This window comes from Aethalodelphis obliquidens, unplaced genomic scaffold (assembly GCF_003676395.1).
Source record: "Aethalodelphis obliquidens isolate GAN/ISIS:26980383/991018 unplaced genomic scaffold, ASM367639v1 scaffold1, whole genome shotgun sequence".
NCBI classification, from domain to species: domain Eukaryota; kingdom Metazoa; phylum Chordata; class Mammalia; order Artiodactyla; family Delphinidae; genus Aethalodelphis; species Aethalodelphis obliquidens.
Genome location: NW_020837945.1, coordinates 71569634 through 71712072, shown reverse-complemented (window position 1 = coordinate 71712072; position 142439 = coordinate 71569634). Strand labels below are relative to the sequence as shown.

Here is a 142439-nt window from a genome sequence, read left to right as displayed (position 1 = left end):
TATCCTGGCCTTGATATAGAGGCCCATGGGGGAGGCATTATGGATTGTACCCAAGAAGAGTATGGATTGTGCTTTGTTCAAGAACTTAATCCACTTAGGTAGTATGTCTTATTTCTTCTGCAAATTCCTTAGCTCTTTGGAGGAGAGGTTTTATTGAATAGATAAAATGAAGTTAGTAAGATAGGTAAAAATAGTCATTCCTTGTAGGTATTGGAAACAGCTTGAGAGAGATCTTAAAAGGTAAGGAGGAAAAGAACAAGATAGACTTTGAGAGTAAATGACAGGAGACAAATATAAAGAGATGAAATGAAAACTAGCAGGGGAAAGGTAACAGGAAGTCTTTTGAATTTGATTTAGGAAGGAACCAGAGAAGAGAACAGCTAAATGAGGGAAGAACAGGGAACTAATTTTGAGTAACTAATGTGCGAAGTACTTTATGTGCATTTTCTCCTTTAATCTCCCTAAGAACTCTACCAAATGGATATTTCCCCCATTTTATAGATAAGGAAGAAAATTGAAGCGCAGAGAACTTGTTCAGGATGTCACAGCTAGTAAGTAAGTGGCAAAATCAAAATTGGCATTCATGCTTTTCACTCCCATGCTGTAGTCTCCTGCAATAGGAATCAATTTGCTCAAAAGGTTATCTTCGCATTGTTTGGCTCTGTAAGTTACCATTTGATTTTTTTCCTTAAAGCTTGTGAGATTTGTGCTATGCCTATAAATTCTTATTTACACTGTTATTTTGAGGGGCAGATTACTGATTGCTTTTTTAAAATGATACAGTGATGAAAATGTAAGAGGAAAATAACTATGGCATTATTTGCCAAGAAAAAATGGAAAGGATAAAAAAGAATTTTATCAAATTTTTAACCATTTCTCAGAAAAGATACAATTATCTTTTCTATATCCCATCTGTATTAGATTATTGAAACTTCTATGTGTATATTTTTAAATCTCCTATAAAATTCTACTTCCTTGATTCTATAAGTTAACAATTATTTGAGTCCTTAATCAAAGTTGGAAAAATCTTGAAATCCAAGATCTGGTTCCTGCCTGTTTTATCCAGTTGGAGAGACACACTACACTTGAGATAATAGGAGAATATGTAAATGCTTACCTTTTTGAGACTGCACCATAATTACAATAGAAGTTTAGAAAGGGTAAAGAATAGTGTAGGCTTTAGTTAGGAAAATAAAACTGGAAAGTGGCAAACACTGTGGCTCAGATTTTCTTTTGACTTACCTGTATTCTTTAGTTCCACCTTTTGTAACTACTAGATTTAGGGCATGATGTTTTAACAGTAAGGCATAACTAGTACCCAAGTAGGAAAGAATTATTGATTCCAGGATTAAAGATTTTAGCTAGCAGGGATCTCACTTGGATACTTAGGAAAATACCAGAGGGAGCCACTTGCTACTGAAAAGTGAAGGAAAGATTTAATTTCTATACCCAGGTACAAATTAAATGTATAGTACAATATATTATATATGATATGCAGAAAGGGCCCTATATGTAGGCAATAAGTGTACTTGGGTAACAGCTCTGCTTCTAATTAACAGAGAACTGGACTAGATCAATAGTTCTTAGTCTGTTCAAGTAAAAGGGCTTGTAATTTTAAAATTCAGCAGTGGTGGGGAGTTGTGGGGTTAAGTATAAATATCATTAATTCCATAAGTGGAGAAAATGTAAATGTGCATATGGAATTGCAGACCTTTTGCAGAAACTCTTGGAACCTACAGATTGTAGACCACTGAATTAGATTATCTCTGAATCCTTTCCACTCCAAAATTTAATGCTTTTAGTCTCTTACCTTTATTTTATATATTATCCCTAGAGTAATTAAAAGTATACTTGTTAATCAGTTCTTGCTTTTTTTTTCCTGTGTCCAGGTTTCATTTGCCCAGTAACTTGCTCTACCCTACTGTGATGACTGTAATCTCCAGAAAGGAGAGTATAATAGTTACAGATCTAGTAATGATCTTTTAAACACAATTCATTACTTCTAAAACTTAATGCTGTGTTCCTAATCAGTGTTGAGTATGACTAAAATGTAATGAGAACCAAATATTTCACTGACACCAGAGTTAAATTTTATTTTGTATGTGTACTTAAACAAAGCACTTTACTGGCTGAGCAATTGTTAGGAAATTGATTTGTGTAAGCTGTAGAAGTCACACTTGGTTTTGACAGAAACAAGTGTTTCAAGATCCAATTAGGCCAACTTTTTAAAATATTTCTTATCCCATAGAGTGTATCTCCATGGTGTCATTCTCTCTCTGGCCCTCTTTCATTTGGAGCCAGAGAGAGAGAGTAAATAGTATTCAGTAGTACTACTCAATAGTAAATCATGGGATGGGGGTTGATGAATAAGTAATGTCTTGTGTAAAACTAAATGAGAGTAAGAAGAACCCACCCTTCTGGTGAACATGGCAGTTTTCCAGTAGGACCACTTAAAGACAGCTGTGTACTATGAATATTCAACTTCATTGATTTGCCTTGCTTAGCATTTTAGTTACTGCCTCACCATGCAGTTTAGTATTGCACTGTACACATTTTAGAATGGTGGTAAGAATGTTCTTTAGTACTGAAAATAACCAACAGAGAACACCAAGCCTGACATTGATTTCTCCTGACATGTAGAAATTTGGTATTTCAGTGATGGCTATTTTGGTCTTTGATTCACCTATGTATCAATCCTGCTAGAGAGACAGCTTAGAATCTAGCTTTTTTCAGTAGAGATTATGATGACCTTGGTAGTTTTCCCATGAAGTGATCTCGTGGTTAAATTATTGGATATAATGACACCCTTAAATTAGAAAATCTTTTAATATAATTTTCTATTTTATTTTTCTATTCTCTTCTTGATTTTTGACATCTTTTCTCAGAAAATGTCTTGATTTTTAATGAAAATTGGCTGTGTTTAAGAAATTCCATTTCTAAATTTTAATATGTAACATTTTTCATTTTTCATAAATTAATAGACAAGGAAAGAATTTGAGGCAAACATCATTTTTATAACTCATTTTCTCTCTACCTAAGAATCCTTATTCCAAATATAGAATAGCTAGCTCCATGATACCCCTCCGCCTTTTTTGGCCTATGGAATGCAGTTGTATTGCTTAGAATCTCAGTCATTCTCATAAACATGATAGTGTTTGGTACAGGCCTTGCTTTGACATATGATCTCAAAGTAGAGTTGAGCAATCTAATATGAACTACTTTAATAAAACATAATTTAGCATTTCTGTATTTTCAAAAGATAACCAGATTTATTTGTAGGATTAGAGATACAAATACCGATGGTAGTATTTTGCCTAAGAACAATCAAATATTAATCTATAAATATGGAAAGCTGCCTTGTTGTATTTAATTCTCTTGCAACAAACAGCAAATTTTTGTTGCTTGCCTAATAGTATTTCCTCTACAGAGATCAAAATGCCCTAAGATTTTATATCCCTTATAAGGTCACTTGGGTTTACAAATTGGAAGAATAAGCTGGACTTAACATAAGAAAAATTTTACCTCCATTAAAAGAAGTTGTTAATCTAACTGGGCCACCATGAATCACTCATTTATTAGACATGGTAAATAAAATGGGAAACATTTCAAATAATTAGATAAATTCTGACCTGGAATTGAATTCTCCCTTCCTTAAAATCTTTTCTATTTGCTTTTTTCATAAACTCAATATGGGCATCTTATCTGATAAGGGAGAAATTCTTGATATGGAGCCATTCCCTGCCATTGTGCTTTTTTCCCCCTCTGTCAAGGTCACTGACTTTAAGTACATGTCACCAGGATATATTTCAAGTTAATGGCATTGGAATGTTGATGCTCAGTTGGATATCTTTCTGTTTTCAACAAAATGGCTTTATAGTATGCTTTTCTCAAAGCTTCTGTGTTCTTAATAATGGAAAATATCAATAAATGGTGTGATTCAAAATATAAATAGGTTTTTGACACTGATAATCAGATGCTCTTAACAGTAGCTTTTTGATAATTCATTGCCCTGTAAGTTAAACCTCATGTGGAGTGACCATTGCCACCAGAAAATCCCCTCTTACATGCTAATTAGAATGAAAGGAGTATGTGACCTCCACTTTTCAGTTAATGAGTAGGAAGTTTGTAGGGGCTGTTTATCTTACCTGTTGGGGGACTTGGGCCTTGTTACTTTCCTCGGTTTGTCACTTCGGTTTGGAAAGGGTATTTAAAACTTGCTGGGAAACAGACAGTAAAGCTATGAGATAATCCTCTAGTCTTAAATGTAGAGAAATGAGTACCAGTTGATGCTACCACAATACTTAGACTTTGAGGGGCTTCCAGCCAAGCTTTGGCATGAATTTTAGACACAATTTTATTCACTCTTAAGAATCTTTCTTTCTAGAATGGTTTTCCCTTTGATTGTTAACAACTTCTAAGCATCTGGTGTCTTTTTTTTTTTAACCCTTTAAGAAACAAAGTAGGTATTGATTGTTCCATGGAAACACTCAGGAGTGTTTGTAGGCTTCTGTGCATGCTTTGTATGAATTTAGTTTGAACAATGCGTTCTGAATCATCTGGGATGTCCAATTCTGGCATGTCTTCACTAACTGTGTTTTTTAAACATTTTCCATGTCATTTTCCAAACCTCACTTCCCATCTTATTCTGAGAAGTTTAACCAAGGAATGAAATTTGGGGATAGGGATGGGGGTGGGTTGGGGGCTTGAGTGAAGTCAACTTAGGGTATTTGCTTTAGTGTTCTCAAGCAGTTTCTCACAGTGTTTAGAAATTCCCTGGGATGTTTGTGTACTCACCTTATTCTGGATAAAGTGGTGGTCTTAGTGAGATTTGCATTCTTAATGCAGGACAGGCTCTAAATTTAATCTGTAGTGTAACTTTGTTATTGAATCCAAGAAGATAATGGACAGAGACAGTGCTTCTATTGTAATGTTTCTGGCAAGTGTTCCCTAAAATGCACATATGTATAGTTCTCAGTTTTCTGGGCTTTAATCCCGTGGTGCTAGGAGATATCATTTATTTCTGCAGTTCTTCTCAAGAGTGGGAAGAAGGCTTTGGGCCGTGTGAGAAAGGGGCAACTGGATCATCCACTAAATTTTTTTGTTCAAGACACACTAGAGACCCTCCTGTATTTCTAGTAAGTGATAATAAAGGTGCTAGGGAAAGCCTTAAATCTGAAGACATATGGAGGCCGTAGAAAATCTAAACTTGTAGGAGGAGAAAAACAAGCCGTTAGATAAAGCAGAGCTGTAACTGCTGGCTAAGACTCAATGGAACTTCCACTTGCTCTAAAACCAGGGAAATCTTAGATAACTGGGTGTGATATATCTATAGATACACATAGTCTATAGGTAAATAATTTCTAAAATGAGGATCTTTCTCTCAGTTGGTGATCCTCTGGTTTTGGCTGTACCAAATTGTGAATATTCTTGCTGTGTTGTACCCAGTTGCTTTATATTGATATTGCAACTTGAATTGGGGAGGGGGGCGGTGGGACATTTGGGGTTGGGGAGGGAGGGAAGTCTTTTGAAGACATCAGCTCACTGTGCTGAGAGAGGGACCAAACTCAAGGAAACCTCTGATCTATAAATTCAACTGCTGCATTTTTTTATAAATACATGTAAATGTCCTGTTGTAATATTTGATCTTGGAAATAAAATCAAAAACTTTTCAGTATTAGTTTTCTTGCATTATTGTTTTTGTGAGGTAAGACTCTGGATACTACTTTTGTTAATACAATTCAGGTTTGCTTGCTTTCATATTCTCATGTTTAGCACACTGTAGTATTTATTGAAAAAGGTTAGTTCATAGTCCGGTTGTCAAGGGTAAATGTTTGTTAGCTTCTTCTCTGCTCTTAGTTAACATGTTGAACGTTCATGATAAATGCTCTATAAATGTTGGTTGAACTATTCATGAAATCACTGGGTTAGCTAGCCTTGTAAGGAAAGTAAGATTCTGTATTTGACATATTGGCAGTTCAAGCAGTGTCTAGTCTTTCAGATCAGCAGTGACTAATGACTAAGGACTCAGCTTAAACAAGTGAAGGAAAAAAAGTAATTACTAAATTAATGGGAGAAAAACCAGGAGTTATGAGAGACCATGATGAGCAAAACAGACACAGCCCCTGCCCTCAAAGAACTTTCTTTTTAGTTAGGAATACAGATAGTAAACAAATAAAAAAATATAGATTTGATTCAAACACTATGAACAAAACTGGAAAAGGAGCCAGTAGAGAATTCTGCTTTAAATAGGATGTTGGGGAGTTAACATTTAGACTGACACCTGAAGGATGAAAAGAAGGTGTCCCATACTAAGAGTAGGAGGAAAACTTCCAAGGAGAACAACAAATGCAGAGGCTGTGGAGCAGGAAAGTTTTTGATGTATCCGAGGTATTGAGAGAAGGCCAACGTGTCTTGCATGTAGTGAGCAAAGGGAGTGGCATAAAATGTGTAAAAGCCAGATCATACAACACCTTATTAGGCCCAGTAAGGAGTTCATATAGTGTTCATATAGAGTATAACAAGAAGCCATTATTGTGTGGAGGGTGGATTGCAAAAGAGCAAGAGTAGAGACTATTGGAATGATCAGGGTACAAAACGGAAATTGCCCGGACCAGCGTCATGGCAATGGAACTGGGAAGTAGTATACAGATTAGAGATGCATTTTAAGGTAGAAATTTAAAGACTTAACTGTTGGATTAGATGTGGGGCAATGAGGGAAGGAGAAACCAAGAATGACTCAAGTTTCATGCAATGAATAGGTATTAGTGTCATTCCTGAGGCAGGAATGGGGGATCAAGCAGATTTGGTGGGATAGAAATCATTTTGGATGTGTTAATTGCAGCACTTCCAAGTGCAGGTGTAGTATAGCAAGTTGGACACGTGATTCTGAAGCTAGGAAGAGAGGTGAACTGAACTTAGAGATGTGAGAAATCATCAGCGCTGTAGATGGAGTTCAGTCCATGAGAAAGAATGAGGTCACTCAGAAGAAAGTTAAAGAAGAGGGCCCAGAACCCAGGCCTGGAGATCACCAACAGGAAGAGGCCCCGTCTAGGAGGTGAGGCCAGTGAGGGAGAAGAAACACCAGAGTGGGTTGTCAAGGGAGCCAAGAGTGAGAATGTTCAAAAAGCATCTAGTGGCCAACTCTCTAATTCTTCCTAGGGGCCAAGTGTTCATTAGACACAAGAAATCATTGGAGACCAAGAACAGTTTCAATGTGATGTTGGAGATGGAAGCCTAACTTGAGTGGGTTGAAGTTCGTAATATTTTTATACTGATGAAGAAAAAAGGAAAAAATCCCAAACTTCCTCTTCAGTGGACTGGTATAAATGGCAACTCTTTCAACATCACTTATCTTCCTTTTTTTCTCTCTCCAATTGAGGAAAATGTGCACTCTTGTTTAGTCAGCTGTCAGTCAAAGTTGAAGCCCACCCACGAGGAAGCTGATTAGTCTGTCACTCTTATTTGGGAAACACTGGCCTGATTGTCCTTATCTTTTCCCTTTCCCTCTACCAGTGAATTCCATTTTCTCAACTTCCTCTATTCCTTGCTCAAATCCCACCTCCAAACCTCTCAATATCCCCCAGAATGGGACATCTGTCTATCCTGTTTTCGTAAGCCTTTCGGCCATGGGAAGCCTTTTATGGCATTAGGCAAATTGTTTTCCCACCCAGGCCCCATTCTTAATTTGTGCCCACCCTAGACTCCCATTTACTTTTCCCTAGAAATATCACCAACCAAGTGATAACTAGTAGCTGTGTCTCCAATAGAGCCAAATTCTGATATTATTAACATATCTGTAAGAAGGTAATGTTTAGTTCTTTCATGGCAGTGACCAGGCCTCTGTGGCCATAGAGGGCTTACCACAGGGGAATGAAGAATTTGACCTAAGCTGGCCTTACTTAGTAAAACTTTATTGCAAGCATATAGTTTCTAAAAGAAGGCTCTTGTTCATCAGATTAATCATTGAATTAATTGTCACAAATTTACCCTAAGGAACAGGACTTAAAGTTGCCCTCACCAGCCCCAACTAAGTTTGGCACTTTAAGGTGTTAAAGCCAAATTCCATCATTTTCCTTTGCCGGGTTATACCTCAGATTGGAATTGCTGGGTCATAGGGTAGGTGAATATTTAATTTTGGTAAATGATATTGCCAAACATTTAACCAAAGGGGTCCTACTAACTTACACTCCCACCAGCAATGTTCCAATTGCTTTACATTCTCATCAACATTTTTAATTTAAGCCATTCGGTTATGTGTTTGGTAGTATCTCACTGTGGTTTTAATTTGCATTTTCACGATGAGTTAGAGCTTTTCATATACTTATTGGCCATTTGAGAAGTGCCTGCTCAAGTTGTTTTGCCCAGTTTTTACCGGTTCTTTGTCTTCTTCACTGGTTTGTAAACATTCTTAATTCCAGGCATGAGACGCTTGTCAGATATATGTATTATAAATGTTTTCTCCTGTCTATAGTTTGCTTTTTCACTCTCTTAATGTCTTTTTTTTTTTTTTTTTGCGGTACGCGGGCCTCTCACCGTTGTGGCCTCTCCCGCCGCAGAGCACAGGCCCCGGACGCGCAGGCTCAGCGGCCATGGCTCACGCGCCCAGCCGCTTGGCGGCATGTGGGATCTTCCCGGACCAGGGCACGAACCCGAGTCCCCTGCATCGGCAGGTGAACTCTCAACCACTGCGCCACCAGGGAAGCCCTCTTAATGTCTTTTGATGAAGAGTGGTTCTTGATTTTAAGTTCCATTTATCAATCTTTTTCTTTATGGTCCCTGCTTTTTGTGTCCTGTTTGAAAAAATCTTTGCCCACTTCCCACTGCATTTTTATTTACCTATGCTATTTATATGCCTCTTCCCCACAACTGTGAGATCCTTGAGGGTAGAGGCTGCTGTATCTTATTCTGCTCTGTAGACTCAGAATCTAGCATAGAGCTTAGAACATGGTAGGAATTCAGGAATCACTTGATTAATGAATTAATTCATGCACTGGATGGAGTAGCACACATCATCTCTGTGCACAGAGATTTTACTAATGATGCAAACAATAGTGAGAAAACCCTTGATGCATATATATGAGGAATAATTATGTTATTAATATTCTTTTAAACTGTATGTGAGCTGCTTTCTATGTGTGAAATTTCTATGTATGCAGATGTATATGTGCCTGACACAAAAGCTGGTAAACCACTATTGAAAAGTTCATTAAATAGGATCCAGTACAATGAGGTATTACCTCACACCAGTTAGAATGGGCATCATCAGAAAATCTACAAACAATAAATGCTGGAGAGAGTGTGGAGAAAATGGAGCCCTCTTGCACTGTGGGTGGGAATGTAAATTGATACAGCCACTATGGAGAACAGTATGGAGGTTCCTTAAAAAACTAAAAATAGAATTACCATATGACCCACTACTGGGCATATACCCAGAGAAAACCGTAATTCAAAAAGACACGCACCCCAATGTTCATTGCAGCACTATTTACAATAGCCAGGTTATGGAAGCAACCTAAATGCCCATCGACAGATGAATGGATAAAGAAGATGTGGTACATATATACAATGGAATATTACTCAGCCATAAAAAGGAACGAAATTGGGTCATTTGTAGAGACGTGGATGGATCTAGAGACTGCCATACAGTGTGAAGTAAGTCAGAAAGAGAAAAAACAAATATTGTATATTAACGCATATATGTGGAACCTAGAAAAATGGTACAGATGAACTGGTTTTCAGGGCAGAAATAGAGACACAGATGTAGAGAACAAACGTATGGACACCAAGGGGGGAAAGTGGCAGGAGGGGTGGTGGTGGTGTGATGAATTGGGAGGTTGGGATTGACATGTATACACTGATGTGTATAAAATGGGTGACTAATAAGAACCTGCTGTATAAAAAATAAATAAAATGAAATTCAAAAAAAAAAATAGGATCCAGTTTCCATTTTCATCGTAAAAGGGAATCATTTAGAGCCCAATTGAATTCTTGTATCTCCCCAGAGAATTGAATTTTGATAGAGGATACTAGGCGAGGGCTCACAAGCTTTCTATTAAGAAGAAAGGTTTATTCACCTTATAAAACACATTTACAAACTATCTCATTAGATCCTTACAACAGACCTAAAGCAAGTAAAATAAATACTAGGTTAGCTTCATCATGCAGATAAAGAGATTATAGCCCAGAGAAATTTGACTGGCTCAGAGTAACAGTGAGTGAGGTTGAAGGAAAATGATCCTATGTCATCTAACTCTACACTCTATACAGCCCCACATATTGATGCTTGAGATATTTTTTTTCCCAGCCCAGATTCCAACTATCTGTTTGGAGGCAGTACTATGGTGGTTTGGCACCTAGGAGACCTGGGTCTCAATTTCTGCTACAAATACCTATTAGCTATGTGAACTTGGGTAGTTCACTGAGCCTCAGTAATAATAATCTGCTCATTTGTAAAATAATGCCTACCTCACAAGTTTATTTTGAGAATTAAATAAGATGCTAGATGCCTCTCCTGGGTTAGTCCTCTCTTTTATTTCTTCTCAGCTTAGCAAAAAGGATTTTATTTGCAGTGTCTGTTAGAACAGTTCTTAATTAGGCAATTAGAATGGTTTGATGACAGAATGCCAGATATCACTCAGATTTTAGAAGGTATTTCTGTTCCCAACTCAATGGCTTATCTAACAGCAGACACTCTCATATCAGTATCATTAAAACGGTGGTACAGATGATGGTGGCCTAGAGCTTGAAAAAAAAAGTTAGAAAGCTATTAAAGGAGCCACAGCTAAGAGCAAACTAAGGAAGGTGATAAGGAAAAAATGATGGCCGCCCTGCTTAGTGCTGTTTTTCCAAGGAGCCCAAACACTGCAGTGAGTGAAACAGATACGGGCCGGTAGTGTGTGAAAAAGTGTTGCTGCTTGGGAAAGAAAGGAGGATAAGGTATTTCTCATGGGTGCATCCTCTGACTCATTAAGGCATTTTAGCTCACGAGGCCATGCCTCCTGGTTCCTTTCTTAGGGTCACATGAAAATGAGTAGAGGGTGGGTCATCAGGAGAGGGCTCTTCAGGAAGAGGAAAGCTCCTTTGTTGCAGGCCTGTGGGCAGCGGTGTGTGGGCATGCATGCCCCCCCCCCCACACACACACACGCCTGAGTGACTTCCACATATAAATAGCGCCTCTCTGACCCTCTGTAGGAGTCCTGAAAGAGGAGCCTCCAGTCCAAACCTGCAGGAGTTCCAGCTGAGGCCACAGGAGTTCAGACCCACTCTGAACACGGAGCCCTTCACCAGGTTCTTTCTCTCCCATCCTGATTCTTGCCACCGGATGCAGGTAAGCAGAAATGGAAGGGCCCAGTGAGGGGATGGCCAGGGAATAGTTTGGTCTAGCAGTTAAAAGCACAAGCTTCCAACTCAAAGGAGATCTGGCTCAACCACTGAGCAGCTGTGTGACTTCAGGCAATTTGTTTAACATCTCTTTGCCTCAGTCTATCAATTTCAGGCCTTTACACATGCTTAGAATACTTTTCCCTTCCCAACTTTGCCCGTCTAATGCCTCGTTGTCAAGTTTTAGCTCATACAACACTCCTTCCAGGAGGCTCTGCCTTGCTTCTGCAGACAGGATTAGGCAAGTACTTCCATCACACCTTCAGCTGGACTGTTCTGCTCCACACTTTCTCATTGCCTGGTTAGTGTCCCCACCAGACTTTAAGTTCCTCAAGAGAAGAGTCTGTCTCTGGTTCACCAGAGTGAATAGTGCCTGGTACATAGTGGTCACAATACATATTTGACTGGTGAAAGAATGATAAAAGTCTGGCTAGGTGATGATTTAGGTTGAGAGACACACAGAATTTAAAGTCTCTTCCTCTATTTGACTCAGCTGATCACTTAAACTGTTGCCCAGACATCTAGGTAGTGATTTGTTCACCCAGCCAGGATCTCAGGTTAGAACAGGGCACCCTAAAGCCTGGTTGTGAGGTTTTACCTTATGATCCTGCTTGTCTCTTCAGATATCAAATTAGCCAAACTCTTTGCTAATCTCCTGGCTCACATTTGTGGAAGCATTTCTCAGAATGTTGTGATTTCTAGGGGAACAAATCAAGGGGAGGACGTGAAACTCCAACTGAGCCACAGCCCTCCTAGATGCAGCAGCACAGCAAGTGCTTTTAGCAGATTAGTAGGACAGCCAGGATGCTCTGAATCCCACTCATCCCAAAGGCCATGCTCAACTTAGTTTTCCCTCTGCACGTTCATATCTTTTAGCTTCCCTTCTAAAACTTTCCTGATAAGAAAAATTTCCAAAGAAGAGATTGTCGGGGTGGGGAGGTTCATGTCGGTGATCTATTGTCTAGACAGGCCTTACTCATAGGTGGAATGATTCAAAGGAGGCTGAAGGCATTCCTGAACAAAAGGTTCTTCCAGCCGGTGGTCTAGAGTGTGCCTCAATGTCCGACCACACACGAGTCCTTTCTTGGGCCCCTGACAAGATGTCAGTCATCTGAGAGGCATGTGGGTTAAAGTCGTTACTTGCCAACACCCTGGACACACACTGAGAGCGCGGCTCTCAATGGCAGGAAGGTCTGGGGAGGGAGGCTGCATCACAAACTGTTTGGGTGGGTTGTGATCATACAGATGCCCTGCCCGCTGACAGCGGAGCAGGCTCCTCACCCTGAGGACCCGTGGAGAAAGCAGCCAGTACCATACCAGCTTGGAGGACACTTCAGGAAAAGAGGTCTCTGTGGTGGGCCCCTGGGGGAGGGGGCCCCCTCTTCCCTCCAGGTCCCTTGTATCCTTGGAGTAAGGGCCACTGTTCCTCCGTATCCTACCCCCAACTCCTCCAGCGTGTGCCCCCCTCCACAAAGATCCGAACTTCCTTTCATCAGGGATGAGTTATTTTATTCACCGTTTGAGAAACATGGCTTAGAGAGCAAATACCCTGTGGAGAGGGCACACGGTGAAGGCAACTCATCCCACTAAAATATTAGCAATTGCATCAGAAAGTTTCCTGCTGGGAGGAGCAGCTGAGATGAGTTTGGGCTCTGAGATTAGGGAAGCAAATGTCACCAAGGGCTGAGGAGGCTGGGGAATGGGGGTATGGGCGGGCAGGACAAGAGCACCCCCTTTCCTGCCCCAACCAAATGGCCTGCTCAGTGCTGTGTCTAACACGAGTCTCTATATAAGCTGAAGTCTGGACAAACCAAAAAAACCTAGGCTAATCAAGTTTGTTTTTTTTTAAATTAAGTTCATAAATTGTAAAACCGTTTTTAAAAATGTATGATAAAATCGAAATTTAGGGTAGTCGTTCCCAGGAAGGAGTACAGGCAGATGATAGAGAGGGCACACCTGGGGCTTCAATAGTATTAGTGGTAAGAATCTATTTTGTAAACCAGTTGTGTTTACATAGGTGTTGTTCAATTATTCCACACAACTAGCAAGAGCAAATATATTATATACATTATGCTTCACTCTTTAACTCTGAAATATTTCATTATATATGTAGGTGTATGTATATATGTAAAAGAGAGATTGGGGTGGAGGCTTTGATCTATACGTATTTTCTGGTTATGGGCAAAGCTGTGTGTTAGGAGGGGAGCGTCAAGAGCCTTAAGCTGAGCCAGACATGTAACTGAATTGCAAAGTGGCAACAAACCACTTCTTGGGGATGTCATGGTACTGACTTTTTTCAGGTCCACATTGACATGAGTGTACCCAAATATTACTAGTCCTATTCTAATTCATATTAAAAAAAATAAAAAGTTCACAGATCAGTGAAAATTTAAAAGGGAGAAACGGCTATAAGTAAAGGTGTGGAGGAGGCATTTTACAACCTATCTAGACATGACATTTTAATTTGTAATCAATTTTATTGATATATAATTAAAATATAATAAAATTCACCAATTTTAAGAGTAGTTTGATGAGTTTTGTCTATATATATAGTTGTATATTCATAAGAATCTAGATATAGAACATTTTTATCACCTCAAAAAGTTTCCTTATGTACGATATTAATCCCCTCTTCTATTCTCAGCCCCTGGAAACAACTGATCTGCTTCCTGTCACTAGTTCTGCCTTTTCTAGTGTTTATAATTTCATATAAACAGAATCATACAGTGAGTAGTCTTTTGTTTCTGGCTTCTTTCATTTAGCATGATTTTGAGATTCATCCATGTTGTTTCATGTATCAGTAGTTTATTGTTTTTTATTGCCTAGTAGTAGTACTAATTGTATGGATATACCACAGTTTATCTATTCACCTATTGATGAGCATTTGAGTTATTTCTCACTTTTTTGTATTTCTCTTTTTTTTTTTTTTTTTTTTTTTTGCGGTACGCGGGCCTCTCACCGCTGTGGCCTCTCCCGTCGCGGAGCACAGGCTCCGGACGCGCAGGCTCAGCGGCCATGGCTCACAGGCGCAGCCGCTCCGCGGCATGTGGGATCTTCCCGGACCGAGGCACGAACCCGCGTCCCCTGCATTGGCAGGCGGACTCTCAACCACTGCGCCACCAGGGAAGCCCTGTATTTCTCATTTTTAATTGATTTTTTATTGTGGTAAAATATATATAACTTAAAGCTTGTTATTTTAACCATATTAAAGTGTACAACTCAGTGGCATTAATTACATTCACAATGTTGTGTAACTATATATTACCATTACCTGTTTCCAAAACTTTTTCATTACCCCCCAACAGAAACTCTGTAAACATTAAACAATAACTCCCCATTCCCCCTTCCCCTCAGTCCCTAGTAACCTCTAATCTACTTTCCGTCTCTATGAATTTGCCTATTCTGGATATTTCATATAAGTAGAATCATACATACTTGTCCTTTAGTGTCTGGCTTATTTCATTTAGCATAATGTTTTCGTGCTTCATTCATGTTGCAGCATGTAACAGAACTTCATTCTTTTAATGACTGAATAATATTCCATTGCACATATATATATATATATATATATTTTTCATTCATTCATCTGTTGGTAGACACAGGTTGTTTCCATGTTTCTAATTTTTAGTTATTATGAATAAAGCTCCTATGGACATTCAAGTACTAGTCTTTGTGTGGGCATGTGTTTTCATGTCTCTTGGATAAATATATAGAAGTGGAATTACTTGATCATTGGTAAGTGATGGTTTAAGAAACTGCCAAGCTTATTTCCAAAGTGGCTGTACCATTTGCATTCTCACCACATATCTATGAGAGTTCTAGTTGTTCCACATCCTCACCAACACTTGGTATAGTCCAACTTTTTTTTTTTTTTTTTTTGCGGTACGCGGGCGTCTCACTGTTGTGGCCTCTCCCGTTGCGGAGCACAAGCTCCGGACGCGCAGGCCCAGTGGCCATGGCTCACGGGCCCAGCCACTCCGCGGCATGTGGGATCTTCCTAGACCGGGGCACGAACCCGTGTCCCCTGCATCAGCAGGCGGACTCTCAACCACTGCGCCACCAGGGAAGCCCCTAGTCCAACTTTTTAACTGTAACAATTCCAGTGGGTATGTAGTAGGATCTTATTTTGGTTTTAATTTGCACTCCCCTATGTTAATGATGTTGAGTGTCTTTTCATGTTCTTAGTTGTCATCCATATAGCTTTTCTTTTGTGAGATGAAATGAAGTGTCTGTTCACATCGTTTTCCCATTTTTAAAAACCATTGTTTGCCTTCCTTTTTCGTTTACATTATTTTATTTATTTGGTTGCGCTGGGTCTTAGTTGCGGCAGGCGTGCTCCTTAGTCACAGCTCGCGGGCTCCTTAGTTGCAGCATGCATGTGAGATCTAGTTCCCTGACCAGGGATTGAACCTGGGCCCCCCGCACTGAGAGCGTGGAGTCTTAACCACTGCACCACCAGTGAAGTCCCTCAGTTGTTTGTCTACTTATGGTAGAGTCTTAAGAATTCTTTATGTATTCTAGATACAAATCCTTTGTCAGAGGTATATGAGGTCACATTCACATACATATTTACAAAATATGTATTGTGAATATTTACTCCCAGCCTGTGTTTTGTCTCTTCATTTCCTTAATGGTGTCTTTTGAAGAGCAAAATTTTAATTTTGAAGTAGTTTAATTTATCACTTTTTATAGGTTGTACTTTTTGTGTTCTATATAATAAATCTTTATCTAACCGAAAATCCCGATGATTTTCTCTGTTGTTTTCTTGTAAAATTTTTATTAGGTTTAGATCCATGGTCCATTTCGAGTTAATTATTGAATAGGGTTTGCAGTAATAGGAAAAGTATATATTTTTGTTTTGCATATGGATTGTTCCAGCATCATTTGTTGAAGAGACTCTCCTTTTCCTACTAAAATACCATCTTTTTCAAAAATCATTTGATCATATTTGTATAGCTCTATTTCTGAATTCTCTAGTCTGTTCCAGTGGTCTGCATGTCTGTATACACCATTACTTTGCTGTCTTGATTACTGTAGCTTTATAATGTCTTAACATCACATGATGTAAGCCCTCCAACTTTGGTCTTCTTTTCCACATTGTTTTGAAAAATCTAGGTCTTTTGCATTTCCATGTAAATTTAGATTCAGCTTGTCAGTTTCTATGACAGAACCCTGCTAGGATTTTGACTGAGATTGCACTGATACTAAGCCTTTTGATTCATGAACATGGTATATCTCTCCATTTATTTGGGTCTTCTTTAATTTTTCTCAGTAATGTTTTATAATTTTTAGTGTACAGGTCTTACACAGATTTTGTAAAATTTATCCATAAGTATTTTCTATTTGTATGTTATTGTAAATGATGTTGTTTTTTAACTTTTATAATTTATCATTGCTTGTATATAGAAATACAATAGAATTTTTGTACATTTAATTTTTTATTCGGTAACCTTGCTAAACTCACTTATTAACTTTTTGATAGATTCCTTACAATTTTCTACACAGATAATCATGTTACTGTGAATAATGATATTCTTACTTCTTTCTTTCATACCTGTGGCTTTTGCCGCTTTTTATTTTCTTATTGCACTGGAAAGGACCTCCTGTACAATGTTGAATGGAAGTGGTAACAGCGGACAGCTTTAAAATGACGTCTTTTAAAGCAAGAGGATGACACCTTTAAAATTTTGTTTTTTGGGCTTCCCTGGTGGCGCAGTGGTTGAGAATCTGCCTGCTAATGCAGGGGTCATGGGTTCGAGCCTTGGTCTGGGAGGATCCCACATGCCGCGGAGCAACTAGGCCTGTGAGCCACAGCTACTGAGCCTGCACGTCTGGAGCCTGTGCTCCGCAACAAGAGAGGCCGCGATAGTGAGAGGCCCGCGCACCGCGGCCCCCGCTTGCCACAACTAGAGAAAGCCCTTGCACAGAAACGAAGACCCAACACAGCAAAAATAAATTAATTAATAATGAACTCCTACCCCCAACATCTTCAAAAAAAATTTTTTTTTTTGTTTTTCTGTATCAAGTAGAAATAATCACTGGCTTTAATAGAGGTACAAGCAAATTATGATGGGATGAGGAGTGTGTGTGTGTGTGTGTGTGTGTGTGTGTGTGTGTGTGTGTGTGAGTGGGAGCTGGCAGAAAATGGAGCAATTAAATTCTATCCATTGGGAAATATTTATAAGACGCAGAGTTTTTAAGCAAGTTCCTTGGCTCTTCTTGATCTGACCCTAGGAGGTGACAGTGCCTCTGGTCTATTTCCCCCTCCCCACCCTATGCTCCTGGGGTTTCCCCTAGCCACCAGCTCCCAGTAACACAGCTACCCTGACCCTCTTTCCATTGGTTCCAGGACAGTGTCCTCTCTGTGTGATGGCATGCTCACGGACCTGCTCCCAAGTACTGGGGCTGAGCCTCGGGACTACAGCCCTGTTTGCTGCTGCAGCCAACACAGTGCTCCTCCTTCCTAACTGGGATGTGACCTACCTGTTGAGGGGCCTCATTGGCAGGCATGCCATGCTGGGCTCTGGGCTCTGGGGAGGAGGCCTCATGGTGAGTGTCTGGGGTTCCCTGGGTGTGAACTCCCAAAGTGCCCCTTACAGGTGGAGCAGTGAAGTGGGGGTGGGGGTAGTGTTTTGATTCCTTGAAAAAAAGCTTGAACTAACAAGCTGACTGTGGGGTCTATAGCAGCTCCAAGGGATAGAAGACTCTAGGAAGACTGGTCAAATGTTGCTGAATTTTGGACTAGGCAGGCTTGGTGTGAACGCTGCCATTCATAGAGTCACATTAGGCTAGTCATCCCAAACTGGGTCCTGACAGTCAAAGCCAAGCCCTCTGGGAAAGGTAGGGTAATTAAGTCCATGTGAGATGTCTAACCACTCTATTTCAGCAGCCACAGGTGGCAGCTAGAGATGTAAATTACCCAATCTCTTTTTAACACTCTTCCCTCTTCCCCCAGGTTCTCACTGCAGCTACCCTCATCTCCTTGACGGGCTGGAGATATGGCTGCTTCAGTAAGAGTGGGCCCTGCCAAAGTGTAAGCACCCGATTCCACTCTTCTAATACCTAGAATGTCCCCACATTCTATTACTTTAGAGGCAGAGTGATAAAGAGACAATTTCAGTCTTGGCGTTTGAAGTCAGGTCCTGACGATACCTCTCTAAGGGTCTAAAAACCCTAAGCTTTTGGGCAAGTTTTCTGAATCTCGGATCCTTCTGTAAAACGAAAGTTAACAGGATCAAGTCCAGGGAGGAAGTGCTTAATGAACCATAAATGTCTACACACATGTGAGGAACTGTTCTTTTTTATTTTATTGATGTATAGTTTACAATGTCCTGTTAATTTCTGCTATATAGCAAAGCGTTTCAGCTATACATGAACTGTTCTTATTAGTTTTAGCCTATTGAACAATATGGACATGAGTTATGTACATTGTAGTCATGTGTCATTGATAGAAAATTTCCTGGCTATTTTTCTTAATTTTTCTTGGAGCTGAAAGATTCTCCAGAGATCATCTGATGACTAGATTCTAGTCTAACCTCTCCATTTTACAGATAATGAAGCTGAGGCCCAGAATAAATTTGCACTGTATTAATTGCAGCAACATCTATATATATTTGAAAAATCTCAGTACATAAATGTATAAGATATATTGCTCATTCAGTCTCAGACACATGAATTTGTGGCCTTTTTACAGTAACTCTGCATCCTGCTTTGATATCTACAGCCCACATGTTGGGAACCCTGCTGATTCAGAATTATATGTTAAAGAATTAAGTATAAACACCCATACATTTCATTCACTATCTGTTCTCAGTCATGTCTGGTTTTCCCCTAGGCAAGTGGTTCTCGACTTGAATGTGTGCATCAGAATCCCTGCAGCGTTTGTTAAAACACAGATTGCTGGGCCCCACGCCCAGAGTTTCTGACTCTGTAGGTCTGGGGTGGAGCAAGATGGGGAGGGGGGGAAATTTGCATTTCTAACAAGTTTCCAGGTGATGTGCTGTTGCTGGGACAGGGACCACATTTTTAGAACCTCTGTCCTAGGCTTATGTCAGACTGATTCATCTTGAATCTTTTAACTTAGAGTCAAAACTTACTACACAGCTTTCTGTGGCCCCTCTCGAGTTCTAAACCAGTTTGACATCAGTGGGAAAACGACTCTGATTCTGTATAAAAACTATATATATATATACGCACACACACACACACACACACACACACACACACACACACACATATATATATATATATATATGTTTTATTTAAAATTTTAAAATATGTGTTTTTTGAGAAGGAGAAAAAAAAAATCTGGTATCCTGAGAAAGAAACCAATCTGGAAGTTAGAATCCTGCCAAGGAAATAAACACATTGCTATCTTTTGGGAAGGAAATGAGTGGTGCACAGACCAGAAAAGTACAATGACAGAACTCGAGTTATTTCAGAGTTGACTGTAATTTCTCTCTGTCTCTGCCTCCCTCCCTCCCTCCTTTTCTTCCTTCTTTCCCCTCTTCCTCCCTTCCTTCCTTTCATGCTTGATCTGAGAAAGAGAGGAATCAGGGATGGCAGCTTGGAACTTTTGAAAAAATACAGCTTTCTTTTAAAAGGGTCAGAGGGGGGCTTGCGATAACCAATCTGACCCTTTAAGCCAGAGACTGAATGCCTGCAGGGTGAGTGACAAAGTTTTTGATGCCACTCTGCTGAGAAGCTCTGAAGAGCCTGCTGAATCCGGCTGAACCTGCTGCTGGGACCAGGTGCCAGTGTTTCCCCCTTCTCCATTCCTTCTTTCCCACCCCCTCCCAGCTCTACCCAGTGACCTCATCAGCCAGCCCTACCTTGGCTATGTTTTAAAGGAGGTGCTGTGGGTAGGATCATCCCCATGACTGGGGAAGGCCTGAGCACCAGAGAAGTTAGATTTGTCCAGATCAGCCCACAAGTCACGACCCCCTCTCAGGCTCACTGTTTCTTCTCTCCTTCTGCAGATGCTTACTGCTCTGTTGTCAAGTGGCCTGGCTTTTCTTGGGGCCTTGATTTGCTTTATCACTTCTGGAGTAGCCCTGAAAGATGGTCCTTTTTGCATGTTCGATGTTTCGTCCTTCAATCAGACACAGGCTTGGAAACATGGTTACCCATTCAAAGACCTGCAAAACAGGTAAATGGATGGAAACTTGGATTTGCAGTCTCTTCAGAGAAAGAAAGACACAGAAAGGGACTACAAACTCCTTTTAGTCAGCATTCTAGCATCTTGCTTCTCTGATGCTCAGAAAATTGCAAATGCAACAATAGTCACCCTCAAAAGTCTAGTCCTACGACCTGAGCTGAGGGAGAACCCAGGTTTCTATCAAGGTTGCTGGGATTTTCTTCCTTATTCCAACCCCTGATCTCCTTATTTTTGGGGATAGGAATTATTTGTATGACCATTCACTCTGGAATTCTGTCTGCCTGGAGCCTTCTAAAGCTGTCATTTGGCACGTGTGCTTCTTCTCTGCCCTTCTGTGCATCAGCCTCCTCCAGATTCTCCTGGTGGTCATTCATTTCATCAACAGCTTCCTGGGCCTTTTCTGCAGCCTCTGTGAGAAGTAACAGGTAACGCCCTCTTTTTAAAAAATTAATTAATTAATTTGTTTTTGGCTGAGTTGGGTCTTCATTGCTGCACGGGCTTTCCCTAGTTGTGGCGAGTGGGGGCTACTCTTCGTTGTGGTGCGCGGGCTTCTCACTGCGGTGGCTTCTCTTGGTGTGGAGCACGGGCTTTAGGCGCACAGGCTTTCGGTAGTTGTAGCTCGCGGGCTCTAGAGCGCAGGCTCAGTAGTTGTGGCACATGGGCTTAGCTGTCGCGAGGCATGTGGGATCTTCCTGGACCAGGGTTCGAACCCGTGTCCCCTGCATTGGCAGGCAGTTTCTTAACCAATGTGCCACCAAGGAAGTCCTGGTAATTCCCTCTTAAACATGAGTGTTTTCATCATGAGCTGCCTTGAATCTTTTCTGCAAGAGTGGGTATGAATTATAAACAAATTTCCCTTTTAGGTAGTCATGTAGTAATAATAACAATAATAATTCCTTGCATGTATGTTGAATGATACAATGCATTTTAAATCACATTGTAGGGACTTCCAGTGGTTAAGAATCTGCCTTCTAATGCAGGGGACAAGGGTTTGATCCCTGGTCAGGGAACTAAGATCCTACACACCGTGGAGCAACTAAGCCCGCTCTCTCTAGAACCTGTGCACCACAACTAGAGAGCCTGCGTACTGCAACTACTGACCCCGCGCACTCTGGAGCCCACGCACCACAACTAGAGAAGCCCGCGCGCTGCAACAAAGAGCTGGTGCACTGCAACAAAAAGATCCCGCGTGCCACAACAAGACATGATGCAGCCAAATAAATAAATTAATTTTTAAAAAATCACATTGTAAACTGCAAGATGATATAGTAGTAGAAGAAATAATTGTCATTATTATTGTGTAGGAACTTATAGTCCATAAAATGTCCTCCAGCCATGATCTCATTTCAGCCTCTCAAAAGCCCCATAAAATTGGCCGCATATTACAGATGAAGTTGAGGCTCCTAGAGGATAATGGACTTGCTGCCCAAAAGCAGTCAGTTAGGTTCAGGTAAAGTCAATACCTGACCCCCTACTTTCTAAATTCAAGTTCACTAGCTTAATGGACTGAATTATGTGCTCCCAAAATTCATAGGTTGAAGCTCTAGCCCTCAACGTGACTTTGGAGATAGGACCTTTAAGAAGCTAATTTAGGTTAGATGAGGTCATAAGAGTGGGACACTAATCAAATAAGACTGGCATCCTTATGAGAAGAGGATGAGACAACAAGTACATGAAAAGATGCTTAATATCACTAATCATCAGGGAAATGCAACTCCAAACCATAATGAGATATCACCTTATACTTGTTAGAATGGCAGTTATCAAAAAGGAAAGAAATAACAAATGTTGATGAGGATACGGAGAAAAAGGAACCCTTGTGCACTGTTGGTGGGAATGTAAACTGGTGCAACCAGTATGGCAGGCAGTATGGAGGTTCCTCAAAAAATTAAAAAAGAACTACCATATGATCCAGCAATTCTACTTCTGGGTATTTATTTGACGCAAACAAAAACACTAGTTCAAAAAGGTATCTGCACCCTCATGTTCACTGTAGCATTATTTTCAATAACCAAGACATGGAAACAACCCAAGTGTCCACCAATGGATTAATGGATAAAGAAGATATGGTACACACACACACACACACACACACACACACACACACTCACACACACAATGGAATACTCTTCAGCCATAAGAAAAATGAAATCTTGACATTTGTGACAACATGGATGGACCTAGAAGGTATTATGCTAAGTGAAATAAGTCAGAGAAAGCCAAATACCATATGATATCACTTACATGTGGAATTTAAAGCAACAACAATAGCAACAAAACCAAGTTCACAGATACAGTGACAGACTAGTGGTTGCCAGAGCTGGGGCTGGGGAGTGAGAGAAATGGGTGAAGAGAGTCAAAGGTACAAACTTCTGCTTATAAAATAGTTAAGTCATGGGGATATAATGTACAACAAGGTGACTATAGTTAATAGTACCGTATTGCATATTTAAAAGTTGCTAAGAGAATAAATCTTAAAAGTCCTTACTACAAGAAAAAAAAAAAATTTTTTTGTAACTAATGTATGGTGCCAGATGTTAATGAGACTTACTGTGGTGATCATTTTGCAATATATACAAAAATCAAATCATATTGTACACCTGAAATAAATCTAATGTTATATGTCAATCATACCTAGAAAAATGACATTGTAAGAGTGTATTTCCAGCATAAAAGCATGATTAAGTTTCAGAAAGTTTATTCACCTATATTAATAGATTTAAGGAGGAAAAAATCCTAATGATTTTCTTCATAAATGCTGAAAAGGCATTTGATAAAATTCAACATATATTCTTAATAAAACTCTTTAAGAAAATGAGAAAAGACAGGTCCTTCCTTATCATAATACAACATATCTATCTCAACTCAAAAGTCAGCATCATGCTTAATGAAGGAATACTAGAAACAATCTCATTAAGGTTGCAAATAAGATGATGACACTCACTATTGTCACTATCATTTAATATTGTTCTTGAGGTATTAGCCCAAGCAAGTATTCAAAAGGAAATTAACAGATATAAAATAGGAAAGAAGGTAAAGTTATCATTTTATTCAGACAATATGATTACACATCTAGAGCACCCAAATAAATTATATTACAAACAATAAGAGAATTTCATACAATGTCTGGGTACAAAATAAATGTACAGAATCAAAAATCTTCATGTATACAAACAACAAGCAGTTAACAGGTATGCAGATGGGGAACTCCCATTTACATTAGAAACAAAAAAGGAAAAAGAGAAAAAACCTAGTTACCAACAAAACAAGAATGTGAAATACTTATTGAAGAAAACTAAAATATTACTAAAGGATAAAAAATAAACTTGAACAAATATAAAGGCATGCCATGAACTTGGATCATAAGATATAAATGCCCTTAAACTAATCTATAAATTTAACATGATGAATAAAATCACCAAGATTTGGTGGAAGAGGATATGGAATAAGCTGGTTTTAAAGTTCACATGAAAAATGAACAAGCTTGGACAGCCAGGAAATTTCTGAAGAAGGCAGTGAGGTGGGACTAACTCTACTAGATATTAAAAGCTAATATAAAACTACAATAATTCAAACAGTGCGGTACATTAAATGGACAAATTTATGCATCAGACTAGGGAGCTCAGAGATAGAAATAAATATTTGTGAGAATTTAGTATATGCTAAAGAGATGTGGGGAAAAAGAAAGTGGATGATATACCAGATCTGTCTCTCCATGAGAGCCCAGAGGAAAAGGCCATGTGAAGACACAGCCAGAAGGTAGCCATCTGCAAGCCAAGGAGAGAGGCCTCAGTAGAAACCAACCTTGTTGGCACCTCGATCTTGGATTTCTAGCCTCCAGAAAATAAATTTCCATTGTTTAAACCACACAGCAGCCAGCAGCCAGTCTGTGGTATTTTGTTATGGCAGCCTGAGCTGACTAATCCACCAGTGTTCAGTGCCATTCAATAAGTGGTATATACTGAGTGCCCACTGTGTGCTCAGCACTGCCATGCATGCTGTGAATTCAAAAATGACTGAGACATGGTCCTTGCCCTTGGGCCCTGCCCTGTCCTTGAAGAGCTCATGGTCATGTTAGGGAAACTCATCTACTAATAATTTGAATGTCATACGGTAGGGACCATGTTAGAGGTCAAGCCAGGATGTAATGAGAGCTTGAAGGAACCAGGAACCTCTAAGGAGAGGATCTGTGAGAGATGAAGGAAGGCATCAGTCATGTCTGAACTGATTCTTGAAATGGTTAGCCCAGCAAAGAGGGAAGGAAGCGTTTTTCCATCAGAGGAAATAGAAGCTCAAAAGGGGAGACACAGGATGCTGTGGGTGGAGAACTGTGATGCCACAGCTCCTTCATTGTGAAATGTGGAAAGCAGAGCACCTCCCTCTCTCCTGTTTTGGGATCTTTGTTCAGGATGCATATTGGGGGAATTTCTTCTTAGTTTTTGAAGCTGGCAGGATAATACAGCTTTCTAAAATAGGACCAGGACTGGTGCTCATAAGCAGGAAATGCATCCTAAGTTTGCTCCTTCCTGACTTTTGCCCTGGAGCAGGAGTGTGGTGAGGCTGGGGGAACTGCAGGTTGGCAATTATGGATTAGATCAGTACACCACAAACTTTTTCTGTAAAGGCCCAGATTATATATTTTTTCACTTAGTTATCTTTTTTTTTTTTATAGTTTTGCCTGGCCAAATAATATTTCAGACTTTGAGAGCCATATGGTCTCTTTTTGCAACTGCTCGATTCTGCCAATATTGCGGAATGCTAATCTACTGATGCTGGGTTGTGGTGAAGGAAAGTACAGCGTTTATTGCAGGGTGACAAACAAAGAGGATGGGGAGCTAGTGTTCAAAAGACTCATATTCCCCAATGGCTTTCAGTGCAACATTAAGGGTGAGGGTCCCAGGGTGTGTGATCAGCTCCTGGACATTCTTCTGATTGGTTAGTGGTGAGGTAACTGGGTGAAGTTTCAGGAATCTCAATCATCGAATCTCTGGCTCCAGCCAGTCTATGGTCTAGCATTTGCAGTCAGCAGTTTCCATCTGGTGGGGGTCCTGGTTTCTGTGAAAACAATTTAAGAATGTGCATCAGCAGTGGATGAGGGCAATGTTTTGTTAGCTGGAGTCAAAGGTTATCAATCACCTTAGGTACTTTTCCCCCCAATTTTATTTGTGGTAAAATACACGTAACAAAAATTTTCATCTTAACCACTTTTAAGTGTACAGTTCAAGGGTATAAATACAATCATAATGTTGTACAACCATCAAAAAAAAAAAAGAATGTGCATCAGAAGGTTACCTATATCCCTCAAGGAGAAGATAGGAATCCTGTAACTCTTTTTATGGCTGACCTATTGTTTATTATTACTTTTCTTGCTTGACTGATTTTCCATTTTTCGAAACATTAACTGCTAGAGTCTTTTCTTTAGAACTCGGAAAGGCCTAGGAGACTAAAGCTTTTTTCACAAGCAAGAAGCCAAGTTCACAGGATCTGTCACTGGACCGCCCCCCACCCCTCACCCCAGAGTCCAGCTCAGTTTCACCGGCTGCTTACTAGCTGTGTATCCTTGGGCCTCTATGGGTCTCAGGTTCTGTGTCACTTTCTAAGATTGCAGCGCGGTTAATAAGAGCTGACGCGTGTTTAAGTGCTTTGTAAACGGAACAGAAACAAACCAGTCTTTGCCGAAGTTATGGTCACTGCAGCTCCGCCGGTTCTGGTCCAGCATCCGGCGCGCAGGCGCGGGTACGGCAGTGCGAGCACGACAAGAAGGTCGGGTCGCACAGCGCAGAGCGCGCAGCCGCCGCACATAGGGTCAAAGGTGGCGCTGTCGCCCTGGCGACCATTTCCCAGCTCCGTGGCGCCGAGAGCTAAGCCTTCTTCGGGAGAAATACGGGGCCAAGGAGCTTAGGCCATGTCGGTCGCCGCACCCTTCTCAAAGCGCACGTCCTTCTCTGCGGTCGAAGGGTTACCTGAGACTGAGAAGAACGCTGGAGAGTCCGAGAATACCTATATTCTGCGGCCCATTTTCCAGCAAAGGCGGGTAGCAGACGCATTGCGGCGTGGCCGACCTGCGTGATTGATGCTTCCTGCAGGCAGAGCTTGCCTGATAGCCGGGGCGTCCCAAAGGAACCCGCGGGTGACGGGCGGGGTGGGGCGGGGTGGGGCGGGGCGGGAGGGAGGGGCGGGGCTAGAGACAGAGGGGCGGGCCGGAGAGGAGGCCGGGTTTTGCGGGGGAACAGGCGATGGAGGAAGGGACAGGACCGGGGAAGGAGGGACTGGGCGGGAGAGGGTGGGGCGCTGTTCTCCTTGGGCTCCCAGCTGCAGGGGGCAGCAGAGGACCAGACCTGAGGTTGCAGGGTTAACGCGCCGGGAGGTAGTCCCTTAGACAAGCACAGTATGGATGGTTGACTCTAGGAGATCCAGAATGTGGGCACAGAGGAATTGAGATAGTTGCATGGCAGAAAACAAGCGGCTTGCATCGAATGCCATTCAGCCCTGTTTCGAGGGTTACTGTGTGCATACGTGTGCCAGAAAGCGCTTACTCTTCTTCAGGGCGCGAGACCTGTATGTGTACAGTCTTACCCAAGTAGTATCTGGAGGCTTTTGGCCTGCCACCCTAATACCTTCCCAGAATTAAGGCACAACGTCTCCTGCAGAGGACAGTCAGTTAGGGCTGTAGGATCCATCACTAACTTCATTTTCACAAGATTAAAAAAAATAATTAAAAGAATGACTTTCCTAAGCCCTTCCTCTGTTTTTTTTTTTTTTTTTTTTTTTTTTTTTTCCTTCCTCTGTTTTTTGAAACTAGATTCCGGAATCAAATGCTTGGCAAATACTAGAACCCAGGAACTTTAGTTATAATGTGATAAAAAATTTCATGTAGCAGTTTTATGGTGGGTAGAAGGGACATTAAAAAAATATGTTCAGTTATCTTGGTAAAAGATTCTAAATACATAGAATGCCATTCACCTGTATTTCTGTTGTAAAACAGAACAAGATTAACAACAAATATATGTTATGTAGGAATAGCTCTATGAGATTATTTGTGACTCGTTTGAAGAAAACTTTTAGCATTTTACTGAGAGTGGAAAAGGCTTAAGGGAAGAGCCAGATATAGTATGTTTGTTAATAGGAAGACCACATTTTGAACAGATCAAATCCTAGAAATTTGTCCATGATTCTAAAGTTCACCTGTGAGAATAAGCAAGCAAGAGACTAAAGAGAATACAGTTAAAAAGAAATAAGGGGCCGCTAGTACTACCAAACCACATTATAAACTCAAAACTTAAAACATTCTGGTAACTTGGCACATGATAGACAAATCAACTGATAGAATATACAGCCCAGGGGCTTCCCTGGTGATCCAGCGGTTAAGACTCTGCGCTCCAAATTCAGGGCGCCCGGGTTCCATTCCTGGTCAGGGAACTAGATCCCGCATGCCACAATTAAAGATCCCGTATGCAGCAACAAAGATCCCATGTGCCACAACTAAGACCCCGCACAGCCAAATTAAATAAATAAATAAATAAATATTAAATATATATATATATATAGCCCAGATAAAGGAACCTAGTGTTGTAATATGTAATAAATACAACTAAAATGCTAATAGTATTGTTAGGGTGGTGAAATGAGGGGAGAATTTTTTCTCTGTCTTCATTTATTCAGTAATTAATTTCTTCAAAAAATTCTACTATGTGCTGGATAGTGTTCTAGGAATGGGGATATAACAGTGAACAAAACAGATAAAAATCTCTGCTCTTTGGAGCTTGTGTTCTAGCTGGGTAGAAGGACAACAAACAAGATAAATGCCTAAGTGAACCATATAGTGTATCAGATAGTAATAAGTACCGGGAAGGGAGATATAAAGTGGTAGGAGGGTGGTTTGAAGTTTTAGAGAGGGTGGCTAGGGAAAGTGACTTTTGAATAAAGACTTGAAAGAAAGGAAGGAGCTATGCATATAAGGAGAGGAATTGAATTTCAGGCAGAGGTTAACAGCAACTGCAGAAGCACTGAGGTTTCCATGCCTGGTGTGGTCAAACAACATAGGGAAGGCCAGTGTGGCCTGAGTGGAGAGAACTAGGGGCAAAGTAGTAGAAAACAAAGTCAACGAGTTTGGTAGGGTAGATCATATGGGACCTTGCAATAACAGAATGTTGCTTTTACTCTGAGTGAGGTGGGAAATATTTGGGGTATTTTGAACGGAGGAGTGTCATGATCTGACATGTATTTAATAGCACCAGTCTAGTTGCTATGTTGAGAACAGGATTTTGTGACAAAGGCAGAGACAGAGAGACTTGTTAGGAGGCCATTGTAATCCAGGAAAGAAGTAGTGGTAGCTTGGAGCAAGGTGGTGGTAGTGGGGTGGTGAGTGTGATTGAATTTTAGATTATTTTGAAGGTAGAACTGATAAGATTTGCTCATGAATGGGATGAGGGCTGTGAGAGAGAAAGGCAACAAAACTGACACCAGGGTTTTTGGCTTGAGCAGTTGGAAGAATGGAGTTACCATTGACTGAGATAAGGACCTTGTTTTGGGGAGAGGAGATGATCAGAAGCTCAGTGTTGGATGTATTAAATTTAAGTTGCCTACTAGACATCTGGATGGAATATGGGTGGGAATATGTGGTCTGAAGTTCAAGGGAGAGGCTGGAGATACAGGTTTGCACTATGACTTGTTTTCTTAATTTGTTTTTATTACTTTTATAATAAAAATATGAAAAAGAAGGAATAAATGGTTGTCATGACAAAAAACTGGGGGAAGTTAAGCTGCGAAGGTAAATTAGGCTTTTGGAATTACCAACTGGATGTTTCAAACTGTTTCATTTAGGTTCAGACCCTCTGTGGTTAGAGACTGTATCCATGCTGTGCTCAAGGAGGAACTGGCAAATGCTGAATACTCTCCAGAAGAAATGCCTCAGCTCACAAAACGTTTATCAGAAAATATTAAAGATAAATTAAAAGGTAATGGTGGTAATTGGAAATGACTCGTTCCCTTCAAACATCCAATTTTACTCATTTGCCTCCTTCTTTATTTTATTTATTTATTTATTTTTGCGGTACGAGGGCCTCTCACTGCTGTGGCCTCTCCCGTTGGCGGAGCACAGGCTCCGGACGCGCAGGCTCAGTGGCCATGGCTCATGGGCCTAGCCGCTCCGCGGCATGTGGGATCTTCCCGGACCGGGGCACGAACCCGCGTCCCCTGCATCGGCAGGCGGACTCTCAACCACTGTGCCACCAGGGAAGCCCCCTCCTTCTTTATTTTTAAATAAGGAACATAACTGTGGATTCTATTAAACACACATTTTTCTTCACTGTCTAGTCATCTCAATTATTTGGTAACTTTTACTCATGTAGGTTTTTGTAGATGGTGGGAAAGAGCCAAGTTGTGAAATACCTAGTTGTACCGAACTACTATCCAAGAATTCCCAGTATGCAGAAAGACCAGAAAATACAGGGGCTCCTTTCCCCCATAATTTTTGGTTGTTTTTTCTACCAAGATAACAAGTCCTCAGCCTCCCATCAGTACCCTCACAGTCTGACCTCAGTGCATCTCTCCTGCCAAATCCTTAACTACCTGCCCTACTCAGCACTCCACTCCTGCTTCACTCTACATCTGCAGAGCAGATCTTGTGCTTTTCCTCCCTGTTCTTTGTCTTTCTACCTCTCTCAGTCTCTTTTGTTAATAGTATTATACAATCTGAAAAGTCCTTTCTATCTACCCTTTAAAAATTTAATTTAATTTAATTTTTTTGGCTGCACCACGCGGCTTGCGGGATCTCAGTTCCCCAACCAGGAATTGAACCTGGGCCACGTCAGTGAAAGCCCGGAATCCTAACCACTAGGCCACCAGGGAACTCCCTATTTACTCTTTTCTAAAGATTTTTTTTGGAGGGAAGAAATGTCTTTGTAATCATAATACATTTTCATTGTAATAAACCTGGACAATACACATAAAGTGTTTTTCTGTTTTTTTTTTTGTTTTTTTTGTTTTTTTTGCAGTACGCGGGCCTCTCCCTGTTGTGGCCTCTCCCGTTGTGGAGCACAGGCTCCGGATGCGCAGGCTCAGTGGCCGTGGCTCACGGGCCTAGCTGCTCCGCGGCATGTGGGATCTTCCCGCACCTGGGCACGAACCCGTGTCCCTGTGTCCCCTGCATCGGCAGGCAGACTCTCAACCACTGCGCCACCAGGGAAGCCCATAAAGTGTTTTTTTTAATGATATAAAAGTCTGTTGCCCATGGTAGTTACTATTTAATACTTTGATGTATTTTTATTAATATGTTTTAATTTTTAGAAATAAAAAATATAGAAAAATACTAAGAATAAAATAGCAATTCTCTTTCCATCATCCAAATTAACTTTAGTATATTAGCATTTTTGTTTTCAGATTTTTAATGAAATTCACTATTAAATTATTGTAAAAAATACATGCTTGTTATAAAAAAATAAAGTGTAGAAAAATAATTAAAATTAGAAAAATCACTCCTAATGCCCCCACCCAAGAAGAATCATTAATATTACGTGACCATCATACCAGTCCTCTTTTCTATGTATATATACAGATAAATACTTTAAAAACAATGGTATGCTATAGACTGTTTCCCATAGTGTTACAGCATTCATTCTATATTTAAATGGAATGATTGCCCACTATTTAGTCCTTTCACCATGGTATTTCCATTGCTGAGTTCCTTTTTCTGGTTCAATTCTTACCTGATGAGATTTTATTGTAAATTTTTTCAGGGAGGGCTCAGAAATGCTGTATTCCCTGGATTCTTTCATGTTTGAGAATGCCTTTAAACGAGAATATATTTTGGATGAATATAATATTTTGAGTTAATTATTTTTTGAGAATTTTGTGGATGTTGCTTCACTGTCTTCTTGCATTGAATGTTACTGTGGAGAAATCTGAGGCCAGTCTGACATTCTCTGCAGAAAGAATCCTGTCCCTAACCTTGACGCTCAGTAGTTTTTCTAGGGTATGGCTTGGTATTGAGCATTTTATGTCTGTTAATCTGCAGATTTTATTTTTTCCATATCAAGGAAATTTTCTTGTATCTCTGAGTACATTTCCGGTTCCATTTGTTAGATTATCTACCTTAGGACACCAAATATTGATGCGTTGAATCATCTCTGTCTTCTACATCTATTATCTTTGCTGTAATCTCTTCCTTTTTCTTTGACATATACTTGTGATCACCTTGTCAGTATTTGTTTTCATTTGTGTCTGTCTTGTCTCTTGCCATTTTTTAAAAAAATTATTTATTTATTTTTTGGCTGCATTGGGTCTTCGTTGCTGTGCGTGGGTTTTTCTCTAGTTGCAGTGAGAGGGGGCTACTCTTCGTTGTGGTGCGTGGGCCTCTCATTGTGGTGGCTTCTCTTGTTGCGGAGCACGGGCTCTAGGCGTGCGGGCTTCAGTAGTTGTGGCTCGCGAGGTCTAGAGCACAGGCTCAGTAATTGTGGCGCACGGGCTTAGTTGCTCCGTGGCATGTGGGAACTTCCGGGACTAGGTCTCGAACCCATGTCCCCTGCTTTGGCAGGCAGATTCTTAACCACTGCGCCACCAGGGAAGCCCCTCTCTTGCCATTTTTAATTGATTAGCTCTGCACTAATATCATATGAGTATTCAGTTTGTTTCCTAGGCCTATAATCTCCCCTTTCATCTTTCTGTTGTTTTGTAATCTGATTGAGTTCTTATTTTACTGAATTTGTGGGCTTATGTTTTTCTATATTATGAATCAGTTGTGAGGAATTTCTCTTTGTTCCTTGATTTATATTATCTCCTAGGTTGAGTTTTTTGGTCTTTTAAGCAGTACGTTTCTTTTCTTGTTATTCTTTGGTTTGTTTTTGCTGTTGTACCTTTACATATTGCCATTCAGCTTCTTTTAATTTTGTTCTGATGTGGTGTGGGTGAATTTTTTTTTTTTACTCTCCTCCCAGTGTATCTAAGACTATTTTATTTTATTAATTTTTTTTATTGAAGTGTAATTGATTTACAATGTTGTGGCAATCTCTGCAGTACAGCAAAGTGACTCAGTTATACACATAGAGGCATACTTTTTTAAATATTATTTTCCATTATGGTTTATCACAGGATATTGAATATAGTTCCCTGTGCTATACAGTAGGACCTTGTTGTTTACCCATTCTATATATAATAGTTTGCATCTACCAGCCCCAAATTCCCAGTCCATCCCTCTCCCTCCCTCCCTCCCCCTTGGCAACCACAAGTCTGTCCTCTATGTCTATGAGTCTCTTTCTGTTTTGTAGATAGGTTCATTTGTGCCATATTTTAGATTCCACATATAAGTGATATTATATGGTATTTCCCTTTCTCTTTCTGACTTACTTCACTTAGTATGATAAATTCTAGTTGCATCCATATTGCTGTAAATGGCATTATTTCATTCTTTTTTATGGCCGAGTAGTATTCCATTGCATATATGTACCACATCTTCTTTATACATTCATCTGTTGATGGACATTTAGGTTATTTCCATGTTTTGGCTATTGTGAACAGTGCTGCTATGAACATGGGGTGCATGTATCCTTTTGAATTATAGTTTTGTCCAGATATATTCCCAGGAGTGGGGTTGCTGGATCATATGGTAATTCTATTTTTAGTTTTCTGAGGACCCTCCATACTGTTTTCCATAGTGGCTGCACCAACTTACATTCCCACCAACAGAGCAGGAGGGTTCTCCTTTCTCCACACCCTCTCCAGCATTTGTTATTTGTAGACTTTTTAATGATGGCCATTCTGACGGGTGTGAGGTGGTACCCCATTGTAGCTTTGACTTACATTTCTCTAATAATTAGTGACGTTGAACATCTTTTCATGTGCCTACTGGCCATCTGTATGTCTGTCTGTATTAAGGTGTTCTGCCCATTTTTCAATTGGGTTATTTGTTTTTTTGTTGTTGAGCTGTATGAGCTGTTTGTATATTTTGAAGATTAAGCCCTAGTCTGTCACATCATTTGCAAATATTTTCTCCCATTCCGTATGTTTCTTTTTGTTTTTTTTATGGTTTCCTTTGCTATGCAAAAGCATGTAAGTTTGATTAGCTCCCATTTGTTTATTTTTGTTTTTATTTCTATTGCCTTGGGAGACTGACCTAAGAAAGCATTGGTATGATTTTTGTCGGAGAATGTTTTGCCTATGCTGTCTTCTAGGAGTTTTATGGTGTCTAAGACTATTTTATTTTTCCCTCAGAACTGTGTTTTAAGTGATGAGCATTTAATATTGTGTTTTAAGTGATGAGCTGTGTTTAGTTAAACACAGTTTAACTGTGTTTAAAACACAGTTAAACTGTGTTTTAAGTGATGAGCATTTAATATTCTACACATCTATCTTTAGAAATCCACATTTCTAAAGCATGGGTATGAGAAAAGGAGGAAGAGGAATGGGTAGAGAAAGGAGGAAGCTCAGCTGAGCTGTGTGCACTGTTTTTTAAAAATAACTTGGGCTCTGTCTCCTTCTGAGATTTTAAGTATACTGCATTAGGGTTCATGTCCCACAATGGAAGGGTTCCTATAAGTGTTCAGATTGTTTGCCTAATTTACTGTATAATCCTGGAGCTTTTACTTTCATCAAAAAGAGTTGGCTCTGGGACCTCCCTGGTGGTACAGTGGTTAGGAATCTGCCTGCCAATGCAGGGGGCATGGGTTCGAGCCCTGGTCTGGGAAGTTCCCACATGCCACAGAGCAACTAAGCCTGTGCACCACAACTACTGATCCTGCGCTCTAGAGCCTGCGAGCCACAACTGCTGAGCCCGTGTGCCACAACTACTGAAGCCCATGCGCGTAGAGCCCGTGCTCTGCAACAAGAGAAGCCACCGCAATGAGAAACCCGCACACCACAACGAAGAGTAGCCCCCACTCACCACAACTAGAGAAATGCCATGCACAGCAATGAAGACCCAACACAGCCAAAAATAAATAAATAAAATAAATATATTTATATATATAAAAAAACGAAATAAGACTAAATTAAGAGAAAGATTATTTTTTTAAAAAAAGGGGTTGGCTCTGTCTCAACTTTGCCTGTTTCACTTTTTTCTTCTTCACTGTTTCCCCTATTCCTTGGTCAGAAAGGAGGAAAGATAAAGATGCCCATTCAGTTTTCTGTCCCCCAGGTTTGTTGTTGGGGAGAATTTTCACGATTTTGCTGTTTCAGCAGTATAGTTTTGGGGGAAGCAGCTGAGTTGTCCTAGGCCATACCAGTGTTCTCCAGAATCTTATGGTTTATTTTCTATCTTACTGAACAGCTTGCAGTTTTCTAAAGATCCCATGCTCTATGTCTTTGCATATGCTATCCCCCTCCATAGAATGGAGAAACATTGTCCATCTGGTAAATTCTCACTCGTCTTTCAGGACTCAGCTCACTTATCGTATCCTCCAAGAAGTCTTTTCTGGTCATCCCTTCCCTGTTGCCCAGTCAAAGGGAGGAGCCATCCAGCTCTGTGCTCCTAATGTACCTTATACATGGCTCTCTTTGAATTATTACTACATTGCATTTTCATTTTATTTTCCATGTTTGCCTTCCCAACTACTATGAGTTCTTTAAGGCAAGAAGAGCATCTTATTTATCTCTGTATCTTGAGGGCCTAGCTCATTTCCTGACTTAGAGTAGGGGAGAAAGGAAGGAAGCTAAGACCTACTGAGAGTCTACTATGGAAGAGAAATGGGTAGAGACAGGAGGCAGCTTGTCTCTACCCACTTCCTCACAACACGCCCAGGAGGAAGGTAGTGATATTCCCATTTAACAGTTGAGGGAGATTTAAACTAAAACGTTAAATAACTCGTCTAAAGTTACACACTTACTAAGCTTATGGTTAGAATTTGTCCTTAAGTCTGACTCCTAAGCTTATAATCATACTCAGTAAGTGCTTGTAGACTGAATGCTTATGTTCATTTCTAGGCAAATTTGCCTTCATTAAGTAATTTTACCATATATTTGCTTATAGATAACTTTCTTATTTTTTCTTTCCAGAAATGGGATTTGACCGATATAAAATGGTGGTGCAAGTAGTGATTGGAGAACAAAGAGGGGAAGGTGTATTGTGAGTAGTTGGTTTTTCCTTCTTGTTTTTATTTTTATATATTTCTTATTGGGTGTTCATCTTCTCAGCAATCCAGTAAGATAGTGTCTTTGCAAGAGTGAGAGGAATGGACGGTATAATAAAATGCAGCTGTGAACTGAAGAGATCCTGGTACTGAGCAGCGAGGTTGACAGTCTGGGTGGACTCCATGGGGTAATTCACTTCTCATAGTATCTGTAGGCTAGTACGTCTTTCAGGGTTTATGTATATATGCTCCCAAAGAGAGTGTAGGATTATGTATATATGTTTCCTCCCATATTCCTTGTTGCCTGGTTTTTGGTCCTACCATTCTCCTAAATTAATATTTTTAAAGTTGTCTGAGTGACAATTTTCATAGCTATTGTTATTGGCCTGGGCTTCTGTTTTTTAAAATTCACTCTGGTTTTTTTGGCCCTGATGTCACTTGTGTAACTTGTTTCTCTTCTGTTTTTCTAACTGATTATTCTCTCCTAAACTGGTTCCTCTTTCTCCCCTACATCCCTAGCTGTGAGCTTTCTTCAAGGCTCAGTTCTTATTCTTCTGCTCTTCTGTGTGCTTTTTCAATGAGCTCATTCATTCTCATTACCTCAAACCATCATTCCTGTATTGGCAAGTTCAAAATCTGTATTTCCTGTCTTTTCCTGTGCCCAAGTGTTAATCTCCTGTTTCCTTTTGTAAACAGTGCCTAGTCCAGTATTTTATAAGAAAGTATGAAAATATTTGCTGGATGAATTAAAAAAATACCTTGTAGATACTATCACTGAGAATTTTCACTATAGAATGTTAGCTTGGGAAGAGAATGCAGATTCTTTCTGGTGTCCAGTCCCCTTATTTTATGATGACACTTATGAGGTTCAGCATGATTTGGCCAAAATTCTAGATCTGGCTGGCGTCAGGCTCACTAATAGAGCCCAGGCTTCTGACTCCTCGCACAGTACTCTTCACCATGGTGCCCTCTACCATTCGGTCAAAAGGCTTCAGTAGAGTTCTTCACCACAGAGAAACTAAGAAATACTTTACTATTCTGTCATCTCAGAGTCAATATGTTCAAATAGAGTTGCATATTTCTTTCCCCTTCCTCTCCTCAAATAAGCCTCTCATTTTCATTTCTCTGTCTCCTGCCTTATTACCAAGATTCCATTGACTCAGGCTTCAAAGTGTGGAACTCTCTTTTATCTTATGTAGCCATTACTCTCTCTCATTGCACGCACTGTAACCTGGATGCCAGGGTTGCTTAGCAGCCCCTTATCAGCACTTCCAGACTCTGATCTCTCTCCTCTGCAATTTACACAGCAGACCAGTCTCCCAGAAGTACACCCTCACCTCCTTTTCATAAACTCTATAGAGTTTATTTCAAATCGTGTATAGTATAAACTCCTCATACTTGTCCTGACTGACTTTGTTCAATGTGATCAGGTTAAACTCTAAAGCATGGCATATAAGGCCTTCCCCACTTCCTTTTAAAACTTTTATCATCTAAAATTTTAGGCATATGAAAAAGTACATGGACTAAGGAACTCCCATATGTCTATTACTTACCTTTAAGGTTATTAACACACACCCATGTTGTTTCAATTTATACCTCCATCTAATCTCCCTGACCCCACCAGTTTATCTTGAAGTAAGTTCTAGTCATCATATCATTTAATCTGTAAATACAACAGTATATATCTCTAAAATAGAAGGGCCCTTTTCAACAGAATAAAATATCACATGTAAATATTGAAAATCCTTAATATTATAAAACATTCAGTTAGCTTTTAATTATTCCCAGTTGTCTCATATATACATGTGCATGTATGTATATGTGTGTTTTTGTGCGTGTGTATGTGTATTTTTTTTTACAGTTTGTTCAGGTCAGGATACAGACAAAGTCCATGCATTGCATTTGGTTAATATGTCTCTTAAGTTTCTTTTAGTCTGTCATTTTACTTCTTCTCCCTCACCCCCCTTTTTTTTAACCTTGCCATTTATTTGTTGAGGAAATTAGGTTGTTTGTCTTGTAGAGTTTCCTACATTCTGGTATTTGAGGATTGTATCCCCATGGTACTGTTTAGTACGTCTTCTAGCTCCTGTATTTCTTGTAAATAAGTAGTTAGATCTAGCCTTTTTTTTTTTTTTTTTTTTAATGTGGTACGCAGACCTCTCACTGCTGTGGCCTCTCCCGTTGCGGAGCACAGGCTCCAGACGCGCAGGCTCAGCGGCCATGGCTCACGGGCCTAGCCGCTCCGCGGCATGTGGAATCTTCCCAGACCGGGGCACGAACCCGTGTTCCCTGCATCGGCAGGCAGACTCTCAACCACTGCGCCACCAGGGAAGCCCAGATCTAGTCTTAATCAGTGATAGATTTGAGTTTTGGGCAAGAATAGTACATAGGTGTTTAGTATACATTCTATTGCATCTTATCAGGAGGCACAAAAATGTCTGGCTGTTCCTATATTTATTGTTAAGATTGATCATGGAGTTCAGATGTTGTTGGATAGATCCATCTATTATAAAGTTCCCTATCAGCTTTACCATTAATGATTTTAGCATCTGTCCTAGATCCATTATTCATCACAGGTTACAAGATAGTGATCTTCTATCATTGTTCTTTATTTATAAGCTGGAATTCTTCTATTAAGAATGACTTTTTTGCGCTTTCATGGTGGCACAGTGGTTGAGAGTCCGCTTGACGATGCAGGGGACGCGGGTTCGTGCCCTGGTCCAGGAAGATCCCACATGCCGTGGAGTGGCTGGGCCCGTGAGCCATGGCCGCTGAGCCTGCGCGTCCGGAGCCTGTGCTCCGCAACGGGAGAGGCCACAGCAGTGAGAGGCCCGCGTACCGCAAAAAAAAAGAAAAAGAATGACTTTTTTTTTTTTCATTTGTTTCATTACAATGAGATACAGTTTGTATAGGAAAGGAGGGATAAATTTACCTATTTTCAGAGTGATGAATTGGTTCCCTAGCATCCTCCCAAGGTTACCAATGAGGTTTTTTTCTATCCATGAACCCATGGTTTTAAATATATGTGATGTGTTTAAATCAATTGCAGTTAGTATCTTCACTGAAGCTCAAATTGTCCCATCTTTGGCCATTGGTAGCTTCTTCTTCCCCTCCCCTCCCCTCCCTTCCCTTTCCTTCCTTCCCTTCCTTCATTCCTTGTTTTGTTTTGTTTTTGAAAAAACACAGACGCTTTATTTCTCTTCTCAAAACACACCAGATAGGAGTCCCAGCCTGGTGAGGTGCTTCCCTACTGTCAAGGATATAGGCCCTCCTGTCTTGCTCTGCTGTGTCCTCATCTGCATGGTCGAAGATGGCTCAATACTACATTTATTTACATTCCTTAAGGGAAAGAGATAGAAGGAAAGCATATATGCCTTTCCATTTTCAGTACTTTAAAGAAGTGATTACATTGTCCTCTGATTTCAGTTGGTTCTGTTGAGAAATCAGCTCTAAGTCTTATTATTGTTCCTTTGGAGGTGATGTCTTTTTTCCTAGCCACTTTAAAATGTTTTTCTCATTGCCTTTTGACTATGATGATATATGGTTTTCTTTGTACTTATTCTACTTGGGGTTCTCAGGGCATTTTGAATTTGTGGGCTCTTGAATCTGTTTTGTATCAGATTGGGAAAAGTCTTAACCATTATCTTTGTTTCTTTTTTTTAAATAAATCTTTTAGAATAATTTAGATTTACAGAAAAGTTGCAGAGATAGTACAGAGTTCTTAACTACTTCACATCCATTTTCTTCTATTATTAACATCTTCTATTAGTATGGAACATTTGTCACAATTAATGAACCAATATTGATGCATTATTATTAACTAAAGTTCATACTTTATTGGGATTTCTTTAGTTTTCACCTAATGTCCCTTTTCTGTTCTAGGATCCTATCTAGGATACCACATTACATGTCTCTTTAGTCTTCTCTTGGCTATGACAGTTTCTCAGACATTCCTTGGTTTTGATGACCTTGACAGTTTTGAGAAGTACTGGTTAGATATTCTGTAGAATATGCCTCAAATGGAATTTGTCTGCTCATGATTAGTTTGGGATTATAGGTTTTCGGGAGGAAGATCACAGAGGTAAAGTGCTGTTCTCATTATATCATTCATTTCAGGGTACGTACTGTCAACATTACATATTACTGTTGATGTTAACCTTGATCCCTGCCTGAGTAGTATTTGTCAGGTTTTTCACTATAAAGTTACTCTTTCTTCCCCTTTCCATACTGTACTTTTTACAAAGAAATCACTATGTGCAGCCCACACTTAAGGAGCAAGGAGTTATGCTCCACCTCCTCGAGGGCAGAGTGTCTACATAAATTACTTGGAATTTTTCAGCATAAGAGATTTGTCTGTTCTCTCTCATTTATTTATTTATTCAGTCATTTATTTATTTCAGTATGGACTATGGATTTTTATAATTTGGATTATAATCCAGTACTACTTTATTTATTTTGTTGCTCAAATTTTTCCAGCTTTGGCCATTGAGAGCTCTTTCAGCTGACTACTGGGTCCCTTTCACATACCCTACTATTGTGGGTTTTTTGAGCACAACCTTATTTACTAGCACTATAAGATGCCCCACCTTATCCATTCTCTGCCCCAGCCCTAGAATCAGCCATTTCTCTAAGGAGCCTTGGTTCATTGTATGGCAGAGTGGCATTAGAAACTAAGATCTGGGTGCTATATATGTGGCTATTATCTTTTAAAATATTACCTGTGCTTCATTTGCTCTCTGCTATCCTTTATGGACTCCAATAACAAGTATTTAGATCTTTTTACTGTAATTTATGATGCTCTTTTCAGAATTTTTGTTTTTTCTCTCTGTGCTTCAGTTTGGATATTTTTCTATTGACCTGTCCTTCAGTTCACTAATCCTCTTTTCCATTGTGTCTAATCTGCTATTAAACCCACCAACTGAATTCCTAATTTGTTATTATATTTTTCAGGTCTAGAATTCCCATTTAATTCTTTTTTCATAATAATTGTTTTTTGTATATTCTAATTGTATAATGAAATTCTTTATTTTTTATCTATGTTCTCCATCCTCCCTCTCTCCTCCTTTTTTGCATTTTGGTCATAACAGTGCTTACCCTAGTAACTGGATCACATGTGAGTCTGTTTCCTTTGACTATTTTTTTGTCTTGTTAATCTTCCATATGGCTCTGTCTCTTGGCATGCCTAGTTTGAGTCCTGGACATTGTGTTAAAAAAAAACCTGTAAAACTTCCAGATAATATTATTTTCCTCCAGAGAAGTTTAACCCTTTCCTTTGTAATTCAGGTAGAATATGGGCTACTTACCGTAATCCAATCAGATACTGAGCTGAGTTGAGGTTGGGTTGCTGATTTGATAAGTCTCTATCTTTAGCTCACCCTTCTGTCTTGAACATAGCCCTTCAGATCTTTCAACGAAGAACCTGGAGTGTTCATTGGAACCCCAGCCTCAGCAGGTACTGACTTTTAGTCCTTTCCTCGGGATTAAACTATTGTTCATTTCAGAGGCTTATTTTTTAATGAATAGTTTCCTTAAAAAGCAAAAATATATTATTTTACAGTTCTGGAGATCATAAATTCAGAATGGGTTTTGTAGAGCTAAAATCAAGGTGTTGGCAGGACTGTATTCCTTCTGGAGGCTCTGGGGGAGAGTCCATTCCCTTGCCTGTTACATCTTCTAGAGGCTACCTGCATTCCTCAGCTCATAAACCCTTCCTCCATCTTCAAAGCCAACAGCATTGCTTCTTCAGATATCTCTTGATTCTGACCTTCCTGCCTCCCTCTTTCTTTTATAAGGACCCTTGTGATTACATTGAGCCCACCTGGATAATCTCCCCATCTGAAGATCCTTAGTTACACATCTGTAAAACCATTTTTGCCATGTAATATATTCACAGGTTCTGGGGTTTAGGACATAGACATATTTGGTGGGGGGGCCATTATTTTGTCTACCACATATAGCTTTTTAGGTTCCTGCTTATGCAGTTTCAGAATTCAGCACATGTCTTGAGAGGAAACCTACTATGTGACCGGCTCAGTTCTACTCTCTCCTTTTAAACATGGATCTTGGTCCCTCAAGCCTCCAATTTTATCCCACCCAGCCCTGCAAGACTGCCAGCAGTCCTGCTGGTTTCTTTTTCCCTTAGTAATTGGTCCTGTACCTGGGCGAAGCCCAGGCTCTCAGCCTCTAGCTCTGTGCCCAGAGCTGGCAAATGCCCCAGGGAGAACTTTGCTGCAGAATATCAACTTACCTCATGTGGTTCACCTTTCTCTGGAATTTTGGCTCCCCTAGTCCTATTTGCTTCAGCAGCTCTCTGATTCATTTTATTCTTTTTTTCTAATTGACTTGGTGGGAGGATTGGCCTGCTACAAAGTGTTCCATCATATTTCTTCTAAGTCTTTTGACATAACTTTATCAATATAAATATATATATATACATATGTGTTAAAAATATATATATATACATAAATGTGTGTATGTATATTTTTAAATATAACATTCTTTTCTAAAAAATATTTATTTGGTTCGCTGGGTCTCATTCGTGGCAGGTGGCCTCCTTAGTTGTGGCATGCGAACTCTTAGTTGCAGCATGCATGTGGGATCTAGTTCCCTGACCAGGGATCGAACCCAGGCCCCCTGCATTGGGAGTGCAGAGTCTTAACCACTGCACCACCAGGGGTTTTGGTGGTGCAGTGGTTAAAATTCTTTTTGATATAGCCCAGGGTTTTGATATGACCCAAGTGTCCCAGGTTTATCTTGTACATTTACAGCCGTGGCCCTAGAATTGGCCATTTCTCCAAGGAGCTCTGGTTCCTTTTATTGGGAAATTGTGTAAAGAGACCACAATTTGAAAGCAAAGACTGTATTTTATGCATCTTTGTATCATTTGCATCTAGCACTTTGCTCGTATATAATACTCAACAAATACTTACTAAACACATTTTTGTATTCATGCTTTCACTTGGTTCTGCTCAGCTTAAGCACTACTTCCTTCGTGAAATCTTCTTTGGCTTTTTCTCCTCTCTAAATTCTCTAAAATTCTTTAGCACTTCTACAGATTTAATTCAACTATTGTGCATCTTGGACTTGAAGGCTTGATCTAGATAGACATTATAATCCCTTTTAATCCTAATAGTCTATAAATCAGCACCAGCAATACATTATCTTATTCTTTTGGTGTGTATTAATTTTTTTTCACCTATTTAAGCTGAGAATTGTTTGAGGACAAAGCGGATTTTATTCTTTCTGGACAAACGGTACTTGCTAAATAAATACTTGTTGACTGATCAGTTAAGTAGATTAATTTTATTTCATACTGTTACAGTTTGGAAATAGGTGGAACTTTTTTGATTTAAAAATGTGTGAAATATTAGGCTGGGGGGAGCTCTTCTATGTAAAACTGAAAAAAAAGTCTTTTAAAATTAAACCAATATAGCATGGTGTATATATAACTTTCTCTACAGACTTGAGGCTGAACCACCTAGATTCAAAGCCAAGCTTTGTCACTTACTACATAAATGACCTTGGACAAGTTTACTTAATTTCTCTGACTCTCAGTTTCCATGATTATTAAATGGATATAATAATAATGCCTTTCTCATAGGATTGAGTTAATACATGTAAAGCTCTTAGACCAGTGGGGCACAAAGTAAGTGCTCAATAAATGTTAATGATGAATCATATACATACATTTAATTTAAAAAAATTTAAAATTACTTTTTAAACTTAACATTTTATTGTGAACATCTTTTCATGTTCTTAAAGTTTTTTTTTTGTAAAAAATACCTTTAATGGCTGCATAGAATTTCATTGCTAAGAAATACCTTAATTTTGTTTACCAATCCAATACTTCTGGGTATTTAAGTTGTTTCCACTTTTAAATAGGCTTTTATTTTTACTGACATTTTTTCTTATCCAAGAACTGGGGAGAGGAGAATGGCTAATTTTACAACTTAGAGGTCGTATAGCATCCTCTAGAGATAATACTGGATTTAGAATTAGTTAGAAGATTGAATTCTAGTTCAGAGTTTGCCCCTTTGTTTTCTGTGACTCTCTAAAATGATCAGGTTGGGCTAAATAATTTGTTGGGTCCTTTCTAGACCTACCTTCTCATATTATTGTGCAGGAATTGAGCCCATTTTAGCCATAAGTCTTAGGTATTATTTCCTCTAAAAGTCATACATAGATATCTTACCTGAAATAATCTATAACAGAGCTTCCCACCCAGACTACCAGTGACTTAGGCCATCAGGCAGCCATCAGAGTCTGAGGCTGCTAGACCCCTGGGCTGGTCACCTCCAGCTGCAAGCAGCCTCATCTATGACTCTAGTCCCTTCTAGTTTACCCAGTATACTCTGCTGCACAAATATGATTTTCTGTATGTCATCTCATTCTGTGAAAAGGTTTGGAAGCACTGATGTATAAGAATGTATCAAGGAAAACTTTTGCTTGTGGCAGAGATATATAGTTCAGATCCTTGTTATATTGTTGATAATACTCTATTCTTTGACTTTTTAGCATGGCTGCTCGCTGTTTCTGGGATGCTGACGCTGACAACTGTACTCATGATGTTTTCATGAATGTAAGCCTATTTGGAACCCTTTTTTTCCTTTCTCAAGGTCACGTGGGCATTCCAAATCAAATCACTTACTATTTGTTAAGATGTGAGGACACTTTATTTATTTATTTTTTTTGGCCGTGCTACACAGCATGTGGGATCTTAGTTCCCCAACCAGGGATTGAACCCGTGCCTCCTGCAGTGGACTGCCAGGGAAGTCCCTGAGGACACTTTAGTTTTAGACATTTGTCTGAGACTTCTTCTGGATAAGATGATTTTACTGTTCGTTTGTGTTATTAAAGCAGAAACATAGAGTGCTGCTTATAGGCAAGGATACTTTATGATGTAACTCTTCACAAGTTTGGATGTGGAAATCGTATATTATTTATTTGGTGCTAATAGACATATAGCCGTTTGCTAAGCTGCAAAGAAATTTGGGTGGCAGGGATTCCATGAGCAAAGGTGATTTTTCTTTCAGTAATAAAATTAATTACTTTATCTTAAAGCTATTTCTCAAAACTAAACAAAAGAGGAATTTTTAAAAAGAGGTTTCATTTAAACATTGGTATGTTATTGACATGAATATCATGTATTTTAATCATATGTTGTTATTTTATACTTGCTTCCAGAAATATTCCCACCTTCTATCCAAATGCTCCCAGGTTGTGAATCAGTAGAGTCAGAATTAAAGTACAGTAGAGTGGGAAAGAACTAGATTGGGTGAATTAGGAGAGAGGTTCCATTTCTAGCTCTGTAACTTTCTAATTAAATGACTTTAGGTAAGTCATTGAACTTTTCTGTGGTTCTATCAGTAACACCAGGAAGCTGTACTAGATTTTGCTAAAGACTGGCTGTGGCTGCCTAAGAATAATTTGAGGAACTTGTTTAAAATACAGATGCCAAGGCTCTGCTCAATAGATTCTGATCAAACAAGCCAGGGGTTGGATCAGTGACTCTGAATTTTTAAAAAACTTCTCCACATGATTATACTTACTGCCAGGTATGGAAGCTTCTTGTGTAGATGATCTTAAGGTACCTTTTGGCTCTAAAATTCTATGGTCCTACCAAAGTTTTATTTTATGCTCAACTGCCCTAGGGATCAAAGGCTGAACAGTGGGAAGTACTATGTAAATCTTCATTTATCAGCTTTCTAGGGGAAGGGTAAATAAAGCTCAGGTAGTGGTTTTTCCTGCTTTTTGGAGTTAAAACTGCATATTTCTGAGTCCTTATATAATACAGTTCATTCATTCAACAAATAATTCTGAGCTCCTATTATGTGCCAGCTTCTGTAGTGGCCTATATATATATATTTTAAAATAAATTTATTTATATTTTTATTTATTTATTGTATTTTTGGCTGCATTGGGTCTCCGTTGCTGTGCGCGGGCTTTCTCTAGTTGCGGTGAGAGGGGGCTACTCTTCGTTGCAGTGCGTGGGCCTCTCATTGCGGTGGCTTCTCTTGTTGCAGAGCACGGGCTCTAGGCATGCGGACTTCAGTAGTTGTGGCTGCTTTAAAGATTATCAGGATCAGGTTTTAGAATACAGGATTAGTTGGGGCGCTGTCTAAAAATAATTTTTGAAAACCTGGTCTAGGTTGCTGACTTAGTCTACTGTATCTTTAGTTCAGTTTGTTGAGTGTTTATTTAGGCTTAATTTTTTAGAACTTAAAGTACTTTATTTGAGAGAAGATCCCAGGAAGGCCCAATAGAATATGAGGAAATGAGAGAGGGGAGAGAAAAGCATATACTATTGAGCTGATAATTGCTGTGGATAACCAGGGCTCAGTGCTGATGGAGAACTCTGGGTGGCATTGTAAGAACAGTGCCAGTCAAAGTGGGGTCCACAGACCAGTGCCAGTCAATGAACTGTTTGTTATAGGTCTTCAATAAGATAAGTACATAAATTATGTGTAAGGGTTTAGAAACGCTCATGGAATTTGACAAAGTTATTTTATGTTCATTGAATCTAATAAGTTTTGGTTATATTTGTATGTTTCTTTTTTCATTTCATTTTCTTAGTTATTAATTTCTATTGTACTTTATGAAAGTATCAGTTCATAAGGGATTGGCAATTAAAACAAACAAAAAAATAGGTCCCTCACCACAGATAGCACTGTTTGAGAACACAGCTTACAGTAATCCCTTCCAAGAAGCCAGGGAACTGGGTTAACCACGGAATTTGCTTTTGGTTAATAATCGGGTACTTGAACTCATATTTTCTCCCATCATTGCCAGGCTGGAGGTGAGGCTGGTGAGTTAGGAGTTGCTGAGGCAGGTGGAACTCCTGTAATAAGTACCTAAAAAGTGTTTTAACAAATTTAACTAGGATCTGGAGCACATTTTGAGATTCTGAGATAAAAGATGGACAAATGGGGGCTTCCCTGGTGGTGCACTGGTTGAGAGTCCGCCTGCCGATGCAGGGGACACAGGTTCATGCCCCGGTCTGGGAAGATCATACATGCCACAGAGCGGCTGGGCCCATGAGCCATGGCTGCTGAGCCTGCGCGTCCAGAGCCTGTGCTCTGCAATGGGAGAGGCCACAACAGTGAGAGGCCCGCGTATCGCAAAAAAAAAAAAAAAAGATGGACAAATGAATTTTATCAATTAAGAACAAACAACCAGATATCATTTGTCCTTATCCAGAATTTATGACAAGGTGCTGTATTTTCGTTATTTGTGAAACTATAATATCCTTGGGTTGGGTAATGCATTTACTCCAAGAAACTCAAAGCATTTTAATTATATTATTTCTTTGATAAATCAGGAAAAACAGGAATACTTGTTTTATGAATAAACATTACATAAAGTACATTAGTTTGCATTTTATTTCTTCATTCAAAAAATATAATTCTTTACTCATCCTACCCTTTTAGCAAGCAATTTTGTAGCTACCCCGAGGCAAGCAAATTTATAATTTTACTCTGGAAAACCTGTTTCTTAAAGAAGGGAAAGAGTCTTCATGATTGAAAATTGGCAAAGATCTGAGATGTTAATTTCACGTCCCTGCTGCCTTTAGTCCTTCATTAGTACTAACATTCTGGATTTGTGTGTTTGTTTTCTGTTTTGTTTGTTTTTTTAGGACAGTTTATTCTGTGTTGTAGCGGCATTTGGCTGTTTCTACTATTGAATCTTTGAAAGCTGGAAAAAGATATGACCATGAAGAAATATGAAGTTTTTTATATTGTTAAATATCTTGACAAAATAAAGTTGGCAGTTTGGCAACGGAGTCTGTTGAGTTTTAGGCCTTATAGTTTAATGTTTTGATTTCTTTATAACATGTTATTACATTTGGAAGGTAGAGAAAAAAGTAGGGAAAATTCATAATTCAATTGTTCAAACATAACCAGTGGTGTTTTTTTTTTTTTTTGCAGGGTTAAAAAAATCATGTATACAATTTTGTAACCTGATTTTTCACTTCTCATAATGTCATATGCAATTTTTTTGCCATTTTATTTGATCGCAGTTTTCACTAGCATACTTTAATAGTTGTACTTATTCCATTAGGTTATACACCATTGGTTATTTTTGCCATGTCCTTATTGAGGGACTGATTATTTCTAATTTTTCACTATTATAAATAACACTGAGATCAGTTTATTTGTGCATAAAGTTTTTTATCCTACATTTTTTTGGAAATGAGGAATATCAAATAATATATTATTAATCAAACATAACTACAGTGAATTCCCATATAGGAAATATTAATATCACCTTACAGCAATTATAGGAAAAGAGCTTAAGGAAATTGGAAAACTCCAGTTTCTTAAAGACAGTTTTGTCAAAAAAGGTTGGAGTTTACTCTCCACATGTCAAGATGCTCCTTAGGTCAATATGCAGTGTCCTAAGATCCTCTCAGATGGTTTCAACCTAATCATTGCCAAAACGCCATCATGGACAGAGTTGTCTGTAGGCCATCAAGCTGGTGAGGTTCTGGGTAGGACAGGCTCTTGCAGGTACAGTGCATACACATACACGTGGAGTTCAGGTAGGACACCAACTGCTCCATCAACTACAACGTGAAAGGCCCTGTATGGAGGGCGATGTGATCATACTGTTGGAATCAGAGCAAGAGGCTCAGAGACTACGTTGATCCTGCTGAGCCCTGGATGTCTGGGTCAAGCACTTAGCCCATGTTTAGGATCAAACTTGTTTCAAGAAGCAGATCTGAATAACTCTGTATATCATTTTTCATCGTGAATTATTGGAAGCATTTCCTTTAAGATCAAGAAAAAGGGAAGGATGTCCTCTCTCACCACTTACACTCCATTTAGTGCTGACATGCAAAGTTCCAAACAGTCTCCTTTTTTTTGCTCTGAACGTGAATATCATTCCTGGAAATGCAAACTGGCATCCATCCGTTCACTGACCACGCAGAGGAACTGATCTTTCTAAGCCACGGAGTCAAGTTTTGGAAACCTGCTAGTGCTGGAGGGTCTCCTGCAGAGGCAGGAGGTGGCTGTGGCTCACCGTGGGGACAAGGACACTGGGAGCAGAAGTTCTGGGAAGTACTCGTTGGCGTGAACCCTCCCGGAGTCTGCCATTAGCCCCACTGCTTTTCCTACATTTTGAATTACTGCTTTTATCTTTCACCCAGTGTTTTTGCTCAGCTCTTGCCACTCTACACTTTCCACAGCTTGTTAGTTTAAACATGTATTTGTTTTCTCCAGGGTTTGCCCAGTGTCAGGGTCTGAGAGTTTCCAGCCTGTATATGAAATTAGCTCTCCCTTAAGACTCTCGGAGATTATGTTGGTTACTATCCCAATTCCCACTATCTTTGTAGTAATTTTCCCCTTAGAGTCCCTGGTGTCTTCTCCAGCTAGCTGTCCTTATCTGCAGCACCTTAATCTATCTGCCCTATTCAAATAACTGTTTGAAACCGGAAAGGGAATGGTTACAATCCTTTTTTTCGCCTGGAGGCTCCTTAGCAGATGCTTAACATTACCCACCCTATTTCTTCTCAGCCATTTTCAAGTCAAGCATGTAAAAAGTTCTTTTACATACTTCTTCCATAACATTGGGTATTTACTTGCCTTACATCTATAGAATCAAAAGGGACCCCTCCAAAGTTTCATTCTAGCAAAGGAAAACGTTTCTCTTCACCAGACACCCTGCCATGTGATTTCCTACCAGTGGCCTTCCTTGAATCCGTTCCTGTTCAGCTAGCCCCCAGTTTATGCCTAGGGATCACCTTTTGTTGAGCCAACCTGGGTTAGAAATAACAGGAAGAGGGCTTTTCACAGGACTTGGTTGGAATTCTCTTTACATCACCAAGTAGGGAAAAGGTGGCTCTGTGTGAAGCAGCCGCAGACCATGGGGTGGAGGTAGGGGATGTCAAGGGTGGAAGGCGTCGCGGCCGTCTGCATTGTGAATGTGCTGGTACGAGTGCCTGGCACCACGCCAGGCGCTGGGGTAGAGTAGGAAGGACCAAGACTGACAGGTCCTCCTGGAAGGGACCGAGCCCGGAGCTGGGCAAAAGGGGAGCCATCGCGTTAACGCTTCTTGAAGGACTGACAGTGAGCACGAGTGACAAGTCACAGCGTGTCTCATTACAAGATACATCCGTATCTCCACCGCATACTCTACTTCCGCATGGAGACTGACCCTTTGCCATGTTGTCTTCTGTCTCTGGGGATTTCGGTTCAGTCACTCCGTCCCCGGGGCCTCTATGGAGGCGGAACTACTGTGTCAGGGGTCGTGGTTTTCAGGGAGAGGTCGTGGTCGGAGTGACAAGAGGGCGGGCAGTAGGCGGGACTTCCGGCCCACGGTTCCGTCAGCTGCCTTTCCCGGGCGTCTCCCCGCAACCCCCTCAACTTCCCTTGTCCGTGACGCGGCGCCCAGGAGAAATTCGACGGGACAGGGACCGGGGGAGCGTGAGCTGCAGGTGAGGACTCGGTGTGTGCCTATCCTTGCGGCTCTATTTGAGAGGAGAAACTGTGGCGCTGGGACCGCGGGGAGACTGACTGAAAGAAGAGTGGGTCAGTGACAGCGAAGGGAGTGTGAGGCTGGGGCTGCAAGGCTACTGTGACCCAGGGGCACTGACAACGAGGGGACTGTGACTGAGACGCAGCTGGTCGCGAGGGGTCTGCGACCCGCAGCAGTGAATGCTGAGGGACTCTGACCTCGGAGAACACGAGGCAGAGGCTGCGAGGGGACTATGACCGAGGAAGTATGAAGCAGTGACAGCAGGGAACTGTGACCAAGGACGAACGAATCGGAGGAGACAGATCGATGGATAGTAACTGTGACGGGACTCTGACCTAAGGGAACATGAAGCGGCGGCTGCAGGGGGATTCCTACCAACGAGCAGTAACTTTGAGGGGCTGAGTTGGAGAAGAGTGTGTGATCAGTGACTGGACAGGGTACTGTAGCATGGTGTTTGGGTACGGGGTGTGGTGACTGGGTGGAGAAGGTCTTAGTGGGAAACACTGGTTTGGGACTTATCAGACAGACCCGAGTTTAATTTTATGGACAACCTTCTTGTGGCTGGGAGGCTCACCTCACCACTGAGCTACAGTTTCTTCCTCCGTGAATGGGAAGTTTGGGCTAGATTAATGTTTCCTAAACTGTGGCTTCCATCCTGTGATTGGGTTGTGAAGTCTATTTAGTGGATGGAACCTGAAATTAAAAAAAAAAAAAATAGACTAGAAATTTTCAGTGTGTTCGCAGAGTAAGAATATTATTTCATGAAACGTGTTTCAGTTATGTGTGTGTGAGATTATGATGTAAAATGGATTTCGTGTGTCTTAAAATGTAGTAAAAAAAAGTTGGAAAAACATTGGACCAGATTATTTCTGAGTTTTCTTTCTGGTCTAAAATGCAACGATTCTACGATTAGGGGACTGTTTGGAAGTACAAAGATGCAATTAGGAAGACTGAATCCGGGGCTGGGGCACAGGCTTTATCAGATTGACTTTACTGGAGAAGGCTTCCCAAATAGAATCAAAGTGACCAGTTGTGACTGGGGACTGAAACTCAGGTTCTCAGTTGGGAGAACCAACAGGTATATATTGAAATAGGGACAGTGGTATTTATAAAGGCAGTGAGGATATAGGGGTTTGTGATAGGAAAAACTACTAGGAATAGACATTGAGGAAGCGTGGAAGCTTTGAGGAGGGTAGGAACAAAGCTTAGAAAGGGAACTGAAGATAGAGACAGAAAAGATTCTGCCAAGAAATAAAGTGGGAGTAGGGAGATACAACCTTCAGGGTCCTTTTCAATCTTGATATTTAGTGATCTGCAAGTACAGAGAATTGCTAGTAAAAAGAAACTAGTTGAGAATGGAATTTGGTGCAGGAATCAGTGGTGAACAGATGATTATCTTGGAGAAGACAGGATGATCTGGGAAGGTCAACAATTTTGACTAGAATGCCACAGCGGAGAAGCTTTACTGTTTTTAGCTATCCAGTTCAATGATTTGTGCACTGGAGGCCAAGGTTGGCATACTGGGAATGTTACCATGCTGTGGATAATTCAAATGATGTTTTAGCTCTGGTTTTATTTCCTACCGATTCCCTTTCATGAGGGCTGTTAGCGATGCAGATGAAATGAACTAAAGTGAGTTTCACTACTTCCTCCTCTTTTACAGCCCTTTGTAGAAGGTGCTACTTACTGTGTCACCCAGTGTTTTAAAAAATATATCTAATAGAAGAAGCTTGAGGCAATTTCAACTTACCAGACACTGTATTTATCTGATAACCTAATAGTCACCCCACCCTCTACACACGCATACATTTTGTGATAGGGGAAGAGAGTTCAGAAAGATTCTTGAATGGGAATGAGTTGGGAATAGTGAGGGATAGCCTTTGTTTAGCTAAAAAATTGCTTTTTCTAGAACATTAGATGTTTACTTGGCTTACATTCAACATAACTAAAAGGAACTACTCAAGAATTTGTTCCTAGAACAGAATATAATGCTTAAAGGTAACTCACCACAGAAGGGAAGACATTTAGACTTGGGGACTGCAGCACTGCCTCTGGGGTCATTTGTGTCTGCTGAATGAGATGATTCTTTCTGACTTACCCTGCTTTGCAAACTTCCTTTGAAAACCAATATAATGGCCTGATTGATAAAGAATGAACTTTTATTCCTTCCTCAGCCTATGATTTCTTCTCCCATAAACAGGTGAGGTTTTATTTTTCTTGGGGAATCTCCTCTTTGGATATGTGATCCCTTAAGGAGAATGATCTAGTCAGGTAGAGCCTTGGATTCAGAAGTCCCTGGTTACTTTATCTAATGTTAACACTGACTTACTCTGTGTCTCTGGGAAGAATTATTGCTTTCTCTTGCTTTAGATTTTCTATGGCAGAGATAACTGTTCTTCTGGTTAAATGGCCCTTTAAGAATCTGAAATATATGCATACTCACCAAATTTAGTGTACAATCTCATGGAATTTGTAAACCACCTGACCTCATTCATGACTTTCCTGTGGGAGCTGAATAACCTCTTCATGTTATAAACTCTCATGAGGATTAATTTATGAAATATTCATAGAAAAAGCAAGCATAATAATTTGCTATTATTTTTAATGATGGTTAAGGACAGAATATCTAGTTATAATTGTAATTTTCTTATGCTTTTCTTTCCAAGTATTTGTGTAACTCTCATCTGAAACCAGATCTTCTGGCTTTTCTACTAATAGAGGTAATTCCTCCTACTGAATCAAACAGAAATAGGTCTGTCTTACACTAACGTTTGTGTTACCCTAAAATAGATTGGAAAGAATAAATTTTTCTAAAAGTCATGATTTGGGGGGAATTTTTTCTGTTAGAGAAACCCTGAAATCAGAGTACTTCCCAATCATCACTGAACTGTGAGAGTTGCTTTTTACTCAACATTGTGGCTGCTTCTACATCTTTACCTATGTTATCAGTACATAAGTCACATTAGAAAACAATAGGCAGAAATAGAGACACAGATGTAGAGAACAAACGTATGGACTTCCACCAAGGGGGGTAAAGGGGGGGCTGGGATGAATTGGGAGATTGGGATTGACATATATATACACTAATATGTATAAAATAGGTAACTAATGAGAACCTGCTGTATAGCACAGGGAGCTCTACTTCACTTCTCTGTACAGTAGAAACTAACACAGCATTGTAAAACAGCTATACCCCAATTAAAAGACAAAAAAAGAAAGAAAAAAGAAAACAATAGGAAGGAGAGTGTAAGAGCAGGGCTCAGCCCTCCTGCTTATATACCCAGAGGGTAACTTCTAGCACTTTCTCTTTCCTAAGCATAAACCTTTCTGTTTCTAGTCCTGAAGTTCCCTTTTCACAATATTCCTGTCAAATGGGTACCTGGACACGTGTATGAAGTATGATTTGTTTTGTCAATTGTTTATGAATGATTTGTGGCAAAATTTAAATTCTAACTCCCTTCCTCTATAATTCAGTCAGTAAATTTAGGGAATATACATTTTTACATACGTTATTTTGCAGTATATGCCAGGGCACCATTCCAGAAGAAAAAAAAAAGAGTGAGTCTCTAGTATATATTTGGCACTGTGTTTGGTTCATTTACATACATTATCTCATTAATATAAATAATTGTATTGACTGTGTTTTACTGTTTGCAAACCAGATTAGTAGATCGATATATAGCAGGGTTGTGTTTTGGTTTTTTGTTTGTTTGTTGTCTTTTTTCTCCCTTTGTTTTGGTAACTCTCTTGTTGAAAGTTACGTTAGTTTGAAGTTTTCTATGTTTGGACTAGAATGATTGGCAGCGGAACCCATGGATCTGCTAGGCTGTTATATATCACATTCACAACTATTTGCAAACCAGTTTGAAGTGAGGGCTGCTAAAAATAATGACTTATAGGGCTTCCTTGGTGGCACAGTGGTTGGGAATCCGCCTGCCGATGCAGGGGTCACGGGTTTGTGCCCCGTTCCGGGAAGATCCCACATGCCGCAGAGCAGCTGGGCCCATGAGCCTGCGCGTCCGGAGCCTGTGCTCCGCAGCAGGAGAGGCCACAACAGTGAGAGGCCTGCGTACCGCTAAAAAAAAAAAAAAAAAAAAAAAAGACTTATAGTCTTTGCTTTATATTAGAGAACAAAATGAGTGTATGGCACTTAACAGAAAACGGTAGTTTTTTTATCTACATAGAATTACCTCAGATGTGATTTACGTTTATTTGTTTATTTTTTGGCCCCTAGGTCTTAATCTTTTTTGTGCCGTGGACCTCTTTGTCAGTATGGTGAAACCTTGTTGACTCCTTTTTTGGGATAATGTTTTTATTGCAAAAAAATACATAGAATTATAAAGGAAACAAATTGTGTTGAAATATAGTTATAAAAATATTTTTTAAATGTGTGATATAGCACATGTAGTTTTTATTAACATAGTAAATAAAGTTTACTGTCTATCTGTGGGTCTAATAGCTATGATAATTTTTAAATGATCGTGTGTTTAAACAGTATTTCAAGATATTTGTAATGAGTGTGATATTATATGAAAATATCTATGATTTCTATTGGTGACAAAGTCTGTTCTACTAAGTGTACTATTACTATTGTGGCTTATGTTCATAATTGAAGGAATGCTGAATTTGCCAGAGGCTAGTGAAAATAAAGATATAATTTTTTTGGTCCAAATCCACGACTCCCTGAATCTGTCGTAGACCCTGCCTTAGAGATATAAGTTCCATAACCCACTCTAGGAAGAGCAAAATCTAAACACAGGGTTTACTCACTGATTCTTCTAGTAGAATAGTGGCAGAGCAAAATCATTCAACTGTAAGAGATATTACAAGTGTCCCTTGTGGTTTTTAGGATAATCTCTTTCCTGAAATATCCTACTGTGTGGTCAGGCCCAAGAAGAAACTTTATTTTGGTCCAGGACTAACCCAGGGTCTGGCACAGAGTAGGTGCCCACTCAGTGTTTGTTGAATAAGGGTTTCTCTGGAGAAATTAGAGGGAAGAGATCAAGTTCAGAGCTAAGATCTTAGATGTGGCAATTTACAGGTCCCAAATATTGAGGAATAACATTGAGCTCTGATTTAAAACTAATCATCTGTGCAGATCATGTTGTGAAAACACTTTTACATTTAGAACTTCCCAAATCAGGCATTCTTTTGACTTATTCTATACAGTGTGGTGATATATACAGGTTAGTGACATAAACTGTAGAAATCCTGTATCAGAAAGTTATGGTACAGTTTCTTGAAATAATTCTATTCCTAGCGCTGTCCTCCACTTTAGAACTGTTTGCATAATCTAGGCAGAATTCACTACCAAATTATTGATAAAACTGATCCTGTTTTCATCTAGAATAGAGTTGGCAAACTTTTTAGGTAAAGGGCCAGATAGTAAATATTCAGCTTTGCAGGTCATACAGTCTCTGTTGCAACTACTCAACTCTGCAGTTGTAGCACAAAAGTGTCCATAGACCACTTTTCATTCATTCATCAGTGAATGAGCGTGGCTGTGTTCCAGTAAAACCTTAATTACAAAAACAGGCAGTGGGCCATATTTGGCTTGTGAGCTGCTCTAGGAGTTCTGCTGGTTCTTGAATCCAGTCCCTCCTCCCCACTATGGGTTAGACATATCCTCCCTCAAGCTTCAAAGGTCTTTACACAAGGGGTGATGTGACTGCACTGTTATCTGTGGGAAGGCCTGATTGTACAGCAGATGACATGATTAATGCCAACAGTATTTGATTCACTTTAACCTAGGAGTTCACAGAGCTTGCCTCTTAGAGCACTACTTTATTAAGCTCCACAAAGGTAGAAGCCGATAAAGATCCCAAGTACAAAGTATGCTTGCTTACTCAGCTTTGGAACTGGACATTGGTATGCCAGTAGAAAATTACTGAGCGTAGGGTTTTACTGAGGAAGATAATTGTAGGCCCAGAGACAGGGGAAGCAGGAATAGAATGCAAAGGAAAAATTCATGTTTCCTCTTTTCACAGATAGTTCCCTGTAGTAATCGGTCAAATTTGAATTAGTTTTAAGAGTATACATTATTGCAACTTCTACTATTTAGGTTGTTGCATAGCTTAGGAAGCAGAGTCCACCTCCTCTTTCACCCTGGGGTGCTTACTAAATCTACTGACAATAAGGAAGTAGAATAGAGAGGATTGGGTGGGAGTTTCTAAAACTGCACTTGTTGGAGACATTCATCTTTAAAACAGAAGCATATGCATACCAGCGCCCAGATTTTGTCTCCTTCAAGATATTCACGTTGGAAAGACACTTGATTAGATTTATCCTCAGTATCTCCTCCCTGCCACCCCTCCCTGCTGACACACATTTCTACTTCTGTGTACTTCCTTAATAGCAAAGTTAATCCATCCAGCAGGCATCTATTGGAACATTAAAGAACAAGGCAAGCAGTGTATGCTGGGAGGTTAGTCAGCAGAAATGGAGCCAGATTTTGTGAATCTGGGTAAAAATCACAGGAACAGATACCACATTCTGTATCTTGAAAGCAATTTGGAGACATTAAGGCACTTAATAGGCAGGGTTGGGTTATGGTAGTGATGGTGGTGGTGTGGGTATTTATGTCCATATTTAGAATCTGTGCTTGAATGGAGAATTTGACTAAGATAAGGTGACTTATCTCGGGACTGAATATGTAGCAGTGTTGGAAAGATCAGGCCTTACAAGTGCTGCATTCTGGCTGCCAGCTCCCTTTTTCTCTTTTGCTATAGCTTCTTTTGACAGAAACTTTTGGGGAGGATAAACTGCTAAGGAAATAGGAAGTTTTGGCCCACCCTAATGGGCTCATAAGTGAGGCTGTGTATTCTATCTCCAACTGCTTTCATTTTGACTCATCCCAGCTTAATTAATGTGGGTGCTGTGGCTGGAAGCCAGGCTCCACCTGCAAATCATTGGGCAATTTCCTGCTCCCCAGCCCCATTTTGATCTTGTACTATATTGGCTCTGAGGAGGTGTCATCTTTTCCCAACCCTATTACCCACTGGACAAACAGATATTAAGGCAGCCTGTGTTGGTGTGTGTGTGTGTGTGTGTGTGTTCCCTCTGGAATGTAGATATTTAAAGTCTCCTTTTCCAGCGTCATCACTCACTTTTACTTGACTAGTATTGGTTGGTTGCAAATGGGCAGTTATCATAAATGGAGAGTTGCGAAGTATTATTCCTCATTGTTGGAGGTATTCAGTGGTTACTGGGCAATTGTGAGTATTGTAAAGGTGGTGTGATTTTAGATCAAGCTAAGTCTCAGTGTAATGAACTAAAAAGCCAACATATATTTGCAACCCTCAGTATGCCCTCATCCTCCCACATACCTTTTCTCAGTAGCAAATTTGATGTGTCCTAGCAGACATCTATTGGAACTTTAGGGAAGCTGGGGGTAATTTTTTTCATCAGTTTAGGCACTAATTATTAAATTTTTATATATACTTTCATAGTGTATAAGGTAGTAGATGTGAGGAACATGGGGGTGGTCTAAGAGAGCCAGTGAAAAATGAAAAACTTGAGAGACCTATAAAGTCAAAGTTTAAAAATTAGTAATAGTTCTAGAGGAAAGGTGTGAGGGTTAATCTCTTTATAATTTCTGAATTCTTTTAGGGTCACTATTATGGAATGACTGTGATCTTGGTGTTTTCCATCTCCTAAGAAAGTGGAGAAGATATAGAAGTGTTTTGCATTATAAAACAAAAAGTATTAGATGTGTTTGTTCTAAATCCAGAGGATCTTAAAACTTCAGTTTAAGTCTGATGTGTAATGTTCAGTTTAAAATATAGTATAAGGGGCTTCCCTGGTGGCACAGTGGTTAAGAATCCGCCTGCCGATGCAGGGGATACGGGTTCGAGCCCTGGTCCGGGAAGACCCAACATGTCATGGAGCAGCTAAGCCCGAGCACCACAACTACTGAGGCTGCATGCCACAGCTACTGAAGCCCACACGCCTAGAGCCTGTGCTCCGCAACAAAGAGAAGCCACCGCAAAGAGAAGCCCGCACACCGCGTCAAAGAGAAAGCCCACGCACAGCAACGAAGACCCAACACAGCCAATAAATAAATAAATAAATTTTAAAAAAGAGTATAGTATAAAATACAATATATGACACAAAAGTCATCTTTGGAAAATAGAAGAACTGTAAGCAGATAAGAAAAAATACTTTTGACAGGATGAGAGCTTTGTTTTGCCATCTTTGATACATTATAAATTGACAAGTACTTGACCTCTTTCCATCAAAACAAAATACTAACGTAAGTAGTGCTTTTCAAAATTTCAAAGGAGTTTTTCCACTTATTACATTTATTCAAATAGTTATTGAGCACCTACTTTGTGCTAGGGCTCATTGCCAAGTATTGAATGCATTAATTATGATTTTGTGGTTCTAAGTGATAAAAAACCAAGCTTAACTGAGCTTAAGCAAAAAGGGGGATGTATTGGTTGACACAATTAGGCAGTTCAGGATCTGGCTTCTCTCCATCATCAGCATTGCTTTCTCTGTGTGACTATTTTGAGAAAGACTCTCTTCCTGGTTATAGGATGACCACTAGATTGTTACAGGATGGTTCCTAGAGTCAGGTCTCCAGGCTTGAACTCACAAAGAAAGAAGTGATAATCTTTGTCCAAGAATTCCTATCTGGTGAGTCCTGAGATTCACTCTGATTGGACTATCTTAGGTCACCAATCACTGCCATTCCCACCTCCCTCCTCCCCCAGTCTGTGGCCTGAGAGAGTGATGTGCTGATTGGTTCAGGTTAGGCACGTGGCATCTGACGGTATGGCTAAGGGTGAAGATCACACAGACCGAATGATACTGAGTCTCCGAATGAAAATGGGCTCTACTCAGAGCAGGAGAATTGAACGGTGGAAAGAAGCAACATCAGGGAGTTTGTTTTCTAATCTCTCATTTGCACTCACTATAACTTAGAGTTAAGGTACTAGGTGGAGCTAGATTTTTTTTTTTTTTTTTTTTTTTTTTTTTTGTCCAGGCTGAGAGGCTTGTGGGATCTTAGTTCCCCGACCAGGGATTGAACCCATGCCCCCTGCAGTGGAAGCGCGAGTCCTAACCACTGAACTGCCAGGGAATTCCCTGGGAGGAGCTAGAATGAAGTCCCCGTTTATATGATATGATTCCTGGTCTATTGCACCCTCTACTCTTCTACTCTGGCCCAAACCAAAGTAAGCCCCTTGGAATTCCTAAGTGGTCTGTCAGCGATATGCTCAGTGAGAAGGAGCCCAGTCTTTGTGAAAGATGAAATGAAAATCCTGTTTGGCACAGTGTAGTGCATGACCAGAGAGCAGTAAGTGGTTTTGTTTAAATTCATGTATGACCATTTTATATACTAGGCAGCACATAATAAGTAAATAAATACTAGGCAGTGTTGTTGTTAAGTACACAGATCCTAGAGCCAGAATGCCTTGGTTCAAATCCTGGTTTTGCCCTGTCCTACGTGTGTGACCTCAGTCAAGTCATTTAACCCAGCTGTGCCTCAGTTTCCTCATCTGCAAAATAGAGTAAATAATATTATCTATCGCATAAGACTGTTGTGAGAATTAAGTTATTTAATATATGCAAAAGGTTTATAACTTTCTGGCACAAAGGAAGTACTCTGTAAGTGTTAGCTATAATTTTTATCATCACTATTATCATAATCTTTGGGACTGTGATAGAGAAATGTGGATTATGTGATAGTACAATGAAATGGGTTTACATCTGATTGAATACCTTAATCATTAAGAATTCTAAATATATTTTTCTATCCTGTTTTCTAAAGATAAACTCTCCTGTGTTTTATATTGTACTAACCTAGAGTATTAAGAGTGGATCTCAATGAGGAGAGAGGGGTCCAGTGGTATGTCACATTGGTGTATGGTGACATATATCTATCCTGATCAATACTTTCAGCACTAACATGGATGGAAACATAAAAAACATGCTTTTCAAGTTTATAGGTTACATAACATTGTGAATGCTAGTGTGATAGATGGCAGTCATGATTTGAAATTATTTTAAGATGAGAACAAACAAAAAGATCAACCATGATGGACTTTACAGGATTATGACTAATAAAATTAATGAAGGTATTTCTACACAACCTCTCCTTGAATGTCCTGGTATGCCAAAATGAAATGCCCCCGAGGTAACTCAGCCCCTTTTCAGATAACTCTTCGTTCCTAAAAAGGTTTTTATTATGTTAAAGTTTGTGTCTTTGCATCTTCCAACTAGTGATTCATTTTCTATTATCTGGACTTTCACAGAATAAGTGTCTGCCCCATCCAACATAACAGGCATTCAGATATTTAGAGATAGTTATTAGGTACCTTCTTGTATAGTACAGTGTCGCATTTTGTTGTATACCACAGTAGTTAAGGGTGTGTAGTCTGCAGCCAGGCTGACTGAATTTGATTCCTAGCTTCGCCACTTACTAGCTGTGTGATCTTATTTTCTGTGCCTCAGTTTCAATAGTGATAAAAATAATACGTCTATGTCAAAGGGTTGTGAATGTTAAGAGAGTTTTTTGTGTTTTTTTAATTTATTTAATTTATTTATTTTTGGCTTCATTGGGTCTTCATTGCCATGCGCGGGCTTTCTCTAGTTACGGTGAGCGGGGGCTACTCTTCGTTGCGGTGCGCGGGCTTCTCATTGCAGCGGCTTCTCTTGTTGCGGAGCACAGGCTCTAGGTGCACGGGCTTCAGTAGTTGTGGCATGCGGGCTCAGTAGTTGTGGCTTCCGGGCTTTAGAGCGCAGGCTCAGTAGTTGTGGCGCACGGGCTTAGTTGCTCCGTGGCATGTGGGATCTTGCCGGACCAGGGCTCAAACCCGTGTCCCCTGCATTGGCAGGCAGATTCTTAACCACTGCACCACCAGGGAAGCCCCAAGAGTTTTAATATTTTTAAAGTTTTTAGACATACAGGTGTTATATAAATGCTGACAGTAGTAGTAGTAGTAGTAGTAGTAGTAGTAGTAGTAGTAGTAGTAGTAGTAGTAGTAGTAGTAATAGTGGTGTTTCTTCATCATAGCTTAACATCAGACTCTAGAAGAGTTCTTGCTACAATCGTAATTTTTTTTTGAATTAGTGTCTGTTGGGCAAGGATGTTCAATTGTTAAATTACTTTATTTTTAAAAAAGATTTGTTTATTATTTATTTATTTTACTTTTGGCTGTGTCGGGTCTTAGTTGCGGCTTGCGGGATCTTCATTGAGGCAGGCGGGATCTTTTGCTGCGGTGCGCCGGCCTCACTCTAGTTGTGGCGTGCGGGTTTTCTCTTCTCTGGTTGTGGTGCGCAGGCTCCAGAGCGAGTGGGCTCTGTACTTTGCAGCACACAGGCTCTCTAGTTGAGGCACGGGAGCTCGTTGTGACGCGCTGTATTGGAAGGCGGATTCTTCACCACTGGACCAGCAGGGAAGTTCCACAGCAGTGATTCTTAAATGGGGTAAGGATAAGATGGGGAGATGGAGCATACTTCATGTTTTATCATACTTTTACATTAAAAGTACATTTTTTATAGTAGTAATCATGGGTGAAAACTTGACAAAATCTTCTTGGCTATAGGGGATATACGGAAGATAGACTTTAAGGCAGATGATGGCAACTACTACTACTATGAAATAATAATAGTAGCTAATGTTTACAAGCACATACTGTGTGCCAGACTCTGAGCTAAGTAAGGCTTTACATGGATTATTCCATTTAAACCACATTTGTTAGATGATGAAACTAAGACTTGGAGAGATAAAGGAATTTGTCCAAATTTTCATGGCTAGTTAGTGGTAGAAATGGGATTCATATTTAGGTAATATGATTTAGGGGCTGACCTCTATTTAATCACTACAGTATACTAACGGAGTGAGGTTAAAGATTTTTACTTTTCTCAAAATGGAGCATGGATAAAAAATATTGAGAAACACTGCCTTAGACATTTGGTTAGAGGTATTTATATAAGACAGAAGGAGAGATTTTGTTGAAGAATGTATGTACTCAACTGAAATTCAGGTAAAATATGTTAGTATTACTATTATTTACCAATGGGCTTTGCAATGTGTCAGTACTAATACTAATGGTTGACTTGATTCTTTGTTCATGAATTTTACATTAGCTTTAAATAGGTAGTCAGATACCTCCTTTCTCCTCCCTTGAGTTCTCATTGTGATATTTTATATTTTTTGTATGATTTTTTTAATCTAGTGGAATAGATCCAGTGTCACAATATCTAGTGACTCCAGATATCAATTTGACTTTAAAATATCTTTAAAACCACAAGGGCAGTATTTAGCACCTTTGCTTCTTTCTAGTATGATGATATCTACTATGTATTTGGCTGGTTAAGTTGAATTATGCAAGATGGTTCAGTACTTCAAGAATTAAACAGTTAAAAAGCAAAGTAGAATTTATGTTATGTATATTTTACCACAATGTAAACAAAACAAAAAAGCAAAGCAAAGTCAGAGTAGGGAGGGAGAGATGGATTATAAAGTGGTATGAGGAAACTTGAGAGCGAGGGATATGTTTTTTAATTTTGATGATTTCACAGGTATATAATGTTAACACTCATTAAATTATACACTTTTAAATATATGGTTTATTGTATGTTAATTATAGTTCATTCAGTAGAGCTGTAAAAATATTATAGCACACATAATCCCCCACACACACCGACACACATACAGAGCAAAGACTTCTGAGAAGTTCCTATAAACATGTCTTTGGATGTGTTAAGTATTTTTCTATTAAACTTTAAGGAATTTTAACTTGAAGTCATGGAAAGTAACTGGTGAGAATATGACATGACATTTATTCCCTTTTTATTTTGGCATCCTTAAAACTCTATTTTGTATCATGAATGAAAAGTACAGGTGACTTAAGCACCACCTATTTGTAATGTCAGAAGAGAGATGAGCAGAGAATTAATTCTTTTTTGCTTACGTTGAAAGCTTATCAGGAAATCCTAGCAAAACTTTTCCAGTAGGAAAGATCTGTACAGCTGACAAATCAGGCAGCTTTGGAATCAGGCCAATAGCCATGTCAGTTCTATTTGATTGGTGCTGGGACCTTGTTTACCTTTAAGTGACTGTGACCTTTTATTCCACTGTTCAGGTAGGCTGGTCTGACTTAAGTTTACAAAAACTTCAGGAACCCATGCCGTGGAAAAAATGTTCTTGATTGAGGGAAGCAGCAGTAATGATGAGACAGCTTCTTTAAAAAATCTGTGAATTTCTGGGAGACAGTATTCTGGCTTTCTCATTTACTAGCTGTGTGATCTCTGGATAGGTTGCTTAACCTCCCTGAACCTTAGTTTTCTCACTTGTAAATTGGGACTAAAAATACCTGCTTCTCAGGTTATATGGGTTAAATGAGAATAATGTATATAAAGTACCTAGCACAGTGCCTGGCACTGGTAATATTGAAAAAAAAAGTCATTATTATGAATTTGCTGTTATTATCTTACTTTCTTCCAACACATTTAGATTCCTAAAACATACTTCTTGGAATATATGTATCATCTACACTGATTCAAAGATTTAGGAAGGAGAGGAAATCTGTTTCTGGTGACCCCAAAAGACAACCTTAGATGAGGGCCTATCTGTGTAGAAAATGTTTATTGAACTATTTTTTTTTCTTTTGTGATACGTGGGCCTCTCACTGTTGTGGCCTCTCCTGTTGCGGAGCCCAGGCTCCAGACGCGCAGGCTCAGCGGCCATGGCTCACGGGCCCAGCCACTCCGCGGCATGTGGGATCTTCCCGGACCGGGGCACGAACCTGTGTCCCTTGCATCAGCAGGCATACTCTCAACCACTGCGCCACCAGGGAAGCCCTTGAACATTTTTAAAAGTAAACTTTTTACTTAAAAAAAAAAAAGTAAAGCCTTTAGAAAAGTTGCAAGAATATTAAAATGAACTCCTTTGTGCCTGACTCAGCTTCATACATTGATAACATTTTGCCGTATTGTTTTACCTTTTTATATGTAATATAATATACACATTTTTCTTTTTTCTTTCTTTTTTTTTTTTTTGCTGAGGTTAAGTTGCAGAGATCATAACCCTTTATCCCTAGATACTTCAGCATAAAAAAACAATGACAGGCATCCGGTGGCAGGGTCTGGGGAAGGGGTGGCAGGTGCCATGTTGGGCTGCGAAGGTGGCAAGAAGCCCCTGAAGCAGCCCAAGAAGCAAGCCAAGGAGATGGACAAGGAAGATAAGGCATTCAAGCAGAAACAGAAGGAGGAGCAAAAGAAATTTGAGGAGCTAAAAGCAAAGGCCTCGGGGAAAGGCCCCCTGGCCACAGGTGGAATTAAGAAATCTGGCAAAAAGTAAGCTGTTCCTTGTGCCTGAGGCAATGATGATCCTTAGTTCCATTCCTGTTTGAACATCTGGATTAAACATCTGGATTCCCTGCCATAACATCTGTTGCCACCTATAGCTAGAATGAAGTGTTGTCTTGGAACCTATTGTACATTTAAGAATAAACTTTTGTAAAACAAAAAAACAAAAAAAAACAAAAAAAAACAATGACAGTCTTTTACATAACAGTATAATGATCAACTTAAGGAAGTTTATTTTAACATTGATATATATTATTATCTGATACAGAATCCATATTTTAATTTTACTGATTGTCCTAATAACTATCCTTTATAACAGTTTCTCCCCCAATCTAGAATTATGCATTACATTTAGTTGTCATTTCTTTGGTCTCTTTTAACCTGGAGCAGTCCCTCAGCCTTTCATTGTTTTTCATGATAGACATTTTTTTGAAGAATACAGCCTTGTTGTTTTGTAGAATGTCCTTTAGTTGAGGTTTGTCTGATTGTTCCTCATAAAGCCATACAGGTTATGCATTTTTGGCAGATGATGTATCCTCAGTGCCTCACATCAGGAGGCATTATTGGTGATGTTAATTAGCTTTAATTACTTAGATGAGAGATTTTTTTCACTTTTTTTTTACATTATTAATAGTGTACATTTAAAATTTTTATTTATTTATTTTATACAGCAGGTTCTTATTAGTTATCCATTTTATACATATTGGTGTATATATGTCAATCCCAATCTCCCAATTCAGATTTTTTTCACTTTGAAGGTAACTCTTTTTACTTTGTAATTAATAAGTCATTGATAGGGAGATATTTACTTTGAAACTGTTCCTAAACAAACTTTCCCCCAATGGTTTTGCAATCCTAAGGAGCATTTTTTATCATAAACATGTGGTTTCCTCACCTTGATTGAAGGCTTCTTGAGAAAATAACTTTTACTTTTAAAATTATGTTATAATACCTTGTGTACAATAAATACTCAATATTATTGACTGCCTGACCTTGAGCTACCTGACACCAGATTGCTGATTATATTTCTCATAATGGATTTTGTCTACCTACTCTGAGAATTTAACAGATATTTGCAGCAAAGTCCTGTTGTATGCAAATTAGAAACATTGTATGAACTGATTAGGCATTCTTAGCAGGCCTCTCAGACCATTGAGATGGGAGTAGTAAATCTGACCTCTGGATATTTCAAAAGAATAATTAATAAAAATAATGAAGAAAATCTCTGATCATCATTACTGGAAAAGCTTGTTAAATATACAGTACCCTCCTTTCATTTTATTTTAATTTGTGATGAAGAGACATTTTAATTTTAATTGAATATGTGATGAAAGGAAGTTTCTGGGTGGTGGTCATCTTTCACTTTAGATTCTGACATTTTTTCATACCAGCCTAATACTTAGCCATGACTCATGGGGTGTTTCTTTCAGTCTCTAAGAATTAGGTTAGGTTTCTTGTCGATCTTATCACATTGCCACTTGGAATTTAATTTAACCAGAGGAAAGAAAGAAAGGCACAATTGCGATTGTTTAGATAAACATGTATTCTGGAGGGCTTATTAGAGGCAGTGAGGCAGAGTAGAAAGTCCTCATTCTGTCTAGTATTTTGTTTTGTTTTCTGCTTCTGCTCTAAGGATCTTTTTTCCACCTTTCACTGTACCACGTCTTGGGCAGAGATGGCAGTTGATCATTGAAGTTCCTCTATCTCCAATTTCTGGCTGATATCTAAAATTTCATCATTATCAAGAGATTAATTTATTCGTGCAAATTATGTTACCTAAGAAAAATGCAGATATCCTTGTAGGGGATTGGAGGTGTAGCACAAGCCAACATCTAAACATGAAACATCAAATATTCAGAACTTTTCTGTAATAGTTGCTAGACACTTTCTGCTAAATGAGACAATAATAAGTTTTTCCTTGGGGGAAGGAGAAGCCTGGGTGTGGTTTTAGTAGTTGGGGACTCTGAGCAAGCTTAAGGTGCTAAGACTCTGAAAGAGGGAGGGGAAATGAATTGAAAAAGGAAGAGGAAAGACATTTAAAAGATACAAGTACACTTACTCTACAATTTTCATAGCTCTCATCCTGGAGGAGTGGTCTCTGAAATATACAGAGCATTTAGAGTTAAGAAATCCATGCTTTGTTAAACCAGGAATCGCTGGTGGCCATCCTTTAAAAAAAAAAAAGGCTCTTTTCTCCGTCTGTACCAAAGACATACCTTTCACATTTCCTTGCACCTGTCATACTTCTAGGTGTCCTAGAGATATGATGTAAGAGTAGTGGAAAGTCTGTATAACTAACTTTCTCAGCCAAGTTCTTCCAGGTTTTTGCATGCAGTCAGGATATGAAATTAGCAGTTGGTATACAGGCTGTATTGGTTGGGAAATAATTTACAAGGTCCAGGTGATTAATTGTGCCATTGTTCCACAGAGAGGCATTTCAGTGTTTCTACTAGAGCCTGGGTTTTGTGAAGCTTTGCTGTTTTTGCCGGTTGCAATTGGTTCATCTTTGTGAAATGTGTGCTATGGAATTGATACTAAGTGCCTCCATATTAACATCTCTGAAATACTGGTGACAGGCTTTTCCCACCCCAATGAGACAAAAATTCTTTTTCACTTTCTATCACCAGTTAGAAGAAGATGGATGCACAGAATTCAGCCAAAGTCAACATGAGGAAGAGGAGGAAAGAGATACCTGGACCCAATGGGGCAGCAGAGGATGATGGAATTCCTTCAAAAATGCCACGCTGTGCAATTGTAAGTAAGGAAGAGATTTCTTTGTTGAACACTTAACCTGGCAGGAGGAGGGTAGAAACTGATATAACACTGACAATATCAACATTACAAGTCTTCTTAAATAATGGAAAGAATGAATAGTAAGTGTGAATAGTAACTTTCCACCAGTTGTTGGAACTCTTATGCAGATTATAATTCACAGCTCAGTTGTAAGAGCTTTACACTGGAATTGAAAAAAGAATGTTAGGAAAATTTGGAGGTTGTACATATATTAGGCAAAATATCAAATTCAAACTAATGAAACAGAGAAATTGTAGCTCCAGGCAGTGATCTGATCTTAGCATCATCTCATGGTGTTTAGTTTTCTGTGTCTTACTGTCTTTTCTCTCATATCACTCCTCCACTCTATTACTGGTTATATCTTAGATGAGAACCTTTTTCTATTACTGCCTACCTTATGTTCCTTTATCTCTGGGATGATATCTTTGTATTTCCTAACCACTTCCAAGCCTTTGATGAAAGACCCCATTCCAAATGGCTCATCCTGTCTCAGGTTGGTACCCTTCCTGAAGCTTCCCCTAAAAAAAATATGTCAAAGAATATTTATACACAGTTGGAGTTATTATTGATATACAGTGTTGTTATGAAATCCATGTTTTAAAATTCCAGTGACAGAATTATATGTTTCTGTATGTTTTGTACCTATATTGACCATTAGCCATTGATCCAACTGCAGTTCCCACTGGTTACTTTTGGAGCTTCATAACCCAAAAGGAAAAACATTTCTACTCGGACACAATTACTAGTTGTTATAAAACAATATTCTATCTTGAGCAATAAAAGCAACTGGACTCCACAAATAGTAGGTATATGCTTCAGGTCTGATATTGATGATTATGTTGGGGGCAAGTGTATTAGTTTTCTATTGCTGTTGTAACAAATTACCACAAATTTAATGGCCTAAAACAATACAGATATATTATCTTACAGTTCTAGGGGTCACAAGGCTGAAATGGGTCTTAAAAGGCTAAAATCAAGTGTTGTTAGGGCTGGAGGTTCTAGGGGAAAAACTGTTTCCTTGCCTTTTCCAGCTTCTAGAAGTTGCCCATATTGCTTTGCTCAGGGGCCAGCCAGCAATCACAACATTCTGACCACTGCTTCTGTCATCACATCTCCTTCTGATTCTGAATCTCCTGCCTCCTTCATTCACTTGTAAAGACCCTTGTAATTACATTGGACATACTTGGCTAATCCAGGATAATCTGTCTATCTCAAAATCCTTTAATCACATTTGCAAAGCCCCTTTTGCCATGTAACATAGTCACAGGTTCTAGAAAATAAGATGTGGACATCCTTAGGGGGCCATTATTCTTTACAGCAAGTAAACTCAGAAAATGACTCAGCAGTCAACAAAACAGGGCTTTTTTTTTTTTTTTTTTTTTGGCTGCTTTGGGTCTTTATTGCTGCGTGTGGGCTTTCTCTGGTTGCGGTGCGCGGGCTTCTCATTGTGGTGGCTTTTCTTGTTTCGGAGCATGGGCTCTAGGCGCGCGGGCTTCAGTAGCTGTGGCTCACGGGCTCTAGAGCGCAGGCTGTAGTTGTGGCGTACAGGCTTAGTTGCTCCGCGGCATGTGGGATCTTCCTGGACCAGGGATTGAACCCATGTCCCCTGCATTGGCAGGCGGATTCTTAACCAGTGTGCCACCAGGGAAGTCCCTAACAGGGCATTTTTAATTTCTGAATGTTTCTTAGAGAATTCAGGTTAAGGGGATGGTGGTGGGCACCAATTCAGCACTCTTATTTGGAGTAGGGACAAGTTATAACCAAGTAGGTAATACTCTGAGCCAATCACCAAAGCCACGAATAGACCAAAGAAGGCCAATCTTAGTGGAATGGGCTCTGAGAAGACTTAAATTTCTTGGTTCTTAGAATCTGAGGAATTTCAATGATTTAAGTTACTCTGCTTCATATATTCATGTCACAGATCAGTTAAGTGGCTTGCTACCTATTTCACATTCCTCTTTGGTACACACTGGCTATTTAACATGGGCTAATGGTCAAAGATTCACTCACCCAACAGGCTGGACTGACTCTAATGAAGAGTGTCTGATAAATAAACTTGTGTGTCATCTCCACTGTACACATGTGCTTTCTATCTCTGAATCCCTTTCAACTCTGTAGCAAAAATGAACAAGGTTTTTTCTTTTTTTTATGATAGCTTTACTGAGATCAGAAATCTACCCATCTAAACTGTACAATTCAATGGTTTTTAATATATTCACAGAGTTGTGCTACCATCACCACAACCAGTTTTAGAATATTTTTATCATCTCCAAAAGAAGCCCCATACCCATTAGCAGTCACTCCCCATTTCCTCCCAACCTCCCCAAGTATTTGGTAGCTGGGTTGGTAGGTCAGGATAAAATGCATGAAGGGAGAGAAAAGAGTTAAGGAGGAAAAATTAAGGGATAACTTTATGGCTAGTTTGTCTATAAGTATAAAGAATTTACTGAAACAGATGTTTCTAAAGGTAAAATCAAAAGGATCACAGAAATATTTATAAAGAATAGACATTTAGACTATCTTAATATTTGTCATATGTATGAATAAGTCACAGAGTACTTAAACTCTGAGGTTAATTGGCCGAAGTTCTGCTTATGGAGATAGATCTTACAATCTCATTTCAAACTACATATATTGAGAACCTCTGTGTGTCATTTGCTATGCATTGAGTTGCAAAGATGGAAAGGTGGCCTTGCCCTTAAGAAGCTCATAGACAAATAGGGGAAAGAGACAAGTAATTAAGATACAGTATGAAAAGGGCCAAATAGAAGTAAGTTAGAGGTACAGTGACCCTCTAGAGGAGCAACAGATTAACTTTGACCGAGGGGTGGGAACAGTGGTTTCGGAAAAGCTTCATTGAGGAGATTATTTCAGAGTTGAACTTTGAAGGCTAAATAGGAATTCGAGAAATGGACAAGAGATAGAGTACAACTTCAGAAGTGTGAAATAATAGTATGTTTAGCAAACTACAAGTAACATTACTGGAGCTTAAACTTCAGAATAAGAATCTGCAATAGATAAGGTAAAGCAAGGGCCTGCTCATGAAGGATCTTGTATGCTGTGCTAAGGAATTTGAACTTTGTCCTTAGGTAATATGATCAGATATACAATTTAGAAGATCATCCTGATTGCTTTGGAAAGGAACAGTTGAAACAGGGATAGACAGAAGCCACAGGACTAGTTGTGAGATTATTGTAATGATCCAGGTTAGAAATGATGAAGGATTAAACTAAGGCAGTAGATACAGAGAGGACAAGACAAATTTTAAGTTTTTAAGAAGTGAAATAGACAATTCTTGGAAATTATCAGGATGCAGAGGTTGAGAGGTGTTAAGGATGACTGCTAGGTTTCAGCCTTAGGTAGTTTGTGTAGATGGGGTGCTTCTCATTCAGATGAAAAATAGAGGAAGAAGAGCTGTTTTAGGAGGAAGGTGATGAGTTTAGTACAGGTTCAACTTAGAAGGTCTATGAGGCATCCAAATAGTTAAATAGGTGAGCTCACTGTTTACATCCATTGAAATGGCAACAGGAATCAGGGAGAATGATTGTCTTTCTTTTTCTTTCTGCTCTGTTCCTTATCCCTTCTTTCTCACACCACCTCGTATTCCTCTTGAATCTAGAGCCTTTTTCCTGGCATTATTGAAATAATTTGGAACTCAGGAGGGCATGTTACCATTTGTGCAGAATGTTTGGGTAAATGGGAAATGTTTCTCTGCCATTATGAAACTTTTTGCTGAAAAATGCTTACGAATCCTTGGAAATAGAATACATACAGGGAAGCCAATATCAAGTTCTAGTATTATATTATTTTAGTTACCTCCTCTTTCCTATTAGTAAGGACACCAGAATCTCTTCTTCTCTTTCACTAGAATTTTGAGGAGTAGTGAGTTAATATATGTGAACATAATCAGGAGAAAGTTTTTTTCTTTGGTTTTTTTTTTGGCGGTACGCAGGCCTCTCACTGTTGTGGCCTCTCCTGTTGCGGAGCACAGGCTCCGGACACGCAGGCTCATCGGCCATGGCTCACGGGCCCAGCAGCTCCGCGGCATGTGGGATTTTCCCGGACCGGGGCACGAACCCGTGTGCCCTGTATCGGCAGGCAGACTCTCAACCACTGCGCCACCAGGGAAGCCCAGGAGAAAGTTTTTATGGAAGCAATATTGCATTCAGAAGTTCATTCATAATTTGGGAGATGATGATCATTATAAGTTTTAAGTTTTAGTTATAATAGTATTAGTTATAATTTGCATAGACTTAGAAACTTTATATAGCATTTAGAAGCTAACCTTTTAGATTAATACAATTTAGTTAATTTTGTTGGTATAATGAAACCTGTGTTCCATAGAATGGAAGAGAAAATGAGCTAATGTAGATTTGTTGAGTGCCTACTCGTATGTGTAACATTATGCTAGTTACTTTGCATATGCTATTTTATTTAATCCTCATAGCAACCTTATGGAGCAGGTATTACTATCTTCCATTTTTTAAGAAATTACTTAATTTATTTTTGGCTGCATTGGGTCTTCGTTGATGCGCGCCAGCTTTCTCTGGTTATGGTGTGCAGGCTTCTCATTGCGGTAGCTTCTCTTGTTGCGGAGCACGGGATCTAGGTATGCGGGCTTCAGTAGTTGTGGCACACGGGCTCTAGGCGCACGAGCTTCACTAGTTGTGGCACTCGAGATCAGTAGTTGTGGCTCGCAGGTTCTAGAGCTCAGGCTCAGTAGTTGTGGTGCACGGGCCTAGTTGCTCTGCAGCATGTGGTATCTTCCCGGACCAGGGCTCGAGCCCGTGTCCCTTGCATTGGCAGGAGGATTCTTAACCACTGCGCCACTAGGGAAGTCTCATCTTCCATTTTATAGCAGGTGAAATGAAAGCTGTAGAAGATTGCTGTGATTTCACAGCTATGAAGTGATAGAGCTGGGATTTAGATCTAAGTTTTTTACAAGTCCTAAACCCTTGCCCTTTCACTTATACCTTGCTACCAGAGAGTCAAAAGACTTGAAAGCAGTATTATTCCATAGGATTCCTTGGAGGTTAAAATGAAGGAGGTTTGTTTTAGGAGAACACAGGTAGAAATACTTAGTCCTACTTTTATATAAACATCAGCTTTTAGAGACAATGTTCTCTAACTGAGAAGAGAATAATAGGGTGTTTTAAAAAATACTACTCATTCTAACTGGAGGCAGCTCTAGAGAGTTAAAGATTTTGCTGATCTGTTTTAGCTGAAGAACCTTAGGTTTCATTCTCTATACTTAGGAGGAATCGATTCAGCACAAATTCTAGCCAGGAGGGACAGTTGCATTTGCCTTCTGCCTTGGAATGTACACAGTATACAAGGAAGATTGAAGAAACAGAGTTATGAAAGATAGGATACATAATGTATCTCTTAAAATTTAGATAAAATTCACATACATAAAGTTTACCGTTTTAATCATTTTAAAGTGTACAATTCAGTGGTTTTAATACTGAAAATTCACAGTGTTGTACAACCATCACCACTAATTCCAGAACATTTTTATCACCACAAAAAGAAACCCTGTACCTATTAGCAGTCATTCCGTCATTCCCCCCTTCCCTCTACTCCCTGGCAACTGCTAATCTACTTTCTCTCTCTAGGGATTTGCCTATTCTGGACATTTCATATAATCACACAATGCGTGGCCTTTTATGTCTGGCTTTTATTTATTTACTTATTTAAATATGTATTTATTTATTTTGGCTGCGCAAGGTCTTATTTGTGGCACGTGGGATCTTTTAGTTGCACAACGCGGGATGTTTTAGTTGCTGGCTCTTAGGTGCGCCGTGTGGGCTCTTAGGTGCTGCATGCATGTGGGATATAGTTTCCTGAACAGGGATCGAACCCGGGCCCCCTGCCTTGGGAGCACAGAGTCTTACCCACTGGACCACCATGGAAGTCTCTGGCTTCTTTTATTTAGCACAATGTTTTCAAGGTCCACCCAGGTGGTGGTGTTTAGTAATACTTCATTCCTTTTTATAGGTGAATCCATATAGACATACTACTTTGTTTATCCATTCATCAGTTGTTGGACATTTGGATTATTTCTGCTTTTTGGCTATTGTGAATAATGTTCTATTATTCATGTACAAGGTTTTTTTTAAAGATATGTTTTCAGTTCTCTTGCTTATATACCTAGGAGTGTAATTTCTAGGTCATATATATCCTTTGTTTAACATTTTGAAGAACTGTTTTCCAAAGCTGTGTGCTAGTTTACATTCACAGCAGTGTACAGAGGTTCCAATTTCTCCACATCCTTGCCATCACTGTTGCCTGTCTTTTTGCTTTTAGCCATCCTAGTGGATGTGAAGCAGGGTCTCATTGTGGTTTTGATTTGCATTTCCATAATGCCTAATATTGCTGAGCACCTTTTCATGTGTTTTTTGGCCATTAGTATATCTTTTTTTGAGAAATGTCTGGATACCTCTTTTTCCTTAACTCTTCTCTTCCCTCTTCTGCCTACCTTCCATTCACCAGGACCTAACCCTAGATCTTTCAATTTCTGTTAATTCTTTGTTTTTCTTCCTGGACCTATTAACTTGGCCTTCTAAAGATTAAAGTTTCTAGCTTGATCTGGGCTGAATATAGTGCTCAGGAGTTCCATTAATCATTTGCTGATGCTCAAATATATACATTTCCCACAACAGCTATTCTAAATATTTTGTACTTTCCTCAAGTTTTCAGTCTCATTCCAAAGTCCCTGTTCTTTATAGGGAACTTCACTTTCTTCTTTGCTCTACTGAGAAAATTGATGGCATCAGAATGTAAGTTTATATACATCCTTCCTCCTTTACATTCAGTATTATCCTTTTATCACCTTTCCTTTCTTCTGCTTTCAGAAAAATGTGATCCTAATTACTTATAGGACCAACCTGCTCTCCTTTGAGGCCATTCCCTCTCATTCTTCTAGACTCTTCCTTCCTTAATTGTCTATTTTTTTCCTTCTCTTGATATTTTCAATCTCTTCGGCTCCTTTTCCTTTGTCTTAGACATGTACAGATATCCTCAACTTTTAAGAAAACCTGCTACTTGATCCTTCTGTCCCCTCTAGGTACCTTTCTGTTTTTCTCATTCCCTTTATGGCTATACATCTCTAATGAGAGATTATTACTAATCTGTTTCCTTGTCTTCCTATTTTCTTAAAGGCACTGGTGTTCTGACTTTCACTAATATATTCTAGGAGGTCTCCAATAGTCATTTGAATCTCCAGATTCAAAGACTGTCAGTTCTCATTTTCTTTGATCTCCACTCCTTTTTAAAAAACTTCTCTATTCCTGCTGATGGTACCACAGTCTTATTTTCTTCAGTTCAAAAGCTCAGTTATTATAAACTCCTCTCTCAATTGACAGTATATTTTCTCTTTACCATGTCCTACCTATTCTTCCTTCACAGAATCTTTTAACTGTCACTCTCTCTATTCAATATTAACGGAAAAATCCACAAATCCATTTCTTCCTCCCTGTAATAACCTCTGAACTGATCTCTTTCTAAGTATGCAGAATAACCAGTGGTGTCCTGATAAACTGGGGGGAACAAACCTCTGATATATAGCATTTACTGATTTCTGTGGCTGATTTCAAACTACCAGCCCTCAAAATACGTAAATATTTAAAAACTGACTCCAGCACACCATTGACAATAAATTTCAGAGAACACAGTAAGGCTGTCTTTTATCTACATGTACTATAAGCACAATTTTTTCTATTTGTTTCATACATTTTGTATTATGTATAAATATATTTATAAATAAACAACTTCATTGAGATATAGTTCATATACCATTGTAATTCACATACACACGTAGAGTGTTCAATTCAGTGGTTTTCAGAATATTCACAGACTTGTGCAACCATCATCATGATACATTTTAGAGCATTTTCATCACTCCAGAGAGAAACCCTGTACCCATCAGCAGTCACTCCCCATCTCTCCCCAACCCTTCCATCCCAGTGTAACCACTAATCTACTTTCTGTCTGTAAATTTTCCTATTCTTGGACATTGCATATAAATGGAGTCATACAATAAGTGGCCTTTTGTGGCTGGCTTCTTTCACTTAGCATAATTTTTTCAAGGTTCATCCATGTTGTAGCAGGTATCAGTACTGCATTCTTTTTTATGGCTGAATGGCATTTGTTTCTTGAGGTATAACTTACATACAGTAGAGTGCACAAACCTTAAGTGTACAGCTCAATAAATGTTTATATATGTATACATCCATGTAATCACTGGTACACCTAGAAGACTCCCTCACGCTCCTGCTAGTCAGTATCCTCTTTCCCCAGATTTGTTTTCTTTGTTCTCTGACTTCTATTAACCATAGATCAGCTTTGCCTGTTTTTGACCTTCGTATAGATAGAATCGTAGAATGTCTGTTATTTTGTGACTAGCATATACTTTTAGAAACACAAATTACTGTTAGGCAACTCTTTGCATACTAACTTCTAGAGGATAAATTGTTTTTTTCTAATTTTATCTGTAGGTAAATTTCTAATAACTTCAGAAAATCACACATTTGTGTCCTTGGTCTATTCTTAACCTTTTTAAAAAAACGTTCTAAAAAAGGATAACACACACACATTTCCTTAAAATGTTTTTCTTATAGCTTTAGCATATTTTAAACTAAGCTTATATAAGTGCTCTTTAAAAGAAATATATTTTAATTTTAAAGCCTTATTTTAAAAATCTATCCTTATCTGAAATCAAAACAAAACAATGTCTTCCCAGTTTCTGAATTTAGCCCAGTCACAATGTGATCTATGTGTAATTTAAAAATCTAAGTAAACATCACTATAGCCCAACAGAAATTAAAAGAATTGTAAGGGAATGTTATGAACAATTTCATGCCAAAAAAATGTGACAATTTAGATGAAATAGACATATTCCTAGAAAGAGACAAATTACCAAAACTGATCCAAGAAAAAGATAGAAAATCTGAATAGACCTATGCCAAGTAAAGTATTGAATTGTCTTTAAAAAAATCTTCCTACAAAGACAAAGTCAGACACAAATGACTTCCCTGGTGAATTCTATCAGACATTTAAGGAAGAAGTAATATCAATCCTATCCACTTTCAGAGAATAGAGGAGAGAACATTTCCTAACCAATTTTATGAGGCCAGATAGCAAAGACAGGCAAAAACAGCACAAGAAAAGAACATTATAGTTCAAAATCCCTCACAAACTTAGATGCAAAAGTCCATAACAATATATTAACAAATTGAGTCCAAGAACATATAAAAAGATTTATACAATGTGTCCAAGAAGAATTTCACTCAGGAATGCAACGTTGGCTTAACATTCTAAAATCAATTAATCTAATACACCATAATTAATAAAATAAAAGACAAAACCAAAATATGATTGTTTCAATAATGTAGAAAAGGCATGTGACAAAATCCAATGTTCGTTCATTAAAAAACTCAACAGGGAATTCCCTGGCGGTCCTTAGTTCCCTGACCAGGGATCGAACCCAGGCACTTTCACTGCCGTGGCCTGGGTTCGATCCCTGGTCGGGGAACTAAGATCTCATAAGCCTCATGGCACAGCCAAAAAAAAAAACAACTCTCAGCGAACTACAAAATGAAGACAGATTTCTCAACCTGATAAAGGGCATCTAAGAAAAACCTACAGCTAAGATAATAATTTAGTGTTGAAAGATTGCATGCTTCTCCCCTAAGACTGGGAACAAGGCAAGGATATTTGTCTTTGCCGCCTCTATTCAGCATTGTACTAGAGGTTTACTAGTGCAATAATGGGTAATAAAAGGAATTTAAAGCCATCCAGATTTTAAAGGAGTAAACTGTCTTTATTCACAGGCAACATGATCTCATATGTAGACAGTCCTAAGGAATCTACCAAACAAACTGCTAGAACTGATAATTGAGTTTAACAAAGCCACAGGAGATGAGTCAACTGAAATTACTCACACTGATACACATACACACATACAAATCAATTGCATTTCTATATACTGGCAAGGACCAATCCAAAAATAAAATTAAGTAAACAGTTCAAAAGCATCAAATAGAATAAAATACTTAGGAATAGATTTAACAAAAGCTCTTAAGTAAGGCTTTCCTCTAAGGAGGAAAGAGCATACCTACATTTTTATTTCAGCATTGCCTCTGAGTAATTGCATGCAATTCATATAACTTCTCTGAATCTCATTTTCCTCATCTTTAAATTGAGGATACTAACTATTGTACTACTTGCCTCACAGGGCTGTTAATGAGAATTAGAACATATTTACAGTGTAAAGCATTATACAGTGATGATCGTACTTAAAGCACATGGCAGCTGTTTGCCTTCCCAGTCCCATAGTTGAAGTGGTATGAAAAGGCACTTGTGAACCTTGGCAATTTCATCACATAGATCAGGGTTGGCTGTTCTGCCGTCTGGCAGAGGAGCTGTCATTCTGGACCCAGTTAGTTGGGACTGTGCTTAGGTTCTCAGCCACCTTCCTCAGTCCTATTCTGAAATCACCATGAAGACATTTATCTTTCATGCCATGATTTGCCCATTTGGTAAAAGGTTGCAACTTTCACTTGTCATTTTGGAATGCTTTTATCTTTTTTCTTTTTAAGGTTATGAACTTTTAGGAAAAATTTTAATCACAGCATGTTGAATAACTGATTATTCTTTAAAGCTGCCATTTTTGAGTATTTTAGTTTATACCATTGAATTTTTCTTTTCCTTCACTTTCCTCTTCTTAAGGGCTTACGGCAGCCAGCGCCTTTTTCTGATGAAATTGAAGTAGACTTTAGTAAGCCCTATGTCAGGGTAACCATGGAAGAAGCCAGCAGAGGAACTCCTTGTAAGTAAATGATGAATTATTTTGTTGTTTTACTATTGTTTTTAGCATTCAATTGTACTTATCAAATGTATACCTACTCACTATATTCTTCCCTCAGTTTACCTGTAAAAGCTGCTTGAGAGGGGTTTCTCCCATCTCACTTGCTGTTCTATTTGGGAGGATAACTGTATTCCATAAAATTTCATTTATATTGTATACTAATTTCCCAGTATTTTGTCACAGCTATGAGATACAGTGGTACACACTTTTTGGGGGGGCTGTTATCATCACAGCTGTGAGGTGAGATATAGAGGAGCAGAGACAATAAGATATTAGCCTGAGCGGGTTTATAATCTTGTCTGTTTTTATACAGGTCCAAATAATATGTCAGACTGTCACATTTTTAATAGCCTTTAGAATTTCCCACTAAGTTTTCCTTTCTGTCTGTCAGTGCACTAGTATGATGCTGCTGACTGATAGAGGACAGACAAAGCTATCCTAAGTTGGGAGATGCTTATCACTTAATTTTATCTTTATTGATATTATAGTTTCCCAGGTTTTTTAATTTTTTTAATTTTTATTTTTTTAATTAATTAATTTATTTGGCTGCATAGGGTCTTTGTTGCTGAGTGCGGGCTTTCTCTAGTTGCGGCGAGTGGGGGCTACTCTTCATTGTGTTGAGTGGGCTTCTCATTGCGGTGGCTTCTCTTGTTGCAGAGCACCGCTCTAGGTGAACGGGCTCAGTAGTTGTGGCTCGTGGGCTCTAGAGCGCAGGCTCAGTAGTTGTGGCACATGGGCTTAGTTGCTCCGCGGCATGTGGGATCTTCCCAGACCAGGGCTCGAACCCATGTCCCCTGCATTGGCAGGTGGATTCTTAACCACTGTGCCACCAGGGAAGCCCCCAGGTTTTTTTAAAAAAGACTTGCTTTATTATTTTCAAAGCCCATACTCTTTATTTGTATACTTAGTTTACATTATTAAGTAGCAATTTCTGGCCTCATAAATTATTAATATGTATTCCAGATAGTTTTGGGCAGTTGGTTTTAGGGATTATCATAAATAGAAACTTCCACAAGCATTTGTTATGATTACAAAGTCCTATAGGCATCTGTTCTTACTTCTCTGTAAATTCTCCATTTCTCCTTTTTTTCCCAATCCTTTTTCATTTCTTTTGATTACTGTGGTGAGTGTTTACTCTGTAAATGTAGGGCTGGACTCAACCCAGGCAAGCACTAGGGAATAAGAGGTAGTTATAGCCACAAATCTATACATTTTCAGTATATAGAAGATATTTGTAGTTACTTCTTAATTGTGTTAGTATGTTTACTCTCTGTTGTAACTTAGGAGTACTGAAATATGAATAGAAATGAATGCTGGACAGTGTTAGGCTAGGGGTCCCAATACCCCTTGGTTATATCTTGGCTGTATGGAGTATGGTTTTGGGGTCCTCAAAAAGAGAATGCTTTCCTTTTGCAAAAGTGTTTAGATATAGCTTATGTTGATCACAACCCTTCTGGTTTATGATGTGATTTTTTGGGGTTGGCTCCTCTTACTCCAGTAATAGGCAGGCTAATGGGGCAGAGTAAAATGACAACAAGGAAAGACAGGCTGTATGTAACAGTGTAGTGGTGGCAGGTCAGACTTCAGAATGCCACTAGACAGTTCAAGGATCACATTCAGATGTGATAGTAGAGCCTGTTGAGGGCAAGAACTTTTCATATACTCTCTAATGACACACATTCAGAATGCAGTACCTCACTCAGATCTGATCACATTAGTTATATTAGCCACCTTGTTGCTAATCTAGCCACATACCATTTGTGATAGGAAAAATGTATGTATGTATATGTATACTGTTTCCAAGTTTTGCAACTTATAATTAACAAACACTAATAAATTACTTTCTAAATTTTAGAATAGTAGAATTTTATAAGTAAGTCATTTATGAGATTATATACTTTATACTCTCTTCGTTATATACATGAATATAGGTCCATAGAAACTAAGAAGTGAAACAGTAAAACAAATAATTAGTGATAGAATTGAAGCTAAAAACCTAAGTTTTTCCATTTTTGTGTTCTTTTCATCCTGGAGTGGTGCTATTCTTTATATAGACATTAGTTATAAATAATAGAAGGCTTATCAGCAAGCTGATTGAAGTTTGGGTGGAACAGATAGTCACAAATTGGCCTGTAAAATTTGCCAGTCTAACTTGACCTCTGGTTTTTCCTTTATCTTATTCTGTCTGTTCAGTTTTATGTTAAATAATCAAGTAAGTGACTGTCTTCATGCCAGTGCCAGACAAGGAATAAACAAATAAAGAATCTACACATGCCATATAGTTAGTGAATTTTAAACCAATAACTGGTTCAAGGGGCATCCCTCCCCCTGCCCCCAGGTTTTCACTTAGGGAGGTTAAGGGAGTACAAGAGGGAAGTTTGTGTAATCTTGGAGTAATCCAAGAAAAAAACCCAGCAGTATGTTCTCTTGGAGAAAGGAAGAAAAAGGCAAAGTCTGAAGGGCAGTGGAAATCTGTTAAAGATGAATGTTTCAGTGGTAGCTATTTGAGAGAATATATCAAAAGAGATAATGAATTGAAACCCGGGTCTCTTCTGCTTAAAGGAGAACATCTAGTTACTTAGTCTAGCAGTAGTGAAAAGACTATAATTTGTAACCCAAATCAAGACTATTTTTGAGAATGAAAGCAGTTGCTCTTGATAGTGAACTGGAACAACAGATATAAATCAGAGGGTATAGTCATCCTGACCAATAGCCACTTGGTAAAAGAATGGATAACGCATGCTTTCTCCCCAGATTTTTAGTTCAACAGTGGCCCCTTCTGGTCATTTGGTTAATATACAGGCCTGGGTTTGCCAAAGACTTGCGGTTAAGTCATGGGGAATTGAGAGGTTGGGAAGCTGACTGGGGAAATGCTAAGAGGGCAAGAGGCACATCAGGGATTGCTCCAAGAAAGGGTTCAGAGGTGGCTTGGCCTAATATGGGATGTTTAACTGCTGGCAAATAGCCACTTAATCAACAGTGTCTGTGCTATTGCCACTATACAGGAAATGTGTTTACTGGCTACATCTCCCTCATCACACTTTGCCCTTGGTGTAGAAACAACAGTACAGTATTCTCAAATTTTATATTCTATTGTTTGTCTTTTAGGATCAAATAAAGTGAGATCATAGCCACTCTGGACTTGTTTAGGAAAGATAGAAGTATATTAGTTACTTCATGGTCATGATTTCTAGGATGTAGAAGAGAGATTATATTACTCAGGTTTTGTTTTGTTTTGCTTTGTTTTATAGATGAGGAAACTGAGGCTTAAAGAGATTAAGATTACAAAGGAGTGAGGCTGGTTGGCAAGCTTGGGCTATAATTTTTCTGACTCTTTAAATCCGTCATATTATTTCTCAGTTTTTCATTGTATTAGTGTATTTATTTTATTTAAAATTTTTATTTCCTGTATTATAAAATTAGTACATTCCCGTGACCTAACATTCATAAAGTACAAAAAAGACACAGAGTGAAATGACTTCCTCTCACTACTGTCTCACAGCCACCTAGTATCCCTTTTACAGGTAACCAGAATTACCAATTTCTTATTTATTTATTTATTTAATTTATTTTTGCCTGCAATGGGTCTTTGTTGCTGTGTGCAGGCTTTCTCTAGTTGCGGCGAGCGAGGGCTACTCTTCATTGCGGTGCACAGGCTTCTCAGTGTGGTGACTTCTCTTGTTGCGGATCATGGGCTCTAGATGCACGGGCTTCAGTAGTTGTGGCTCGCGGGCTCTAGATTGCAGGCTCAGTAGTTGTGGCGCACAGACCTAGTTGCTCCACGGTATGTGGGATCCTCCCTGACCAGGGCTCGAACCCATGTCCCCTGCATTGGCAGGCAGATTCCTAACCACTGCGCCACCAGGGAAGCCCAGTATTACCAATTTCTTGTGGATATCTAAGCAAATAACATATAAATCTTCCCACACTTTTAATGGGTGGATCATGTCATATTCAGTCTTCCACTGAAATTTAGGTTGTTTCCAAACTTTTGCTATTACCAACAGTGCTGCATTCAATAATGCAATCTGCATACATATTTACAAACATATCTGTGAGGTAAATTCCTAGAATTGGAATAACTGGGCCAAAGGGTATAAACATTTGTCATTTGTCTTTTCACAGATATTGCCTAATTGCCATCCTTAAGAGTTGTACCAATTTATACTTCTATCAGCAGTGTATAATTTCTCAGTTTAAAAGCGACTTTTGTATGGATAAAGCTATCTATAAAGAAAAGTCCATAAACCTCCTGAGAACCAGTTTCCTCCCCCTTGATTCACCGTCCTCAAGGCAGGAAGGAGATGTATCTTATCCTTACCTTCAGTATGGTGTATTTGATGAGGCTCTGGCCCTTCTTTCGAAGAATGATGTAGATGCCCCTACTATTATTTTCTGCTGCTACAGTGAAACAGCTCTTCCTTTATTCAAGTAGTGGAAATATGTTACTAGGACCCATTAGGTTTATCATTTGAAGCATGCTGAACCATTATATCAATTCCATTCTCAGTGTGTTTATTTGGCTTTGGAATTAGGCTTGTACCCCAAGAAATCATTTCCTCCTTTTCTTTCATAGTCCACTACCACTAAAAATAAATTGACAATCAGTTCTCTGTTATTCTCACTAATGGACAGGGGAAGAGGAAAGGCTCTAATATAAAGTCCTAAAATATTTATATTTGATTTTCAAATACCTGATATATCACCCTCTACTGAGAAAGCGTAACATGCTCACTATCAAGGAGAAATGCTTGAAGGAACTCCATCTGTTATCACAGAGCAGTTATTAAGGGTGAATCTGGGACTGTGAAGCAATCTCACCCCTCTGCATCACTCTTTACCTTCAAAGCAAAGTATTTTATTTTCAAAGCAAAGTATTAGTTATTAGTAATCAAGGCAGCTTGAAAAACAGAGAGCAGGCAGCCAGAGCATAGTTTAATTATACTCTGTATAAACATAACTGCAGTTTAAACATAAACCGAAGGCGAAGATTTTGAAGTTTCAGATATAGCTCTTGTATAACTCTTCCCTTCACTTCTAAAATAACTTTAAGAAAAAGCAGTCATGAAATCCAATTACCTGAGCAGTTTGGTACAACCAGGCTAACAAAGAGAGTTAGTGGATATGATGCCAAGAGTGTTTTTGTAGTCAAGGAAGCCTGTGATGTTATTCCTCAGAACCCCAAAGTACCCCCAATAAAGGTGAATATCCAGAGAACACCTTAAAAGGGGGCTCTGCAGGGGTGGAACAGTCACACAGTGCCATTTCCATTTGTTAAATATGAGGTATTGAATCAATGTATTTCTGTGATAAATTCTTTCCTTTGGATTTAGGTGAACGGCCTGTGAGAGTTTATGCAGATGGAATATTTGACTTATTTCATTCTGGTCATGCCCGGGCCCTGATGCAAGCAAAGAACCTTTTCCCTAATACATATCTCATTGTGGGAGGTAAGAAAACATCTGATGACTTTAGGTGCTGTCCAGAAAAAAATTATGGTAGCCTCTTTTCTCCTATCTTTATAACCCAAGTACATTGCCTCTTATGTTGGTTTTCAAATGAGAGATATAGTGCAGCCTCTTTAAAATGTGAAATATATGAAGAACATGAAGTATATAAAACCTGAACTGTATAAACCTGGAGAGAGAAGCTCTAAGCTCATTGACTTGAGACGTCCAGGATTTATCTCGCTGGTTTTGGCCGCGTTTCTGCAGTCTGACCCCCAGTGCGGGCGGGGGTGGTCAGAATAGCATTAAGAATAAATGCTACTTAAGAAGAGCATTTGCTTTAGATTTCAGTTTATCATTCTGAGTCAACTGAAGTACAAAAGTCTGCTAAGCTAATGTTATGTTGTCCAGTCCAGTCTAATAAAAGTAAATAGGAAAACATTTTTTAAAACTGTTAATTGATACAGGATGCACAGTAGTTTCATTTCAAAGCCAAAGATCTTAGTCCTCCATTGTATCCTCTCCTCTCCAAAGTGTGAAAATATTTAGTGAATGTTGCTCCTGAAGGTGTATCTTGGATTAGGAAAAGCACTGTTATCCAGACTGAGCCAAATCCAGAAGACTCTTATACAGGTTGGGGAGATTGGTTATGAGAGGTTGGGAAATGAGAGGTTGATGATTGAGGAGTGGTTAAGCAGAGGGGACTTTGACTTACAACCTTATGTTGTGGTGAACTCAGTTTGCAGTGATGAGCTAACACACAACTTCAAAGGCTTCACCGTGATGAATGAAAATGAGCGCTATGATGCAGTGCAGCACTGCCGCTATGTGGATGAGGTGGTGAGGAATGCCCCCTGGACCCTGACACCAGAGTTCCTGGTAGAACACCGGGTAAGAAACTGAACACATGTTTCCATTCCCTGTTCTGGAATTTCTTCAACTTTCAAGACTTCTGGTACTATGGCTAGTTTTCCACTAGCCTTATTTTACTTCTATCTTCTATGTAAATTTCACATAGAAGAGGTAACAGTGTTATTACTTCTAATAATAGTCATCTCTGACATTTTTCTTGGGTTTGATGGTTTACAAGCACTTTTGCATCCATTATATTTCATTTGTTCCCCACAAAAATCCTATTGGGTAGTTATTAGTTATTTCCACTTTACGTATGAGAACAGGGCCAGAGAGGCCAAATAACCAGGTCACACTCTAGCAGGGCTAGAAATTGAACTCTTCAGGGCTTCCCTGGTGGCGCAGTGGTTGGGAATCCGCCTGCCAATGCAGGGGACATGGGTTCGGGTCCTGGTCCGGGAATGTCCCACATGCTGCGGAGCAGCTGGACCTGTGCGCCACAACTACTGAGCCTTCACACCATAACTACTGAAGCCCGCGCGACTAGAGCCCGTGCTCTGCAACTTGCAGAGCCACCGCAATGAGAAGCCTGCGCACCACAACGAAGAGTAGTCCCCACTCGCCACAACTAGAGAAAGCCTGCACGCAGCAACGAAGACGCAGCCAAAAATAAATGATTAAAAAAAAATCTTATAAAAAAAAAGAAATTGAACTCTTCAGTTATGTGAGTCTGTCGCACCTCCTCCCCCCCATTATAGGCGTATCCATCCTCACAGCATACCGGTCTTTTTAGAGTATACACAGCCCCAGACATGCTCTCAAGGAGTTCACATTCCAGGAAATAAGATATATAAACATAGACTTCTCTTGTATTGACTTAAATTTAGTTTCAAGACTTTTGATTTCAGGCTAGAAATTATGTGGGATCAGAAACCAGGGAGGTTTCTCACTTTTTCTCAGTGAGTTGGTATTATAAAAAACCCTTATCTCCTTTTTATTTTCCCACATTAAAGCAACACGTTTCCTACAAAAGAGGGGTTTATAGCTGATAGCTGAGAAGAATTTATCAGGTCATGTTGGAGGCCCTTGAGCTTGAGGAACCAGCAAGCATATTGTCAGTTCTCTTACAGTGGTGTGGAGAATGTTGAAGGTGAATTGTTCAACGAGGCAGGAAAGAACAAAAGTAGCCAAAGTGCTTCAAAAGCAGTATTTGGGTAGGCCTGAAGCTAAGGGATATTTGTTGTAACTGTTTAGGATTAGGACAGAACTTTTATAATTCTCTAGCTTTACTGCTTCAACATTTAGCAGCCAGTGGTACCAAGGGTGATGAGCAAGATTATTCTCAGCAACATAGCCAGGCAAGCCCAGGCAGAAGAGGTTAGAGGAACTTCCATATTCCCTTTCCTCCGTGTTAGCAGTGTATCCTCAACCATGAGTCTTGCTTGCTCACCATTCTTATTTTCAATTTGCTGCCTATGGATCCCTGACAAGTTGTTCATGGGTAATTGAGATGTTAGCCGAGAGTCCCTGACATAGTCCTGATGAGCGGACTTCACATTACAGTGGATTCTGGGAGCTGGGTGTGGTGGTGTTAGCAATTATATTAGCAAAGGGCATATGGCCTATTCAGGAAGGAGTAAATGAGTGAGGTTTAGAAAGATAATTGATCCCAGTGTGAGAGGTATTGACAGTAGTAAAGTAATAGATCTGAGACTTAAAGGTCTTTTATGGCCTTGGGCTTTGCATTTCTCAGGAGTACAGATGTATCTATTCTAGTAAAAGTGCTCTTGGTTGCTATTTTTGTATTCCCACTCATCTCATGGACTGAGAAACCAGTTAACAAAGAAGTGACCTCTTTCTTATATTTTTAGAAACCCTATTTGACCCATCCTTGTAGACCCAGGAGGGTGGGGAGATTTCCTTTCTTCTTTCCTTGATTCCACCCACTAACTAGCATACCAGAAAATCCTCTAGGCCTGTTTACCTCAGCATGGTGACTGGTATACAGTGTGAGGGTAGCACTTCCAGTAGACCAGGAGGAATAGCTAAAAAAGAAGCTGGCTAGCTTCATGTTTATGATCCACGAATAATTAGGTTGGGTGGCTTGTGAATGAATCATGGAATTTATGAGCAAAGCAAAGAGAGATAAAGACAGAAGTTCATTTGAGGCCTCGCCTCTCCTTGTCCTTTTTCTGGTCCTGAGAGTGTTTACTGGTTCTTTCTGAATGGCAGTTATGCTGGGTTTTAAACATGTTTCCTTACTTTCAGATTGATTTTGTAGCCCATGATGACATCCCTTACTCTTCTGCTGGGAGTGATGATGTTTATAAGCACATCAAGGAAGCAGGTGAGTAAGTTGATGTGCATCCTCATTTTATGGAGTCTTAGGGGCAGTGACAAGAGATTCAACCACATCACTGCTTTACAGAGGAAAATTTATACAGTGAGAACTTTAACATCCAGTTTCAGGTCGCACTTTGCTTAAGAGGTTAAGGTGGGCATAGCATCATATCCATCAATTCTCAGTCTAAACATCTACTTTTGATATCTCTTAATTTCAGGAAACCCTTCTCCAGCCCCATATTTTTCTTAATATTAGGGCCTTTCCTTACTACTAACTTTTGATTCGGTGTTCCTTCAGTGTTCCTTCTGTATGTTCCTTACTACTAACTTTTGATTCAGTGTTCCTTCCAGACTTTACTTAGTAATAACAGACTCTGCTTTATGAGGAAAGAAAAGGAATGTGGCTCCCAGTTTCCATCTAGTCCTACTGCCTGAGCTAATCAGAATGTCACAGTGTTTGTATGTGTTCTTGTGTTAGGCATGTTTGCTCCAACACAGAGGACAGAAGGTATCTCCACATCAGACATCATCACCCGAATTGTCCGCGACTATGATGTGTATGCCAGACGGAACCTACAGAGGGGCTACACGGCAAAGGAACTCAATGTCAGCTTTATCAATGTGAGTTCCAACCTCATCCTAGAGTTCCCTGGCCCTATAGGACATGTTGCCTCTCACTTCATCTAAGTTAAACTTGCTTTTCAGTCTGCTGTTATTATCACCTCCAAAAGCTCAGTGGATACCTCTTTGCACATAACGCTATGCCAGGCTCTTTACAAAGAGCATATGGATATATCTAGAGGCATTTTCTGCCTTTATGAGCTAGTATCAACACGTCGATATAAGGACATACAGCCAATTAAATAAATAAGAACGTGGAACTTACAAAGTACAGTACTTATATCAAATATATTTAAAACAGTGGTTCTTAACCTTTGTTCTTTTTGACTGGATGATCTTTGCAAATCTGATGAAAGCTGTGGATCCTCTCCCTGTGTGCATAGTAACACACAACATTTTGCATGCAATTTCTCAAGGCACATGAACCTAACTTTTAAAATTTGATTTATGAAAGCACGTTTATTTTAGCTTAATAAACAAACTGCTATACATTTTGTATATAAATTATACCTCAATAAAGTTGATTTAAAAAGAAGAAGAAAGCTGCTAACTGTATCTTCTACATAAGTAGTTTACCATGCTCCCTCACTTGCTCCCAGCTCTGTGAATTATGAATAGGTGAAATGGTTTCATTTAAATATGATTTATCTATTCAGGTAAACCCTAGCTGTTGTTAACAATCTAACTGTTGTTATACTGCAGAATCTATCTTTAGATGTTTAAAAATCCTAAACATATTCGCCTTCCCCTTCCCCTTTATGATCTGGAAATGAGAATAGTTTTCATTTGGCTAAAGACTCCTCCCCTCCCCTCCCTTTGGGAGGATTCATACCATTTTCCCTTATCTTTAGGGAAGCCTGTAGGACCAAAGAGTATCATCCTTATTTTGCGAATGAGCAAACAGACCTCTAAATATTAAAAAATTAAAAAAACAACTCCTCTGTAATCATAGAATAAGCCACTGATGGAGGAAAAAAATTCAGTACAATAGATGAATTACTTAAGTAAAAGGCCCACTATTTCCTTTTTCAACCTGTTACAGTTGGCTTATTGTTGGCAATATTGTGCAGTGATCTTGTTGCTCTCTCCCTATACATCTCCATCTAGAATGGGGTTTGGGTTTTGTTAGGCATGTTTATCTTCCAAGTTTATGTTTCATCTTAAAAAAATCTGACTTCGTTTGGTATGTGCCTGTCTGTTACTGGTCTTACACTATACATTTAGTTTAGTCCTGGGCTCTACAATCTTAGAATTATTACACTTTTGTATAAGATGACCATCCAGAGCATATCTTATCTGTTATTATGCTGGAGAAGTATGGGATAGATTAAAGTGAAATTCTCAAGACTGAAAGGAGTGTCAGTAGAGTGCCAAACCAAGTCTTTTCCTTCCCCTTAGTATGGAAGATCAGAATGAGTATTATTTCTCAGAGCAGTTATTTCTTTATCCAGGAGAAGAAATACCACTTGCAGGAGCGAGTTGACAAAGTAAAGAAGAAAGTGAAAGATGTGGAGGAAAAGTCAAAAGAATTTGTTCAGAAGGTAGAAGAAAAAAGCATTGACCTCATTCAGAAATGGGAGGAGAAATCCCGAGAATTCATTGGAAGTTTCCTGGAAATGTTTGGTCCAGAAGGAGCGCTGGTATGTTCTTTCTTGCTGGATAATTTAGGGAAATTCATGAAAATCTGGGGAATTCTCATGCTGTGGAAGGAATTAGAGAATCCTTGAGCAGAAAGGGACATTGACATTAAGAAGTTATCTAATCTGTTCCCCTTGTTCGGCAGAACTATATTTCCACTATCCCCAGAAAGTTTTTAAAAATCTTTACAGAAAGAGGTTATACATTCTCCTAAATAATTTTGCCAGCTATCAACCTCCAAATATGGTGACAAGATAAGTGAGTAGCCTTGCCCAGCTTGCTTCTACATTATAGTTTTAGGTGGAAGGGAAGGAAAGAGCAAAGAGCAGTAAAAGGAAAGCTGCCTGCACTACACACAGCTGCTGCAGGACCGTTGGGTATGGTGGGAATTCTGTCCTTGAGGAGTAGCAGGGTCTTTTCGAGCCAAATAAAAGGTGCCTGTGTAGCTATGAGCAGATGAGCCCTAGGATATCAGGAACGATCTGACTGTGAGGGTGTTTGGATGCCAGAATAGATTATTCTGGGAGTGTATGGAATTTTCTCTTCAGAGAACTCCAAAACTAGGATAGGTACCCTTTTGTCTGAGTTAATTCCTTTGTTTTTGCCTACAGCCTGGACTACAGACCCAAGTAGCCTTTTAAGAATTCCTTTGACGTAGAGGTCAAGGATTGGGTGACAGTGGATAGCAGGTGGGAACCCTTAGATACATAGTATAGCATAGAGCACTTTGGAGAGGAAATTGCTTAGGATTATAGCTATGTTCCTCCTCTGGCTTACTTGATCACTTTTGACATTACAGAGGGCACTCGTGATAATTTGAAGTCTCATATCCTCCAGTGGTGCTTCAGTAGGATCCATAGGTTTCTTCTAACTCTTTCTTTTGGTCTCCCCAGAAACATATGCTGAAAGAGGGGAAAGGCCGGATGCTGCAGGCCATCAGTCCAAGGCAGAGTCCCAGCAGCAGTCCCACTCGTGAACGCTCCCCCTCTCCCTCTTTCCGGTGGCCCTTCTCTGGCAAGACTTCCCCGCCTTCCTCCCCAGCAAACCTCTCCAGACACAAGTCTGCAGCCTATGATATCAGTGAGGATGAAGAAGACTAATTTTTCATCTCTCCTTTCCTCTCCCCTCCCTCTGTCCCATCACCTTCAGAAGCTCTCTGTTGAATTCTGAATTGTGATCCCAACACTAAACCTAAGGACAGCTACAAAGGAAAGACAATTGGGGCAAGAGTACTTAGGATGGGGGGACCAGACAGCCTATCCTCTGAGAGACATCACCCACCCCCACCAAGAAAGAGGCTAACTACATCTTAGAAGCCTGTTTGGCATCCATATACCTTCCCCATGGACTTTGCTCTACTGTTTATGTTCATGTGATCTTGACAGGGAAATTGTCATTTTTATTAATTTTTAAAAAATTAGTCTTTCAAATGTAGTAAATAGAACTAATTTTTTGCCCCCAAGGAGTGGGCAGAAGGAAGCGGTGTAATACCCAGAGGCCTTTTCTTCCTGATACACTATAGTATTTGCCTTCCGTTCTGAGGCAAAGAGGCAAACTGTTTTGCCAAGTCCTTCAGGCAATGAGCCATGCTGATGGGTGATTTGGAGGGGAAATATCATAATTTTGGTTTCCTTTAAAAAAAGCAAAAAGCTGAGTAACAGTCACAAATCCCCTAAGTGTACTGCTGGCACATGTGTCAATGTGGCTATGGGAAGAAGGAGATCTGAGTTTAACTTTTCTTGCTCCCTGAGGAGTTTCTTATTGGACCCAATGGGGTCCATGAAGACACTGATGGGGATGGAACCAGACCACATGGCATCTGCTACGGTTTTTCTGCTGTGTTCATCTTCTCAGAAAACTCTGTTGCCCAGTTATTTGGGAGCTCTTGTCAATCTCTTTCCTGTAATCTACCTTTAAAGGGAGGAACACTTCCAGGTTTAGTCTGATTAAGGAGGGGAGTGGGACAATACTCAATCTTATGCAAAGTCAGTTTTGATTAATTTTCTTCCTGAGAGTAAGTCCCTGGCCCTGTGACTCCTATTTTAATACTTATTACCTAGCTTTTTACAGAGGATACTTTGTAAATGTCTGCAGTTTGAACATGATCTGTTAATCCATGTTGCTCATAGCCATATCGAATATTCAGAGAGATTTGCACAGAACATAGGCACAAAAGCATAAGGAAACACACCCCTTTCTAAAGCCTTTTCTTGACCTCTTCCCCTCTTAAGAGTGTCCTTGACTGGAACCAGTGCTCTATGAGGTGTTTATTTTCCCCTGAGAGTTGGCAGCTGGCAGGGACTCCCGTCTGCTGCCCTTCCAGCAAGTCACCGAGCAAGGGCTCACTTTACAAGAGTGTGGTAGGTTCCCTCCCTCTCACTCTGCCTGGTTCCACCTCCCCTGGTATGTTGCCCAGGGGATTCACTGCTTAAATTTCACGTCAGAGAATGCTGAAGCTTAACACTTGCTGTTGAGCATAAGCTCCTTTTAAACCTCTAGCATCCTACAGTACATGACCTAGCAGATCATCATCTATCATAATCCTGTAGCTGGGTTCAGGGTGAAAAATTGCTTATGTCCAGGCACCATCCCATCACTCATAAATACCCCTTGTGGGGGTGGCGTTTTAGTGTTTTCAGCTAAGAAAACCACATCTTATCTTTCCTTGCCCCTCTGCTAGGGCTGTGAGCATCTCATAGTCCCCCCCCAAACACCTTCTGTTAAAACTTGCTCTTCTGCCTGAGGATCGGTGACTAGAATCACTGCCTGCCTGCACAGCAGGACTACCTAGGTCCTCAGATCATCCAGAGAGGCAGAGCACAGCAGAGTAGAGGGACAAAGAGGGGGAAACCTCTTGTCCTGACGGCCTATGAAAATTACATTTCTAAATGTTCTCATGAAGTGCTATTTTTACTATCAAATCTGGTTTACACAAGCTTTGGCTTGGAATCCTTTTTTTGGAACAGTTGAAGTTAATGTTTTCCTATATTACTCAGCTTGATATGATCAAGCTGATATGATCACATATTTTAACTTGCTGCTTCAGTCTTGCCTCTTAGGGAATTCTGCCCGTTTCTGTCAATAGGAAAGCAGTGAAATCACCACTGAAGCCCACTTACGTGTTCTCTCAAAGTACACATGTTATCCAAGTGTATTTGGAAAATGAGGTGCCCAGAGTATGATTTTCCTCCCTGCAGTCACTCTTCTCACGTGTATTGTCTGGATCTTAAGTTTTTGGTCCTTCTCCTCCGCTCTGTAAGTGGGCTGCTTTGGGCATATCCTGTCCTTGGAATATGACCTCTAGGCTGACAAGCTCCATGAGACTGCTAGCACCAGCATGTGCACATGTTCTTGGAAAACTCTCACCCCTTTTGGTGAACCTCTGTGGCCTCAGTCTCCTAACACTAGTATATCTTCAAATAATTTTGACTGAAAGCAAAAAATTTTATGGCGTGGCATGCTAGATACTTTGGGATAAATGTGATCCTACATGCCGGACAAGGGTGGGTGGGTGGAAGAAGCTATTGGGATGATGCATTGTTTGATCATCTGTGCCTAATTAAATGAGGTTAGAGGTTCGCATTCCACAACCATGCATGTGATCTGTAAATCTTTAAATATTATTGTTAATATTAACTTCTAACATTAATTTTAATTAGCTGTTTCCCTGAATCCCACACACAAAGCTGTCAGCCTGAATAGATCAAATGTGGCAGAAATGGGAGAGCCTTAAAAGTTGCTTGGCTTCCAGTGGTTAAGAATCCACCTGCCAATGCAGGGGACACAGGTTCAAACCCTGGTCCAGGAAGATCACACATGCTGCAGAGCAACTAAGCCCATGCACCACAGCTACTGAGCCTGTGCTCTAGAGCCTGCGAACCACAACTACTGAGCCCACGCACCACAACTACTGAAACCCGCGGGCTCTAGGGCCCGCGTGCCGCAACTACTGAGCCCACGTGCCACAGCTACTGAAGCCCGCACGCCTAGAGCCTGTGCTCTGCAACAAGAGAAGCCACCTCAATGAGAAACCCACGCACCACAACGAAGAGTAGCCCCTGCTTGCCGCAACTATTGAAAGCCCACGCACAGCAGCAAAGACCCAACGCAGCCAAAAAAAAAAGTTGGTTGGCCTCAGAGCCTCTCGCTGTAAGATAGAAGGGGAATGGAGACAGAAGCCCTGTAGCCGGTGCTGAGGAGGTGCCATTTCAGCAGTTACCTTGAGATGAGCTGGGCAAAAAGTTTGCTTTTTTCATACACTACACTCAGTAGCACTGAAGGTTGGAGGTTGAAATTGTAGAGGAATAAAAATGGATCATTTGTACTGCTGCAGCTGTTTCTGATAGCTAGAGCCAAAGACCATTATCTTGCTGAGGCTTGGGTAAGAAGGTTGGGGATGCAAGGAGGTTGAAAACCTTGAATGAGAGAAAAAATTTGAGGGAGGTCAAGAGAGCTTTTGACCTTTTCTGATCACTGATAACTTCCTAGGCAGCACCTGAGTTACATTTTTCTTACTTTTGACCACACAGCTGTCCAGGCAGTCTTTGAATATTCCCTCCATAATGGTTCTTCACAGTGATTTTTATTCTGTTTCTTGATGTATGGGTAGCTTTTGTTTTTCTGGAGCTCATTGCCTTTTTAATCCTGTTCCAGACCCTATATCTAAAATCTTTCCAAATCAAGTATATTTCACTGCTTTTGTTTAATTCCCTAAAAGCCATAGCTTTTACATTTTCTGTCAGCACAAACTATCACCAGAAGTTGAATCAGTACAGGTAGGAAAAGAGCTCCCTTAACAATGTTTTTAACTAATGGTATTTTTTTTTAACCTTACCAATATAAGTATTTTTAAAGTTATATTTTTCAAGGTCATGCAATGATTGTTCTTGTTTTCTCTCACAGAATAGATTGTCATGGGATAAAGAGTGGTCCCTAGCTATTATTTTTCCAAGTAAGTAGAACATGTTCTTGGGATTATACTATTAAATGTTAATTTTCTTTAAAACAAAGGAGAAAGATACTCTGCCAAAGTTTAATGTTAGTATTCAGATTGGGGTAGAGAACAAAAGTACTTGATTTAACATTAGGATGACTCCAGTTGTGGTGTTTTTAGCTTCCAAGTGGGCTTTCCCACCCTTCTTAGGGAGGCACTGACTGCTTTGAACACAGAGACTTGATTGGTTGAGTTGTTTTATATTGAGGATCCTGAACAGAACGAGTCTTGGAAAAAAATTCTGGCCTTGGCATGAATGTTGGCCCCATCACCAGTGCCGGTGTCCACAAGGACGTTTTCCTCAATTGGTGTTCAGTATATTGCTTTCCTGTCTGAGTGTTATTAAATTGTTCAGTTATTTTGGCTTTTGTCATTAGCCAAATAAAGGAAAAGTGATTTTATGTAATGTTCCATTTTCTGTGTTTTTGACCTTGTATACATGTGTATGATGTGTTTTATGTATTTGGGGCTTTTACCTGTACTATCAATTCCTTTGCTTTTGCATCCTAATTTGGGGGTTTTACCTGTATGATCACTTTCCTTTGCTTTTGCATCTTAATTTGTCTCTCCATAATAACTCCATGACCATATTATCGGAATTCCTTTTGCTGCTTGGTACAGAAGACTAAAAAAGCCATTGTCCCACAAAGGGAGGCTGATCCAGATCTCCCAGGTCTAATGTCATCAGTGCCCTACTGACACATCTGTAAGGGAAAGAACACCTTTCATCTGTTCTTCAGAAGCCTGGTTTCTTCGAGAGTTTGGGCTGATACTATTTTGCCTGGCTGAGTTCTATTCCTGTTATTATACCAGTAAAACTATCACATACTCTTCCCCCTTTCATTTGCTTTGGGAAACCTCAGAGTAACCTTTTAATATACAAGCTTTATGGGCTAGTAGTGGCACACACAGAGGCAGTGTGCCCAGTTGTAGAACATCAAACTCCATCCTGTTTGTTTATTATAAAACTTAAAATACCTTCCTCAGGCAAGATCCAAAACAATTTCATCCTATTGCATAGTTCACATTCGTGTCTACAGTCAAGTGTATACCATTAGCCAGCTTGCTCTGACAATGGAATCCATCCCCATTTGGTCAAAGCTGAGGAACAGTAAAGAAATCTTGTGCCCATCTAATGAGTGCAGTGTCTCTTTCATTGTCCAAGCAATCCACCTCCAGCTTTGAGGTTCAAATCCAGGTTTGGAGAAGAGAAAGGTTCATATCCAACCTTGTCATCTTTCCTTCGGTAGTATATTCGTGTGAGCACGGTTATCAGAAAAGTCTCCAGGATGAGGAGGTGGCAGTTCATCACTGCAGCATGGGGCAAAATATAATGTAGGTTATACTAACTTACAGAGGTGGTATACCACTAGCAGCCTTGGCATATGAGTTGAACAACACTTTCTCCAATTTGTCCTCAAACCAGGACCTAGAGATATTAAGTTGTCACAGGTAACATAGCAGGTTAATAGTAGAGCCAGAGCCAGAACTTGGCCCTCTACCTCCTGCAATTTGAGGCTAGCACTAAACATTTCTTTTGCATGTTTCATCAGCATGACTTCTGCTTCCTAACCACACCCATTGCTCTCCCTGGAGCTGAGGGTTGAACCCATGGCTTCCTGGGTTGGCCATCAGGGCTGGCCTCAAGCTGTGGGATTGCAGTTCTCCTCTCTGTGATCAGAGAGGTCATAGTCTGCTTAGAGCTTCTGCTAGATTTCTTGCACGTTCCTTTCTCAGTATTCTGAGCAGAACATTCTGAGTATTCTGAGATTGGCTGGCCCAACTTCCGTTCTAAGTTCCTCTCCTCCCTGACCTCCCCCTTTTGCCCTTCCTGAAATAGAATAGGAGCTCCTACGTGCTCACCTTGAGACCTGATTTTAGAAGAAAAGGGAGGCGAACAAGCAATCTGCCCACCGTTGGCCAAGACTGAGAAGATGGATGGCTGCAGGGCAGTCAGAATAAGGAGAACCTGCAGAAGAGAAAAGAGAAGTGAGGGTAGGGGCTCAGCATCCCCGGCACTGAGGCCAGCTGGCCCACTGCTGTGTTTGAGATGTGTCTTGTACTTGCCCTCTCTGAGTACACTTTTCTGAAGCACAGCCTCTTCAGGGCAGACTTGGCTTTTCTAGGCTTCCCCACAATAATCATGGGCAGGCTCGGCAATCACAGGGCTTTTACCCGCTAGCCTGACCCTGAGTGCTTCTGGGGCCCAGATCCTTTCTGTGCCCCTTCAGTCCCTTACTCTATTTTAGGCTCTTCTGTCCTCTGTCTTCCTCTGGACCCTCCAATTCTACCTACTATGTGCCTGTAAGCGGCACCTGCTTAGATCAAATGAGAATTTCTGTGAAATCACTCTGTTAACTGTAAAGGAGTCATTGTGCCTTGGGAATAGGAGAAGGGCCCAGCAAGGAGACAGAAAGAATGAAGTGAGAAGGGAAACAATATTGGGCTAGAAGTCACTGCATTTGGTGGAAAGGTTGTCTCTGGGCTTAGAGAATGGAAAGTGTAAAAAGTAAACAAACGTGAGTTTTAGAGAATTGTCAGAAAAGATGTGAAGATGAAGAGGCAGTGTGATAAGAAGAGATGTGGGTCTGGGAGTCGACAGATCTAGGTTTAAATTCCAGTCCCATCCCTTATGAGCCTTTGAACAAGCCCCATAACATCTCAGTTTCCTCATTTGTAAAACAGAAATAATAATGACTCTGAGGATTATAGTGAATTTAAATGTAATTAATGTATGAAAAGTGCCTAGTATGTGGTATAGACACTTCATAGTTGTAGCTGTGATAATGCTGATGTTTCTGGTGGTGATGAATTGCAGGTTTTTAGAAGTAATGGGTAGTAAAGAAAAGAAAAAAGCAAAGGTATAAGAAATTAAGGTTTGATAATACATGTGTTATGGGTTGCATTGTGTCCTGCAAAAAGATACATTGAAGTCCTAACCCTTAGTACCTCAGAATGTGACCTTATTTGGAAAAAGTATCATTGGTTTGGTAACTAATTGGACATAATTAGTTAAGATGCGGTCATACTGGAGTAGGGTGGGTCCTTCCTTATTCCAATATGACTGATGTCCTTATAAGAAAAGAGACACAAGACACAGACACATGAGGGTAGAATGCCATGTGACATGCCAGGGATGCCAAGGATTGCTGCAAACCATCGGAAGCCAGGAATAGTCAAGGAAGGGTTCTCCCACAGTTTTCAGAGGGAACACGGGCCGCTGACATCTGGCCTCCAGAACTGTGAGACAACACATTTCTGTTGCTTTAAACCACCCAGTTTGTGATATTTTGCTACAGCAATGCTTGGAAGCTATTAAAGCACAGGAAAGCAAAAACTGGGAAAGGGCAGGGATTCTTTTCCAAATCTCATAGGAAACCTAAGGCTTAAGAAGATTCCCGGACCCACTTTTATCCTTTATTAGTCTCAGCTCCTAACCCCTATTATTTGTGGCTCATTATTAACCATCTTTTCTCTCCCAGGGTATAGTTACCTGGAACAGAACAAATTTGGCTCCTATGTTCTGCTCGCCCAGGTGCAGCTTGGCTTGACGAAAAAGGATGCCCAGGGTCCACAGAGCTAACAGGGTGGACACACCAAGGAAAACGTTGATCCATAGAGCTGTGCTCTTCTCTGAAATCTGGTGGCAGGCCAGAAAGTAGTCAATGAGGAAGCAAGCCCTTTTCTCCTTTTATTTCCCCTCTCCCATGGTGGGAAAGGTAAAAAAGCCCCAAAGCCTTGGCCCCTTCCCATTTCTTCTCTCCCCATCAGAGTCCCTGAGCCTCTACTTTTCCACAGCCACCCTGTCTCTGGGGCTACCCCATTCCTGGGGCTCTGAATTAGGGGATATTGGCTCCAGCTATTCCTTCTAGAGTCACAGGTATTTAATGAATCTTGGCCTCTGCTGCCCCTTACTCCTGACTTACATCTGCTGGGTCATAGATGCCATCAGGGAGGAGAAACAGGCCCACCAGGCTCAGTGTTATCTTGAAGAAGGCATACTGGAAGGGGCCCAACATCAGCAGCTGAAGCTTTTTCCTGAAGTGGGAAGAGGGTTAGGACCATGGACCCACAAACCACCCACCCCAAGAAGACCTTCCAGCTCCCTCACCGGGCTCCACCATCATAGACATCAACATGGTCAAATGGATGGGGACTTCGGAAGAAGCCAGAATGTTGAGAGAGTTGGGAACCCTCCTTCTTGCCTCCCACTCACCCTCAGACCAGAATGCTGCCTTTGAGTAAGAACTGAGTGTTGACCCCAACCTCATTAACCGAAATAGACGGAAGGGGAAAGTAAATAGTCCAAAATCCAGTTTGCTCTGTGTGGTAAAGTTTGTAGGGGACAGTGAGCTTAAGTGATGGGAACTTTGGAGTTCTCCTTCCTCTGCTCCCCTTACCCCTGCGTGGGTGCCCAGTGTGTGGACCCTGGCTGCGGGATGCCCGCCCTTTCATCACTGGGTTTGTTCCATAAAAGCCTAATTCCATGAGGCTTGAAGCAGGGCTGAGAGAGCCAGCAGAGGCTCTTGGGAGAGTGCAGGAAGAGGCTAACCTGTTCTTCCAGGCGGCCTCTCCCTCCCACCTTACCTGGTGAGCATGAGTTGTGGGCAGCAGGGGCAGCAGCAGCAGCAGGGGCCTGTGTGGATCATCACTGGGGTGTCCTTCAGTGTCCTTACTACTGCCTCCTTCCCACCAAAGCCTTCCACCATGACCTGCATCAGCAGGTAAAAGCACATCGCATAAAACCTGGAGTTGGGGGAGAGGTGGGCCTGAGAGTACACAGAAGGGGAGGTGGTAGCAGCTGATAGGACAGCCCTTCCTGCCAAAGAAAAACAGACTGCAAAGGGGCCAGGGAGAGGTGGGGCTTCCTGAGGGGATCAGGTAGGGGCTAGGCGTTTTGAGTGTGTGACCTAAGAGGAAGTGAGAGAGAGGACAGGGTGGGAAGAGGGCAATTTCAGGCTGTGGGAATGAAATGGTGCCTGAGGATGAACTGGAAGTTCAAGGGCTCTATTTATGATCAGTTGGTTTGCACGGATTTATGGAAGGGATAGGGGATAAAAGAAGACATGGACTCTGGAGTCCTGGGGTTGAGGGGAGCAGAGTGGGGGACCGCAGAAGGATATCCAGTTCAGCTGGGGGCAGGGCAGGACACTCACGAGGTTATGGCCATTTCCACGAGCATGAGGGCACGAGGGATCCAGAGACCAAAGCAGCAGAACACAGACACTATCTGCTTGGAGAAGAGCAAGGAGCTGGTTAGGGCAAGGAGGGAGGCTTCGTGCTCACCTTTTACAACAAGGGCTCAAGGAAGCAAAACCTAAACATTCGAGGCACCATTACTTCAAAGTGACCAGCTGGAAAAATAACTAGTTAAAGTGACCTTGAGTCAGGGGGCTCTTTTGAAGACTATCTCAACTTATATCACTGGGGTAAGAGTAGGTCAGTTCATCTTTAAGATGTTATTAGAGCATCTGATGTCTTGAGATGGCCCAGGCAGATGTCATCTGGCAGGAAAGGACTTCAGGGGCTTTGTTCTTCCCCCCAAACAGACAGAGCTCACCACATGGAAAGAGAAGTCCCATTTTATGACCTGGGAACATGCCAAAGACCTATCTAATAGCTGTGGGAGCGAGTTAAAAAGACCGATGACATAAGCGTAGAGTGAGCATGACCCCATGGGAAAAGGTTCTTTTCCTCCTACCCTCTGAGGAACAGGGAGTTGGTGTGTCCAAGAAGGAGGCTTGCAATGTTGTAGCAGGGGAGTAGCGAGTGAGGCTGCCGGTGGGCTGAGAGGGTTCTTCAGCTGTTTCTGTGGCTCTAAGATATTTCAAACGCTCCATCCCACTGCCTGTTGACCTTCCAGGCATGGGGTCCTGACTGCAGATATCAGACTAAAACCCTCACCCTAAGGTGGTAGAGGAAGGCAACTTGAATTGTTGAGTTTAAAGGAATCCTCAAGATGGACCCTGCCTCCCCTCCAGTCCCTCTCAAAAGGCAGCTACAGGGCCCTCACCGTGGGTGCAGAGCTGCTCCAGAGCAGAGTCTTCCTCTTGATGGGGCAGTAAGTGTTCTTGTATAGGTAGACAGCATCCTCCAGGAAGATGGCAACTGAGCCCAGGGCAAGCAAGGTCATGATGACCGTGAGAGAAATTTCCACAGGGCCCGATGCTAGAGTTGAAAGAGAGGGCAGACTCCAGTGAGCTGAAGATCAGGACTGAGGAGCAGAAGATGTGGGCTTCCTCATGTGGATCTAAATTGCTTTACCATATCTAGAATGACCTGGTCTAGGCCCTCTCATGCAGAAGATGGGCTATTTCTTAGATCTAGAGTATCCAACATGTGACTAAGAAATAGTCATTCTTCTGCATTCATGAGAGACTAGACCAGATAATTCTAGGTATGGTAAGGCTTATCTGAACCAGGATATAGACACCAAACAAGTTTGTACATAATTAGCAAAAATTCTAAATTAGGAGGTCAACAGGGTTTATTCAGTTTTCTATTTCAGTGTCAGGTGTTTTGCTAGCAGAACAAGGACCAATTAACATTATAATTAAAGCAGAATATAACTCTTGGTTTACTTTAGAACTGTTTAAATTTGATTTCAAAAATTATGTCACAAAACTGGGACATAGGAAGGGACTTTAACAAAAGAAATGGGTATGAGTAAAGACTCCAAGGACATATGACCCACGTTGGCCTCACACTTAGTCTTACATTAAATGTGGCCCAGTAGCTCTCTTTAGTGTTTATTGAAGTCATTTGAGGAGTTGTTAAAAAGTAGCTGTCCAGGCCCTATCCGCATAGATGCTGTTTCAACAGATCTGGAACAGATCTGGGATGGACCCAGTAATCCACATTTTAAACAAGCTCGCCTGATAATGGTCAGAGGATAACAAACAATTTTTCAACAAACACCAGTGAAGCTCCTCTGGCCTCACCATTGCTAACAGGAAAACATTAATAGAGTCACAATATTTGTTTCTGAACATTTTCTAACCAATGCAACAATTAGTTTTAAACAAAGGGTTCTGTGTCCTCAGTGACTAAGCCTGGACCCTCATTTATCCAAGTCTCTTCCCTAGTTGGCAGACTCCTTCCTTTAAGCCACTTAACTGGCTAGATGACAGATGAATTGAGGGAAGACTGCCAGAGTCCAAGCCACTGTCTTATTACATTGGGAGTAAAGTATGAGGAAGGCATTGGCTGGTCTGCCCTATGTTTTGGTGACTGGGGGCAGCTCAGGCCGAGATATTAATGCTGACACCAAAACAGGGAGGAAGGAGACCATACCACAGTAAAGACTTGAGTTGTCATCTGGGTCAGTCATACCTGGTGGCACCACAAGGAGCAACCAGGACAAAGGTGAATTTGTCAAAAAATATGTTGATCCTGGTTGTTCTTATTTCAGGGCACACATTTTTCTCTCTGTTTCTGTTTACTTTAGCCAAGAGGCCCTTTACCTCTGACCACAGTTAGGTCTGTGATCAATCCAGAGGACCTGCCATGGGGAAGGTGGCCCTTGGATTCCAGGTCCCAAGTTGTACTTCTGAAGTCAGTAGTAAGCTTTTCCATTCTATTACAGGCCTCAAAAGACAGGACTGTGCTATTTTTCTTCCCTCCTCCCCATTCCTGCCTCCACCCCGCCTCCACTTAATTAGGATACAGCCCTCTGGGTGACCAAATTACTGGCTTGGCATTGCTGTTGCTGTTTAACTCTGTTGCCTCTTTCTCAATTACCTCTACAGATATTGCTCCAGTAGGCTTTGCAAATTTTAAACATTAAGAAAACAAAACAAAACAAACAAAAGCCAAAAAACACCTGGTTGCAGTCCTTTATTAAAAAGAGACTTTACCTTCCTTCCTTGAAACTTTAAAAATATAAACATCATGGGGTGGGGGCTGACACAATTTTACCCTTATACAATAAAAATGTGGATTTAAAACAATTACGATTGTTTTATCATGAGATACACATAAAGCCTTCCATATATCAAAATAATTCCAGATAGATTAAAGAGATAAACCTTTAAAAATCAAACAGGGAAAATTGAGAGAAGGAAAAGAAAAGAGAGAATTGTATCTGCATCAAGACTTTGGAGAGGGAAGACCTACCTAAGCTTAGGTGTAATCCAAGAAATCACAGTGAGAACGATGGTCAAAATTGACATAAAGAGTTTAAACTTCTGAATGTTAAAAAAATATATAGGCAGCAAACAGACTGGGGGAAAGCATGTTTAATAAATGTGTACACAAGTTTAAAATTTTTATTACATGAAGAAAATAACAAAAACAGAAGGCAAATGGGAAAATGATACTAACACAGTTCAGGAAGTGGGAAAATAGTCAACCTGCCTAGCAGCCAGAGAAGAGCAAAATAACAGTAATATATAGCCCTACATTTTAAAAAACGTAAATGTCCAACAATACTGAAATTATTATGTAAACTACTCAATAGAATATTATGCAGGTGTGAAAAATTTGTGCATACCATAAAAAAATTTTTGCAAAGACTATGTACTAATATTAAAAAAAATGTGTTAACACTGTTAAAAAACAGAAAAACTTATTAACAGATCCACACATTTATGGTCATCAGATTTATGACAAAGGCTTCACTACAATTCAGGGGGAAAGGATTCTTTTTGAGAAAGTGCTGGGTTAATTGCATCTCGTTTAATATGCAAAGTGATAAAAAAGAACACTGACCCCTCCCTCACATCATACAAAAATACCTAAATGTGAAAGTTAAAACAATAAAGTTTTTTTTGTTTTTTATTTTTTTTGTGGTACGCGGGCCTCTCACTGCCGTGGCCTCTCCCGTTGCGGAGCACAGGCTCCGGACGCGCAGGCTCAGCGGCCATGGCTCACAGGCCCAGCCGCTCTGCGGCATGTGGGATCTTCCCGGACCGGGGTACGAACCCGTGTACCCTGCCTCGGCAGGCGGACTCTCAACCACTGCGCCACCAGGGAAGCCCAACGATAAAGTTTTTAGAAGAAAACAGAGAAGTATACCTTAATGACTTTGAGATAGGCAAAGATCCTTTTAAAATAGGACACAAAAGCACTAATCATAAAGAAAAAAAATTGATAAACTGGACTTCCTTAAAATTAAGAATTTCCATTTGACAAAGAAAACCATTAAGACAATGAAAGGGCATGCTCAGACGGAGAGAAGATATTTGCAATACAAATACCCAACAAAAGACTCGTATCCATAATATATAAAGAATTCCTATCAGAAAGAAAAAGAACACAATTTTTAAAAGTGAAAAAGACCTAAACAGTAACTTTTCTACAGAAGATATCCGAATGTTCAAGAAGCATAAAAAGGTGCTAAATATTAATAGTCACTGGGGAAATACAGATGTGAGGTGCCGTTATATACCCACCAAAAGGGCTAGAATTGCTTTTAATTTTAATCATCCTTTGACCGATGATTCTAAGTGCTGGTGAGGATGAGGAACAATTGGAACTCTCACACATTGCTGTTGGGAGTGGTGCCACCACTTTAGAAAACAGTTTGGTAGTATCTATTAAAGCTTAACATACACCTACCCTGCGACACAAGAATTCCACTCACGGAAACATATTTGATAGAAATGAGTGCCTTAATCACCAAAAGAATGTTCAGAGCAGCATTGTTCATAATGGCCAAAACTGGAAACAGTCCACATGTTCTTCAACAAAAATACAGGTATGGGCTTCCCTGGTGGTGCAGTGGTTAAGAATCCGCCTGCCAAATCAGGGGACACGGGTTTGATCCCTGGTCCAGGAAGATCCCACATTGCCGCGGAGCAACTAAGCCCGTGCGCCACAACTACTGAGCCTGCACTGTAGAGCCCGCAAGCCACAACTACTGAAGCCCGCACGCCTAGAGCCTGTGCTCCCCAACAAGACAAGCCACCGCAATGAGAAGCCTGCACACCACAACGAAGAGTAGCCCCCGCTCACCGCAACTAGAGAAAGCCTGCGCACAGCAACGAAGACCCAGTGCAGCCAAAAATAATAAAAATAAAAATCATTGTCCTTTACTGTATGTAATTTATGACTAAAACAAACAAATCTTTATGTGAACAAAGCAGAATGCAAAATTAGCAAAGGGAATTTCCCTGACAGTCCAGTGGTTAGGACCTGGTACTTTCACTGCCAGTGGCCTGGGTTCAGTCCCTGGTAGGGGAACTAAGATCCTGCAAGCTGCATGGTGTGGCCAATAAATAAATAAAAATAAAAAATAAAAATAAGTAGCGTGGTAAAATTATAACCATGTTTAAAGGATTTGGGGAGAGAAAGGTAGAAAAGAGTTGATGGAAAGAGTGGGGCCCTAATATCTTTATCATATAAAATGGAAAGTGAAGAAGTACTGTCCATAGTTGGCAGAATAAGAAATAAAATATAGGTATAGTATATACAGCTATACAGATAACCAACTAAAAATATTGACATAACTATGTGGAAAGAGTGGAAGAAGTTTGGTGCTAAGTGAATTAAACTTTCATGTATTATAGAGGCAGCTACAGATAATGTCCAAAATTGATACCACAGGAAATAATGGTAATTTGAAGGTAACTATCAGAATAATCATCATCTAAAAAAGGAGGATGAATCATCAGCTAAAAAAGGAGGACTTCCCTGGTGGTCCAGTGGTTAAGACTCTGTTCTTCCACTGCAGAGGGTACGGGTTTGATCCCTGGTCAGGGAACTAAGATCCTGCATGCCGTGTGGCATGGCCAAAAAAAAATTTTTTTAAAGAAAAAAGAAATGAGAATAAATAGGGCAGGGGATAGTTGATTTTCTTTAGTAGCCTTTTTGTACTATTTAAATTTTTAACACATGTTCATGTGTTACTTTGATAAAATAAAAACATTAAAAAATCATTGCCTAGAAAAAAGCCTAGAAATTAATTAACAATGCTGTCTTTGAGTGATGATACTGTGGGTGGCTTTTGTCCTCTTTCTTTTCCAATTATTCTATAGTGAATACGTATATTATAACAAAAAGTTTTTTTTAAACACATACTTTGCCAAACATAGAATGACGTGAAAAAATTCATATGATATCATGCTTATAAAAACAGGACATAAAATTGTAGTATAGTATGATTTCCACTAATGTTAAATAAAAGCATAGAAGACAGAACTTATGCTACGATATTTGCAGTGCTGGTCTTGAGTGGTGGGACCATACATGACTGTTCCTCTTTTCACTTTTCTCTATTTTCGTACTGACTTCATTGAATTATTTTTACAATAGAAATGTTTAGTTAAAAAAAATACAGATAAAATATAAAGTCCAGATAGGCAGAAACCAAAATTAATTCAGTAGATTTCTAAAAACTAACATCCATTGTTGGGAAGGGGCATACCGCTGCAGGCTTCTCCTTGTGGGATTCCCCCACCCCCTACTTGACTCTTGTCCTCATCAGCTCACTGAGAGCTGAGAGTGGAAACAGCCCTTCCAGAAGCCAACAAGTGTTCACTGTCCTTGACTGTTCCCCCTCCTTGAAAATCTCCCTCCCCTTGACCCCCAGAACCACAGTTCTCCTGATTCCTCTCCTGGTCTCTGACCTTAGGTCTCCTCTACTGATTCCTCATCCTCTCCCGTACCCTGTGTTCTCCAAACTCAATCGCTCCCTCTTGCCTCTTCTGTTTATTGAGGTTTAGGATTTCCCTACCACTCCTCAGCCTCCCAACAACCACCTGAGCTGTTTCCACCTCCAGAACCTTATGGTACTTGGCTTCTGTCTGTTCGTCTTTCCTCCCTGAGCTCCCTGTGGCGGGCTCCTTCCTATCACTGAGCTCTCTGCTCAAACCCCCCTCCTCAGCCAGCCTCCCTTGAGCATCCAGTGTGGTGTTACCTCCTCTCCCCCAAGCTGCCCCCAACAGTTAGGTTATTTACATATTTATTTACTTGTTTGTTGTCTATCCCCATCGGAGTGATGGTAGTATAAACTCTGTGAAGGCAGGGATTTTGTCAGGCTTGTTTTCTGTTCTATCTCCAAGTGCATGGAACAGTAACTGTAACTATTTGTTGAATGAAAGAAATGACCCCATGAGAATTCTTATTGTCATCTCCATTTTATAGGTTTTATTCAGGAAACTAGGCTTAGGGAGTTGAGCACCTCACCCATGGTCACACAGCCTGGAAGTGATGGAGCTGGGATTTAAACCCAGGGGTTCCTGACCCTAAGTCCATTCTCTTCACCATTACACATGTTGACTCTTGGTGTGTGTTCACATAGCTATGGAAGGAAATGTGGAGTGATATAAATGATCAAATGCAGCCCTAAGGTTGCTTAAGTTGATGAAGGTGGAGGTGAGCCATATTCCAACTCTTCAATATGGAAGTGCTTTTGCAGTTTCTTGTATCTGCTGGCTTTGGTGTTCATACTTGCAGCATCTACTGACTCTTGTATCCACTTCCATAACACAAAAGTATGAGAGAGAGAACTTCCTTAGCATACATAGCCTGACACCACTACTCTACTTCAAATTCATCTATCTTCTTGGAAGATTGTCCTCTATCTTTTTTTTTTCTGCATCTTAACAGAACAAAAGTTCTGGAACAAAAGTATCCAGTGGCACAAGGATCTTTGGAAACACTTTAAACAAGGTTAAACATGTTTCTTTCCTGTGGAGTATACCAAGTTTTAAATCTGATTTATATTGTTAATTTCCAAAAGGAGGTTACAGAATATAGATTTTGCAAAACTTATTTTTCTACAGGCTCTGTTTTCATGGAGCACTCCTTGGGATTAGTATTCCAAAGAACACGTTTTGGGAAATGCTTGTCTAACTCACCTGTTTGAATACAATTATACCTTTAGCAACTAGCAAATTTCCCACTGTATCTGTAACAGTGAAGATTACTTTTTTAAATAATGAAAACAATATAAGAACATTAAAACTTTGAAAAAAGAGTATCACCATAATCCTAGCTAGTTCCTAACCAAAAATTATTTTCATTTTTGCATAATGTATTTCCATGGAAGTTAAGAGCATAGGCTCTGAATTCAAAGTAATATTCCATTTACTCCTTGCTCTATAATCTTGGGCAGGTTGTTTATCCTCCAGTTAAACCTCTTAGCATGGAATGTAGTATTTGCTTAGTAAAAACTAGGTTTAAAAAAGCATCCTGTTATATGTATAACTGATTCACTTTGTTATAAAGCAGAAACTAACACACCATTGTAAAGCAATTATACTCCAATAAAGATGTTAAAAAAAAAAAAGCATCCTGGTTAAAGTTCATACATATTGTATTACTGCAATCATACTGTAAAATTTTGCATTCTGTTTTTTTCATCTAACATTTCATCACAGCCTGTCAAAAATTATTTTTATAATTATTTTTAAAATTATAGAGATTTAAAAAATAAATATAGTAATAGAGCAAATATTAATATATCCATAATTCATTTTAAAGAGTGTTATGATATTGCCAACTTTGCTTCAAAAGTTATTCTTAGAAAAATAAAACATTACAGATGTACTTTGAAGGCCCCTGTATATACCTCCTGGATCCTTCTCATTTCCCTACCTCACCTCCCAGGGCTAACTACTATTCTGAAGTTGAGGTGTATCTTTTCCTGTATGTTTTAATTTTTTACAATATATGTACATACTCAACATATTATATTGCTTTGCACTAAAAAAATCTATATAAATGGTATTATCCTGTGAAATGCTTTTCCACTCAACATTGCTTTCATGGTTGTTATTATTTTCATTGTGACAAACAAATGCTACCATAAGCATTCTTAAATGTGTCTCCTTGGCATGTACAGGAGAGTTCCTCTGTTCAAACACTTAGAATTGCTGGGTTGTAGGAGATGAGAATCTTCAGTGTTAAAGGTATCTAATTACTCTTCAAAGTGGTTATACCAATTTGTACTCCCACCAGCAGTCTATGAGAGTTCACAGTTCACCTTAAATTCACCATCACTTGGGATTATCAGACTTTCAATTTTCATCTTTGCGAGAGTAGTGAAATGTTATTTCATTGTTTAACTTGAGGTTCCCTAATTCCTAACAAAACAGATAATCTTTTTGTACCTTTATTGACCATTTGGGTTTCCTCTTCTAGTATGAATTGTATGATCATCTATTCTATCTAATTTTTATTGGGTAATTTTTCTTATACTGACTAATCATCCTTTGTTGGTTATAAGGCTTGAAAATATCTTCTCCCAGTCTTTGGTTTGGCTTTTAACATTGTTTATAGTGTTTTTAGTTGTACAGAATTTTGTTTGCTTTATGTAGTCAATCTTCAAGATCATTTGTGCTTTCTTGTGTTTTATTTTAGAAATTATTCTCTGCTTCCAACTATAAGGATATCTTTCCATATTTTCTTTTGTAAAAATGTTTGCATTTACATTTAGGTACTTAATCTATCTGGATTAAAGCTATATTGGAGTTATTTTCATGTTTATTTACTTGCCATAGGGACAGGCAATTGTTCAGCATCACTCCTCAAAGAGTCCATCCTGTCCCACTGATGTGTATACCATCCTTTCATATAGCAAGTCCCCAAGTGGCCATGGGTCTATTTCTAGACCCTCTATTTTATTTCATTTTTCTGCTTGTCAGGACCCTTGTGAAACAGGAGGGAAGGGGGAAGGACACAACCTCTAAAAACCATAGCTCTTGAGGATGTGACATAAACTGGTTAGAAACAACCAGGTCCAGGATAGTGGAAGATTCAACTTCCAGTGGACCTTGAGCCTCATTATACACAGATTGTAATATATTAGCATATGCTAAATGGCACATCCACAGGTGCTATGACAGTTTGGAGGCCAACCATAAAAGGACAAAAAATGAGCGGTGCCCCAATTCCTGGAAATCTCTGCCCCTTCCCCAAAATAGTTGGAATAATCCTCCCATTAGTTAGCCTATGAAATTACCCAGCTCACAAAAACTAATCACCCCATATTTCAGGGCCTCTCGCTTTCTGAGATGTGTCACACTCTGTCTATGGAGTGTGTAGCTCTGTAAATAAATCTACTTCTTACCTATCACTTTGCCGTTCACTGAATTTCTTCTGTGCAGAAGCATAAAGAACCTGGGCTTCAGTAAGTCCTGAGACCAGGCATGTGATTTCAATGAAAAGACAGTGGGGAACTTCCCTGGAGGTCCAGTGGTTAAGAGTCCTCTCTTCCACTGCAGGGTGCATGGGTTTGACCTCTGGTTGGGAAACTAAGATGTGACATGCCGCTCAGTGCGGCCAAAAATACATAAATTTTTTTTTAAAGGAAAAAAAAAAAAGACAGTGGATTCAAGTCCCAATCTGAGTTGTGTGGTTGCAGTTATTACATTATTGCTTTAATTACTCTAGTCTTGATATATAACCCTTAATATCTGGTAGGGCACATACCTTCCTTACTCTTTATCAAAATTGTCTTGGCTTTTCTTGGTCCTTGACTCCCACAAATAAATGTTTGGATCAGTCCATTAAAAAAATAATTGTGTAGGGATTATAACTGCAATCATATCACAGGCATTTCAAAAACAGATTATTGAAAGTTTCAATAGTTCTTCCAGAATAGTTCTTTCTTAAATGGCATTTAATTTAAGGAATAACAGAGTTTATAAATGAAGGAGGAAGGGGTTTCACCACATCCTCCAATGGGCACCTCTTCCTGACTCTCCTATTTCTGTCAGTGTCATCACCACTGTCCAGATTCTCGGAGTCATCATTTAGAGTTTCTTTTTCCTTCACTTACCTTGTCTAAATATTTACCAGATTGCCTGCTCTTTCTTTGGATTGCCTGTATTTTCCAATCTTCTTTTCCTTTCCCTGACACTGATATGGCTCAGGTTTTGCCCTTCCTGCTGGGCTGGGGCAATAACCTCCAATTTATACCCCTGATTCTCAAGGCTCTTCTTCCCCAAAGTCTATCTTGATTGCTGATTAATGATCCTGAAACACTATCCAGCCCCTCCCAATCTCAGAGCCCTTGTCCGCTCCTTCTGTCTGCGGGATAAAGTACAACTCCTCTGCCTGACACTCATCAGGCCCCACCTTACCTGCCCAGCCCTCTCAATTGTCCCCTGCTTCCCCACCTGTAACCTTGACTCTTGCCAGATCCAGCTCCTCAGTGTCTGGAGAACCTGCCTGCACCTTCTATCTCCACCCCAACCCCAGCCGTGCCCACCACCGGCTCTCCATTTTCCAACTGCTACCCACTCCAACAGTTCCACTTGGGGACAAGGCAGCTCTCCAGACTACCAGGCTCAGAATGGTCTCCCTGCTTTGAACATCCCTGGTGCTTCTATTTGCACATTTTGTAGCAAAGCAATGTGAGATCCATTTTCATTGTGTAAGGAAGGATTTCCCAATCTCAGCACTATTGACACATTGGCCCAGATAATTCCTTGTCCTGGGGACTTTCCTTTGTTTCCAGGGCAACATCCCTGACCTCTATCCACTAGATGCCGGTAGCACCCTCTAGCTGTGGCAACTGAAACTGCCTCCAGACATTGTCAAAAGTCTCCAGTGGGACAAAATTGCCTCTGGTTGACAATACTGGTGTGTTGTCACGCAGTAGGGAAACCAAATAAAATGTGGATGGGAGCCACATTTGCTTTTCAAGATGCTAGGGTCATTTGATTGTCCTGTTTTACGTGTCCAAGGAATAAACAGAGTCCCATCATCTGCCTTTCACTTTCAAAAGCAATTCAGTAATAGGATCTAGTTGGCCAACACTGTCAGAATACTTTTACAGGTTCACCTAAATTTTCAGAACATTATTCATAATAACCATCCCACTAGAATCGTACAGACCCTCTCCTGAGGAGGATGTTGCGCACACCTCAAGGGAATTCTATGGGGCTTTGGGCACCAGCTTGAGTCCCTGGGTGGCCCTGGGGTCTGAAAAATGCTCCAGACCACTGTCCCCAATTTGAGCTGGGGAGGCCCAATATGCAGCTTTGTCTGTGGGCCATGTTGTCGCACCTCTCTTTTGGCCTTTTGTCTCCTCTAGGAGTTGTTCTTCTCCCAGGTTTTTACCATGACAGACAGACACTGGGCCAGTCATCCTCCCAGGCCCTCCAGGCTGGCTAGCTCAGGACCACCTTTCCTCAGCTCCTCTCAGCTTTTCTGACTTCCCCCGGGATGTTCAGTTTTTCCCTCCTTTCAGTTCCCTCTACAGAGGGTCCCTGACTCACCTCTCAGAAGTTGGGCTGCTGTGGGAGGGTGAGAGAAGCAGGCAGAGGGAATGCTGTAATTGGTTTTCAGTACCTCCAGAAGATCTGCCGTGTACCTGGAGAGACACCAGCGTGTGTTCAGAATATGGGGACCTGGGGACGGGGAGGGTAGCAGAAGGAACACCAGCAACCTGACATTCCCTCAAATACTCCTGGGTTCAGGGAGCTTGTCCATCTCCCCTCAAGGCCCTGACTCTTAGAGGGAATGGAGAATTGGCCTGGGTCACTGTGTAAGGCAGGCTGCCACCTAGGCCATGGGTAGGTCTGGCTGCAGTGCTCAAAAAGCCCATAGTCCATTTTCTCCACTTCCGTTGGGGCAGAAGCCCAGAGGTTGGCTAGGGAGAAACAGCAGGGTCCCAGAGAAGGAGTGGATCCTTAGTACCAGGAATGGATCTCCAGCTGGTCAGGGCTCTGTGCATGCCCCCCATTGCCCCCACCTCTGGGATCTTTCTCTCCCTGGTTGGTGGCCAAAGCCAAGGCTCTGAAGGGTCATACACTCGCCCTACCCCACAGTGTCCCTGAGGACCTTGTGGGATGGCCAGCCCATTATTAGTCCTGGGTCATTCTGTGTGCTGGGAGCCAAAGGGCCCTGAGAGGGAGGTAGGGACAGGTCAGAGTGAGAGGGGCCCCTGCTGCTTAGCAACCGGCTCCTGGCTCGGGGCTTGCCTCCCTCACTCACCTGGGATCAAGCTTTATCTGAGTCCTGTCTGGCTCCATTGTCTCCTTTTTCTCTCCGGCTTTCCTTCCTGGCAGGCACTGAGGACCCAGGAGGGACAGGCAGGCGTGGGCCCCAGGGAAGGTGGCTCCTGCCGGCTCTGCTGCCTGCGGGACTGGGCTGTGGGTAGGTGGAGTGGCTGGGTCTTCCCCTCTGGCTCTCTCCCTTCTCAGGCCTCCGTGCCCACAAGCTCCTATCTCAGAGTTCACCGCAGAGGAATTTGATCCCCTCGGCTGGCTGGTTGAGTTCCCTGGTTCCTACTCCTCCCTGTCGGTAGGTGTGGCCCCTCCTTCCTCCCTCCCACAAATGCCTCTGGCTGCCCCTTGCCCCCAGCCCGCCCTCACCCTCCATCCCTCCTAAGGAGCCTTTTAGAGACAAAATCCTTGGTCCTCCCGGCAAAACCCCCTGGTCAGCAACACCCTCTCCCTCAGAATCTGGCTGGAACGCTGGCTCTGTCCCCCTGAAGATGGAAGTCAGGGCTGAGGCCTTGACTGTGTTGGTGCTGTTGGCTTGGAGTGTGGAAGGGAGGGCTAGCCAGGAAGTCCAGACAAGGCCCATGTGGGCTTCCCAAAGCCCAGCCCACAGCATCCTGATGACAGGCTCATCCAGCCAAACAGCACCCCCCGCCACAACCCCCGAAGATGCAGCAAATGGGGAGTGGGGGAGGGTGTATTTAAGAGGCAGAGTTACTGAGTGAGATTTCTGGGCATTCTGACAGATTCTGAAAAACCGCCAAATTGTATGCTTCTGAACTATTTTATTGATTGGTGGTTTCTCTTCTCTCTCCAAGTAGATTTAAACCTATTTAAGGCCAAGCATAGTACCCCTAAGTTCCCAGCACAGGACCTCACACATAGTAAGTGCTCCTTAGAATTGGTTGCATGAATGATAAAATAATAAAATCATAGCAACAGTAGCTAATGTATATTGAGCATTCATGCACCAGGTGCTGTAGGAATTGCTGCATGTTCCTTATCTCATTTAAACCTTACAATTACTCTTATGAGGTAAATGCTATCTTTATTCCCACGTTACAGATAATGAAACTGAGGCTCAGAGGCGTTATGACACCAGGTTGGATAGAAAGACATGGAGGTGTGGAGAGAGGCAGAAGGGACCTGGGTCAGGGTCTGTGTTGAGGCTCAGATGAAGTTTTCGATGGTAAAAAAACGGAAGAGAGAAGAAAAAAGGCCCATGAGAGGGTCAAGAGAATCAGTTCTGGGAAGGTAGAGAAATCCCCCCGCTCTGGGCTGGTAAGTAAATACAATCAGAGGAAGAAGTTACTGATGTGGACCAAGAAGACTCCCTCCTCCTGTCCCACAGCACCTCAAAATATCTCCTGAGTTTCAAGAAGAGCCCTCTCCCTTTTTACCCTTCTCCTAAAGTACAGTTCTCTGGACAGGACAATGTAGTGATCCAGGAGTCTTAGGGGCCAGTTACCTCCTAAGGTAGAGGGAAGGGCACAACACATAAGACAAGGGCACTAACCTCCGGAGGGTCAGTCGCCTGGGCCCCACCCTAGCAAGGCGCAGGCTGACTCAACTTCCTCAACCATTTCCACAGGAGTGTTCCATCCTCCCTGGGTCATTCATCTCTAGCCCGGTAAGAGGCCTTGAGCTTAACCGCCCAGAGCCCTGAACTTTAGACTTCCCTATAGGAGAACACAGTGTGCTGAGGATGTTCTCTGAAACTTCTTTGGGACAGAAATGGGGGGTCGGGGGTGGTGGAGGCAGGAGAGGAGGTTTGAAGAGCAGGAGGGAGTTGGAAAGGGAAGGCTGCTGGGCTGACACTCATGTTTCCGCAGCCGGGCAGCAGGCACTGGGAGGCCCAGGGGAGACTGGCTAATCCTCAGGATGGATGATGATGGAAGGAAGAATGGCAGGGGGTTGGTGAGAGGGAGGGCTTTAGTGCTGATGTGGTACTTCTGTCTGAACCAAAGTCCCTATCTTCTACACAGTGGGACCCATGAGTTAGTTAAGGCCGAGCCATCCATAGCTAAGGCGTATCAGGAAGGTGACCTGGACCAGCCAATCAGGTTCTTCTCTTGCTAATTTAGGACTGCTAGCTGTCAAACACTGATTTTTAGAATCAAGAGAAACAAATTCTTTGGATTTCCCTGGTGGTCCAGTGGTTAAGACTCCGTGCTCCCAGTGCAGGGGCCCAGGTTCGAACTAGATCCCGCATGCAGCAACAAAAATCCTGCGTGCTGCAACTAAGACGCGGCACAGCCAAATAAATAAATAAATATTTTAAAAAGTAATAACCTATTAAAGAAAAAGAACGAATTCTTCACTTCATTTTTCTTTTTTTGGGTTTAATTTTCTCCACAAAACCATATGGTAACATGATAAGACATCTATCACTTCAGTTTTGGCTTTCTCAGTGTAAGGGTAATTTTTGAAAAAAAAAAGACCAACCAACCATAAATTTCATCAGTTTTCCCTAGTACTCCTCAATCATTTTATATTTATTATTTTTTTAAATACTGTATTTCTTCTTTTTAAAAAAATTTATTTATTTTCTTTATTTCTTTGGCTGTGTCGGTCTTAGTTGCAGCACACGGGATCTTCTATGTGGGCTTCTCTCTTAGTTGTGGCGTGTGGGTTTTCTCTCTCTGGTTGTGGCGTACGGGCTCCAGAGAGCATGGGCTCTGTAGTTTGTGGCACTAGGGCTCTCTCGTTGAGGTGTGCAAGCTGAGTAGTTGTGGCGCGTGGGCTTATTTGCCCTGTGGCATGTGGGATCTTGTGAGTGTGTGTGTGTGTAATGTCTTCATATGGCTTGGGTATCATGGTAATATTAACTTCATATAATGAATTAGGAAGTGTTCTTTCTTCTTTCCTCTTCTATGTCTTGGAAGAGTTTGAGAAGGGCTGGTGTTCATTATTCTTTAACGTTTGGTATAATTTACCAGTGAAGCCTTAGGCATTCTTTTTTGAAGAGTCTACCATGTTATCAACCTTATTGATATCCCATTCTTCAATTCTAAGCTGTTTTAGACTAGCCCCTTATTGGTTGATTACTTTTGGGGTCATTTAAATAATATTATCTCTTTAAAAAAAAACCCAGAATAAATAAACGAACCAAATCAAACCAAAACCAATCAGTTTTGGTTTGGTAACCAAGAGGTTACCAGACGGTAAGGGGCGGGAGGGAGGATGAAATGCATAAAGGGGATCAACTGCATGTTGATGGATGGAAACTTTTGGTGGTGAACATACTGTAAGTGTATACAGAATTGGAAATATAATGTCCTACACATGAAAAGTATATAATGTTAAAACCAGTGTTAATAAAAATACAGTTTTTTAAAATTAAAAAAATTTAAATTGCATTCTAATATAATGCCTATCAACATCATAAGATGCTGCTTCTTTTGCAAGATTTAAAATGTCACTTTGCAATGAGTTGTCATCGTACCTGTACTTGGCATTGTTTTGCATTGCAGTTGAGATGTAAAAGGAAGATGCTAGTATTAAAGGAAAGGTGATATTTGAGTGGGGCCTCATTTCTCATTCATTAGTGAATATTTTTGTGTTCTGATGTTTTTGTTTACTACACAACGTTATAAGTTTAGGGATTCAGATGATGACAACTAAGAACGCAAAAAGGCTCCTGAATTCTAAAACTACAAACATTGAAATACAGGGTGCTAAATTCAATAAATCAATGAAAGAAAAAGTCCACAAACAAACTCTAGAGATTAGCACATAGGGTGTTTATTAGGGGATGATTTTGGGACCAACACCTGTGGAAGGCAAGGGAAAGAAAGGAAAGGGAAGGAAGCAGGGCTGAGCAAAGGGAGAAGTCAATCTGTGGTAAGGGCCTAATAAAAGCCTCAGCCAACTGCAAGGTCACATGGGGGCTAGGATGGCCCTTCGGATTTGTCCTGCACTGGGGCAAAGTGTCTGGGCCTTTATAACCTCATGTTGGACCACTCCTTGGAGGCAACCTGCCCCTGGAAGGAGGTGGGACCCTGGGTGAGGCAATTTTCTTTAGGGGAGGCAATCCCCAAAGCTGAGGCTGTTTTCTAGCCACTGGGGGGATAAGATCTTCATTCCTGAAGGGGGTTCTGGGAGGCACCTCATAGTGCTACCCGCAGATCTTAGTGCACATGAAGAACTTAGTATCTGTCGTAAGAGGGAAAGGAAAGCTTATTTGATAAATGATGCTGGAACAACTGATTATAACAACATGAGGAAAATACACGATTAGATAGACCTATACCTTGTATCTTACCCTTACATTAATTTCAGGTAGGTTAAAGAGTTAAATGAAAAAGAAAACAAGAAATATAGTTAAATATTTATCAGATAGAAGGAGTTAAATATAGTTAAATATTTATCAGATAGAAGGAGGGGAAAGACATAGAAATAAGATAAGATGATGCTAAGGAAATGATCCATAGATTTGATTATATAAAAACAAAAACTTTATACACTAAATATTGCATGCAAAATTAAAAGGCAAACAATAATTGGGAACATATTTGTAATAAACACGACCAAAATTTTTAATATAAGAGAGCTCCTGCAAATCAGAAAGAAAAACCCAACACTCCCATCAAAAGCACAATGAGATATCATTTCATACCCATTAGGATAGATATTGTAAAAAAACAAACAAACAAAAACAGAAGAAAACAAAAAGTGTTAGCAAGGATGAGAAGAAATTGGAGCCCTTGTCCATTGTTAGCAGGAATGTAAAATAATGCAGCTGCTATGGAAAATACTATGGCAGTTCCTCAAAAAACTAAACATAGAATTACCATATGACCCAAAAGATTGAAAGCAGGAACCTGAATAAACATTTGTGCACGCATGTTCATAGCAACATTATTCACAATGGCCAAAAGGTGGAAAGAGCCTAAACGTCCATCAACGTTTAGGATGAATGAATAAACAAAATGTGCCATATACATACAATTAAATATTGTTCAGTCTTAAAAAGCCAGGAAATTCTGATACATGCTACAACATACCAACTTCCAAGACTGCTGGAGCTCAAGGATGAACCTTGAGGACATTATGCTAAGTGGTAGACGGCAGATACAAAAGGACAGATGTATGATTCCACTTTTGTGAGGTGCCTAGAATAGTCAAATTCATAGAGATAGGAAGTAAAACAGTGGTTACCAGGAACTGGGGAGAGAGGGAATGAGGAGTTACTGTTTAATGGTACAGAGCTTCCACTTGGGATGATGAAAAAGTTCTGGAATGGATAGTAGTGATGGTTTATACATAACATAAGTTTTATGTTATGTATATTTACCACAATAAGAAAAAGAGTTCAGGCAATTCACAAAACTACAATAAAATGACCTATAGATATATAAAAATATTTAATTTCATAAGTAATTTAAGGAGATATAAATTAAAAGATCAAGTTATCATTTGTCATCTATAAAATTGGAGAAATTATTTTACATTAATACCTAATTATAGTGTTAGTATTATGATATGGGTATGGTCATAATAGTATAAACGTGCACAAACTCTCTAGAAAGCATTTGTAAATAATGTAAAATATGTTTTATTTTAAATTTTCTTAAAATGTGACATACAAACTTTATTTAACAAAAGTAACAGGTAAAGTCAAACAGGCATTTATATTAAGAGAAAAACTGGCTAGAAGAAATTTTATCTTAACCGCCTTATAGTTAACCTACCTGCAGTTGCATTTAACTGAGCTCTGTTGCTGTGAAGAATAGAGCTCATGCAGAGACATGGATGAACGATCTGTACATTTGTACATTTTCCAAGTATTCACTGAATACTACCTTATATACACATATACATTAAATTTGAAAAAGATTTAATTGATGATCCCCAGATATACTTCATTTTTGTTGACCTTTTGGAAGAGGTCGTATGAAGCGAAGAAAGTGTGCTTCTGGCTCATGAATCGTGTAATGAACCCAGCCTAGACTCCCAAGTCTCCTCCACTCCTCTTCAGACATCAGATGGGTTTAGGGTACATGTTTGGAAAGTTCTCTGGGTAACATGACACGCCAGCACTTGTGGTGCTCATCGAAGTACTCGTCCGAGTAGCAGATCTGCTCATGGGCCATCCTGCAGGCGGGCACTGGGCAGCACAAGACTGGAATGACAGGACGCGAAGAGTGGACGCAGGCGAGAGACACGTCCAAGTCAGGTAAGGCAACGACTCGACTCTGAAATATGTTTTCAATATTCGTATTCATTGGCCCTAAATCCAACTGTTAGGAATCTATTGTAGGGAAACAGTTGGAGATGCAGGCATGTGGATAACGGCAGAAGGCACCGCTGGAACAAAAAGAATACAATGAAGTGAGGGAACAAGTTCTGTGAATATATGTGGCAGAGAATTCCAGGGAAAGAGAAGAGCAAGTGTGAAGAACCCAGGACTGGACTATACCACGTGTGTTTGAGGAACAGCATGGAGGCCAGTGTGCCTGGCAAGTGTGGAGTGACTATGAGGCTGAGTGTTGGGAAATGAGGTCAGAAAGTTAGTGGGGCCAGATCAGGGAGGGCCTTGAAGGCCATGGTAAGGACTTTGACCTTTACTCTGAGTGGGCAGGGAAGCAGTTGGAAGGTTCTAATCGGAGGCCATGATTTAAGTTTTAAAAGGACAGTTGCTGCATCTCAGTGGACTCCTCAGTTGGTTGGTGGTAGCAGATCTGAGGCTAATTGGTGGCACCCAAGTCACAGGTCTGTGTGTTAGCTGCAAGAGAGGCTTCGAATACAAGTATCTGGCATTTTCAGGTTCAGTTGGGATGGAGAAAGTCTTTGCCCTTCATCAAGACTTATAGTTCAGGGATCCTCCAAACACAGAGGGGTTCAGATGCTCAGTGACTAAAATAAATGACAAATATCAGTTGTATGTAAGAGAAAACCCAGTTATTTTCTCACATAATAAACAGCTCAGAGGAGGCGGTTCAAGGCTGGGGCAGTGACTCAGTGTCATTACTGTCATTCTGTTCGTGTCCCATGTTGACTTATTGCCTAATGGGTCGAGGTGGACCAAGCCCAGCACGTCCAGGTTCAAAACAGGAAGAAAGGGGCAAAGCTGCACCAACTCTGTCTTTTCCCCCTTTTATCAGGAAAGCAAAAGCCTTTCTAGAAACGCTCAGACATCCACTTATGTCTCATTGACCAGAATTGTGTTGTGAAGCCAAACCTGGAAACAAGGAGAGTTAGCTGCCTCCTCCCCCAAAGTGCAATTTTGTAACAACAACAAGGAAAAAATGGAGATAGAACAATGAACACCGTTTGCTTTGATTAGCACTGAGCCTGAAACGGTGAGTAGTATCACCCAGCTTCTCCCCACGTGTTGCTCTAATCTCATGTAGTCTCGAACCTCGCAGGGGCAGGACCTCTCTGTCCCCAGCACAAGTAGGGGTATGGTTTGCTGTTGGAAGTGACGGTCACAGATGGCAGACAGGGCTGCTGAAGGGCCCCTAGCCCCCACTCTCCTCAGCCTCTGTGATGTCACACTGCGACTTCTTTCCCTCCACCCTGGGCTGTGGCTTCTGAGGCTGCTGTGGCCATGGGGCTCCTGGAGCCAGCAGTGGGGAGGGAGCCTGGGGGCCCTAATCTCCCCTGGGGCCATGGGAGGTCCAGCCATGCCGCTCTTGAAGGAGCCCCATAGCCCGCCTCAGGCCCCACCCTCCTGGATCCTCCCAAGCCTATTTGCCGCCTTCAACGTGGTGCTGCTGGTCGTTTTCAGTGGCCTCTTCTTCGCATTCCCGTAAGTCTCCCACACAAGCTGACAGGTTTCTTACAGAGCAACAGAAAGGAAAACACATAACGATAGTATGGAGGCAGGGAGGGTATAGAAGAGGGGTCAGGGAAAGGAAGAGGTTCTAGGCAGAGGGAACTGGACGTGTGAAGGCACAGAGGTACCGAGTGCTTGGTGCACCTGGGAGCTGCGGGTGGCTGGTAATACTCGATGACCTTTGGTGGAGTTTCTATGGATCTGTCACTAGCCTGGATATTTAGACCAGGATTTATGGTCTGTGGGTCCTGACCCAGTGGACTGGGTCCTGGGGGGAGCTTCAGGCCACCCCAGATCAGGGCTGACTCCTGCTCTGGTCTCAGTTGCAGGTGGCTGGCCCAGAACGGGGAATGGGCCTTTCCCATCGTCACAGGCCTCCTCTTTATCCTCACCTTCTTCAGTCTCGTTTCACTCAACTTCTCAGACCCTGGCATCTTGCATCAAGGTGAGACATTGGCCCCCTGGGAGAAGGAGGCAGCACCCGAAGGGCTCCTGCCTGCTGGGATGACTCCTAAAGTGCTCCTTCCATCTCCCCGTCTGGGGCCTCAGGACCCCTTCACCCCATGTCCTCGTGTGCTCAAGCCACAGAGGTGTGGAAAAACAGAACTTTGGAGGTTTTCCAGTAGCCTTGGAGGGGAGGGCTAGGGTAGGCTGGGGAGAGAAGCCAGCTCTTCACAACCACTCAGTTTTCTCTTCCTCCTTCCTACCACACAGATTCCTTAAAGCATCGCTCACAGTGGCAAAGGCCTGAGTTCTCAAAGAACTCCTTGGGCTGGAAACCCACCTTCCCTTTGACTGCCAGCCTCTCTAAGCTTGGCCAGCTTGCTCAGTGGGGACTAAGGAGTCCCCTGCCCACCTGGTCCCCACCCTTCTTGGAGCCCAGTGATGCTGTGGGGCTGCGTGCCCACACCCTTCTGCTGCAGCAGACTGACGGAAGGGCCTCTTGCTGCTGCTCAATCCCTTTCCCATGCCAGGCTCCAATGAACAGGGCCCCACGATGGTGCATGTGGTATGGGTGAACCACAGGGCCTTCCGCCTGCAGTGGTGCCCTAAGTGCTGCTTCCACCGTCCGCCCCGGACCTACCACTGCCCCTGGTGCAACATCTGTGTGGAGGTAAGTGCCTCTCACCTGCCCACCTACCCTCCCAGCACCTGCCGGGGACCAGGAGGCCCACTCACACGGGGGCCTGTGGTCAGTGTGAAACTACTTCCAGGACTGCTAAAGACCAAGGGTGGCAGTAATTCCCAGTCACTCTTGGTCACTCATACAAGTCACTGCCACTGTGCCTGCACCTTTCCTGGGAGGCTGGCCCTTTCTTGCACTGGTGCTGACATGCAGAGGGGCATCCACATCTATGCTGGGCCTGGTCAGGCCAGGGGAAGGAAAGATACCCCTGACTTATCGAGGGCTCACTGACACTAGATGCCCGAGGCCCTCAGGCAGGTTGCAGGCCTGGCCAGGGGAACTTTGCCTGTCCTCTTCTGGCTGTCCAGGCCAGAGGGTCTCCTGGTCTCCTGGGCTCTAAGTGCACAGCCTGCAACAGTTTACCAATGTGCTGTCTTAACTGGTCCTTACAACCCTGGGAGACTGGCTGGGCAAGGATGTTATTATTAGGCTCATCCGGTGGATAAGAAAACAGAGGCCCAGAGATATTCTATGTCCTGCCTGAAGTTACACCAGGATGTGTCCCAGAGAAGACTAGCAGGCCCCGGCTCTAAAGGCCTCTTGACATGAAACTATGTGAGCCACAGAGCCGTATGGTGCTCTAACCACAGAAATGCCAGCAGTGTTAGGGACTTTGTGGCTCAGTGTCTTCCTAGGAATGGGAGCCAGTGCATGAGGCCAAGGGCTTAGAGGGTGGGGGTAAGGCCTCAGATTTGGGGGCAACGGAGCCTGAGTCAGAGGTTGGGTCCTCGAGGTCCCCCTCTCCCTCTCACCTAGGACTTTGATCACCACTGCAAGTGGGTCAATAACTGCATTGGTCACCGCAACTTTCGCTTCTTTATGCTGCTCGTCCTGTCACTATGCCTCTACTCAGGTGCCATGCTGGTCACCTGTCTGATCTTCCTGGTGCGCACGACCCACCTGCCCTTCTCCATGGACAAGGCTATTGCGTATCTGAGGGGCTGCGGGACCCACGAGGGGAGCTGTGGGGAGGGCGGAGACAGCGGAGGAGGGGGGTCACGGGGAGGGGGCGGTGCAGAGGTAGTGGTGGGCGGGGTTTTCCGCGAAGCCGCTCGGGAGGACCAGTGTGGGACTAGGTGACGGTGGGTAGAGTCGGGCAGGTGGGTGGGGATAGGAGGAACTGCGAAGGGGTGAGCATCTAGCAGGGTCAAGGAGGGGAAGTGCTAGAGGTGGCACAGGGGCCTGGACAGCAGGGTGAGGTGAGGTTTACACTGGGATAGAGCGCAGAGAGAGGGTGGGCGGGGCTCGTGGGCGGGGCAGTTTGGGGTCGGGGTGGGTGAAGGGCGGGGCCGAGGAGGACTGGCCGGAGGCGCTGTTCCTTAGCCGGTGCGCAGCATCGTGGTGGCTGTACCCGCCGCCGGCTTCCTGGTGCCACTCTTCCTGCTGCTGCTGATCCAGGCCATGTCGGTGAGCGCGGCCGAGCGCTCCTACGAGGGCAAGGTACGTGGGGCCGAGCGGGGCGCCACTATATCGGGCTGTGGGTGGTCACCTTGCCCCTTCCGGACTTCCGCACTTTCCGCTTTCTGCAACGCCCTGGTCCTTGATGGCCTGACTTCTCTCGAAGGTGCCTCATTAGTCCTTCCAGACTCAAATTCAGCTCAGATCTCACGTCCTCCTGGAGGTCGGTGGTCACTCTCCTTCCTGGGTGCGCTGCGTCGAAGGTGCGCTACTGTGTGCTAGGCGCGTGCGCATTATTTTGAGCTATGGGCGGGAAGGTGAGTAAGGCTGCCTCCTGCACTTGCGTTGACAAGGAACCGGAAATCAGAGTAACCCTCGCCAGACACCCGCGAACACTCTGGGAGAGGGGCCTGCCTACGTTGTGTAGCACAGACTCAGAGAGAGCACTGAGAGTTCAGTGAGGACTTCAGTGTAGGGTAGGACGTGCCACTTAGTGGTTTCGGACGGGCATAAATCGAGGGAAGGGCATTGCAGTGATGGGCAAAGCTTTTAGAAAAGCTGGGAAGCCTGAAAGCCTGTGGAATGTTGATAGGATGATGAGGAAACAGTTCTATTTGGAGCAGCTGTGGCATGGGCAAGTGGTCTGCCTGGGATTGGCCAGATTTAAAAGGCAAAGAAGTCAGGTGGATAATTTAATCTTGGTGCAGTGGAAACCCGGGAGCCTTGATAGGGTTTTTTCTTTACATACAGTAAAACTTACCCTTTTACGTGCACAGTTGTGTGAATTTTGACCAACTCATAAGTCCTGTAACCACCGCCATAACCAAGATTTAGAACAGTTCCATCAACCCCAACCCCTCCCACCCCCAAATTCCCTCATGGCCTTTTGAGTCAGTTTCTTTCCCTATCTGCAGCCCCTGGCAACCACTGATTTGTTTTCTTTTCTTTTTTTTTTAATTTATTTATTTTTGGCTGCGTTGGGTCTTTGTTGCTGCACCGCGGACTTTCTCTAGTTGCGGGGAGCGGGGGCTACTCTTCGGTGCGGTGCACAGGCTTTTCATTGCGGTGGCTTCTCTTGTGGAGAATGGGCTCTAGGGCGCGCAGGCTTCAGTAGTTGTGGCACACGGGCTCAGTAGTTGTGGCTCGCGGGCTCTAGAGCGCAAGCTCAGTAGTTGTGGCGCACGGGCTTAGTTGCTCCGCGGCATGTGGGATCCTCCCGGACCAGGGCTCGAACCTGTGTCCTCCGCATTGGCAGGCGGATTCTTAACCACTGTGCCACCAGGGAAGTCCCCACTGATTTGTTTTCTATCCCAATAGTTTTTCCTTTTTCAGAATCTCACATAAATGTAATCATAGCTTTTTGAGTCTGGTTTCTTTCACTTAGCATAATGCATTTGCGATTCATCCATGTTGTTGCCCACATCAGGAGCTTCCTCCTTTTTATTGCTGTGTGGTATTCCATCATATAGCTGTGCCACAGCTTGTTTACCCATTCACCAATTGAAGGATATTTGGGTTGTTTCCAATTTGGGGTGATTATAAATGAAGCCACTATAAACATTGGTGTACAGGCATGTGAACACAAGTTTTCATTTTTGGGGGGGTATAGACTTAAGGCTGGCATTGCTGGGTCATATGGTAACTGTATGTTTAACTTTATAAGAAACTGCCAAATTGTCTTCCAAAATGGCTGCACCATTTTGCATTCCCGTAAGGAATATATGAGAATTCCAGTTGCTCTGCATCATTAACATTTGGCTTTGTCAGTTTTTTTAAAAATTTAGACAGTCTAATAAATGTGTAGTGACATTTCATTGTGGTTTTAATTTGCATTTTCCTAATGACTAATGATTTTGAACATCTTTTCATGTTCTTATTTACCATCAGTATGTCTTAGATTAAATATCTGTTCCAGTCTTTTGCCCATTAGAAAAATTGGGTAGTTTTCTTAATATTGAGTTTTAAGAAATCTTTATTTATTCAGGATTCAGACATGTGGTTTGGAAATATTTTCTCCGTGTCTGTGGTTTGTCATCTCATTTTTCTCAACAGTGTCTTCCAAAGATCAGAAGTTTTAAATTTTGAAGTATGTTATCAGTTTTTTCTTTTCTTTTTTAAATATGTTTTCCTTTTATTATTATTTTAATTTATTCATTTATTTGGCTTTGCCAGATCTTAGTTGCAGCACATGGGATCTTTTAGTTGTGGCACATGGGATCTTTAGTTGCACCATGCGAACTCTTAGTTGCGGCATGTGTGATCTAGTTCCCTGACCAGGTATTGAACCTGGGCCCCCTGCATTGGGAGCACAGAGTCTTAGCCACTGGACCACCAGGGAAGTCCCTCTATCAGTTTTTTCTTCTATAGATTGTGCTTTTGGTGTGTAATTAAGAAATCTTTCCTTAACCCAAGGTCACAAAGATTTTTCTCATACGTTTTCTTTTAGAAGTTTTATAGTTTTAGGTTTTATATTTAGGACTATGATTCATTTGGGGTTAAATTTTGTATATGATGCAAGGTATGGTCAAGATTTTTTTTTTTGCTTATGGGTTTTTTTTTGTGTTTTTTTTTTTTTTGCTTATGGGTTGTTCACCATTTTTTGAAAAGACTATCCTTCCATTGAGTTGCCTTTGAACATTTGTCAAAAATCAATTGAATATAGAGGTGTGGGTGTATTTCTGGACTCTCTGTCCTTTTACCAGTATCATACTGCCTCGCTTAGTAGCTTTATATTGTCTTGAAATCATACAATGTGAGTTCTTCAACTTTGTTCTTTCTCAAAGTTCTGTCGGCTATTCTAGTTACCTTGATTTTCCATATAAATTTTAGAAGCGGCTTGTCAATTTCTGCAAAAAATGTTTGCTGAGATTTTCATTTGGATTGTGTTGAACCTAGAGATCAATTTTGAAAATGGACATTTTAACAATATTGAGTTTTTGAACCCATGAAAGTAGTATAACTCTCCATTTATTTAGGGCTTCTTTGATTTCTTTCATTAATGTCTTACAGTTTTCATCATGTAGACCTTGACTACATTGTGTTAGATTTTTTCTAAGTATTTCATTTTTGTGTGCTATTATAATTTTTAAAAATTTCATTTCCATTTGTTTATTATAAGAAAATACAATGGATTTTTGTTTATTAGTCTTGAATCTTGCAATTTTTCTAGGCTCACTTATTAGTTCTAATAGTTTTTTTGTTGATTCTACATAGAAAATCATGTCATCTGTGAAAAGGACAGTTTCATTTCTTCCTTTCCAACGTGTATGGCTTTATTTCCTTTTCTTTTCTTACTGCACTGTCTTGGACTTTCAGTACTGTGTTGATTAGGAGTGGTAAAAGTGAACACCCTTGCCATGGGATTCCTTCCACATGGCAATGACTTGACTAAAGGCTGTTTTAGGAAGACTGTCGTAGGTCACATCAATGAGGGAGGGTCCTGAGACCTTGAGACAGCTGAAAGGACAGAGGAACCCTCTTTGCCCACCATTTCCCATCCTTCCAGTCACCACTTAATCACTCCACCCCACCCATATTTGGTTCCCAGCCCACCTGTGACTCCTCTGTGCAGCCCTGACTCATCAGCTCCCTGTGGTCTGCATGTCTTCTCTCTCCAGCCTCAGTCCCTCATTTCAGCCTCTCCTGGGCAGCATTCTCCCTTCCCACGTCCTGTGGTTCTTCTAGCCCAGGTCAGGCCATAGACCTGCCCTCCCTCCCCTGCTCAGATGGGGCTGTCCTAATCCAGGATCTTCAGCCTTAAGAAACCTAAATGTGATCTGCACTCTGTGATTCACCAGGCAGGGCTCTTTCCCATTACCAGAACCCATTTCAGGCATTCTTCACACACCTCAACTTTATTTCCTTCTTACCTCCATCCCTTGACCACAACTTCTGCTGGGCCACTTGCTTAGATCACGAGGGCTCTGGAGCCAGACCACATAAATTCAAATCACAGCTTCACAACACACCAGCAGGGAGATCTTGGCTGTGTTACTTAGCCATCTGGTACCTCAGTTTCCCCATCCGTAAAAGGGGACAGCATGGGTTAATGTGTGTGAGATACATAGAACAGTGGCTGGTGTGAGTAAGTGCCCCATAGGTCATCATTATTGCCATTCCTTCCCATCATCAGTACACATGTTCTTGTCTCTCACATCTTAAAAACAAAGCAAACATCCCTTAACATCGCAGGCCTCCCCTGTTGTACTCTCCCCTCCAGCGCAACCAGATTTCCTGAAAGCATTGGCTGTGCTCACTAGCGTCGTTCTTCACCTTCCTCAGCCCACTTCAGCCCAGCCTCCGTCCTCACTGTCATACTGATGCTGCACTCTCCAAGTGGCCAAAGCCAGCGGGCAATCCTCAGACTAATCTTTCCAGGCTGCACAGAGCAGCATCTGAAACAGAACGTACCTGCTGTGGCCCTTCCCCAGCCTCTCAGGGTCCAGCTCTCTCTGCTGCCCTGGGCTGCTGCTTCCCTGCCTGCACCTTGGAGTGTTGGCCGGGCGGCCTGCTCTTCTCACCAATCCCCTCTCTGTGCTGCCCTGACCACTCCCCAACTTCCCTCAGCACCCTGAAAGTTAAGGCTGGCCTTGTTGTCTGTGGTGTGTCCTCAGTCCCCAGAGCAATGCCTGGAACAGTGTTGAGGTCCCCAAATATTTATGAACAAATGAGTGAACCTACAAACAAAGGAATCCATAATGCTTTGGGAGAGAAGGAAAGAGAGAAAGAGAGAGAAGTCTGACTCCCTGATCCCTGGGGAAGAAGGGGAGAGAGAGCAGAGGCAGCAGGGAATTGGGCAGGAGATGGGGCGAGTAGATACCCACTTTGGTTTTGGTCTGTGGAGCATGAGGGCGTTTGAGATACAGAACTGGAGCAGGAGACCAGGCCTGAAGCCGGTGAGAGAGGACGGTCTGGGAACTTCCGAGCTGTTGGATTCCATTCATGGATGAGGGTCCCATATGGGGAGAGGAAGGGCTCTACTTTATTAGTCAGTTCTTATGAATTCATTAAACAATTCCCATCCCTTTAAGCACTGAGCAATCAACATTTTTCTATTCTTCGTGTACATCTAATAAATCAAAATTTATTTCTCTAGATTTAAAATTCTGATTGTAAGTTTAATCAAACTCTTCTAACCATTTAATTAAAATTGAGAGTAGAATGCCAGTTTCCCTTAAGTTCTTGAAACACCTTAAAGTAGGGAGAACTCAAAAAATCACAATGGTTAAGGGCATGGGACACAGGCGAGCTGGTGGTGGGCAGAGGTGCTCTTGGGCCACTTTAGGACGTGACAAACACTTTGTAGCTAAGGCTCTTGAGGTCCCCATGAAACTCAGCCTGTGCTGGGAAGGAGGAGGGGGCGAGGCTGATGGGCAGAAGGAGGGGAGGAGGAGAAAACCTGGTCAAGAGTTTCCAGGGGAGGACTTGACCTTTGGGCTTGACATTGGTCAAGCATTGGGTGCTCAGGAGCTTCAGCCCAGATTTCCAAGGCCATGTGATTTTGCTTAGGGAAATAGGATGAGGCACCACAAACTGTCCTTCCAGATAGTGAAATTCAGTGAAGGCACAATTTGAGGAAGAATGAGATGTGGGAAAGTAGAGGAGTTGAGGGAACATGGGTGGAGAACTGTCTTTGGAGTAGTTTATCAGCAAAAGGAAGATCCAAAAGGATCTGGAAGGAGGTAGCAGGAGGATGTGTGTGGCCAAATGAGACAGTGGGGGAGGACAGTGCGAAAGGGGATACAAGGTGATGGGGAGGGATCCCTGAGCAGGCAGGAGAGGTGGGTGCAGTGCCAGAGCTGCTCAGAAGTGGGTTGGGGACGCCGCGCCTGACTCTCCTGGCTCCTCTGTCCTTGGAGTCTTGCTGCAGCCCTGGGCTGAGCTGACCGGTGCAGGGAGGGCCGGTGGGGGTGGCCTGCCCAGTCCTGCTGGATCTGAGCTCTTCTTCCTGTCCTCGACCCCCCACACCCCCGCCCAGTGCCGATACCTGGAAGGACACAACCCCTTCGACCACGGCTGTGCCAGCAACTGGTATTTAACAATTTGTGCACCGCTGGGACCCAAGTGAGTTGGCAAAGCAGAGGCCTGAGCGGTGGCCCCTGGCGCGGGTGGGGCGGGGTGAAGCTGGGGCGTCTCCGCTGGCCCCTTAGCATAGCTCCCAGCACCTTACGCTCACTATTCTCCTTCTTTTGGAGTTTTCTCCAGGGCATTGTGGGAGTCTCTGGAGCTTCCCCTTCCTTGCCTCTGTGGGTTCTTGCTCCAAGAAATGGGGTTAGAGGGGCATGGCAGCCTGGATGAGATTGGTGACAGCTCCCTGCAGGGCCATGCCCAGGCTGTGTGCTCCCCAGGCTGAGGGGGACCAGGCCAGGAGGGCCACAACCACTCGCATCTGGCTTGTTGCTCCCCAGGTACATGGCCGAAGCTGTCTGGCTGCAGAGAGTGGTGGGGCCTGATTGGGTGCCCAGGCAGAACCCTAACTTCCCGATGTGCCCCTCCGCGCACAGTCCCCCAGACCTCCCTGGGCCTGGGTCTGGCCCCCAGTCCCAACCTCTGGGTCTCGACCAACCAGGCAAGGGGCCCCCAGGGAGTGGTGAGGCTGCAGCCCTCCAGGAGGTGAGGAGTGTGTGCGTGTGTGTGCGTGTGTGTGCGTGTGTGTGTGTGTGTGTGTGTGTGCAGCATGCATGTGTGCCTGTGTGTGTTGGGAGGGGGCGTCTGCAGATTGTACAGGTGTTGGGAGAAGCCCCCCAGTGTTGGGCTGGCCCTGAAGCTGGAGCACTTAGAGCTCGAGAGAGGGGCATTATAGGCCTGAAGAGTGTTGACAGTAGAGTCACAGGCCTCCAGAATACACCAGGGGTCCCTGGAGACACAAAGGGAAAAGGCCGCACCACTCACTTGCTGGGTGGCCTTGGACCAGTCACTTACCCTTTCTGGGCCTCAGTTTCCTCAGCTATTTATGAGGATTGAGACTAGTCCAGTGGTTTATAATTGGCGGGGGTGGGAGAGGGGGAATTCCTTTACTTAAAGGCACCTTCTACTCTGAAGCCCAGTCTATGAACCACGTGGAAGTGAAGCGTTAAGAGTGATGTAGGGGTGGGTAACCCACAGCCCCTCCAGAGCCCCTGCAGTGACATTCTGGGGTGCCATCCCACTCCCTTTGCTCTGCCTGTTGGTGGGTGACAGTCTGGGCAGTTTCTTGCTCCCCAATGGGTGGCCTGCGGGGCGGGGCTTAGGGAGAGCCCCCATCCCCCCCACTGTGTGTTTAGCTCCACGCCAGCCCGGTGCTGCCCCTGCTGCGAGAGGCCCCCAGACGAGGCTCCGCCTACCTCTTGACCTTTCGCACTGGGAGATGCCAGGAGCCCCCGCAGCCGAACCTCACCTCCTGAGCCCCTTGTGGAGACCTCTGTGCCCTGCCCTTGCCCACTCGCCTGGCGGGAGTGCTGAGACCCCCCCCCCCCCCCCCCCCCCCGCCCAAAGCCCATTAAATACCCTTTGCCAACCTCCTACAACTGTCCTGATGCACTGTCTGTCCTCGATGCGAGGGAGTGTGGATGAGGCGGGCTCTGAAGGGCTGGGACGAAGCCCCTGGGAGGGAAGAGCCAGGGCCTTCTGCGACCTCGGTCAAGACACTCAACCTTGCTCTCATCCTTAAAATGGGGCAACCATAACAGCCACAGCGACGGCTGGAGACTATGGAAGAGAAAACCCAGCAATGCCGGGGTGTGAGCCCGAAGTCCCGCCTCTTCCCTGCACCACCCCTGTCTGGCTGCAGGGGGCGCCCGCCACCTGGGAATTCGCCAAGACTGGCCCGGTCCAGCCGTGCCCCCTGGAGCCTCGCAGGTGGGCTGGTCCCCCTGTCTCATCCCAGGTGGGGTGGGTGGGTGGGAGTATTCTCCGTCACAGACCAACCCTGCAACTTTCCTGCAGGTGGGTCTCACCCAGCCATTTCCTCCTGCTGTGGGGAGTCAGATGCTGGTTCTGGTCCTGTCCCTGGCGTGGGTCCCAGGCTCTGTGAGTCTGTGTGTGTGGGTAGGTTGGGGTGAATGGAGGGAACCAAGTCAAACTGTGTCTCCTCTAGTGGCCAGAGTGTGACTTTGGGAATGGAAATAATGGCACCTTCCAGGAAGGCTGTCAGGATGAAACGAGGTGGTTCGTGAGAAACACCAGGTACACAGTAGGCATGCAATGAATGCAGCCAGTAGGATTATGATGATTTTCTCCACCACACAGCTAGCGGGCCACTCAGCATCCCTCCAAGGACCACCTTCTCAGAATTACCTGGGCCCCAGACCACGGGCTCAGAATCTCAGGGTGGGGGGAGGACAGGAATCTGAACCTGAATTACCGTCAAGTGCTCCATGGGATCCTACCACCCTGAAGTTACCGAATTGCTGCCTTAGGAGGTGAAGATGGACACTGACCACACTGCTTCCTCTCCCCCGTGTACCCAAGTGAAGTGGGGTGCGGTGAAGGTGAGAGGGAAGGACACCACCAAAGGGTCAGATGAGCACCCCGGGGGCCTGTGAAGGTGTGTGTCTGTGTGTGCACATGTGCTTGTGTGTTGAGGGCCCGGTCTGGGGAGGTGGGTGACCTACGATGCAGGATTCGGCTCTGTTTCTCTCTATGCTGGGACGCCTTCAAAGCTGCCCTTCCCTCTTCCTCCCGCCCTGTCTTTGGCAGCCCCAGGCCCAGCCTCGCCCACCCCTGTGGCTCTGGTTCTCCGGCTCCTGGCCAGCTTCATTCAACCCAGGGTCTCCAGTTCTTTCTCGCCTCCTTTGCCTTGGTCCCAGGTCTCCCCAGTCCCAAGCCCCCCTTGGGGTTCAAGCCTTTTCTCAGCTCTCTCAGGGTTAACCTTGGGTTCTGGGGAGGGATGCAAGGTACTCACTGCCATAGAAAAAGGCAGCCCAGTTTCAGCTTTGTTGTAAATGGCCTCAGTGGCCACATTTAAAATCCTTAGGGCCACGTTTACACCTAAAGCTGAAGCAGGTTTTCCTGTCTGGGAAGCCCACAGTCCATGGTCACGGGGTGAGGGGACGAGGGCATGAGACTTTCTGAGCCCCAGACCCCAGGGTGTATGTGCTACACAGATCTGCGTGAGTGGCCTCTGTGTGTGTGTTCAGCTCAGCCCAGGCTGCTCAGCAGTGAGGAGAGGCCCTCAGTCCTCCTCCCAAATGGGAGTCCTCAGGGTGGTCTGGGTCTCCGCCAGAGAGGAAGAAGATTCAGGAACCTGGGCCAAAGCCTGGATGGAGGGATATTCATGGAACTGGCTGGGTGCCCAAATGGTGCCTGCCCAGAACCCCAGCTCCACAGGGCGCTGAGAAGGCCGGGCCACAGACTCTGGGGTGGCCCAGTCCTGCCTGACCTGTTGCCGTCCGTCCGTGGTCCTGGCTGCTTCATCAGGACTGTACCTACCGGGTCCCCGTCTCCAGCTCTACAGGGGGCTCATTCTGTCTCAGGCAGGGCCTCGCAAGTCCTCAGTCACACGTGAGTCACCTCCCCCCACAGCCTGGGCCTCATTTTCTCACTGGGCAAGGACGTAACCTTCCTCAGATTCTCAGAGATGGCCATGTCCCCTCCTGCTCTGGGGTGTAGATGCTGGGTCTCTGGGCCCTCCCAACCTGAGATTTCTAGGATTTCTTTAGGAAAGCCCTCGGATCAGGCTCTTCTGCTCCTGAAGGTGTAAGCAGACCTAGCTCACCCTTTCCTGTGACTCCCCACACCGTCTCCCCTAAGCCTTGGGCGCCCTCAGAGATTCTTTCCGGCCAGGCTGGAGGCCTCAGTTGAGCTGCACCACCTTCCCTTTCTACCTCCACGTTTCTGCCGAACCTGCCCTTGATGCCCAGACACACCCCTCGCAGTCCTTGGCCCACTGATACGGGGAGGGGTGTTATCAGGGCCCGAAAATGGGGCCAGCTCTCCACACACAGCCTGGAAGCCCTGCTGTCCCTGCGTTCCCTTGGACAGGAACCAAGGAGTGGTTTGGGCCCCAACCCTGCAGGGCTGCCAGGTGCCCACATGTCTGGAGCCCCTCTGAGAGGTCCCCAGGCCACTCCTGGAATCTGAAGAAAGGAGGGGGAGCCTGGAAGCAGCCACCCCCTTGTCATCTCTACACCTTTCCTCCATGACCTTCTAGAAGGTCAGAGTGTATGTGGGGTGGGAAGAGCGTTGGGCCAGGAGTTGGGAGGCCTGAGTGTCGCTCAGCTTTGCTACCAACTAGTATGTTATGGGAGCGAGTCTCTTCCCCCTGCTTGGCCTCAGCTCCCTCGTCTGTAAACAGGATGACCATGGTGGCTAGCTCACAGGTGGCTACAGGATCCTAACTCTTTAGAGCTGGAAGGGACTTAGGGGTCACGTCATCCAGCTGCCCCTCCACCCTCAATTTCACAGATTTTCACTAGAGAGGGAAGGGATTGCCTAGGGTGACACGGTGTCCAAGCCAGGTGCGCTCTCTCTGTTTCCAGGCTGCCTCTCCCACTCCTGCTCCAGGGACCATTTCAGAGGAGGAAGACCTTGAGCGGCGTCCTCAGGGCCCCCCTACCAGCCCCCAGAGAGCCAGGCAGCATGTGTTAGCACAGGGCCTGGGGACCTGATAAGAAGGCAGGCTTAACCCTGACCCCAGCTCTGCTGGGAGCGATAATGACGCCCTGCTGCCTTGTGCTCAGCCCTGCCCTGCCCTGCCTTGCCCACCCCACCCAAGGGGGCCCTGCCAGTGGCTGAGGGTGGGACAGATAGGACAGAGGAGTTGGCTGCGGCATGGGATCGGGGGGCCAGAATCCTAATACCTCCCAGAGTACAGGCCCCTCGCTGACTGACCCTCCTGGGCACCCGGGCACTGTGCCTGACACCCAGGTGATGCTCCAGCGACGCCCACATCCTCCTCCAGTTCCCGCAGGCCAAGCGCGGTGGAGGGAAGAGGCTGGGCTGAAGGTGTGCCAGGCCTGTCCTGAATAACAAAACTTTACTGAGCCCCACCGGGCTAGGGCTTGGGCTCAGTGATTCACATGATCTCCTTTAATCCTCACAGCAACCCCCAAGGTTGTTATTCTTGTCTTAGAGTTGCGGAAACCGAACTGAGCAAACAAGCCACTTCTCCACGGTGGCACTGCTTCTAAGCGGCAGAGCCAAGCTCCTTTAGCCTTTGTCACGACACTGTGCTTCACAGGCAGTTATATTTTATTTCAACTTAGAGTAGTGGCTGAGGCATGGGCTCTGAAGCCGGCCGGACGGCCTGCTTTCCTGCTGTGTAATGGGATGAATCATTGCCTCTACTGTGCCTTTATGAGGATTCGGTGTGCAGCGCACGTGGAGAGCTTGACCCCAGCGTGGGCACGTGGTAGGTGCTTACTCAATGGTAGTGATTGTCGCCGCACTAGGAACCAGGTGATGCCTGGGTCGGGACTCTGTGACCTGCTAGGACCTTTGCGATGCCAGTCACAGTGGCTGCCGTTTGGTATGGGTTTCCTGGTGGCCGGGGAGCAAAGGAGAAGGGCTGCTTCGGAGGGGAGGTTTGTGGTGTTTTACAGAAAATCAAGCAATGTTTGTGTCCCCCCGGCCAACGGGGAATGGAGGTGTGGGCTGAGTGTGCTCAAGGGAACAGCAAGATAACCACCCAACGGCTCTGCCCCCCTTCACAGGAGAGGAGGTTTCCGCTTAAGAAAGCACCCTGTTGCATCTGTTTCGAGGCCGGGCAGTGCCCGGGCTGAAGGAAGCCAAAGCTGTGGTCATCTGAACCCTGTGTCCGGGCCTCGCTCAGAGCCACCGCTGCCGCTTCTGCCAGCTCTGCCCTCTCTCTGTAGCCTCCCAGTCTGTCTGTCCGTGTCTGTCTTTGCCTCACCTCTTCTCACCTTTCCACTCCATCTCCTCTCTCTCCTCCCCCTCTTCCTCCTTTCACTGTCTTCCACGCTCTTCCTGTGTTCACTCTGTCTCTCTCCTGACCCGTCACCACCTTTCCTGGACAACAGCTTCCAGGAACACAAAGTAAACGGTCTGACAATTTTCAAGTAATAATTTTCAACTGTGATTCTTGGAAGCCCTTGGGCCTGGGCATGGAAACCTCCAGAACTCTGGGCCAGGCCAGAGGCAGGGCCTGCACAGGGCGCCTTTGTCGGTCTCTGACCGGGGCCTCCTCCAAGCCAGGCACACGCTTTCTCAGCTGCTTCTGGTTGGGACCGTTTTGCTGCTGACATTGGAGATTCCCACACTGGAAGGAGTATTCCCACATTGAATACCTAGCTTATTTCTCAGTGAGAAGAAAACCAAGGCACTGGCACTCAGGGAGAGGTTCAGCAGGGTTTGCCCTGGGGTCACGCAGCTAAGTAGAGGCCAGGCGAGGCTGGGTCCCCATCTCCTGCTTCTCAGCCCTTTCCACCACCCGCTGTGGGTCAGAGGCCGGATGGGTCAGAGGCCTGGACTGTAAACAGGAAGGGCACTCTTTCTTCTCCTGGAGGCCTGGTAACTTGGCTCCCATAGGCAAACTCACAAAAGTGACAACAATAATGACAATCGTTTTGATGCAAACTGTGGGCTAAGTGCTTGGCTTGTATTATCTCATTTAATCCTCAAAATGATTTGTGGGGAAGATGCTATGACTTTTGTGGGCATGACCTTGGACAGTCCTCGGGCCTCCATCTCCCTATCTGTAAGGACAGAGTTTTCTGGAGGATCCTTGGGGCTATTCCTGCCCTGCCCTCCTGGGAGTCCATGGCTTAGTGGCCAGGGAGGAGGGTCCTTGGTCTGGGCACAAGCCCTGAGGTGGATGGGGCCCCGGGCGGAGCTTATTCGAGGACCTATTAGGGTCTTGTGCCTGAACTTCATCTGTCCCCTAGTAGCCGGGATGGGGAGAGCATTAGGTCACCAAGCAAGAGTACCGATCCCTGGGCAGTGCCGATCTGGGCTGGGAAAGTCCCCTGACCAATTGTTCCTAGGTAGCTGTTCTTCAGCTCCTGACAAACACAACACGGAAAGACACTCTCCTTCTTGCCCTTTGCCTGGCCGGGCAGTGGGATGCCAAGATGGGGCATCAGGAGACCTGGGTTGGAAAGCAGGGTCTGTGCTTCCCTGTGGTGTGGCCCCGGGAAAGCCCCTAGCCTCTCAGAGCCGCTGTTACCACATCTGCAGAAGGGAAACTCGAGCCCAGGCCCGGCTACCTCTGGCACTTGGGGGTGACACAGTGTACCATGGGAAGGTGCTCTGGACTTTCACTTCTTCACACCAGCCACAGCCCCACGGGCACGGGGCTTCTGGAAAGGGAGCAGCGGGAGGGCCAGATTGGGCCTGGGGAGCCTGGCAGGAGTAGCTCCCTGTCCCTCTGTCTACGTCTCCCCTGCCGTTTTGCAGGCTCTGGATTTGGATCATCTGGAAGTGGCCAAGGCTGAGGATGGGCCGCCTCACTGTAACTCCCAGCCTGGGTCACCTTCCTCGCGTGACTTCTCAGCTCCCTCTCTTCCCCACCAAGTATCTGTCCCGAGGGGAAGAGCTGGCTGGTTTGGGGCAGGGATATGGCCCTTTCTGCTCCCAGATGACGCCCCCATCTGCCAGCCACTCTGAGCCCCTGGGGTGGAAGCCTCTGGAAGGCCTCAAGATCTGGTTGTGATGGCTCGACTCTGAACCCTCGGCAGGGACGTGGGCTGCACCCACCTTGGCCCAGGGGCTTTACTTTACTTTGGTCTTTACTCCAGACCAAAGAGTAAGGGAGGTTTGTTCCTGAAGCAGAGACCAGAGGTAGGCACACAGAGGGCTCTGTGCTTTGGAGTTGAGGCTTTTAAAGGGTTGTTTTCTTTAAAGATCCTGCTGCAGGAAAGAGAAGCCCCAAGTCAAACATTCCCGAAACGTGAATTTCAGGTGGCTTTAAAGGAGGACTTTGTTTGGTTTCTGTCCCACCCTGATTCTGCTCGGTGGGGTCTTGGGCACTCATCCCTGGGGGTTGGTGGAGGGTCCAGCCTCACCGGGAGGTTCCTCAGCACCAGATCCAGCCTGAGGGCCTCTGGTCACAGCCAGGCCCCAAGCTTGCTCCCAGGGGACGCTGGTGCACACCCATCTCAAGAAGGGAAGGCCACTGTCCGTCCATCCTCAGCTGCATTCCCGCTGCTGGCCACACCCTCTTTCCTGAACTCTCTCTTTACCCTTGATCTCGGGTATCTGACACCCTCCTGACTCTCCCCCTGAGTTAAGGATACTCTGTCTATGACTCTTTCTCTCACTTCCTGCCAGGATCTCTCCCAGGTCCCATCCTTGGGGTGTGCCCCATCTCGGAGAACTCACTCATTCCCTTGCTTTCAGCAGTGCTGGGCCTGGCCGAGCCTCCGTCTTCAGGCTCTCAGGCCCTGCCCGTTTCCCAGGCTCTGGCCTTAATATTCTTTTATTTTTTTTATCGGGCATAACTGACAAGTAAAATCCTAAGATATTTAAAGTGTACAACATGATGATTTGCTATCTGTATACATCGTGAAAGGATTCCCCCATCAAACTAGCCTTAATTTTGTATGATTGAATTATTCCCTTAGAGTCCCACCGGAGGCTCAGGGGCTTTCCAAGCCCCAGCACCACGGGGAAGAGAGAGAAAAAGCAAAGGCAAAACCAGCCGTTGAATGAAAGAGACACTTAGTGTGAGGGAGCCTCTGAGCAGGGTGCTGGGACATGGATCCAGGGGAGATGGCATCTGGATGTCCCAGATCTGTCCTAAGTCTAGTCCAAAGAGTGTCCCAAGGCCAGCCTTGACCTCGAGAGGAGCAGGATTAGAGGAATTCTCTGAGCAGCCTTGTTTGCCCTCCTTGCCCCTGGGTCCCTTCTGTGGGGCCCATGGTAGGACTGGGTGGGTATGGGGAGGAAGGGCACTCGGTGAAGGGATATCCAGAGGAGGGTACCTATCAAAGACTTGTTCCTGTCATTCATGGAGAAGCTTATAAAAAGACTGAGGCCTGAACTGGGATAGTGGGAATACAAATTCATTCATTCATTCATTCATTCAATAAACACTGAATAACCACAACATACCCAGGAGGTAATGAAATTAATTTTTAAAAGAATGTGTTCATGTATAATTTAATTTAAATGTATACTATATTATTTAAATCATACTATATTTCAATATAATTTAAAATTATATTTATGTAGTTTTAAAAGACTGGAAGCAAATTCATCAGATACTCTTGCTGGATGAGCACGTGTTTCCTAATGAAAGGGATTCTGGCTGCCAGTCTGGGTGTTTGGACACCTGATTTCTAGGCCCAGCGCTTTCTCCGCCAGGCTGTGTACCTGGGAAAAGCCCTTCCCCTCTCCGGGCCTGTTGCCTCATCTGTGCAGTGAGAGTGTGGAACCAGAAGATCAGTGGCTCTTTCCAGCTCTGACATTACCTGAGAACAATGGGGACGAGGGGGTTAGAGACACTTTCATCGGCACGGCCAGCTGCTCTGCTTTGCCCGCCCTCACTGCAGGCCCCTCTCCTGCAGGGCTCCACGAATGGGAGGTAGTGGCCCCCCGCAGCCTGACCAGCTGTGAGGCTCTGATCTCAAGTTAGAATCACTCCTCTCGCCTCTTTATATCCACTTTGAATCATGCAAGACCTCTTCCACCCTTCAGCTGCAGCCTTATGACCTGGATCGAAGGGGGCTCTGGCAGCAGCCTCGATGGCTCTGAAGGAAGCGAGGGAGCCAGCCAGGCTGGGAGGTGACATGTGTTGATTACCTGTCGTGTCCCCCCAGCCGTGTGCCCGACTCTGTGCCTGAGTTGTTCTGTGGACGTTATTCTCCGCAGTAGCCCTGGGTGGGAAGTGTACCGCCTCTTCAGTAGCAGATGAGGCTCAGAGAGGTGACGCACATGCTAGGTTGCACAGCTGGTAAGTGGGGCTCCAGGACTGGAACCGGCTGTCTCAGCATCAGAGCTGAAAGCAGCCAGAGCGCTAGGCTGCTCTTTCCAGGACTGAGGGGGTTTTCTAGCTGCTTTCAGATGCTGCACCTGCCCCCGCTTCCAGAATTTTGTACATGGTGGCAGGGGTTTAAATCCACTTCTGGTTCTACCCATTGGAAACACACTTCTCTTCCTGAGAAAATGCCTTTCCCTCCTTGTTCTCAGGCCTCTGACTCCCCAGGAGTCGGCAGGTCCAGTACCTTCTGTCATCTTTCTGTGGAGGCCGGAACTCTTGTTCCAATGGGAAGCAGCCTCTTGAGCGGGAGAGAATTTAGGGTCCCTGGCCATCCTGCCGGCCCCTTCACAAGGAGCTGGCTCCCGGGGACCTGCTTCTTCCTTACACAACATCCCGACTTGGTCAACTGTCTCTGTCCTTTTTTCTCCAGCCTGCTCCCCACTGGCTGCTCTGTGTCCCCCGCCCCACCTGTTTTTTCTTCTTTTTCTTTAAATTCTAAAATAGGAGTGCAGGGGAAATTATGTCCACTCTTCTATCTGGCCTCAGATTTTCAGGCAAGCATTGAAGATGAAAAGTAATTTCTTATCAAGTGCTATTGCTTTTCTGTTTCAATTACTGGTGTTACAACAATGTTTTTCTAGCGTTCACTACACATGTTCAAGAATTCTGGAGTGTTGTGGGTTAATTGGCCCTCCTTGGACCAGCCTGGGTACCTAAATACCATAACAACCCTATTTCAGTGGGAAAATATCTTTTGACCGTATCTTGGGTTATGCCCTAGTTGGAAGTTGGGGGCTGCTAGTAATTAACAAATTCAAATCGGCTACATCTTGGGTAGGGTTCTTAACTTTGTTTCTTTGGCTTATAGTCCATACTTCCCAGCACTGTCCCAAGTATTAGATGAGGTCAGACATGGGAACATACCTGCTCCTAATAGGGGCCAGCAAGTATCCCTCGTTCCTCCCCCTCCATACACATCTCAGCCTCTCCGAAGCCCAGTTTCCTCATCTGTGAACTGCGGTAACAGTCCTGGAGTTGCCCTGACTACCTCACAGGGAAGCAGAGCGTGTGAAAGTGCTGTCTAAACTGACCGTGCAGAGCACAATGACAGGGTTGTTATATGCAGGCCCTGTGCACCACTTAATTGACTTGTTTTTGAAGCGATGAAGCTCCACACCCTTAAACCCTCGCTGGGCCAGGCTGCTCTGAGCTCATGGAATCAGGCCCTGCTGGCCCACACAGCTCGAGAGACCTGAGCTTAACGAAGGCCAGATCTGCCCTCGCCCCCTTGCCCGGTCTCAGCCATCCTGGCACTTGGTCCTCAGGCACCGACTGGCAGGAGGAATGCACTCTGACAGTGGCCTGAAGTGGGACTCCCAGGATGAGCTGACGTCTCATTGCAGCCAGGCCCTAGCGCTCCCTTGTCCCCTGTGCCCCCCGTCGCCCTGCTTGGGGGCTGAGGGCGCTGGTCCAGGTGGCCGGCAACTCCCCCAGGCAGAGGTTTCCCATGACCCACAGCCACTGCACCCTGCCTTGGGTACGGGCTCCAGGCTGCCTATCTGTTACCTTGGGGTCTCCCAAAGCATGTTGCAGCAGCCCGCATGTCCCTTCCCCAGGGGACTTTGTATATCAGTAGTTAAGCATTTATGGCAATGAGTATTAGAAAAGAATATAGGTGTCTCAAAAGAGGCCTGTCCTGACCAAGAATTGAAGGATTTGGGGACAGGAGTTTTTTAAATGGGTCAATTGAAAGGAATAATTGCGTGGGCTCAGTGTTCTTTAGCAAAGTGTATTTTTTACAAAGAGATGATTTAAAGTTGATTCAGTGACAAACACCAAGTAAAGAATAGAGCAGGTGATGTGCAGATATGGTAAAATTTGTGTTGGGAAATTGAATGACTGAAGTTTGGGAAACACTGTTTTCCCATTTAATGCTCACAACAATCCCGTGAGTAGGTGTTATTGTCTTGTTTTCCAGAGGCAGGAACAGGCGCAGAGAGGTGAGGCGAGTTGCCCAAGGTCACTCGGTGAGGGGGTGGAGGAGCTAAACAGTGGCCGCGACGGATCTTCAGGAGGGTGGTAGGGTGGTCCCTGCAGGACCACTGAAAGGGGGGGCAGTGGGGCCAATTCAGAGCTCACGTCTGCTCTCCAGTGGGGAACTGTGCTAGGCAGGGACTGGTCCTCTGACCAGAAACGGTTGCATCAGACTGGCTGATGTCACGCCTGTGGCAGGGTAGATAGCGAGACTGACTGGGGACTGGGGGGAGGGGATGGTGGGAAGGAGAAACAGGCAGATACAAAAGGCAGGCAGAGGCCTGCCAGGCTGGGCCGCACAGGGATCTAGGACCTGGAGGGGGAACTAAGTAACTCACCCTCTGAGGTTCTTTGAAGCACTGGTCTGGCCTAGAATTGGCCTCCAGCAGGCCTGTAACACACAATCTGGCGATAGGTGAGGATTCAAGTCCAAGGAAAGCTGTAAACTTTGCAAACGGATCCCCCCCAACTGCCCAGACCCACAGACACTGTCCCTGCCACAGCTGCCCCTCTCCTCTGACACACACACACACACACACACACAGCATGAATGACGTGGGGTCAGGGCCCTTCCTATTTGAACACCTTTTGTTCTGGTGCCTTTTGTAAAACCCTTAGGGTGTGCTTTCACCTTTGGAATGACTAGTTGCTGATCTGTCTCTGTGCCTTTGTTCTATTGTCACCATAAAGTTTAATGGTTTAAAAGTCCCTGGCTTAGACTTGCCAGAGTGGTTCAAATAGAACAAACAAGTAAGGAGGCACCGGATGAGCTAGCTCTCTGCAAGGGGTGGATTTGCTGGGTGAAAAGCAAAGGGAGGGAGAGAAAGATGAATGAGGTGGCCTTGGCCTCAAGGGACTTGGAGCACCCTGAGGGGGAAGAGAAGGGAGCTTGCTTGAAGCTTAAATGACCAGCCAGCAGAAGATTTCAGTAAGACTTGTCAACTGAAGAAGAACACACAACCTAAAAGTCGCGAGTTGTGTTTTATTCAGGGACCTTACTACAGACTATAGCCCGAGAGACAGCCTCTCAGATGACTCTGAGGAAATGCTCCAAAGAGGTAAGGGAGGTTCCAGGATATATAGGAGTTTCCCTCGAGAAAAAAAAAATGTAGTCAAACATCAAAAGATTACTGCTAATCATAAAAAACAGACACCTCAAGTTAATGATTTTAGTGCCTTTCTATGTGTGGGAAGATGCAAGAGTCTGCGCTCATTGAAATTATTCCTTTGACATGTATCTTATCTGTCCAGGGCCAGAGTATCCTTTTTTCTTCATCCTGAGTTTTCCTCAGGGCACACTGTTGGGGAGGCTACAGTGTCTGATGGCTTGATGGTGGGCAACATTAGTTCTTTTTTTTTTTCAACATCTTTATTGGAGTATAATTGCTTTAAAATGGTGTGTTAGTTTCTGCTTTATAACAAAGTGAATCAGCTATACATATACATATATCCCCATATCTCTTCCCTCTTGCGTCTCCCTCCCTCCCACCCTCCCTATCCCACCCCTCTAGGTGGACACAAAGCACCAAGCTGATCTCCTTGTGCTATGCGGCTGCTTCCCACTAGCTATCTATTTTACGTTTGGTAGTGTTTATATGTCCATGCCACTCTCTCACTTCGTCCCAGCTTACCCTTCCCCCTCCCCGTGTCCTCAAGTCCATTCTCTAGAATGGAGATTACTAGTATAAAGTCTGCGTCTTTATTCCCGTCCTGCCCCTAGGTTCTTCATGACCTTTTTTTTTTTTTTTAGATTCCATATATATGTGTTAGCATATGGTATTTGTTTTTCTCTTTCTGACTTACTTCACTCTGTATGACAGACTCTAGGTCCATCCACCTCAGATAACTCAATTTCGTTTCTTTTACGGCTGAGTAACATTCCATTGTATATATGTATCACAACTTCTTTATCCATTCATCTGTCCATGGACACTTAGGTTGCTTCCATGTCCTGGCTATTGTAAATGAACATTGTGGTACATGACTCTTTTTGAATTATGGTTTTCTCAGGGTATATGCCCAGTAGTGGGATTGCTGGGTCGTATGGTAGTTCTATTTTTAGTTTTTTAAGGAACGTCCATACTGTTCTCCATAGTGGCTGTATCAATTTACATTCCCACCAACAGTGCAAGAGGGTTCCCTTTTCTCCACACCCTCTCCAGCATTTATTGTTTGTGGATTTTTTGATGATGGCCATTCTGACTGGTGTGAGGTGATATCTCATTGTAGTTTTGATTTGCATTTCTCTAATGATTAATGATGTTGAACATTCTTTCATGTGTTTGTTGGTAATCTGTATATCTTCTTTGGAGAAATGTCTAAATGTAAGGCCAGACACTATAAAACTCTTA

General features: G+C 42.3%; 6 protein-coding genes and 2 pseudogenes across 11 annotated transcripts in view; 6 read left to right on the top strand and 2 right to left on the bottom strand.

Annotated features, from left to right (window-relative positions):
* The window catches only part of UBXN7 (UBX domain protein 7), a 58870-nt gene extending 53196 nt beyond the window's left edge, over positions 1-5674 (top strand). The window contains exon 8 of the mRNA XM_027120573.1: positions 1-5674. This exon is cut by the window's left edge and continues 2669 nt beyond it. The gene's annotated coding sequence lies outside the window, so the exon portion shown is untranslated.
* Positions 5675-17359: 11685 nt separating this feature from the next.
* On the top strand, positions 17360-21022 carry TM4SF19 (transmembrane 4 L six family member 19). The gene is made up of 4 exons (XM_027106618.1): positions 17360-17928; positions 18335-18412; positions 20358-20527; positions 20778-21022. The coding sequence occupies exons 1-4, from the start codon at positions 17749-17751 to the stop codon at positions 20956-20958; spliced, it is 609 nt and encodes a 202-aa protein (XP_026962419.1). The 5' UTR covers positions 17360-17748; the 3' UTR covers positions 20959-21022.
* Positions 21023-26364: 5342 nt separating this feature from the next.
* DYNLT2B (dynein light chain Tctex-type 2B) lies at positions 26365-47374 on the top strand. Of its 2 annotated transcripts, XM_027107814.1 has the most exons (6): positions 26365-26566; positions 29360-29493; positions 35522-35591; positions 40990-41047; positions 44110-44173; positions 47228-47370. In XM_027107814.1, exons 1-5 carry the CDS (start codon positions 26442-26444, stop codon positions 44137-44139), a joined length of 417 nt encoding a protein of 138 aa, XP_026963615.1. In that variant the 5' UTR covers positions 26365-26441; the 3' UTR covers positions 44140-44173; positions 47228-47370. The 2 variants fall into 2 exon arrangements, with proteins under 2 accessions (XP_026963615.1, XP_026963606.1); XM_027107805.1 differs by lacking the exon at positions 40990-41047 and having other exon boundaries at positions 47228-47374.
* Positions 47375-49896: 2522 nt separating this feature from the next.
* PCYT1A (phosphate cytidylyltransferase 1A, choline) lies at positions 49897-92024 on the top strand. Of its 4 annotated transcripts, none has more exons than XM_027107762.1 (9): positions 49897-50029; positions 67014-67140; positions 77908-78007; positions 83380-83496; positions 84233-84384; positions 86614-86692; positions 87167-87309; positions 88761-88949; positions 89841-92024. In XM_027107762.1, exons 2-9 carry the CDS (start codon positions 67024-67026, stop codon positions 90045-90047), a joined length of 1104 nt encoding a protein of 367 aa, XP_026963563.1. In that variant the 5' UTR covers positions 49897-50029; positions 67014-67023; the 3' UTR covers positions 90048-92024. The 4 variants fall into 4 exon arrangements, with proteins under 4 accessions (XP_026963563.1, XP_026963552.1, XP_026963569.1 ...); XM_027107751.1 differs by having other exon boundaries at positions 49927-50507; XM_027107768.1 differs by having other exon boundaries at positions 49931-50040.
* Positions 63994-64542, top strand: LOC113621078 (translation machinery-associated protein 7 pseudogene; annotated as a pseudogene).
* Positions 92025-94867: 2843 nt separating the features above from the next.
* SLC51A (solute carrier family 51 member A) lies at positions 94868-112213 on the bottom strand. Its single transcript, XM_027120439.1, has 9 exons — positions 112207-112213; positions 111109-111240; positions 99954-100108; positions 99097-99170; positions 98528-98686; positions 97867-97978; positions 97434-97580; positions 95804-95909; positions 94868-95251 (listed from the first exon to the last, which is right to left on the bottom strand). The coding sequence occupies exons 1-9, from the start codon at positions 112211-112213 to the stop codon at positions 95094-95096; spliced, it is 1050 nt and encodes a 349-aa protein (XP_026976240.1). The 3' UTR covers positions 94868-95093.
* Positions 112214-117495: 5282 nt separating this feature from the next.
* On the bottom strand, positions 117496-118020 carry LOC113620518 (cyclin-dependent kinases regulatory subunit 2 pseudogene; annotated as a pseudogene).
* A 926-nt stretch (positions 118021-118946) lies between these two features.
* On the top strand, positions 118947-130050 carry ZDHHC19 (zDHHC palmitoyltransferase 19). Of its 2 annotated transcripts, XM_027107737.1 has the most exons (8): positions 118947-119587; positions 119938-120059; positions 120589-120728; positions 121557-121729; positions 122135-122240; positions 128176-128261; positions 128606-128810; positions 129461-130050. In XM_027107737.1, the coding sequence occupies exons 1-8, from the start codon at positions 119271-119273 to the stop codon at positions 129578-129580; spliced, it is 1269 nt and encodes a 422-aa protein (XP_026963538.1). In that variant the 5' UTR covers positions 118947-119270; the 3' UTR covers positions 129581-130050. The 2 variants fall into 2 exon arrangements, with proteins under 2 accessions (XP_026963538.1, XP_026963528.1); XM_027107727.1 differs by having other exon boundaries at positions 128606-129575.
* Positions 130051-142439: the final 12389 nt, after the last annotated feature.

Bases quoted from the DNA above. Each gene is read 5' to 3' on its own strand.
- SLC51A (XM_027120439.1), bottom strand. The intron at 98,687-99,096 runs GTGAGTGTCCTG...CCCCAACTCCAG, and splicing joins GTGGAAATGGCCATAACCTC to GTTTTATGCGATGTGCTTTT. The intron at 97,979-98,527 runs GTAAGGTGGGAG...TTCCCACTTCAG, and splicing joins CCACAACTCATGCTCACCAG to GAAAAAGCTTCAGCTGCTGA.
- DYNLT2B (XM_027107805.1), top strand. From the start codon at position 26,442: ATGTCGGTCGCCGCACCCTTCTCAAAGCGCACGTCCTTCTCTGCGGTC. The intron at 29,494-35,521 runs GTAATGGTGGTA...TTTTCTTTCCAG, and splicing joins TATTAAAGATAAATTAAAAG to AAATGGGATTTGACCGATAT. The intron at 44,174-47,227 runs GTAAGCCTATTT...TTGTTTTTTTAG, and splicing joins CTCATGATGTTTTCATGAAT to GACAGTTTATTCTGTGTTGT.
- ZDHHC19 (XM_027107727.1), top strand. From the start codon at position 119,271: ATGGCAGACAGGGCTGCTGAAGGGCCCCTAGCCCCCACTCTCCTCAGC. The intron at 120,060-120,588 runs GTGAGACATTGG...TTCCCATGCCAG, and splicing joins CCCTGGCATCTTGCATCAAG to GCTCCAATGAACAGGGCCCC. The intron at 122,241-128,175 runs GTACGTGGGGCC...ACCCCCGCCCAG, and splicing joins AGCGCTCCTACGAGGGCAAG to TGCCGATACCTGGAAGGACA.
- PCYT1A (XM_027107762.1), top strand. From the start codon at position 67,024: ATGGATGCACAGAATTCAGCCAAAGTCAACATGAGGAAGAGGAGGAAA. The intron at 78,008-83,379 runs GTAAGTAAATGA...CTTTGGATTTAG, and splicing joins AGCCAGCAGAGGAACTCCTT to GTGAACGGCCTGTGAGAGTT. The intron at 88,950-89,840 runs GTATGTTCTTTC...TGGTCTCCCCAG, and splicing joins TTGGTCCAGAAGGAGCGCTG to AAACATATGCTGAAAGAGGG.
- TM4SF19 (XM_027106618.1), top strand. From the start codon at position 17,749: ATGGCATGCTCACGGACCTGCTCCCAAGTACTGGGGCTGAGCCTCGGG. The intron at 17,929-18,334 runs GTGAGTGTCTGG...CTCTTCCCCCAG, and splicing joins TCTGGGGAGGAGGCCTCATG to GTTCTCACTGCAGCTACCCT. The intron at 20,528-20,777 runs GTAAATGGATGG...TTTTGGGGATAG, and splicing joins TTCAAAGACCTGCAAAACAG to GAATTATTTGTATGACCATT.